The sequence below is a fragment of the Myotis myotis genome, unplaced genomic scaffold (genome assembly GCF_014108235.1).
Source record: "Myotis myotis isolate mMyoMyo1 unplaced genomic scaffold, mMyoMyo1.p scaffold_m19_p_9, whole genome shotgun sequence".
Classification (NCBI taxonomy): domain Eukaryota; kingdom Metazoa; phylum Chordata; class Mammalia; order Chiroptera; family Vespertilionidae; genus Myotis; species Myotis myotis.
Genome location: NW_023416401.1, coordinates 1,836,296 through 1,976,875, shown reverse-complemented (window position 1 = coordinate 1,976,875; position 140,580 = coordinate 1,836,296). Strand labels below are relative to the sequence as shown.

Below are 140,580 nucleotides of genomic sequence, written 5' to 3'. Positions count from 1 at the left end.
CCCGTTGGCCGTCTGAGGCTCCCCCAGCACAAGCCCGGGTTCCGCAATAAGCCCTCCAGGTCCCTCACGTGGCTCCGTGGTGCGTGTCCGCTTGCAGCCGCCGAATAAAGCTGTGTGAGCACAGGCGTGTGCTTGGTGGTCTCTGGGTTGTGGACGGCAGCCACCTTCCAGGGCTCCTGTAAGAGTGTTTGCCTGTGTTTTCTTCTAGGATGTTTATGGTTTCGAGTCTAACCTGTAAGTCTTTCACCTATTTTGAGTTTATTCTTGTGTGTGGTATAAGAAGATGGTCTAGTTTCATGGCTTTGCACGCATCTGTCCGATTTCCCCAACATCATCCATTGAAGAGACTGTCTTTGGTCCGTTGTATGTTTTTGCCTCCTTTGTCAAATATTAATAGACTGTAAAGGCCCGGGTTTACTTCTGGGCTTTCTAGTGTTATTCCATTGATCTGTGTGTCTGTTTTTATGCCGGGACCAGGCTGTTTTGATTACTATGACTTTGTAGTATGGTTTGATACCAGGTATCATGATTCCTCCAATTTTGTTCTTCTTTCTCAAAATCACTGTTGCTCTCTGGGGTCTTTCGTGGTTCCATATAAATTTTATAAACATTTGTTCTAGTTCTGTGAAATATTCCATTGGTATCTTGATAGGAATTGCATTGAATCTGTACATTGCTTTGGGTAGTATGGACATTTTAATGACGTTACTTCTTCCCATCCATGAGCATGGTATACGCTTCCACTTATTTGTGTCTGTCTCAGTTTCTTTCTTCAGGGTCTCACAATTTTCCTAGTACAGGTCTTTTACATCCTTGGTTAAAAGGATTTATTCCTAGGTATTGTATTCTTTTTGAAGCAATTGTGAATGAGATTTCTTTCTTTCTTTTTTAGTTTCCCTTTCTGATAGTTCATTATTGATATATATAAATGCAACTGATTTCTGGATATTTATTTTGTATCCTGCTACTTTACTGAATTCACTTATCAATTCTAGTAGTTTTTATGGTGGAATCTTTAGGGCTCTCTGTATACAATATCAGGTAAACCATGTTGTAATGCAGTATATTTTTGAAATCAAAACCAATGTAAAGAGACTACAAACAAAATATCAAATTTTGAAAGAAGACAAGAGCTAAGGGGCTAAGGCTAAGGTTAGGGTGGGGCGAGCGAGACTGAGTCATGCAAATGCAGAGTCAAATCCTGTCTTTATTGGAAAATTTAATATTTTTGTTCAAATATGGATTTTTTACATCAATTTTTTTTCAAATATTACTTCTCTGGCTTCTGAGTTCCTCGGCACCTCTTCACAGGTAGCACCCAGACCAGCGTCCCCCGTTCTGCCGACTCTCAGGAGGTCGCCAGGCGCCTCGCTGCGCCCGCGCCTGTGGGGTCAGGCTGCCTGGGTGCAAAGCCACGCCCCCACCTCCCCGCTGTGTTCATCTGAGCACGTCAGCTCAGCCTCCCACTCTTGTTTCTCCTCTGCGGGACAGAGAAGGCTAACGTTCAACTCAGTCAAAATAAAGAAGGACCAATAGGCTATGGTCTGCATACAGAGTTCCGAAGGTTTCTTTAAGAAAGACAGCATTTTCTTTCAGTAATCCTCTATAAAAATAATACAATCTGGTGTGTGTGTGTGTGTGTGTATTGTATTGTACTTTTTACTATGAAAAATCCAGGTGTCCTACAATACGTGTGAAATATCAGAGAGGTATCAACATTGAAATGACTCCAGTGTAAATAAATGTTCTTACTGGCTTGAAAAAGAAAACGAATCCTCTACAAATATACATTTTTAAATGCCCTAAAGCATAAATATAATCAGCTCCTGTGTACTGTGTTTTTGGCTCAGTCTCCCCTCTTGACTGGCCCCCTTTCCCCTCTACCTTCCCCCATCCCCGCCCCTGAGCTAGAGACAACATCCCCAGGTAGCTACATAAATACATATTTACATGGAGAGGCGGGCCCTGTTTCACCAACATGGGGTTGCGTTGTTACACTGTTCAGCCCCTTGTTTATAAACAATACCCTCCAAATCATCTGGTATAGCTCTATCCCCTTCTCTTTCATTGGCAGTGTGGTAGGCCTTTATGTTCTACTAGTATAACCACCCATTCTGTATTCAGTTTGTTTCTGGGTGTGGTGTTTTGGGGTGTTTTTTGTTGTTGTTGTTTTTGCCACTCTGAGTAATGCTCTAATTAAACATCAGATATGCATATTTTAATACTGTCCATTTGTTTTCCCTGGTCTAAAAGTTGGCATAAAGGAAATCATACAGTCTGGACCCTTTTGTGCCTGTATTATTTTTGCCAGCCTGTTTTCGAGGTTAAACTATGTTTTGCATATAGTCCCTTCTTTTTTATTGCTGCATAGTACTCCATTGTGCATCCGTGCCACAACTGGTTTATATAGCCTTCTGAGTATGTATATTTTAAATCTTAATAGAGAATGCTAGATTTATTTCCCCAAATGCTGTAAAGTTTACGTTTCCACTGATAATACAAGGTGGGGCAAAAGTATGTTTATAGTTTTCCATATGGAAAGCAATACAATAATTAATAAATAATAATACAGTATTGGTAATTAATTAATAAATAATCTGTGTTTCACTTACAGCTGTAACCCTCCTTGTGTCCCACCCTGAATGTGTCGTAGTTGTTTTTCGTTTTGACTGGCCTCCCTGCCGATCAGGAAGTGATGTCTTGTTATTACTTTACTTTGCATTTCCCCAACTTTGGTAAATTCAACATCTTTTTGTACATTTGTTGGCTGTGTGGACTTGTGCTTCTGTAAACTGCCTTTTCATAGTTTTTGACGATTTTCCTACTGAGTTGACAATTTATAAAATATCTTTCTATGTTATTTAATTAATTCCTATATTAATCCCTACATAATTAATTCCCATGTAATTAATTTCTACATTATATAAATTAATATAAATATTATATAAATTAAATATTTGTCATTATAAGTATCTTCCCCAAATCTATCATATGTGTTTTGAAATCGTTTATAATATCTTTTGCCATTCCAATTTTTAATGTGGTCAGATAGATCTTTTCTTTTATAGTCTCTGTGCTTTTCAATCTTGTAAAGGTTTCCTTGTCCCTAGATTATGCACACACTCTCCTAGATTATTGCTGCAATATTTTGTTCTGTTTTGTTGTTTACTGCGAAGACTTTAATCTCCGGGGAATGTACTTTTGTATATGGTATAAAATAGGAATTTTATTTTATTTCAGATGGATCGGCAGTTGTGCTGGTATCATTTGTTAAATAGTTTATTATTTTCCCACTAACCTGAACTACCACATTTGACATATTATGGATATTAAATTCTCATATACAAGACTATTTCTGGGTTCTCTTTTCTCTGACCACTGATTGCTTTCTCTTCTCATGCCAATGCCATATTTGTTTGATAACGGGTTTAGAGTACACGCTGGTGTCTAGTAATGCAATTCCCCTGTCACTGCTTTTTTATTCTTTTCCTGCCTTTTCTTGAGCAATTTATTCTTCTACATGAAGTCCACAATCATTTTATCTAGTTTCCACCCCACCCCCAAAAAGAGAAAATTATGGAATTGTAATGGTATCATATTTATATATTTCTTTCGGGAGAATTAATAATTTTGTGATCTTGTGCCTTCTTGCAGTGTATCTTTCCATTTGTTTAGACTTCGTTTTGTGACCCTTAATAAGATTTTGTTTTTTTCGTATAGATGTGGCTTTATTATTAACTGTATTTCTTGATATTTTTGCTCACTATTTTACAAATAGAATATTTCCCCTTTTCAGCTTCTATAGGCTACTTATTAGAATAAATAAAAGCTAGTAACGTATGTGCATTTATCTTGTACTCTTTTTTTTTAATTCACATAAAGTTTAATCAGTCAAGTTAATGAAAATAACAAAATTTTTGAGATAGTGTATGGCAGCAGAAATGAAATTTTTGTTGCAAATAATACAGTACTTGGTGTTTCCATTATTGACAAACTATGCTGCAGAAAGAGCAATTGCATTGAATCTCAATTCATCAGGGTCACGTTCCATAAACTTCTTGCAAACTTCTATGGCATCCTCTAATAACATTTCATCACTAGTTTCACCATGGTTAATTGGAAATGGTTTCCGTCCATCTAATTCATAGAGATGCCCATCTACGTGAACTAATGCAATAAAATGAAGATCTACTTTTTCATCTATATTTGGTGCCTCAGTCTGACCTTCATGGGCACTGGTCTCATGAGTAACTCGAATAGCGTCATGGTTCTCCAGGTATCTGGCTCGTTCTTCAGGGCTCATTGACACAGACTCCTCTAGGAATTTCTTCAAGGTTGATCCAGATTCAAAATGCATCTTGTCTTTATTGTTGGCAATAGCATGGATCAGTCCAGTTGTTCCACAGGCATTGCTGATTGTTTGCTTCATGAAATATACTGACGATTTAACATCTTGTCCCTGAGATTTTATTTTTTCCTCCTCTTCTGTTCTGAATACTTCATACTTTTCTGTAATAGGGAAGAGAAGCAATACTGCACACACTGGTCTTGGTACCATGCTAAGGAGTTCAGGATCCATTCCATATACATCGACAAATTGCCATTTAGGATGCAGGCCTAATTGTTTGAGAAACTGGTTGGTGACCTCGGGGTTGGCCTCCAGCGGCAGCCAGCGGTGTCGGTGTCGCTCCATGGCAGCTCCGCCCATGGCAGCTCCGCCCGGCCACTCGCCAGCTCTGACCTTATCTTGTACTCTTAAATTTGTATCTTATTTTCTTAAATGCTCTTAGTAATTCCAGTGATTTAAACAAACAAACAAACACAAAGAACTTTGGGGTTTTCATATCTGTAAAAACACATAGTATTTTTTTCTCTTTTCAAGTGTTTATTCCAGTTATCCGCTTTCTGTTTTTATTACAGTCACTGGAACTCCAAGACACAGTGAAATGGTAATGGTCGTAATGGTCTGTGCAGATCTTGATTTTAAATGAAATGGTTTTAGTGTTGCCATTAACACATTTGGTTGCCAGAGGGAACGGGTGGGTGGGTGGGAGGTGAAGGGAAATAGGGTGACGGAAAATAATCGGACTTTGGGTGCTGGGCACACAGTGCAATAAACAGATCTGTAACATAGAACTCCACACCTGAAACCTGCATGCTCCTATTAACCAGTCACCCCAATAAATTTAATAGTAAAAAAAGACATTTGGGGGAGGCCTTTTCTGGAAATTTTTAAAAATTCTACTTAAGAGGTTTCCTTATAGTCATATGTTAACTCGAGTTTTATTAGTCAGCTGTATCAAATATAATGCCTTTGGGAGGGTGTTAAAAAACACACAAGTGTCTTTTAAGCAGCTACTGATAAAATCATATTTATTTTCTCCTTTGAGTAGTCCTATGTTTACCAGTTTTCAGGTACTGAAGTACTTTTTCATTCCTCAAGTAAAGCACTTAGGGTTTTTGACATGGTGTTTGATTCCAGTCTAATTAGAATTTTTATATTTAGTCTAGTTAATATTCTATCGATAGAATACAGTTTTTCCCATAGAGGAGTTTTTGGTAACTTTTTGTGAAACATTAGTGATTAAATTCCCTGACAAGTACCTGGAATATTATCACCATCGATCTTATCAGACAGTTTTGGGGAGGAGAGCAAGACGCCAGTAGCAGATACAAGTTTTCCACAATTCTACAATTTTCACTTGAAAGCTTGAATTTTAGTTTTGGCAACAAACACTCTCCGTTGTTTTCCTGGAAATGATGGGCGCTCTGTGTTCATTCTTTAAAGAATGTGTGTGATGGCCCCGGCCCGGTGGCTCAGTTGGCTGGAGCGCCATCCCATACGCCAAAAGGTGGTGGGTTTGCTGCTCGGTCAGAGCACATACTTAGGTTGTGGGTTCGATCCCTGTTTGGGGCCCATATGGGAGGCAACCATTCAATGTTTCTCTCACACATTGATGTCTCTCTCTCTCTCTCTTCCTTTTTCTCTCAAATCAATAAACATATCCTCCGGTGAGGATGTTTTTAGAGTGTGTGCCAGTCTTAGTAACTCTTTCTGCCAGTTTCCTTTCAAGTGAAACCAGCCTCCCTTGAGCGCGGTGGGCGCAGCTCAGCTCACGCCGGCGGCTGCCTCTCCTTGCGCCAGGCCTCCCAGCTGCGCGTGCAGCAGACGTGCTGTGCGCTCCCTTCCTGCTGGGCAGCACAGACACCCGCGAGGCTGGTGCTCAGGGCTGAGGTTTGGTCCGCCTGACACTCTTTACCGCCTCATCGGGACAGTCTCAGGGAACAGGCGTGTTCCGAAGCCGCGTGCGGGGCAGTGGAAACAGTGACTCCCTGGACCTTCGGTGGCACTGCCTTTGCCATCAGATCCCTTTGGCCTCCTGCTGCTTTCTCTCCATCTGTGTAAATGTCAACACGGGGAAAAGCAAAGAATATCTCGGTGTCGCTCCGAATGCCCTTTGACCTTGCTGGCCTCCTAACGTGGCCTCAGGGGCCTCGGGTTCTGTGGTCCTCACGCGGGAACCTCTGCTCCAAACAGACGGGCTCCCGTTTTGTTCCTTGGATGAGCCCAGCTCTCCCCCAGCTCCTGGCTCCGCTCCTGCTGGCCCCACAGCCCTCTGCCCGGTCAGCTTTCCTCCTGATCCTCCAGGTTCCGCCCAAACATCTCTCACAGGGCGCTGTCCCTGTCCCGGGCCCACTGCTCACCCAGCTCATCCCCGGGTGCTGTGTCCTCATCAACCTTGACGTTTCCCTCGTAGCTCTTATGACAGTTTCATGAACATCATACTCGTAAGCTTACCCTTGACGCCTGCGCCCCCATGAATGTGATCCCTCCACCCTGTGCACCCGGTCTGCCTCGGCGTCCCCGTCCCCGAGCGCCCGGCTTCACTCGGGTGACGGAGGGAGGGAGGGAGGGAGGGAGGGAGGGAGGGAGGGAGGGAGGGAGGGAGGGATCGGTCTGCCCTGCCTGGTCAGCTCGGGTCTGGGCTGGAAGGGCTGGGGCCAAAGCCGTGGGTCATCCCTAGCCCTTGACTATGTCGGCCCTCAGCTCCTGCTTCCCGGGCCCACCCGGCCCGTACCCGGGACGGAGGGTGCATTGAGTCAGGGCAAACCCAGCACCGTGAGGGAAAGGATCCAGACTTCGCCCTCATCACTCATCGTGGATTTGCTGTCGTCTGCAGAGCCAGGAGGACAACAAAGCGACTCCTGGTCATCCGGCCCCACTCCCATGCCTGGGGCTGTGAAATGTTTCTCATTTAGTCACCCACTGCAAGTGCCCTGGTCCCAGCGGGCGCACAGGCCTCGCAGACCCGTGAAACGTCGCCGGAAATCCCTAGCAGTGACGAGCCATCATTTAAAAACCTCTGAACTAACAACATTATCATTCCGCCCCACATTTAAACCGAGTGTGGTGGTGATGGCGGACGCTGTGCAGTTCTGGGTGGCGGCGATTTAATTAGGAGCCTCCATCCTGAGGCTCTTAAATCTCCACCCCAGGCCCCACCCCCTCACCCCCACCTCCTCACCCCCACCCCAATAACGCCGTCGGATGACATTTCTAACGCAGTCAGTCTCCCGGCTTGGAGGTGTGTTTTCCCATAGAAAGCTGAGTAAGAGGCCATCAGACTGTGTTTGAAAGGGGCACAAAAAGGGGGTTCACACTTAAGAAATCACTCAGATGCTTTGTGGCCACTTCCCCGAATGCAGACTCCTTCCTTTGAGCTGTCTCGCTGTCCTCCCTAGAGCCGGTGGCAGATGTAAACAGGTGGTGGGGCTGTGATGACGCGTGCACAGCGTGTTACTCAGAGGAAGATGCATTCCCGCTCTTTCAAAGAAACTTACACGGGGGATTACCAGCACAATCAGAGTTCTGAATCAAATGTGTGCGCACGCGCGCGTGTCCGTGACCGATGCGTTAACACCTTACCACCGAACAGTCACTGGTCAGCCCTGAGGTGTTTGCTAAAGTGCGTCTGGGTCCTTGTTTGACAGGTGAGAAGACTGAGGCCTGAAGAGTTGCCTATGTGTTTGGGTCGAGATGAAAAATAAACGCTTACTTCTGAAAAGTGTGCCTTTGCATAGAGGACCAGGCTCCTAGAGCCAGAGGAGGGCCCAAGCCCAGGGAAGGTTCTGGTTCCCCCCACCCCTGGCAGGTCCTGTGCTAGGAAGTGGTTGGGGGCCAAAGGCATCGTCCAGGCAACCAGACCCCTTAGGGGGGCTGTTGGTCTTCTTTCCGTCAGGCCCAGGAAGACGGCTCCACCAGCGAGGTCCGGGTCCCAGAGTGAGGACTCAGGGGTCCCGGGGCTTGGGGTTGGGGAGGGGGAAGGAATTGGGGGCCAGGGGACCCGATTAGGAGATTGTTCAATCATGAGATCGTCTAGTCCAGTGGTCGGCAAACTGCGGCTCGCGAGCCACATGCAGCTCTTCGGCCCCTTGAGTGTGGCTCTTCCACAAAATACCACGTGCGGGCGCGCATGTACAGTGCGATTGAAACTTCGTGGCCCATGCACAGAAGTCGGTATTTTGTGGGAGAGCCACACTCAAGGGGCCAAAGAGCCGCATGTGGCTCGCGAGCCGCAGTTTGCCGGCCACTGGAATGATCCAGGTCAGACATTAACGACGAAAGGATGTAAGAGGTAGAAAAGATGTCCAGCCCTGGCTGGTGTGGCTCAGTGGATAGAGCATCAGACTGCGGACTGAAGGGTCCCAGGTTTGATTCCTGGTCAAGGGCACGTCCCCAAGTTACGGGTTCAATCCCCAGTGGGGGCCATGCAGGAGGCAGCTGGTTGGTAATTCTCACTCATCATTGATGTTTTTCTCTCTCTTTCTCCCTTCCTCTCTGAAATCAATAAAAATATGTTAAAAAAAAGAAAAAAGATGTTCAAAACAAAAATTAACCAGATTTGAGGACCAACTGCATATAGATGATGAATAAGAAGATTAAATGAAAGATGAACAATGACCTGCTATCTCCCTCTGAACAAGCCCCTCCCTGGCTGGCCCGGAGGACCAGCTCTCCTTGGGCATGCCCCCTCCAGCCCCAGCTCTCCTCGGGCATGCCCCCTCCAGCCCCAGCTCTCCTCGGGCATGCCCCCTCCAGCCCCAGCTCTCCTCGGGCATGCCCCCTCCAGCCCCAGCTCTCCTCGGGCATGCCCCCTCCAGCCCTAGCTCTCCTCGGGCATGTCCCCTCCAGCCCCAGGGTCTCTGCAAGCATGCCCCTCCCCCCCATCTCGGCAGCCCTGCCTCCTGCTCAGGTCTCAGGCTCAATGTCAGCTCCTCTGGCTCTCCCAGATGAGGTGCCCGTCTCTCACAGGCACACACTCCCACTCTGTGTTCCATTAAACATAGGTGGTGGCGGAAGGAGGTTTACGCACAGTGCAGTACACAAATGATGGATCGTAGAATTTTACACTTGAAACCTATATAAGTTTATTAACCAGGGTCACCCCCAATGAATTCACTTTTAAAAGAATCTTTTTTTTTTGTCTACACAGAACTCATCACCAAGTTTAATGGCATGTATACATGATAATCCCTTCATCGTCTTCCCCACAGACCTTAGCTCTAGGATCCGTGGCCGGCAAGGGCTCCTGGGTTTAGGTCTGGGTGAGCAGGATGAAATGGAATGTGCTACCAGCAGGCGAGGATGCTGGGAAAGAGAGGTGGCTTGTGGAGGGAAGACAACGGCTTTGTTGCGGGCAAGTTGAGTGTCTGGCAGGCATCCCAGTGAAAAGAGAAAGTAGGAAGTAGAACTGCCAAGTTGAGAGCTTGCAAAGATCGTAGTCCAGGGTTTCCCCGAGGAGGCACATCTTGCTCAGCCCAAGCCCTCCCACCCCCGCCCCTCCTCACCCTCTCTTTTCTTCTTGCTGCTGTGGGCTGAGTAGAGAATGCAGATCGCTTGCAACCCATAGTTTTATTGGATTGAGTAGCATGAGCCCTAATGAGTTCCTTTGTTTTGCAAATTAGAAAAATATGTCCCAGAGATGCAAAATCATTGACTCAAAGCCACACAGAGAGTTAAAGAGAAAGCCTGGCCTAGAGTCCATGGTTTGTTGTCTTTGTGTTTTAATTCCAGTTCAGTGCCTTTCATTAGCCTGTGCTCGGTGCGGAAGCGTAGGTCAAGCCTGCGGAATGGATTGCCTGAAGTCCATGGGCTTCGTAGATCCTTTCTGGAACCAATTTAATTCCCCTACAAAGAGGCCACAGAAAGTACACGAGGACACTCAATGCATATTTTGTTCCAACTTACACAGATTAAAATGTGCTTTCTGACAACACAGGAAATATAGTCAGGAATATTGTAATTGGGGGGGAAAGGGGACATGTAATACTTTCAACAATAAAGAATTATAAAAAATCTAGTAGCCGCAAGTAGCTGGCTGCCTCGTGCCTCTGCTGGCCACCCGCCCACTGCTGCGGGTCGCTCTCCACTGCTCATAGCTCACTGCCCCGCCCTCCTGTAGCTCTCCCCACTTGTAGATTGGCCATGACGGTACAGGACATAATTTGCATATTCCTCTATTATTATATTAGGTAATATTGTAATAACTACTTATGGTGCCAGGTGGGTACTAGAAATGTCAGAGAGAACACTTTGTAAAGTATATGATTGGCTAACCCTGCTGTACACCTGAAACTAATGCAAAATAACATTGAATGTAAACTGTGATTGAAAAGTAAATTTTTTTAAAGAAAGTAAAATAAATGTGCTTTCTGGAATGCATGGCGACACCGTTAAAGAAAGGCTAGGCTATTCTGGTGCTTTTCAATAAAAGAAAGTGTATTTATAAGCCAACTCTGTATTAACAGATATTATTTAAAAATAACATTACCAAATATCAAACTATCCCACGGGCACACTGCCTGGTAGTGCGTGCGTCAGGCCAGCCAGGTGGGGAGGGAGGAGGCCGGATTCTTCCCCTTTGCGTTCACTTTCCTCCTCTCCCCTCACATCATCCCTCCTTCTCCCCATTCTCCGCTTACGAGTAGCAGAAGCACAACTAAAAGTGGCAAATAAGAAGGCCACTTGTCATCGCACACAAGGGCAAGTTCAGAGCCGGCACGGTGGAGCCCCGAATTCATCAGGAAGGAGGTCCTCTTCCTTCCTCCGCTGCCGCTGGACAAACTCGCCTAGATGCGGTGTGAACACAACCCTTTGCTGTTGAGACGTTGTGATTTATTAGAAAGACATGCACAGTTTGGCCTTCATCCCCATTTCTGGCACAGAGCTCCTAAAACCAATAGAATTTCTCACCTGTTAAGAATAAAGGTGCCTGTTGTTATGTTAATGAAGCGACTCTGGGACCTCGCCTAAGGGTGGGGGCAGTGCTGGCAGCGCCTGGGCTCCTGGTCTGAAGGTGCAGACGGTGCCACCACTGGTGGAGAGGGGGCTTCCTCCTGTGAGCCACTCTGCCAGCCCCATACCCACCCAGCCGCGGGCTCTGCGTCCCATCCCCAGGCCTTTCGCACTCCCGGGCCAGCAGCGGGAGTCCCGGAGGGCAGGCCCTGGCCCCGCCAGCCTCCCTCAGGCACCCGGTGCTGAAGACTGAGCACCCCCAGGTGCTGAGATGACGGAAGCCGGTCCATCCTTGCTGCTTGACACAGTCGCTGCAGGAAAGAAACATCTGCACAGCATATGTTTCAAGGGACCTGGCGTATATAGCATACTGTTCTTAATATGTTTGCTCCCCTTAGCGCTGTGTGTTTTAACCAAGGTCACCTCTCCAAGAAAGGTTGTTTCCCCAGGTAGGAATTTTTCCCTGAAGTCAGGGAGGGGATGCCTCTCCTAGAAAGGTTGTTTCCCCAGGTAGGAATTTTTCCCTGAAGTGAGGGAGGGGATGAAACTCCTTAACTAAGTGCCAGGTGGGTAGTTAATCACTTTAACTACAAACAATCATGCTTAAGCTACATAATCTTTACTCCCTGGAATGGAGATAAGAAACGCCCTAACCTTTGTAATAGAAATTGACAGGATTAAAATCAACTGGTATAAATACGGATGTAACAAGACAATAAACAGCAGAACCTCTCTGGAGATCCAGACCAGAACTTGGCTGGAGATCCTGGCTAGAGATCCTGGCTAGGCTGCTGATCAACTGAACACTGTCTCCATGTCCTTCCTTCTTCGCCGACTCCGTCTACACCTTTGGGGACCCCTGGACCTGCTGGGGTTGGACTCCGGCACTGAGAGCCATGCAAATGGCACTGCTCCCAGGCACCCTGGTGCATCGACCACGGTGCATCTGTATCGCCCCCACAGCAGGTGGCATGCACACATTACTATTCGTGTTGCTGGCAAGTAATACTGTGGAAAATTTTTGCTTTCTTCTCGTTTTACTTTTCTATTTTCAAATTTCCAAAAGTGAGCATATGATCTTTTTTTAGTCAAAAGTAAAATCTAATTTAAAAGTAAAAAGAAAAAAAGAACACTACTTTGGGACAGTTGTTAAGAAACCACAGAAGGGCCCTGCCGGGCCGGCGTGGCTCAGTGGTTGAGCGTCGACCTATGATCCAGGAGGTCAGGGTTCGATTCCCAGTCAGGGCGCAGGCCTGGGTTGTGGGCTCAATCCCCAGTGTGGGGCGTGCAGGAGGCAGCCAATCAATGATTCTCTCTCGTTGATGTTTCTATCTCTTTCTCCCTCTCTGAAATCAATAAAAGTAAAAAATAAAAGAAAATAGGAACAATGGGATAGGAACACAGGTGGCATCTGACGTGGCCCCTGTCCAAAGGAGCCAGGACTCACTAAATCGTTGGTAAACAACTGAAAGTTGGCGGAGGTGGAGGTGGGTGGGGGGCGGGGGGCTGTCCCACACCAACAAGCTCCTCTCGGACACCAGGTGGGCGTCCCACCATTTAACTCAGTTCCGACACTGTCTACCCAAAGACAGCACCAGACCCCACAGCTGAAGAGCGCAGCCCGCAACTCTACTCCTTCCCCTTCAGGTCCCTCAGCGCTAGGTGCCAGCCCCAACTCTGGGTGTCACCTGTGCTCTGGCCCACCGGCTGTAGAGTGGAGGTCCCTAGGACCTCCTGCTTAGGCTCCATTAACTTGCTGGAATGGGTGGTAGACTCAGAGAAACAGTTTACTTGCTAGGTTACCCGTTTATGATCAAAGGATGCAACTTAGAAACAGCCAGATGGAAGAGCTGCGAAGGAGCTGGCTCAGCGCTCCCGCGCCCTCTCCAAGCACCCGCTGTCCCGGCATCTCCACAGCTTCCGGTGCTCTCTGACCCCCGACTTTGGGTTTTAATGGAGGCGTCATTACGTAGGCAAGGCTGGTTAAACCCTTCGCCAAGCTTCAGCCCCTCCCCAGAGGCCAGGGGATGCGACTGAGAGCTCCAGCCCTGGAATCCTGTGGTTGGATCTGCTAGCAACCAGCCCCCACCCTTAGGTGAGGCCCAGAAGTCACTCAGTTGCATAACAAAAGGCATCTCTATTCTCAACACGTGGGGAGTCCCATGGGTTAAACTTTAGGAGCTCTGTGCCAGAGATGGGGATGAAGACCAAATATTGTATATCTTTCTTATAAATCACAATATCTCAACAACAAAGGCATATATTCACAATACATCTGGGCTAGTTTTTCCCGGTGATGAAAATTAGAGACCAGGGCTGTATCAATTATGCTAATTCTGCCGATAGACAATAACTGCGCAAGAATTCAAGGAGGGCAGAGGATGTGGCAGAAACTGGCAGTGGCTTTTGATGGAGGAGTGTAAAAATGCTGTTTTTTTCCTTTTCTTAAAGAAACACGGAAAAGGGCAGCATCCAAACAAAAGCACGTCTTCTACGTGTAACTTCCCAAATGTCGATAGACTCGCAGCTGCCTCAATTCTAAACAATAACACCCTGTCCTGGGGACATGGAAACGGAACACAGAATGGATTTGTGGCGCATGGAGACCTGCGAGGATGGTGAATGAAATGGGTCCACAGCGTCAGCCTTGAAGCACTTCCTGCCTTCAGGCCCTTCCCCATCACATTCATCTCCCTCCTGGGACCTTTGGGTCTGAGGACGGTGAAGGCAGAGGCATTATTTATTCCAATCATGTGTTTCCTTGACTCGTGGTTCTCTAGCGATGGAGTGGGAGGCGGCGGGTGGAACGCACACAGGCCCCGGAGCGTGCGCTCCAGTCCACCCGGAGGTGCTCTGAGACCATCCCGACACCACAGCTCGTCCTCGAGGAGCACTGACAGGTCGGGGTGCCGCTCCACCGCCTCATCCACTCAGTTAACCCCCGGAAGGTAGCTCTCCGGAACCTGCGAGAACCCCTTCCCTTGCATAACCCTTGACAGTTTCCGAGGGCGGCCACCCCGTTTGTATGATCTCTCGTAGGAGCACAAAAGGAAAAGATGAGATTCAAGGTGAGAAAGCAGTTTGCTCAAGGTCGCGTGGCCTGGAGTGGCGGCGTCTACTTTTCCTATCTGAGGTCTTTGTATTCATCCAAGTTCAGAGTTTTCCCTCAACACAACAGTCTTGATACACACACACACACACACTCACACACACACGAAGAACCGGTCACGAAAGAAGCCCTGCATATCTGGCCTGTGTTAAGAAGGGTTGTTTTTAAAAGTTCACATAGATTTTCTCTTTCTCTTTTCTTTTTTATCTCATACTTTTTTTCTCTTCTCTTTAGTCCTCGCTCCCTCACTTCCTCCCTCCCTCCCTGTCTCTCTGCTGTTTAACACCGAGCTCTCAGATGTTTGGGATAAAAACAGCTACATTAAGCTGCGTTCTCTCTTCCACGCATGCCCTCTTATTGTCGATCCAACTGTTGGTTCTATGATAACAAACAGGGACACTTGGACACCACATGGCACTCAATGCCAAAACCACTCCCTACCCACAGGAGACTGTGGCATCGTTTGAAAAATTAAATGCATTAAAATTATATTGTTGGCTCCTTAAAATACCTCTCGTCATTTATAAAACATTATCCCCTTTGGTTCCTCATATTTTTAGCTCAATAAGTACCCGGTGGACCAAAAGGCTCTGACTTGTTGATCTTGGTTTTCCCATATAATATTTCAAAAGCTAAACTGCCAGTTACTGTGACTATTGCGAGACTTTCCTCCCCAGACAAAACACAGGAGGGAAGTATGTGGAGAAGCTTCCGCTACGAGACCTGTCTTTGTACAGGCCGTCGACAGCATGCACTGCTCGTGGCTGATGCGACTAGCTCTGTGGATTATTGCAACGCCTGCTCCTTGAGCCTCAATATAGCAGTAGCCAAAATAGAGTGTCTTTTTGAGTAGTGTTTTTGAAAGGGCTCAGCCTGTAGAAATAATCTTGAAAGATGATCTTGGAAGGGCCAATTTGTTTAAAATGCATGGGTATAGGTGAGCAGAGAAAGACAAACTTGGCAACTCCCATCCTCTCTCCCTTCCTTTCTTGACCAAATAAAGGTCAGGCAGAGTACACTTACCTCTGATAGTAATAGGGACACGTTTTGCTTGCTGTCCACGTTGGGGGAATGCAGAGCATTGAACTTATATGTAAAACCCGACGGGAGGTTGAGCAGCCCAGTCCCTGGGAAACAGCTCCCGTCAGGCGATCCCTATGTCATCACTGGGAGGATGGAGAAGCAAAATGTGGTGGTGGTCAGGGCTGCATGGATTAGATGTAAACATGACATCATGGACGGGCCTTGAAGGAATAGCACAGAGTGAAAAAAGAAATAGACATAAAGCAACAATCACGTCTGGCAAGAACATGCACTACAAAGAAATGCACCTTGAAACTGCGGAAGGGGGCTCGTGGGGGAGGAAGTGCCGATGGGGATAACAGATACTTGGTCAATCACTCACGCTGCTGAGCGAGGGCCTGGCACAGACCCGGGGTGGTGGGCCATGAGCTGAGGAGTATGATTAACTCCAACTCAGCACCTGAGGCCCAAATAGGAAAAGAAGGGGACATTTTTAGACGGAAACAATTACTGTCTCCCATGACAACCACAAGCACTGATGCTCTGGATCCCTCTTTCCGTTGGCCAGGGCAGCAACGTGTTCCCGGCCCTGCTCCTGTGCCTGGGACTTCCTTTTGTTCCCACCCAACAAAACACTCCCCTGCTGAAACAGACACGTACGTATGTTCTCGCCACAGAGGAGGGGGCAGGATGCTGTCTCTCAGACTTCTGAAGGGGACAGGGACAGAGCCTGCAGGACTCACCCAACGCAGACATCTCCTTGGCATCTCCTGTCCCAGCTTTAAAGCCCGAGTAGCGTTTTCACTCTGCTCATGATAGATCCTCATTTGAAATGTCAAATGCTCAATACTATTTCTTTCTTTTTTTCTTTCTAAATGTGTTTTTATTGATTTCCGAAAGGAAGGGAGAGGGAGAGAGAGATAGAAACATCAACGATGAGAGAGAATCATGGATTGGCCGCCTCCTGCGCGCCCCACACTGGAGATGTTGCCACGACGGGGAATGGAGCTGCGGCCTCCTGGATCACAGATCAGGGCTCAGCCACTGAGCCAAGTCCGCTGGTCAGAGCCCATTAAAGAATGAGGCCAAGCACTTGAAACGTTTATTCTTTTCATTAAAACTTTCTCTTCTTAATTAATGCTTATGAGCTTTTATTTCAATGTCTCATACAAAATGCAATGGCCGATGGGACGGGATGACCCATGGCGTTGTCTGAGTTCTTGGAATGCTTTACCCATGCGTCTTATGAACGCAGAGGGCAGGGCGCACGCGTTAGAGCCCCAACTTCAATATTGTCTCCGTGGCCTTGGGCAAGTCACTCATCTCTTATCTCTGTTTCAATCTCCATAAAACAAGCATGTGCATTGACTGAGCCCCACGGAACACAGTGAAGTGTGACTAATGAGCGGCGTTCAGTGCGATGGTTGTTGTGTTATGATGTAAGTGGTGGTTGTTACCTTTAACATCAGAAGCAACTGGCGTGACAGCAAAGCTTTCGGTTGGAACTCAGATCTTGCAGGAGGCACGCAACATGCTTCTTGCCAGCAGATCTCCTTCTTTAAAATAACAAGGGAGACGGTGTTCAGTGAGTCAGTGAGCCATCCCTGTGCACAGTAAGGTACAGGGCATGCTAAGTGCTACTTTCAGACGTTTGGGGGCTGACACGTAAAATACAATGGAGAGTGATGAGGGGCCAGTGGGCTGGGGGTGGCGAACAGCCCACGAAGACCTTCCCCAGTGTGGTCTGCGGCCTTCTCCCAGGCTCCTGGCCCTAATGCCACCGTGACCAGGACAGTCATTTCTGTGCCTTCCTGGGAGTCCTTTCTGTCACTACTTTACCATTTTGCACGAAGGACTGACCATCGAGCCGTGTCCAACGGGCACAGAGCACATGGGTATCTGAGGGGATGGGCTGGAATGTGAAGAACTGGACAGTACAGGTTACAGATTCCTGCCCAGTCGCCAATAAGCCTGCGGTTAGAATAGTTTCCTGGGCCACCTTTCCTCTCGCTTCGAAACAGAGAATTAGTGAGACAAGTAAGATGACGTATCAGGCGGGGTGACTGAATCACTTTTATGAAAGCTGATCGTTGGACATGTAAAGCAAATGGGTACATTTTTAATCCATTTACAAGGGTAGTCATGGATATGATTGAAAATTAAATTGAACAATTGAGAAACTTCGGGAATGTGAAATTTTCAGAGTATTTGCAAGTAACAGTGACTGTCCAATAAGAGAAATTATCAATCAAGGAAAAAAGATGACACTGCAGACACTTAAAAGCCACAGAGGCAGAAACACATTAGTGATGAGTGACTGAAGTTTGGGGGGAGCACCGCACAAGGAAGAAACGAGGCAAAAAAGCAAGTATATTTATAGTTTAGGAGAAAAAGAAAAAGGGGTTATACATGCAAACACCCTGGCGTTTATTTATTCATTCGAGCAACAGGTATTTGTGGTGCACATGGCAGAACAGGTCATTCTTGCCATCAACTAGCTCAGCCTCAAGCACAGATGCTGTGGGAACAGGTGCCTGTACCTCAGTTGCATGCTGCAATCGAGGTGTGAAGGCCTCAAAGACAGCAGCTAGATCTGCCTGGATAGGGACAGGAAGCTTTCCCAATTAAGATTATTTTTGATCTGGGTCTCGATAGATGGATTTGGAAGATTACTAGACTGGAAAAAAAAAATAGGCATTTCAAGGCAAAGGAATAGCACATACAAGAGCGCTGTATCCTTGACCTGGAGCCACAGTGAGCACTACAGACAAGCCGCCCCAAAACTTGGTGGCTTCAGACAGAACCGTGAATAATGCCTCCGGAGCATACATGTCGGCGCTGCCATTCTGCTGCTGGGCGTGTGGCTTGGCTGGCACAGGTCTGAGCTCAGTGGGCAGGTCAGCTGACAGCTAGATGGCAGAGTCAACCTCGGCCGGGGTGACTCAGCACCACTCCACGTGGGATCTCTCCGCCCAGCAGGCCAGCCCGGACTTGTTCTAAAGGCAGAGACAGAGGCCCAAGAGGCAGCAGAGCTCAGGCAGCCCGGTGGGCCTGGGCCGGGGCCTGGCACAAAGATTTCAGACGCAGTCCACTGCCCAAAGCAGGTCCCCAGGCCAGCCCAGGCTCAGAGGGGGAAGTAGACCCATCTCTCGATGGGAAGAACTACAAAGTCACATTGTAAACAACATGTACACAATGCTGTCATCAACCAATCAATCCGCAGGTACTAAGATGTAAAATAATGTTATAATTTTCAGGAAAAAGCCAGGCTTTGCCAGGCCAGTGTGACTCAGTGGTTGAGCATCGACCTAGGAACCAGGAGGCCACGGTTCGATTCCCCGGTCAGGGCATATGCCTGGGTTGCGAGCTCCCGGTGTGGTGAGTGCAGGAGGCAGGCGGTCAATTATTCTCTCTCATCATTGATGTTTCTACCTCTCTCTCTCTCTCTCTTCCTCTCTGGAATCAATAAAAATGTATTTTAAAAAAATAAATAAAAAGCCAGGCTTTTTGTATGGCTTGAGCATAAAGTTCAAGTTGGGGGAGAAATAGACAGGAATGACGTTGTAAGGGTCGACTAGAGCAAGGTCATGAAAGGACTTGTAAACCATGTTTAGGAGTTTGGCTTGTTTTTTAGGTAACTGGACAGATATATGATTAATGCAATAATACATACATAAGGGAAATTTTCCTAAAGAAAAGGGAGACTGGAGTTAGAAAGACCAGTTAAGAAGCACTGTGGTGATGTAGGTGAGAAGTGATTGGCGTTTGTACAAAGGAAGGGGGAATGAAGAAGAAAAGAGGGTGACAAATTTGGAGAAATGTTGGGAAGAGAAGTAAAAGATTGAGTGTATGGTAGTAACTACTTGTATCTTTGCCCTTTTCTCATGATTATAAACCCCCTAATTTTCATGAGTCCATGTTGACTCAAAATAATGACCACATTTCCCAGCTTCCCTTGCAGCTAAAGGAGATCATGTGAACACAGGATTCTGGTCACTGAAACGTAAACAGGTGTGTCATGAAACAGTTCCCTGGAACCGTCACTCAAGGGCAGCGGAGGCATGTTCTGCTTTTTCCTTGCTCTATCCTATTGCTGGAAATGCAAACACCTATTTTGGGACCAGAGGATAAGGGCTGCACCCTGGGGTGGCGGAGTGATGAGCTGGAAGGGACTTGGGTTCTTAGAGAGTTAAAAGAATGAAGCCAGCATCAGCCCTGACCTGCATGCCTACTTCCTGACTTTTAGGTCTGAAAGGACTAAACCACTATCACATATAGGCCTCTGATTCACAGCTAGCCTACTCTGAACTGATACAGATGTGGAAGGATAATTTAATATTTGTTTGGGTCATGATATTATTAGACCAGGAGGAGGAACAAGTCTCCAAGGGAAGTTCATGAGTTCTGTTCTGTAGCTGATAAGTGTATGGTGCTCGGGGAAGAAACAGATAAAGATCTTTACATCTGGGGAGTGTGTAGGGGAGGGCATTGAAAAGACATACTAAAAACATTTCTGTATCTTTGATATATATTTTGTACCATTTGCTTGTTTAACCTAAGCATAAATAATTAAAATAATAATAATAATTAAATGCCAGTACTTAACAAATGCTTTCAGAAAATAAAAGAGGAGAGAATACTTCCCAGCTCATTCTATGAGGCCAGTTTTAACTCTAATGTCAGACAAACAAGACACAGATATCACTACATCCTAATAAATACAGATGCAAAAATCTTCAGCAAAATGCTAGCAAACAGAATCCAGCAACATATAAAACTGGGATTTACCCCCAAAATGCATATGGTTTAATATATGAAAATGTGTAATATACCATATTAATACAATAAAAGACAAAATCACATGATCACCTCTATCAAAACAGAAAAATCATATGACAAAATTCAACACCACTTCATAATAAAAACATCTTCACCCCAATAAAAGGCATCTATAAAAAAAAACCCACAGTTAATGTCATACTTAATGGTGAAAATGGAATGCTTTCTCCCAAAGATCACTATCAAAACAGAATGTCTTTATTCCGCACATCTATTTAACGTGATACTGGAGGACTAGCAAGAGCAATTAGACAAGAGAATGAAATAAAAGCAGCCAGGTTGGGAGGAAGAAGTGAAACTCTCTATTTGCAGATGACAGTTTTGTATAGAGAAAGTACTAAGGAGCCTACCGGAAACCAGTAAAATAAACAAGTTCTGCAAGGTTGCAAGATATAAGATCAATATACAAAAATCAACTGAATACACTAGCAATGAACAACCTGCAAATGAAATTAAGAAAAACAATTTAATGTACAATAGTATCAAAAAGAATAAAATACCTAGGAATAAGTTAATATTGGGAGTGTAAGACGTACAATGAAAACGACAAAATATGTTGAAGAAATTAAAGAAAACAAATAAATAGGAAGGCACCCCAGATTGAAAATTTCCCCCAGTTTATCTGCTGATTCGATGCAATCTCTATCAAAATCACAGCTGCTCCCATTGCAGAAATTGGCAAGCTCATCTTGAAACTCATGTGAAAATGCAGATAACTCAGAATAGCCAAAGCAATCTTGGAAAAAAGGAAAGAACAAAGTTCTTCTCGATTTCAAGACATAATACAAGGCTTCAGTAATCAACCCGTTGGCATAGATCCATGGACAGAATTGAGAGTCCATAAATAAGGCACTCCACCTCTGGCCAACTGAATTTCAACAAGGGCGCCAAGACAAGTCAATGGAGGACTAGTTTTTTCAGCAAATGATACGGTGACAACTGGATATCCGCATGCAAACAGAATGCGGTAAGAAAATGAAATAAAAGAGATCCTACCTCACAACATACGCGAAATTTTGTATGTAATATTCATAATTGCCATATTCAAAAGCTAACTCTTACACCTCACTGCATAAGCTAAAACAATAAAACTCTGAGAAGAAAACATAGATGTAGATCAGATTTGGCAATGGTTTCTTAGATATCTGATGCCGAAGATACAAGCAACTATGTAAAAAATAGATAAATTGGACTTTATCTACATTACCAGCTTTTTTTTTTTTTTTGCTTCAAAGGACACTATCAAGAACGTGAAAAGAACACATAAAGTAGAAGAAAATATTTATAAATCATAACCAGATCAGGAACTCAACAAAATAAAAGGACAAATAAACCAATCAGAAATGGGCAAAGAATCTGAATAGATATATCTTCCAAGAAGATGTACAAATTGCCAATGAGCACATGAAAAGATGTTCAATACCCTCAGTCATTAGGGAAATGCAAATCAAAACTACAAAATACCACTCCGCTCCCACTGGGATGGCTGGATAAAAACCACAAGTGTCGGCGAGGCTGTGAATGAACTGGACCCTCCTACCCTGCTGGTGGGGATGCGAAAGGCAGCCACTTTGGAAATCAATGTCTGAGTGGTTTAGCCGCTAAGCTCCCACCTAGGAATAGCTTCCTGGGTGCACTAGTGAGGATTAGGTCACCCTCCCTGTCTCCCCTTAAAGGTCCTCTTATTATGGAAACCTGGGAACTTTGAGAGAATCTAGTGAAAGGTAGATGGAAGTGGTGGTGACCTCAGGTGGGTGAGGACGCTGGCATCCTTGGCACCTACCTGTCCTTGTGATTGCCCCTCTGGGCATGGCTGCCCACGCCAAAGCCACCTCCTGGAGATCTCGCCCTCACCTCTGCATCCTGCCACAGGAAGGAGGAAGAGCAGTGACCGGAAGTTGTAGAGACCACTTCCTCCTACATCTCATTGGCCACACCAGAGAAGAAGGAGGGAATCCTTATGTAGCGGAGGGCAGGGGGTCATTCGTCAACATCTGCAGGCAGGTGGCCATGGAGAAGCTAAGGGGGTCATTCCAGCAACGTGGACCGGGTTTGGGTGCATCTGGGCTCTGCCGTCAGGTGGGCCTGCAGTTCAGTCCTGGTTCTGGCCTGTTTTTCCCCGGCTGGGAGGTGTTGGCTACTATGCTTCATCTTTTCTCTTCAGTTACCCTTTCTGCAAGAGGATAAGATAGTCCTTAAGAGATGCCCAAAGGAGGTTGAAAACAATTTAGCTTTGCAAAGTATTTCCTAGGCACCATATAATCGCACCACTGACCTTTATATTCCTTTATAAAGAAGTGCAGAGGTCGGGTTGTTTCAGTGTTTGCTGACTCAGCAGCTCAACAACACAGCTTTGCCCCCTCTCGGTTCTGCTTTCTCGGGGGCTCCCCTCGGAGTCACAGGACGGCTGTGGGTGATCCCAGTGTGGATAATCAGTAGTTAGCTCTCCTGGCCTGTCAGATACACCAACAGTGAGTTTACCATCGGGACTATTGGACATGGAAATCTTTTTTAAAATCATTGTTTGGATGGTTTTCTTTTAAAATTAGTCCCTTGTATGAGGGACAATATAGGACCTAGCTAAAAATCCATTGAACTCATGGCAAAATGCTATATTCGATGTCTATAAAAGATCCAGATTTCTGGGTTTAGAAATACCAAAAACGCATACAGACATTTTTGTATGGAACATAAATAGCAACCTAAGTACATAAATATCTGCAGCTGCGTCATGTGACCTTCGACATGGCTCTGCAAATAGCTGTCATCTGCAGCCGGTACAGTGGAGCCCGACACTCGGAGGAGAGAGCCTGCGTGGGTGCACATTTCCCAAGAGCAGCCTTGACAAGGCCAGGGCACGTTTGAAAGCATTGCCTGATCAGCTGCTTTTCCAAGTAGAAAGGGCAATAGAAGTAACATGGCTTTCAGGATGCTTTGGGCGGCAAATAAGAGACTCAAAAACGGTCTAATGTACTTTGTAATAAATAAAGTAAACGTATTGTCATTTAAGAAGTACAGAGGTCGGCCTGGCGGGGGTTGGTTGAGCATCATCCTGTGCACCATGAGGTCGCCGGTTCAATTCCCAGGCAGGCACATGCCTCGGTTGTCAGTTTGGTCCCCGGTCAGGTTAGGGATGGGAGGCAATCGATTGATGATTCTCTTTCGCATCGATGTTTCTCTCTCCCTCTCCCTTTCTCTCTCTCTCTCAAATCAATAAAGACAATTTTTTTTTTTTGAAAGAAGTGCTGGGGTCCCACCCCAGCAGGTCCAGGGGTCCCCAAAGGTGTGGACGGAGTCGGCGAAGAAGGAATGACACGGAGACAGCATTCAGTTGATCAGCAGCCTAGCCAGGATCTCTAGCCAAGTTCTGGTCTGGATCTCCAGCGAAGTTCTGGTTAGGATCTCCAGCCAGGTTCTGAGTCCATGTTCTCTTGCTAGGTTCTCCAGGTTCTCCAGCCAGGTTCTGTAGCCATGTTCCCTCGCTAGGTTCTTCAGTCAGGTTCTGTCCAGGTTCTCCAGCCAGGTTCAGTCACCAGGTTCTAGTCAGGTTCTCTTGCCAATTTCTGTAGTCAGGTTCAGTCCAGGATCTTTTGCCATGTTCTCTCCAGCGAAGTTCTTCTGTCTGTAGGTTCTGTGTAGGTTCTGTCTTCTAAGTTCTGTCTTCTAAGTTCTGTCTGCTGTTGTCTTGTTACAACTGTATTTATACCAGTTGATTCCAATCCTATCAATCTCTATTCCAAAGGTTAGGGCGTTTCTTATCTCCATTCCAGGGAGTAAAGATTATGTAGCTTAAGCATGATTGTTCATAGTTAAAGTGATTAATTACCCGCCTGGCACTTAGTTAAGAGGTTTTATTCCCTCCCTAACTTCAGGGGAAAATCCCTACCTGGGGAAACAACCTTTCTCAGAGACCTTGGTTAAAACACATAGTGCCAAGAAGGTGAGCAAACATATTAAGAACAGTAGGCCATATATGCCAGGTCCCTTGAAACAGCAAGCATGGACCGGCTCCCGGCAAAGAAGTGCAGAGGTCGGGTTGTTTCAGCGTTTGCTGACTCAGCAGCTCAACAACAAAGCTTTGCCCCTTCTCGATTCTGCTTTCTCAGGGGCTCCCCTCGGGGTCACAGGACGGCTGCCCCAGATCCAGGTGTCACGTGGAGTAGGACTACGTGAAGGGGGGGGGGCACTGTTTCTTCCCAGGCATCTCTGTGTCCGCAGGAGCACAGAACGTGACCCCTGTAAACTCCTCGCCTCTCACGGTAGGTTGCCGTGGTGCCCATTTCTGAACTGGCAAGGGGATCGCCTCACCCTGCTGGGCTTAGACCGGCCAGACTGACCCTCTCGGGCCAGGGAGGGGCCCAGTCTCCCGTGATACACGTAGCCACCAGGCGCCTGAATAAAATGGGATTTTGCTAGCGAGAAAGAAAGGGAATGGCCAATCGGTAGGCTACTAACTACACCACAGGGACCAAGGTCTGTTGAAAGCATCGTTGGCGTGTTTTTCTATGTTTATTTAAAGTCTGAGCGACTTTATATGACTAGTTTTCCCTGAGAATTTTGGAAGCTGGTGCTAACATTGTCTGCATGTTGATTTTTGGAAAGACTGGAGTATGCAAGCCGCAGCCTTTCCTGACCACGCGGCCCCCCCAGGTCTCCCTCCCAGCCCTTCCGTCCAGTCCCAGACACTCGGTGTTTACCCAGCTCTGCGGATTGTCTGCCACTAGGCCAGTGGTTTTCCTCCCACTTTTCCTGGAAGTCCAGGGAGGGGGCCCTGCTCAGGGTTGGCTGGGTCGGGGGTGGGGATGGGAGGAGGCCTAGGGACACCAGGTCACACACACCCTCCCCTACTTCAACCAGACTGCTCTCCAGTGTGTGCGCATTAGGGCTTCTTGGTCGATCTTTTGCAAAGGAGTCCCGCTCCCTGTAGAGAGTCTGAACAGTCGGGCTGGAGGATCTTCCAGCGGGCTGCCAGGAACCTTCCAGAACCTCTGGGCTCCGCACATTCTTTCCGATCTCGTGCAAGTGCCCCGTAGCTGGGAGTCCCTCCCAGTTGGTTCCTCTTTCTCTGTGCTGTCTGCCTTCACCACCCACCAGATCTTCTTCAGTCACGAGAGTTGGTTTGGGGCACAGCTGCCACCCAGACAACTGCCACTTCGGTGCTGCGCCAACTCGTCCGCCCGTGGCCCCCAGGCTAGTGTCTCAGCCACTGATTGTCATTTATCAATGAGCTGCACCAGTGCCAACCCTGTGAGCTGATCTCTGCCAGGTGTTCTCAAAGTGTGTTCCAGGGGCCCCTAGGGTTCCTCAAAAGCCACCCACGGGAGTCTGTGCGTGAAACGCTTTCACCAGGATACTAGGCACTATTTGCCTCTTTTGCTCGCGTTCCAGAGACCTCATGGCCTGGGCAATGGCCAGACTGAAACTGAACGCAGAAGCAGATAGGGAACCCAGCTGTATGCTCGTGGGCCGGGCTTTCAAAAGATGTGAAAAATGTGACATAAGGGGCCCTGGCCGGTTGCTTCAGTTGGAGTATCATCTCATACCCAAAGGTTGCGGATCCCATCCCCGGCCCGGGAGTGTCCTGGAGGCAATCGATTGATGTTTCTCTCTCACATCAATGTGTCTTCTCTCTCTCTCTTTCTCCCTTCCCTCTTTCTCTTTCTCCCTTCTCTCTCCTCTCTCTCTCTCTCTCCCCCTTCTCTCTCTAAACATCAATAAAAACTTATCCTCAGGTGAGAATGAAAAATAATTGTTAGAAATGTAAAATAAGGTCACATTTCCCCCTAAAGCGAAAAATGTAGCTATTCTCATTAAGCTGTGTCATGGAAGCTCACATAATCAGTTGATTATTATTATTTGAAAAAAATATATTAGAATGTCTTCCCGGGATAGATGTCTCAGATGTCACTACTGAGATACTGAACCCACAGACACACAAGCTTTGGGGTCTTCAAGACACAAAGGCTGTGACGGCAGCCTGTCCTTACAGTGTGAGTGTGGCTCCGCTCAGCACTCCTGCCCAGCGCCTCCCCGCCCAGGGCCCGTGTTCCGCAAGGGAATCCAGAACTTTCCCCACAGCAGAGCCCAGGAAGGCCGCTGGCCGCTGACCACTGACCGGGCAGAAATGCCTCCGAAGCTCCGGGGACTCTGCTAGGGCAACACTGCGCCGAGTCTGTTGGCGTGTTTAATAATTTGATAATAGACTTCTACTGAAACACAAGACTTTGAAGTGTTAGCCACAGTTAATCAGATCGGGCATATTTACACACCATCAGGGACAGTCTGCCAGGGGGTGCATATTGCTCTCATTTTGCCCATTTCCCCTTTTTAAAATAATAATCAGATGCGTCACATGGCATAATTCAATAAGCTATGACATTTTGAATAATAGTTGCAAAATACGTAATTGGTTCTCTGAGTTGGGACATTAAACTGAATGAAGCCCTGTGTTTGCCTTTGTGCCACTGTACCTGGATTTTTCCTATTAGATGATTCTTTTTTTTTAAGTTATTGACGAGAGAGAGAGAGAGAGAGAGAGAGAGAGAGAGAGCGCAACATTGATGTGTTGTTCCACTTATTTATGCATTCATTGGGTGATTCTTTTTTTAAAATAAATCTTTATTGTTCAGATTATTACAGATGTTTCTCTTTTCCCCCCCCAAGTCCCCTCCACCCGGTTCACACCCCCACCCCATGCCCTTATCCCCCCCACTGTCCTTGTCCATAGGTGTAAGATTTTTGTCCAATCTCTTCCCACACCCCTTCCCCCCAGAATAGTCAGTCCGCTCCCTTTCTATGCCCCTAATTCTATTATATTCACCAGTTTATTCTGTTCATCATATTTTTTATTGACTTGATTTTTAGATTCACTTGATAGATATATATTTGTTGTCACTTTGTTGTTCATAATTTGTATCTTTACCTTTTTCTTCCTCTTCCTCTTCTTAAAGAATACTCTTCAGCATTTCATATACTCCTGGTTTGGTGGTGATGAACTCCTTTAGCTTTTTCTTGTCTGTGAAGCTCTTTATCTGACCTTCAATTCTGAATGATAGCTTTGCTGGGTAGAGTAATCTTGGTTGTAGGTTCTTGCTATTTATCACCTTGAATATTTCTTGCCACCCCCTTCTGGCCTGCATAGTTTCTGTTGAGAAATTAACTGACAGTTGTATGGGTATTCCCTTGTAGGTAACTAACTGTTTTTCTCTTGCTGCCTTTAATATTCTCTCTTTGTCTTTTGCTCTTGGCATTTTAACTATGATGTGTCTTGGTGTGGTCCTCTTTGGAGTCCTTTTGTTTGGGGTTCTCTGCGCTTCCTGGACTTGTAAGTCTATTTCTTTCACCAGGTAGGGGAAGTTTTCTGTCATTATTTCTTCATATAGGTTTTCAATATCTTGCTCTCTCTCTTCTTCTGGCACCCTCATAATTCGGATGTTGGTACGCTTGAAGTTGTCCCAGAGGCTCCTTACACTATCTTCATATTTTTGGACTCTTTTTTCTTTTTGCTTTTCTGGTTGGGTGTTTTTTGTTTCCTCATATTTCAAATCTTTGATTTGATTCTTGGGATCCCCTAGTCTACTGTTGAATTTCTGTATATTATTCTTTATTTCAGACAGTGTATGCTTAATTTCTGACTGGCCCTTTTCCAAATTTTGGCATTCTCATTAAGATCCTTGAAGGTCTCACTAAGTTCCTCGGAGGTTTCTAGAAGATTCTTGAGTCACCTTATAACTGTGGTTTTGAACTCTATACCCAGTAGTTTGCTTTCCTCCATTTCTTTCATTCATGACATGTTTCTTCATCTCCACATTTTGGCTGCTTCCCTGTGTTGATAGAGTGGCTTTGTGTGCTAGGTGTCCTATAGGGCCCAGTGGCTCAGCCTCTCCAATTACCTGAGGTGGACACTCTTGGTGCACCCCTTTATGGGCTGGGTGCACAGTCTTGTTGTAGTTCAGCCTTGATTGCTGTTGGTATCACTGGGAGGAATTGACCTCTAGGCCAATTGGCTGTGAGGACCCGCTGTGTCTATAATGGAAGAACTGCTGTGCTGGAGACACCCTTATTGGGCAGGACTTGTTTCAGTGGGGCTTTGGGGCTCACTGAGTCTGCCTCTTGAGCGTGTCATTTATGGATGTGAGGAGTTGAAATCTAATATCATCTCACACTGACCACTGGGTACACCGGCTCTTATTGGGTGATTCTTGTACGTACCCTGACCAGGGATCAAACCTGCAACCTTAGTGCATTGGAACGACTCTCTAACCTACTGAGCTACGCAGCCAGGGCTAGATAATTCTTTATTACTGTGATGCTAGTTACCAGGCCACAGATGCTGTTTTAAACACATTGTTTGCGGGTAGTTTTTATCGCGCACAACCAGGTGGCGCGGGCCATTTTTGCTAATTTTTTGCGCAAATGGCAACGTTCAGTAAAATTACGATAACTTTAGTTTACGTATTTATACATTACCCGCATTCTACTGCTAGTCTATAAAAAACGTATTAATACGTGTCCCGCACCGCTCTACTACCAGTCAACGTAAAACGTATAAATACATTTCCCGCATACAATGTGTTAATGTTCTAGTGTCCACCTGAAAAAAAGTCAAAAGAATCAGATGAAATTAATTTTAGTAATACATTTTGTTTAACCCAGTATATCCATAATGTTATTTTTCAACATAAACTCAAATATAAAACATGATGCATGAGATATTTTATTCTATCTTTTTTAGTGTTCAAAATCCAGTATGCATGTTACACTTTAGAGCACATCTGACTGTGCTAGCCACACTTTACAACTCCTGCTTCGATGCCGAGCATGGAGGTAGACTGGCCCGAGAACTTTCTGCCCCGGCCACTCACGTCCATCGCAGCTCTCACTCCAGCCACAACATCGCCTCAGCGTCCTGCTCGAACGACCAGGAATGGCCTCAAGTGAGACGAGACCTTCCAGGCCAGCATCAAACCTTTTGGTGTCTCAAATATACAGAGAGGACCCTGTGTGAGACTTGCCCCTTAACCTTTGGGCCAGTGTTAACTTGAGGATGTAAAACAACAAGCCAGACTCAGCACAGAGGTAGGCCTGGCATTCCTATAGAGGCTGCCTGGCAGCTGCCCCGCAGTCAGAGTAGCTTCCACCACTGGGGGTCTCAGACTCTCCCCCAGGACCCCTGGGGCCTGATTTTATATCCTATATAATAAAAGAGAAACATTTAAATTGACCGTCCCTCCGCTACACTCACCAGCCAATCAGGCGTGAGTATGCAAATTAACCCAACAAAGATGGTGGGTTAATTTGCATGCACAGGCACCGGGCGGAGAGCAGAGTGGAAGAGCCGGTGGCTTTGGGGGGACATGGCTCCCTTGGTCGCTCCCCCAAGCTGCCTGGCAGAGAGCAGAGCAGGAGAGCCGGAGGCTTGCAGGGAGAGCGACCGAGGGAGCTACGCCTCCCCCAAGCCATTGGTGGAGAGCAGAGTGGGAGAGCCGGCGGAGAGTGGAGCGGCTTGGGGAACTTGGCTCCCCAAGCCGCCAGATGGAGACCAGAGAGGGAGAGCTGACAGCTTGGAGGACTTGGCAGAGTGGGAGGCCATGGGATGGAGACAGAGCAGGAAGGGAAAACCCAGTGCAGGGAGCACTGGGAATTCTGGGAATAGTAGCTCTGGTGGCAGCCCCAGGACCGGAAGTGGAAGCCCAGAGCGTAGGGAGCACCAGGAATGCTGGGAATCGTAGTTCTGGTGGCAGATGGATCTCCTAGACCAGTGGTCGGCAAACTCATTATTCAACAGAGCCAAATAGCAACAGTACAATGATTGAAATTTCTTTTGAGAGCCAAATTTTTTAAACTTAAACTATAGGTAGGTACAGTGTTATTAACTTAATTAGGATACTCCTAAGGCTTAGGAAGAGCCACACTCAAGGGGCCAAAGAGCCACATGTGGCTCGCGAGCCGCAGTTTGCTGACCATGGTCCTAAACACTAGAGCAAAGTGAGCCTGGAGCAAGTTACTGTTGCGGTGGGGATGGAGGGAAAGCAAAGGGGAGAGACATAAGTAAAGTCAGAGTGTCCAGGAAAAATTAAAGGGAAGATATCCTAAAACTTCCAGGAAATCTCCACCAATGAAGCAAGAAAAAAAAAATGCCTCTATTATTCTGTGAAAAACAGACCAAACTGGGTTGGGGTCTCAGACAATTCGCTCGTATGATTGCAAAGAAAGACAGAAACTCCTGGATTGGAGAGGGCTCCCCTGAGGGCTCCCAGATTGGAGAGGGTGCAGGTTGGGCTGGGGAACCCACTTCCAGTGCACGAATCTTTGTGCACCAGGCCCCTAGTTTTAATATATTTTTCTTAAACAACTTTCCTTAAATGATCCCTAGGATGTTAATATTTTAAAGTTCCTAAAATGACTGTTAGGACAATGTCTGTCATCACAGTGGTCGCGGAAATGGCCTGGATGCACAGGGTGGCAGGGTCAGATGAAAGAACCTTGTCTCCATGTTTGTCCAGCTCCGCCTGTGGCTGGTGCTCCTGAACTCTGTCAGGGAGAGCGCCTCGAGGCACCGCCTGCACAGAGCGGCGTTACAGATTGTAGGTGACGGGCTGTGTCGCTGTCGCACGGGGTCTTCCGCTCGGAGCCAAAGAGCAGAAGTGCATGCTCACGTCAGGGATCTATGGTGGTCTTCTTTTCTGGGACTGTCTGTGCTCTATGCACTATGCACCGTAGAAATACATCCCTTACATGTGCAAGTTCCCTAGGATGTTAATTGTATATTCTTTCAGATTTTACTGTGTATATTTGGTCCTTTCCCCCAAAAAATTTTAAATCGTTTCAATGTCAATGGCATTCGTTGACTAGATTAAGAGGACCAAAGGGTATGAGGTGAAAGCAAGGCTCCGTCCCTCCCCTTGCCGACCCCGCACTTCCCCTTCTCAAAGCCACCACTGTGGCCACGCTCTTCTGGGTTTTTCTAAAGATAGCCTAGGCAAGGAGCTCCGTGTCATTCTTCTTCTTCTTTTTTAAACAAATGCATCATTCCATTTACATGTTTTGGACCTTTTTCTCTCAATATACGTTGGCGATCTTTTCATAACTATGCAGGCCAAGCTGCCTCGTGCTTTTCTAGGGCTGCATGGAATGTTTTAGGCTATGCAATTTTTCCCCTCCCCCGAGGACAAGCAGAGAGAGAGAGAGAGAGAGAGAGAGAGAGAGAGAGAGAGAGAGAGAGAGAGAGAGAGAGAGACTTTGTCAGTCCACTTCTTCATGCATCCCTGGCTGCTGCTTGCATTGCCCTGGCTGGGGTGGACCCGAAACCTTGGCTACTGGGACAAGACTGAAGTTAACTGAGCTGCCCGCCAAGGCTCAGCTTGATTGTATTGTAGCACAAGAGCAGCCATTAGACAAAGCCTAAAAGATGAGCATGGCTGTGTTCAATAAAACTTTATCGACACTGAAATTTGAGTTTTACTTACTTTGCACATGTCACAAAATGTTATATTAATTTCCCCCAGTCATTTAAAAAGGTTCGAAATCTGTTTTCGCCCACCCCCGTGTGAAACAGGCTGTCCTAAAGACGGGCAGCAGGCTGGGAGTGGCATGGGCTGTCCCTCGCCGGCTTCTGCCCTTGGCCAGGCTGCGCAGGGCCTCTCAGACGCCCGCTGAACGCCGGGTTTCGGGGCCTCGTTTAGAATCAGGTGAGGTGACAGTAGGAACCTCATTGCCGAGGGCAACAGTGGAAATAATCACTATAGTTATCACAGTACTAGCCCAGCCAGAGTGTGTCTGTGGTTGAATGTCGACCTATGACCCAGGAGGTCACGGTTGGATTCCCGGTCAGGACACATGTGGCAAGAGGCAGTCCATCAAGGATTCTCTCTCATCATTGATGTTTCTCTCTCTCCCTCTCCCTTCTTCTCCGAAATCAATAAAAATATATTTTAAAATATATAACAGCACTAGGAAGTCACGCCCTCAACTGCAGAAAGCCAAAGCTCTGGCCATGGTGGGTCCTGCAGTGTGGACTGTCACAGTGGGTCCTGCCGCTATCACAATAGACACCTGGTTCAATGACAGTGGCGCCGGGGTCACTCAGAACCTGAGCCTTAGACTAGGGCCATGGTTGGCAAACCGCGGCTCGTGAGCCACATGCGGCTCTTTGGTCCCTTGAGTGTGGCTCTTCCACAAAATACCACGTGCGGGCGCGCATGTACAGTGCGATTGAAACTTCGTGGCCCATGCGCAGAAGTCAGTATTTTGTGGAAGAGCCACACTCAAGGGGCCAAAGAGCCGCATGTGGCTCTCGAGCCGCGGTTTGCCTAGCCGTAGTTTGCTGACCAGTGAACTAGGGCATCACGGCCCTGCCCCCACAACAAGCCCCGCCACCCACGGCCCTTTCCTGGCTGGTCCTCTCTGTCCACTAACCCTGCTTTGCTTCTCCTCGTGGCACCCAGGACACCTGACACTTACATGATACGTTTACACGTGACTCATCTGTCTGCCCCACCAGAAGGAGGGCAGACACTTTGCCTGCCTTGCTCTGTTTATTCCCAGAGCCCTGACCTGGGCTTGGCAGAGGGTGTGTGTTCGGTGGACATTTGTTGGCTAAAGGAATCCCCTCTCTTCGCCATCCATCCACTCGGCCCTGGGCAGTGGGGCCCAAATGCTCACAAACACAGGAAGTCTTACTCCAGATGGGCCGCATCTGCCTCCGGGACAGCAGTGAGGCCCAGCGACTGTGGGCGCCTCCTCCTGCACTGATGGAGGAGGGAGGCAGAGGCGGGCACCACGTCCTCACTGCCCTGCACTTCCTCCGTGACTTCCTCCCCGCCTCCCTCTGGAGAACTAAGCACCAAATGATGCAACAGGCCCAGATGGTCAGACCAGAGCCTGACGCAACAGGCAGCACCTCTGTGCTGTTTTCACTCTGAAGCTGAGAAGGGGCTTTGCTTTTCCTCCTTCCAGTTTCAGAGTTAAGAACGAATACTTAGGCACCTCCCTCGTGTCCTCAGGCTCTGCCCGGCCATTTTCCAATGATCGCACCCTCACTGAACATTTCTGCGTGGAGTAAGGGACGGAAATATGCTACGGGATGGTGGGGAATTACTTCTGGATTTTGCATGTAATTTATGGAAAATGGATTTTTTTCTAAAAATATCTATAATAATAAAAGCATAATATGCTAATTAGAGCAGACATCCTTCTGGACAACCTTTCAGACAAAGCCGGGGCTTTGAGGAAGCCTGGGTCCCGGGTGCCTGCCGGTGGCCAGAGGGAGGGAAGCCCGGGTCCCGGCAGCCGGGAGAAGGAAGGCCTATTCTTGCACGAATTTCATGCACTGGGCCTCTAGTTTCTATTTACTATTTGTATTTTGTCAAACAGAACGATATTTTAAGAAGAGCGTGAAACTTCCTAGAGCGAGCGGAACAGGAAACCTTAAGTGAACTTGATCTAAGCCAGGTTGACCACTCCAGAGGGCCATATTGAACAATGGAGTTTCGTTTTCTCTAGAGTTATCTGCAAAGTAGCTGTCAGCTCTAAGTAGTCCCTGAGGTCACCCTCAAAACAACACCATCAGCGACCACCAAATGCGTGTCGTGGCCGCGTTTGTAAGAGCAGTGAGCGTGGGTGGGCGAGGTGGCGCTGATCCGAGAGGTCTCTGCCTACCGGCCACTCCACTCAGCTGGAGGCTGGAGGGCACACACCTAGCAAAGGGGCTTTTGGTCTTGTTGTCACATTGAACCCTATTATCCTAGTGGGTAGACTATTAAAGTAATTTCTAGCTCTAAAACTTTTTCTAAAATTAAATGCCCTAGCATATCCGGGCCTTTGGATGCTCGCTCTCTCTCTCTCTCTCTCTCTCTAGTAATGGCAAGAAAAAGCCTTCGTTGTAAAAAAACTAACTTGGTTTCTAATACAATTATTAAAAGATTCAATAAGTGTGCTTGAGCGCCTGGGGAGTGAGGCGCAGAGGAGCCTGCGCCAGCGTTGCCTGCTTCAGTCTTTGTCTTGCATGTGCGCTCAGCACTCGGTGGAGTAAGAACAACAGGTAAGAACAGATCCCGTGGGAGCTACAGGGACACATAAAACCAGCCTGGCTTTGTTGGAAAGCGCTCTTCCTTCCTATGCAATTGGCATGTGGTAATTATGTCTGCTTTCTAATTCCTGATGAGCACTTCCTACGTAATTGGCACCCTGGTCGTGCTCCCAGCACTAAGAATCCCTCGGGATCCCCCCCACGGAAGTGGGGTGTGTAAGTGGATGAACCGGAAGGGGAGGCACCCACTGGAATTGAGATCCGTTTCCTGGCGCATTTATATGGACATATCCACCAGGGGGAGGAGTGTGGATCGTTGTGACTCAGGGGAGTCTGTCAGGCATTAGAAGGGCTCACATCGCATTCGGTGACCTAGGTAGGAGGTGGGTAAAGTCATGCCAGCCCCCTGGCACAGAGCCCCGCAGTCTGCCATGACCCATCGCTGAAGTCAGTTCTGGGGAGTCCAGCAAACCTCACCAAATGCCAACTACGTGATATGCACTTTGCTGGGTAGAAATTAAAAGCAAAATGGCCTGGCTGGCGTGGCTCAGTGGTTGAGCGTTGACCCATGAACCAGAAGGTCATGGTTCAATTCCCGGTCGGGGCACAGGCCCGGGTTGTGGGCTCCATCCCCATTGGGGATGGGGGGGTGCAGGAGGCAGCCGATCAATAATTCTCTCTCATCATGGATGTTTCTCCCTCTCTCTCCCTCTCCCTTCCTCTCTGAAATAAATAACAAATTATATAAATAATAATAAAAAGAAAGGGGCAACCTCAAAGGTTCTGTGTAATTGTTCAGCGAGATTACCAACTACTTGGGTAGGTAGGACACAGGAACAGATGGCAACAATAGTTCATGATACGAGGACTTTCCACTCCTTGATAGAGTTTTAATTTCAGGGTAAATAACTTTTCATTAAAGCCAGTTCGGGTCTCTTGCACATTATATTACACTACCGAGCTGGTAAAGGTGATTTATTTGTTTTACATCATTATTTAAAGAAGAACTTTGCTATCCTTGCTCTGAGGAAGCACAGCAGAGAAGGGGAACGGGAAAGGCTGAGTGAGTGCAGTGATGACGCCGTGGGAATATGAGCCATGAGGGACGTTTCCCCAACTCTGTCTTCTTTCTAACCATTCAAATCGCACGCAGTTGTCTTTCGGAGCCTCAGGATGGAGACGTGGGAGTGAGTTTATCTGAAAGAAACGGTCACCTTCAAAGGAAGCAGCAGAGCCCGGTCAGGATCGCAGGCTAAGCTTCATCCCGACCACCTCCCCAGCCCATGGAGACAATATGAAAGAAACCCTGGGAAAGAAGTGGTTTAAACAACGCTAACAACAAGACAGGTGTTGGCACCAGGCCAGGCCCCTCCGCTGGTTTCTGGATGCCAAAGCAGAGGCACTGCCCTGGGGAACGGGCTGCCGAGGCCGGACACCATCCCACAGAGCCTGGCCGCAGCCAGAGGAGTCGGAGGAGGTGGAGGGAGAGGGAAGTGCAGACGCTCTAACATCCGAAAAAAACATACCGCAGGACGCCAGCCGTTGCCCAGACAGGTTTGGGGCAACTGGAATTCTAAGGACTTTGTATAAGGTCAACAGCGGAACCATTAAAATAACTCCACGTGAGGACAGCGAGGAAACCAGGAGGTGGACGGGGGAGGGAGGTGCAGTAAAGCACTAAATTCTTCAACTTTCTTATCTCGGACTTGGGAGATACGATCCACAGATACCGTCCAGTGTTGGGAAATCAAGAAGTGATTTCGGAGTCTTTGAGATAACAACCAAAAGTAGTAAAACTCGGCCCAGTTACAAGTGTTCCGTCTGAGGAACGGAAAGGCCAAGAGGGCATGGTCCGCCTTCGGCGCTGTGAGTTCTTAAACAGCGCAGTGAGCATTTTGCACGGAACAAATAAGACGAGGACCTGAACGAAGAAATATAATGCGCTTATACAGAAGACGGAGGTAGTTTACACATTCCGTCGGGGGAAAAGGCAAGACAGGAAAACACCTAAAACAGAGTTGCATTATATTTCTTAAATGTTTTCTATATTAAATATGTGTTTATAAATGCAAAGGAAAGGCATTACCAGTGGCTTCCTCTGGTGGAAAGGAGTGGGGTTGAGGAGCAGGAAGAAAGGAGACTGATTTTCCCCTTTGTGTGCTTCTGAATGATTTCAAATGGTTACCAGCAGCCTCTACAACTCTTTTATTTTTAATCTTTCTTCCTGAGAGTATTACAGATGTCCCCCTCCCCCACCTCCACCCCCCATGGCTCCCATCCACCCGGCTTCCGCCTCACGCCAGGCCTCCACCGCCTACTGCCCGTGTCCACATGGAAGATCTTTGGTTACTCTCTTCCTGCGCCCTCCCCCTCCCTCTGGGAGTCCTCGGTCTGTCCCGTGGCCCCATGCCTCTGGCTCTATTTTATTCACCAGTTTATTTTGTTCGTTAGATTTCGTGTTTATTTTGATTTTTAGATTCAGTTGTTGATCGATATGTGTTTGTTGCCATCTTATTGTTCAGTTTTTTACCTCTTCTTCTTAAGAAGGCCCTTCAGCATTCCGTGTAATCCTGGTTTGGCGGAGATGGGCTCCTTTAGCTTTTCCTTGTCTGTGAAGCCCTGCAGCTGACCCTCAATTCTACATGAGACTTTGCTGGGTAGGGTCATCTTGGTTGTGCCTCCATAGCTCTTGAAAGCTTAAAACAATTTATACCAATGAATAAAGAGAAACCAAGAGAATGGTAAACATGCGTTAAAAGCTTGGTTTAGGTCTGCACACTTCTGTACGCACCCATCCCTGTAGCAAGATGCTAGTTCCTGTGGGGAGGGGGCAGGGGGAGGGCTGAGCGGGTGCTAATCGCAGGTGAAAGGGCAGCTAACAGTCCAGCCTCTGCCTTCAAGGAATTTGTAGGCAAACGGCTCAAAAGGCCATAAACACACGCGGCCACACAGGCTGATCCACGCTCTGAGGGCCGCAGGAAACACACCTTTGCAATACAAGGTGGCAAGTGCTGAGAGGCTTGGGCAGGAGGGCCTTAAAGAGACAGGACCCTGCCCTGACCGGTTTGGCTCAGTGGATAGAGCGTCGGCCTGCGGACTGAAGGGTCCCAGGTTCGATTCCGGTCAAGGGCATGTACCTGGGTTGCGGGCACATCCCCAGTAGGGGGTGTGCAGGAGGCAGCTGATCGATGTTTCTCTCTCATCGATGTTTCTGACTCTCTCTCTCCCTTCCTCTCTGTAAAAAATCAATAAAATATATTTTTTTTAAAAAAAGAGACATGACCCTTCTCCCCGAGGTGGGCGGGGCAGGGTAGCTAGGCCTGCTGGAGGCCGATGCCGTGGAGGGCAGGTGGGGAGGCTGGAGGCGCCCCTGGAGCGCACCGTTCCGTGGGGCTTTGTGTGTGAGTCTGCGTATGAATTAAGAGCGAGCACGTCACGTTCATAGCAAGTGACCCCAAGTGTCGCCGTGGCTGGCACTCTTGCCTCCGCCCTTGACTCTCTCTCAGGAGAGAATGAGGAGGTGGGTGCAGTCCATGCGACTTTGGGGAAGAGAAGAGGCAGGCGGCATTCACAAGGCGGTTTTGTTTGTTTGTGTATATATTTTTATTGATTTCAGAGAGGAAGGGAGACAGAGAGAGAGAAACATCAATGATGAGAGAGAATCATTGATTAGCTGCCTCCTGCATGCCCCACACTGGGGCTCAAGCCCACAACCCGGGCATGTGCCCTGACCGGGAATCAAACCATGACCTCCTGGTTCATAGGTCAGTGCTCAACCACTGAGCCACACCGGCCAGCCCCAAGTTTCGAGTGACCCAAACTCCCTGAGAAAGTAGGGCTGACCCGCACAGCCTGGAGGGTGTGCAGACATTTGAGTAATGGCTGGGAGTCACCCCTTTGAAGATTGCAAGGCTCTGGCACTCACGCCTCTGGCAGATGGCGAGCCCCAGGCTAAGGGAGCCATTTCCCCAAGTCACACAGACAGGGACTTGCAGAGACCAGACCCGCCTCGCCTAGCTCTTTCTGGCTAATAGCTCGGCTTTTTGTCCTAGTGAGACCAGGCCCTCCCTCCCCCAGGACACAGACCAGAGGAGAGCTACTAATGGCTGGGAGGCTGGGAGGAGGGGGTTGCGGATTTGGTGTCAGCCAGCCTTGCCCCCAGCCCTGCTCACAGCACCCCGTTCTGCAGGAGGGGCTGCCTGAGGCGGGGAAGGCAGGCCTTGGCAGGGCCCTCGGCATTTCAAGTCTGCGCAGGCCTCCCAGTTGCCAGGACTCAGCGAGGCTTTGCTGGCGGGTTAGCTTTGCCCTCCAGTACTTTCAGTTGGCTTTTATGGCCTTTACAGCCAGCGTGAAGGTCAATGGGCCCGGAATTCAAGCTTCTGGAATATTCTCCTCTGCTGCCGAGCCTTCGGAGTTCAAACCTGTTCGTCTCCGCAGCAGGACTCTGCGCACTGAAGACAAGATAGAGGCGATAAGGCAGCGGCGGAGGAAATGGTGGGGTTATGGCTCCAGGCGGGCTCGCTTCCAATTACGCCGGAGAAAATTGCTCGGGATAATTTCACAGGCTTCCTCCGTGGTTTGCGGCGGCAGGATTGGTGCACCTGCAAAATTTAATTACACGTTTTTGGGTTATTTTTCCACAGCGAAGATCTCACTATAATTGGGGCTTGCTCGCCGCAGCCAAACCTGTTTCTCGCAGGGCCCAGGAGACCAGCGCGGCCGGGGAGGGAGTCGTGGTGACATAATGCTCTGCAGGGCCCAGGCTGCTCCCCTGGGTCCCCGGGTATGGTTGGGGGGGGGGGTGGCGGGGGGGGCTCGCCTGTGTGGAGAGTTTGATCCTCGCTACCCCTGACCGATGCTTGTCTTCGCTGACTGTGAGGTGGGGACAGACTTCAAAGTGAAGTACAGTCCACTGGCCTTCCATCCACCGGGGGAGTGAAGGGGGGGGCGGGGGGTGGTTTGATCCATTCTACTTCGGGGGTGACTGTAAATATTTCACATGGACACGTTCCACTCGTGCGGCAGATGTGTATGGAGCGCCTTCTGCGCTCGCGGCTGCCGGGGAGGCGCCGTGGGAAATGAGGACGTGAAGGCAGCCCTCCCAGTGCTTGCCTTCGCTGGCCATGAGCTCTGCGTGGCCAGACGGGGCGAAAGCACCTGCTGACTCGGACTCACTCGGCCAGAGGCCTTTCCGGGCTCAGCACTCGCCTGCAAGGCAAGGGGAGAAACCCCTGGCACCTCGCACCAGCATCACTTGTTAGAACCAGTATCTGACATCTGCCCATTTTATTGGTCAGCTTTTATGAAGTTGAGAGACCAAGGAATGTTAAGATTCTCTGTTATTAGCTGTTCAGCTAATGGGGCAACACGGGTAAAAGCCACTTACTTATTCATTCTGATTGATTAAAAAAACAACAACAACAAAAAAAAAAACAGGCAAACTATGAGTTCCAAGAAGGAGGAACTCACGGTGGAGCGAGAAGTCTGGCCAGTGTTAAGGAGGGGGCGACATCGGTCAACATGAACATACAGGTTTCAGGTGTGGGTTTCTATGTTACAGATCTGTCTATTGCCCAGCACCCAAAGTCAGATCTTCTCCTGTCCCCTCATATTAGGGCCCCTCTGCTCCCCCGACCCCCTCAGCATCCTGTTCTCAGGTCCATCCCTGTGGCTGCCAGTGGCGCTATCCGTCCTTTCTCGTGGCTGAGCGGTGTTCCGTTGTGCGCATGGACCCGTCTCCCTCTCCCGTCCTCTGTCGTGGGACACGGTGGCTGTTTCTATGTCTTCGCCGCCGTGAATCACGCTGCAGTGAACACAGGGGGGCCTATATCGTTGCGAATAGATGATTTCGAGCTTTTCGGATATAAACCCAGGAGAGGGATTGCCGGGTCACATGGAAGCGCTAGTCTTCATTTTTTGAGGAATCGCCAGGCTGCCTTCCATAGTGGCTGTAAGACGGGAGCATTCTTAGAAAAAGTTGTGATAGAATCCGCCTCATGAGAAAACTCCCGAATTTCCTCATTTTCTGAACTGCCTCATTTCAGTCAACTAAAGCCCCATTTCCCTGTCCCCACGGCATCAGCCCCTGGGTCACAGAACCCTTTCATGTCAGAGAAAGAAGGCGACGGAGTTATTTCCAGGGGAAGGAACGCACGTCCAGAAAGACCCGATGATCTTCCCGAGTCGGCGGTCTCGGGGTCCGGAGGTCTCGGGGTCCGGAGCAGCAGGCGCGTGGGAGGTCTCGGGGTCCGGAGCAGCAGGCGCGTGGGATCGTGCCCTGGTGAGGAGCCCTCCCTGGGTCCCGTCCAACCCGTCGTCCATTCGAGAAGCCGCCCTCCCCGGGCCCTGGATCTTGCCCTTCCTCGCCTGGGTTCTCCCACGCACCCTTCTCCTCCCGCACTTTCTAAAATGAATAGAACACAGCGGCACTCCTCGGCGTGAGGCAGGCGGCGGGCCCGGCCGAGCGAGCGCTTCTGAAAGGTGAGGCGAAGGCCCCGCCGCCACGGGGCGTCCTGGGCCGACGGTGCCACGGTGCGGGTAGCTGTCCGGTTGGGGCCTCGGTTGCTGTGCCACCGGCCTGTGAGTGCGGCCTGATCTGTGCTCTCGGGCGACGGATGCCGTCACTGATCTGTCTTCTCTGAATATCGTAGTCTAGGACCTTCGGAGGCAGAGGAGTAAGTTCTTGCTGCAAAGGGGGGTCTGTTCCGACTCATGGGCCCTTGGACATGACTTGGGTTGGACTCGGTGCCGAATCTACATAATGTTTTTGTCAACTGACGGCCGATCTCTAATTAATTCGGTTTCTCAGGCAGCCTCTTACTCTATCACGGTTCCCAACCTGTGGGTCGCGAACAATGAAAATACATCCTGCTTATCAGATATTTACATGACGATTCATAACAGTAGGAACATGACAGTGATGAAGTAGCAACGAAAATAATTTTATGGTTGGGGGTCACCACAACATGAGGAGCTGTTAAAGGGTCGCGGCATGAGGAAGGTTGAGAACCACTGCCTCTGGGAGTGGACAGCAGGGTCAGCTATGCGTCTTTCTGTCTAAAAGGAAATTCCAGTCGGTGACTTCAGGGCTGAGCTAGGAGAGGGGATCAAGTGAGAGGAGACCTTTCCTAACCAGAGGCGAGCGGGGACCAGCTGTTCTTGACGAATAATCGGGGCCCCCACCCCCTCCGCAGGTCATGTACCAGTTGGGCTGTCATTGCCCCGAGAGTGGAGAGGCGGGGCGCCCCCCCTCCTGGGTGTGGGTCGCACAGGCTTGGCGAGGAGAGGCGCGCCTGACAGCCTGACGGGAGAGCTGTCGGGGCGGAGAAAGGCAGGAGGGGGCAGTGTTTCTTCTCCCTGACATTTGAGCAGCGAGCTGCTGGAAGGGAGAGATTCGAGTGGGTTTTTATCAGTTACCGGGGAAGCTCTGCGAAAGCTCTGGGCTCATTTCTCAGAGCCCCCCGGTCCGTGACAATTTTATTTTGTAGGTGGCAGCTGGAGTGGTCGTGTAGTGAAGGGATGCAGGATTTGTGGAGTGGGGGGGGGGGGGGGGCGGAGTCCTGGGTTCAATTCTTGACCCTGAGTTAAATAATTTGGGGGTGAGTCGTTTAAAACGTTAAATGCCGTCTGCCTCAGCTTTCTGATCTGCCAAGTGGGAATAGTAAAGGCGCCTCTCTGCTCCTGGCCGTGCTGTTAGCTAAGATAACGAAATGGAAGTGCTTGGGGGCGGTCAGTGACATCCACCCCCCCCCCCCCCCAGCACCTCCGCCCGATCCTGAGGCTGAGATGCTGCTTGGCCAAGCGGGTGGGGCCAACTCACAGGCCACCTGCCGTGCTTACACCTTCAACAGTGACCCTCTCCCCCCCAGCCCAGACCAAAGTTTCTTGTCAAAAAAAGAAAAAAGAAAGAAAAGAACTCTGTTTATTTTCACCGAGAAAATACATTTGGAAGTGGCCTTAGATTGTCTTTCTCTTTTTTATCGTCATTGTTGAAAATTTTACATAGGTCCGCTCTTTCCCCCCATTTACCTCTTCCAGCTGCCCCCACCCCGCCCCAGGCCCTCGCCACCCCATTGTCCGTGCCCACGGGTGATGCATCTATGCAGACAAGTTCACTGGTTGATGTCTTCCCACACACCCTCCCTTGCCTTCCCTCTGAGGTTCGTCAGCCTGTTCCATGCTTCTGTGTCTCTGCATCTATTTTTGTTCATCAGTTTATTTGGTTCATTAGATTCCAGATCTGAGTGAGATCATGCGATACTTGTCTTTCTCTGACGGGCTGACTTCGCTCGGCATAACACTGCCCGGGTCCCCCCACGGGACCTTGGGTTTCCCCAGCCAGCAGTGCCAGCAAAGGCCAGGCCGGCACCAGCGGGTCCAGGGCTGCGCAGGTGCACCAGGGCTCTGCTGGCGTCCTGTGGAGTCCAGTCTCTAAGGCGAATGAGCAGCAGCAGGTGACTTACGAATCCACGGGGGCAGGGCGTGGCCTCGATGAAGTTCTCCGTGGGTCGCCTATTATTTTTTACTTGTATTGTTCTACTGCAGTGTCACGGTTTTAAATGTAACGATTACATAAATGACTGCCTTTACACCCTACCCACCTCGTTTTTCTGGGTTGTTTTTTGTGTTTTTATGTTGAAGGAGAAAAACATACTTTAAAGTTCACGAGCTGGCCCGTTTCTATGTGTTAACTCCTCCACTCTTCCCCACCTGATAATTCCACTTGCGCTGCTGTGGCTGTGCTTGGGGTTTCACTCACCATCCCTGCGTGGAATCTGCTCATCTTGCCAGCGAGGGAATGAATTCCCAAGGGGCCTAAGAAGAGGATGATCTAAAATGCCCTAAATTAAAATCTTATACATGTTTAAGAAAGTAAGGTCTTGACTATCTTTTAAAATAGATATTAATATATACATACACATATATTTATGTATTTTTTGTAATTAAGTATATTTTGATTGATTTCAGAGGGGAAGGGAGAGAGAGAGATAGAAACATCAATGATGAGAGAGAATCACTGATCAGCTGCCTCCTGCACGCCCTCTCCTGGGGATCGAGCCCACAACCCGGGCCTGTGCCCTTGACCTGAAAGCAACCGTGACCTCCGGGGTTCCTAGGTTGACACTCAACCCTTGTGCCACACTGGCTGGGCAAGATCTTGACTAACTTGATTTTGGTTACATGCACAATATTTTTTTCTGAAAATAGTTGGTTATCTTCTAATGGACTCAGAGAGAAAGAGAGAGGGAGAGGGAGAGAGAGGACAGTTTTTGTAACATAGATGAGAAGTCACAGCCAGGGACTCCACACTGTACTCAGCCCCTGTCTGCTGTGGTCACTGTGTCTCTAGAATGACAGCTGCCCTCTTTCCCACGTCACCCCTGAGGACGGCTCTCCCTGTGGAGCCACACTGTGCTCCCCCCTCGCCCTCTAGAAGGTGCGTTGGACTTGCAAATCGATTCCGATTTCACACCTGAGAATCAGTCACACGTTTCTGGAAGCAGCGAGACATGCCTGGCGACTCGTTATCCTCACACAGGCCAGCAGAAACCGCCCAGTTCTTGTCCTGCGGATGTGTGTCCGAAAAGAGAGGGAGGTGGCTATTGCTTGGCAGGCGGGGCCGGGCGTGGGGGGGGGGGGGGCGTGTAGGACCTGGGATCTCTCTAAAAAGTCACGTGTGGGATACGAGGCGGCTACTAGCATCAAGGGCAGCCTGATGGGCACAGACCTCGGGGGCGAGGGCTGGCAGAGGCCCCTGCAGGGTCTCCCTCTCCCCTCGCTCCCGGGGCCTCCGACAGCAGAGGAGCCGCCCCTGGTGCGTGGTCGCAGGAGCGCCCCGTCCCGGCACAGCTGTGGTCTGGCCCAGCCCCGGACACAGGCCACAGGCCGGCGCCTGGTGGGAAGGAGGAGATGCCCCTCACAGCCTCCCTTCCCTGGACGCCTCGCCCAGCCCTGGGTGTGGGATCGCTGCCTGAGGTTCTCCACGCACCAGGGGACCTGCCAGGGTGGGGGCCGGGGCTTGGGGAGGAGACCACAGGGCCTGAGTCACGTGGGTCCCGGAGTGCCAGCCTCCTGCCTCCCGGCACCCAGGCTGCCACAGAGGCTGCAGGGACCGGCGCCGCCCCACCTGCGAATTCACCCCCAGCCACACTCAGGTGGGAGATCCGAACGCCACTGCCTCTGTGCACCCCCCCGCCCCTTCCCCCACCCCCGCCTCTGTGCACCCCCCCCCCCCCCCCAGGCAGCAGCAGCTCAGAACTGCTCCCCCGGAATGCTAACCAGCTGGTGGCCGCAGGCACAGGCTCTGGTGCTGGTTTCGGGAGCGGGAGGAGCTCCCTGGAACTGGTCTGCTGCCTCCGTGGCAGGTGTGGGCCTGGCGGGCGGAATGGTGGCCAGGAGAGCACAGCGGGGCGGGCGGGCAGGACCCAGGTGGGCAGGGCCCAGGTGGGCAGGACCCAGGCGGGCAGGACCCAGGTGGGCAGGACCCAGGCGGGCAGGACCCAGGTGGGCAGGGCCGCTCCGGCCTCCCTGCTCGGCCACAGGCAGCGCCAGGATCCTGGACGGACCGCACAACCTTGGAAATCGGAATGTCAGGAAGAAAAACGCTTAAAAATGCCAAAATCCTCCGCGGACTGAATTGAGGAGGAAATGATATTTACAGCCATTTGATCGCATCTCCAAGTGGCAGCCGTGGGCGCGGACTCAGTTCAACCCGTGATTGTTGTTCCCGACGCTGTGCCCTGGGAATCATCTGAGGAAACAGACGGACTGTGTCCCGTGGGTCAGACAAGAAGCCATCCTGGTAAGAACGGTGAAGAACACCGAGAAAGAAACAGGCTTCCCCGAAGGAGAGCTTACGATGCCACACACCCCGCGAGAAAGCCACTCAGGGCCGAGGCGCTCTCTGAACGCAAACCCCACAGTGATCACAGGACAGCAGCGCCCTGTGGACTGGGACAGGCCTCCTGTGGCCTCTGTCTGCCGATTTCAGAGCTTAGCAGCCGCTGCCGGCTAATCCTCGGTATTAAGCCTGCCTCGGACATCTCCATGAGGAAAAAAATAAAAGATCCTTGCCGACACCAGCCTCCCACAGGGGAGAGGAGAGGCTCTGGGAGCCACGCCTGCTCACCCCGCACAGCAGGGAGCAGCGAGGCAAAGCGGGCGAGTTTATTCTGAAAAGTCAGCGGACCCAGAAGGGTCGCACCGACGCCCACACCGGACAGTCTCTGGAAAGAGGGGCGCGTGTACTTCCTGCAGGTGGCGTGAGGCTCTGCAGGCCGGGCGTCCTGGGGGCATCCCCTGGCCCTGCCAGGCCCCTCCGCTCGCTTGGGGGAGAAGGCTGTTTCACTTTCCAACAGAGAAGCCCTTCCTCCCAGGCTCACACACAGAGGACGATGCCGGTTTCGCTTCCATGACCTGCTCTAGGCAGGCCACCGAGAGTCCTTTGATGGTGCCCCTCCCAACCACCCTCGGAGGAACGGAAAGGTTATGAATGAAAGAATGCGATTGTTTGCAAAAATGAAGTGACCCGGTGCCAGAGATGGAGCTGATCTGGAACAGGCCGGGCCCCTAATTACACAGTAACCTGACACCTCGCACTTCCCTCCCCTGGCAGCCCTCGCCTTCAAAGGGCCTCACCAAGGCCTGAGAATTCCTCGCCTCCCTCCTCGCCTCCCTCCTCTCATCTGCGCCCAAAATAGCTCCTCTTTACAGAAAAGCTGTTCTGATGCTTGGGAACACTCATCGCGTCCTTCCGGGGCTCACGCCCGGCCCTCCTTCCTGGCGGTGCCCCGGGTGGCTCCTTGTGCCTGGTTGTGAGCAGACATTGTACATTCTACCAACCTGGGAAACTGTACCCCGAAAGTGGAGGCTCACCGAGCCTTGCTGTGGGGGTATTATAATTTACAATAAAATATCCAAGTGCCGGGCCGGTGTGGCTCCGTGGATAGAGCGTGGGCCTGCAGACTGAGGGCCCCAGGTTCGATTCCGGTCAAAGGCATATGCCCGGGTTGCGGGCTCGATCCCCAATGGGGGCGTGCAGGAGGCAGCTGATCAATGATTCCCACTCATCAATGATGTTTCTCTCTCCCTCTCCCTCCTCTCTGAAATCAATGACGATATTTTAAAATAAATAAGTAAGTAAATAAATATGGAAGGGACAGCATAGGGCAGCGAGCAGGAGGCTTCAGGAACGCCTCTGGGACGTGTGAGCGGGTGCTGACGAGAGCAGGAAGGTGTCAGTGCGTAGGGGGGGAAGGCGTCCGAGGCCGAAGGGAGCATAAGGACAGAGCCCAGGACGTGAAGGGGCACTGATGGTGCAGACTCAGGGCAGTAAGCCAGAGCCAGGCTGGAGGTGGGTCAAGGTCACTGGGGTGACCTAGAAGAGGGCCTCGCTCAGGGTCGCACAGCTGGGAAGTGACACAGCCATGAGTTAAACCTGGCAGTCTGGCTGAGTCCATCCGTGCTCAGTCTAATGGTCACCTCACTGTCCCTCCCTGGACAGAAACTAAGATGGATACAAGGGCCCGGCCCACTCCGTGGTTGAGCGTCGACCTAGGAACCAGGAGGTCACGGTTCAGTTCCCGGTCAGAGCACAGGCCCAGGTTGTGGTGGGGAATGTGTAGGAGGCAGCTGATCAATGATTCTCTCTCATCATTGATGTTTCTCTCTCTCTCCCCCTCTCCCTTCCTCTCTGAAGTCAATAAAAATATATATTTTTAAACAGATGGATACAAGGAACTCACAGCCTACTGGGTGATATAGGCAAGTACATTCACATTTACAGTATATGCAACAAACATCTATTGACTATCTTCTATGTGCCAGTAGCTATGCCAGGCAACGTGAACTTAAAAAAAAATAAGTTTCTCTTTTAATGAAGGCCAAGGAGTCTGGTTAAGGAGAGAATAGCAATTACATACATGCAACTGCGAAGACCTGGGTCTGCCCAGAAATGCCAGGAAGCGCAGGGGAGACTGGCTGTCAGGAGGCGGAGCAGGTGCCAGAATACCGGAGCGGACACGGGAGGCTCACGAGTTGGCGGACAGTGCCAGTACTGCCCAGGGTCATGGTCAGTGCTGGCATCCATTAGGGACGCAGTGTGCCGGTCACTGTCTTAAGCGCTTTTTCCCATTAACTCACATTTACTCGTCACCACAATCCCCCACGCTCCCAGCAAACCACAGACAGAGGCGTGGGGAAGTCTACCCAAGGCCACGCAGCACGGAATCATAGAGCCAGACTTGGAATCCGAGTCGCCTGACACAGAGCCCAAGCCCATAACCGCTCCGAGACTCCCAGCAGGCGGGGGGCCCAAGCCTGGCGGGTCAGGAAGGCATCCAAGACGGGTGCTGCTTCCATCACGCCACCAAGGTCTCGGGGCCAGCCACTGAGCGGGGGGACGGAGAGGCTGTCGGGCCAGGGGAGCCCCCAGTTCATGCAGGACGAGAGGCAAACGGTTTCAAGGAGAAGCAGCTGGTCTGGCACCCGGAGGGGGTGGGGTGATGGGGGCGCAGGGGCCCCTGAAGGAGCAGGCAGGGAGCACCCTTAGGCTGGGCTGGTTGGTTGCCAAGGAATAGACCTCACACGAGTTCAAGGACACAAAGGCACCCATGGACACCAAGGAGAAGCACCTAATGGCAGCACGAGCGGCTCCCCTTCCGTGGGAGGCACGGCCTCTGCCTCAGCTCCCCCTGCGCCCCCTGTGTCACAGACTGGGAGGCCAGGCGGGGCCTGCATGCGGGGGATGGTGTTGGAGCTTCAGGGCAGGAGCCCAAAGGGGCAGGTGTGACTCACACATGAGGAACAGCGAAGGGGACTCCTGGTGCCTAACCTGGGTGCAGAGACAGGGAATACGGCAGGGGAGAGGTGTGGAGGGTGTTGGCAACTGAATTCTGCCCCCCCCCCCCCCCACACACACACACAATGCAGAGAGGTTGGAGTCCCAGCTCCCAGTGTGGCTGCACGTGGAGAGTGGGTCTTTAAGTAGGTAACTAGTTAAATGAAGTCATAAGGGTGGGGCCAATAGAACTAGAGAGAGAGAGAGAGAGAGAGACCAGAGACCCATCTCTCACACACACGCACAGAGAAGAAGCCATGTGAGGACACAGAGAGAAGGCAGCGTCTACAAACCAGGAAGAGAGGCCTCACCAGAAACCACCCTGACGGCCCTTGATCTGGGACCTCTAGCTTCCCCACCTGTGAGAAAATGAACTCCCGTCATTCAGTCTACCCCGTCCACGGTGTTTTATTATGACAGCCCTGGCTAACACCGAGGGAAAGACAATTCATTCACACGTGGATGAAGACAGGAGGTGGATTGAAGGCAAGCCAACTGAGCTAGAATCGCTGGGGCGTGGTGCTTCAGTGGAAAGAGAAGGCAAGAAGGAGTGTGGAGGAGGAGGAGGAGGAGGAGAAGGAGGAGGACGAGGACGAGGAAGACGAAGAGGAGGAGGAGGAAGGGATGTTGTCCGGGTTTCAATCTTGCACAGCGGGTGAATTGTGGTGATGCTCACTGAGTCTGAGTTTGGGTGCTGGACCTGGGCAGGCAGTGTAAGTGTAGTTAGGATTTCTTGGTTGTCAGGAGGAGAAATTTAACGGTAGGAAATTAGGGGAACTATAACGGAAGTGGAACCGCATTGAAAACCAAGGTCAGGGTTTTTCCAACAAATGAACTCAGTTACATTCAAATTCTTCACTCGTTTAATACAGTGCCTTACAGATCATTCCACTCCGCAGGAACAAACCTACATTCTTCTTTGTAGCTCCCGCTACTGTTCTATTGAACAGAGGAGACATCATCTACCTATTCACACCCACCTGCAGCGTTAGGTCGTGTCCAGAGACACTTCACTGCCAGCACCGCGTCAGGCGCACCCCCGTACGTTTTCTCTGGGCGCAGCCTAGTTCCTGGCCGTGAACGGCTGGGTTGAAACGGATGTGCATTTTGTGTGCTGAGAGCGACTGCCAAATTCCCTCTGAAAAGGCTGTACCGTTTATACTTCTAGCAAGAGAGGATACATGTACGGACTGCTTCATAACCCTATGTATGTTTCTTAAAACTACTTTGAGTCATGACCCCTTTAGATTCTGCTGGAAGCTCTGAGTCCTTGTTGTAGGGAAACACGAAGACGGGCACATACCGAGCCCTTTGCAGGTGCACAGACCACCGGGGCTTCCCACCGCCTTATAGGAAGGACCCCTGAGTAGCGGTGTTGGAACGGGCCTCACGGTCTAGACCAGTGCGTCAATCTCAGCTGCGCATTCGAATCACCCGGGGAGCTTTGGGAAATCCCGGGCCTGGCCACTTCCCAGACCCGTCTGAGCAGATTCTCTAGGGAACAGATCGAGGTAGCAGTATTTTTTTGCAAGTTTTCCGGGTGATTCTAACATGCACGCAATGGCAAGAACCATTGCCACCTAGGAGAGGCCTGTAGAAAGATTAAATTAATAATAATAATAATAATAATAATAATAATAATAATGTGAAGGTAGAACAGGGGGAAGTGCACACGTTGCTCTCAGGGGCCCAGACACGGCTGCAGGAGCCTTCACTGTGATGAGGGGTGGGGCTGGGATCTGGCATGGATACCTATGTTTTCGCTGGGGAGATGTTCCAGGTATTCTAAGTCGTGGCCAAGGCCAGAGTCCCGGTGCAGGGGAGGCCTGCTGGGGAGAAGGCTCCCTGAGGGGTGAGAGCAGAAGGAAGAAAAGTCAGATGCACCCCGAGAACTTGCAACTTCCCAGCCAAGGGCAAAGGGCAGCAGCAGCTCCCGCAGTGGCTCTGACCAGGGGCCTGGCCAGGGGGCTGGGCAGCCGTCACCACCGGCTTCAAGCTGCCGTGGTGGGAGGAGGCTTCAGGAGCTGGATCCTTTTTTTTTTAAGATCTTTCTTTATTTAAACTACATTTTTATTTATTTCAGAGAGAGGAAGAGGGAGAGGAGAGGGATAGAAATATCAATAAGAGAGAATCGTTGATCGGCTGCCTCCTGCACGCCCCTGACTGGGGATCGAGCCTGACACCCATGCCTGGGAATCGAACCATGACCTCCTGGTTCATAGGTCGTGGTTCAACCACTGAGCTATAACAGCATTTTAAAAATGCAAGTTGACCCCAACCGCCCTGAAATCATAGGCAAAACCACGCATATGCATCTTCTGAGGAAGAGGTTTCACAACTTCCATTCGATTTGCAGATGAATTCAGAATGAGTGGGTGATCAGCCAAAGAGGAAATGATGTCATTGCTCGCTCAATTACATTAGCTGTCGAGGCCGCATCTCTCCAAGCGCCGTTAGGTCAGTACTGCGTGGTCGGCGCTGAGGGTAACAGCGCACATCCTTGGACTGGCCCCTGGACCTGCGACATCAGACTCTCGGGAGCTGGCACCAAGGAACCTGCATTTTAAGAGAGACTCCCTGGGTGGTTCTGGGTGATGCTGACGCGCTCTGAGCGTCACGAACGGCCTGGGCTTCAGTCTGAAAAGCCACCAGTTCCGGGAAAGCGACGTGAGTGGGTGTGGAGCCCATGGAGCACTGAGGCCCAGCGTGGGCACACATCACCTTCCAGGACCACCGCCCACAGCCCGGAACCTCGGCCGGGGAAGCCCTCTCCTGCCCCAGTGCCCCCTGCAAGCGTGTTCTCTGTGCTTCCCACGCGGACAGCAGCCCTGAGTGAGGTTCGTCCTCAGATCACAGCTCAGCCTCCCAGAGCTGGTGAGGACCAGGCCCACTGCTCCCCTGGCAGAGGGAGGCAAGGTGACCATGGGGAAGGCAGAGGGAGGCGAGGTGACCACGGGGAAGGCAGAGGGAGGCGAGGTGACCACAGGGAAGGCAGAGGGAGGGGACATGACCACGGGGAAGGCAGAGGGAAACCCCTGACCATGTGAGCCTGGAGGCAGGCCAGGCATCTTCGTGGGAGAGCCTTCCCACCTCCCGCCTCTGCCCATCTGCTTGGCAGAGTTCGCCCCCAAACGATGACGCATTTTGGGTGATGACTTCTGTTACATGCAGACCTTCGACCAGTGATGGCGAACCTATGACACGCGTGTGAAAGGTGACACGTGAACTCATTTTTTTGGTTGATTTTTCTGTGTTAAATGGCGTTTAAATATATAAAATAAATATCAAAAATAGAAGTCTTTGTTTTACTATGGTTACAAATATCAAAAAATTTCTATATGTGACACGGCCCCAGAGCTAAGTTAGGGTTTTTTCAAAATGCTGACACGCCGAGCTCAGAAGGTTCGCCATCACTGCCTTAGACAGTAGCCACGTGGGACGGAGCTCATGGACATGCGCTGGAAGGGAAGGGCCTTCTCTGGGCAGAGGGAAGAGAACGGGAGGCCCTGGGCGGGCGAACTGTTGAGGATGCGTGCGCTGCAGGGTCCCGTCCAGGAGCGGGCGATGCGGGGCGGGTCATGTAGGCGCTCGGGTGTCCACTCCCCGGGAACATAGGAGCGGCCCTCACCTGTACTCAGGAGAGCAGGTGAGAGTTCCTGGGAAGGAGCAGCCGCAGCCAGAGTCACTGATGGGACCAGAAGGTGTACGGGGCATGTCTGTCTCCAGGGATCTGTGCTTTCCGAGCCTGCTCTAGGGAGAGTGATGGCTTTTATAAACAGGGAAGAATGACAGAATCACAGCTTTGCTTCCTCTCTCTCTCTCTCTCTCTCTCTCTCTCTCTCTCTCTCTCCTCTCTCTCTCGGTTTGTTAATCCTCAGCCAAGGATATTTTTCCATTGATTTTTAGAGAGAGTGGAAGGAGAGGGAGAGACAGAGAGCACATCGATGTAAGAGAGGCCACCAATTGGTTGCCTCTTGCACGTACCCCAACCAGGGCCGGGAACCTACAACCAAGGTATGTGAATCGAACCCGGGACCCTTCAGTCTGCGGCCGACGCTCTATCCACTGAGCAAGACAGGCTAGGGCTGCCTTTTCTTTTTATACTTAAGAGAAGGCGCCAGGAAGAGAGAAAAGACAGGAAAACAAAGAGACGCGCTCATGCTCAGGGGAGTCTGCCTCTATTGCGAGTGATGGCAACATGGCCCCGGGGCACCCCAGCCAAAGCGCAGGCGGCAGGAATCAGAAACTGAGGAACTGAGAGCCCTGGACTAGTGCCCACCCCCCGCCCCCGGGCCCTGGCTCTGCGCCCTCAGGTCCCAAAGCAGAGGGTTAGGCCACTGTGTGCCTGCCCCGCCCCTCTCCAGGGCTGTCCTCCCCTGTCCGGTGCCAAGCCTGCGTCTCCGGCATCAAAGTAAAGAAATGGAACAAACCCATCCAGGGCGTCTTTAAATATTCAGATGCGCCCCTCACGACTAAATTAAGCTTTCCTAAGAAAAAGCAAGTCAATTAGTTCAAAATGTGGGTTAGTGCTTCTGGGTATTTAAAAGGGGATTTTTTTTTTTCTTTTTTAGTTCATTTAGAAACATAGCCACGGGGCAGGCCTAGACCCGCTCCTCAGCACATCCCTGAATTGCCACCGGATTCCCAGATACTCAGTTCTGACACCCAGAGCTTTGAAATCTGGTTCTCAAAGTCACAAAGGCGTGGCCATAGGAGCTTGGAGCGGATCCTGCTTTGCCCTTTTCCGTCACATCCTTTGTCTCCACCGTCATACGGATGGATCGCCCTCCTAGGCGCCTGGCCCCGCTGCAGAACAGGCCTCCCTGTCTCCCTGGCCTCACTCAGGACCGCAAGCTCCCTAACGCCTGTGGGCAGAGGCAGATCTCCGCCATCAGGATGGGCGGCCGTGGAGCACACTGAGCACGCACTGAAACCCATCTGCCCAAGCTGTCTCCGTGCAATGAGCCCAACTGGACCAAAATGCGAATAGAATTCGGTATTTCTTACGAGGATGAATTGCCAGAGGCAATTTCTGGGCCATAGAATATGACCGCTTTCGTGGCTTTCTTAAAAGGCTATCTCAATTGACATTGACAATAAAAAATATGAGAATAACGTTTTCATACCAATATTAGGGTATAAAGTGTTGCTGTTTTGTACATTATTGTTGGTTTTATTTCACTTTTACTAAATTAATAGGCTATTTTTAAAAATATAGTAGATAGTTTCAGGGACATTTTATGTTTGGAGACAAATATAAATAGCTCCTCCATTATTTAAAAAACACGTATTTGTTACAAGACATTAACACATATCTTCGTTTCCACCTTAATTAGTATTGCAGTGACACTGAAATAAAGGTCATTGAATAATAGGACTAACATCCACTTCAGTCCTACAGACCCTTCAAAGCTACGTTACGAAGGTAAAGAAACTATTATTAATTTTACTTGAACGTTGACAGCCCTCACCCTGGACTTCTGTATTGAGCAGATGAAGTTTCGGTATCAGAATGTGAGGACAGCAGAACATCTTAGGCTCCACGAGAACACACGGCCTTCCGGAGAACTGCGTTCCCCGCAGACTACTGGCTTTACAAACATCTAGGAGACCAGTGGGTGAGAAGATAATTATAGTGACCACGTAGCAACCAGAAACCAAAAACTCCTCTCCTGTCAATCCTTGTGTGAAGTTCAAGCTGACCTGCTTTTTGACAAAGCATCACAGATAAAAAGAGGCAACTCTCTCCTCGCTCCCTCCCGGGAGATGTAGCTGGGACAGCCCGGGGGTTTCAGCAGGAAACCTCTCCTTCTAGTCTGGTGGGTTTGTGGGCATTCCTTTGCCTCTAAACCAGGGGTGGGGAGCCTTTTTCCTGCCAAGGGCCATTGGATCTTTAGAACATCACTTGAGGGCCATGCAGAATGACCAGCGTAAACATTCGCCTGCCCTCTCTGGTCAAACATGTCATTAGCCTTGACTGGGCCAGACCAAATACGCAGCCCACCCCTGCTCTAAACTTTCCTGTCATTCTTCCAAGACACAAGTGGGTCCCTACGCCCAACAGCCCAAGAAAACAGTCCCAGTGTGTTAGGTGCCAAGTGGCAAAGGTGACGCTGCTTCTTGGGCCTGGCCCGCTGTGCTCAGGGCCCCGAACCTCGGTCCAAGATGATGCCGGCTCTCAAAGATTCCCAAGTATTGGGAATGACACACGTATTTTAAGGAAGTTGTTCCCTTGAAGATTCCTTCCTTCCTTCCTTCCTTCCTTCCTTCCTTCCTTCCTTCCTTCCTCCCTCCCTCCCTCCCTCCCTCCCTCCCTCCTTCCCTCCTTCTTTCCTTCTTTCCTTCCTTTTCATTCTCTGGTTCCTAGAAGCTCAGTGTGGTCCAGGGACTCAAGCCTGGGCTGTGGGCCTCACTCTCCTGCCCAGTGAGGTCTGGGCAGCCTGGGCTCTGGGAGACCTGGCCGAGCTGCTCACCCTCTGGGAGGCTCCTGGCCTTGGTGTTCTGTTTGTCACCAAGCCTTCAGAGCAAGAGCTAACCGTTGGATGTTTGCTAATGCTCCAGGCACTGGATTGCCTCCTTCACTAATATTAACCCACTCAACTCTCACAACAACCCTAGGATGGAGGGGCTATTATTATCATCATCCAGATAATAAAGTGGGAGAACTGAGACACGAAAGAGGGCCCCTGGTAAAGCCAAACCAGGCGTCAAAACCGGGCAGACTGGTTTCAAAGGTGAAGTTTTGAACCACTTGGCTGCACCCCCTTCCGTGGGGGTTAGCTCTCTCCACACATGCAGATGGCATATGTGTACGTTTACCGAGTGTCCACCGTGTGCCAGCCACATGCTCGGGAACTCTGCTGGCAGGGAACCAGGCCCGCCGTGACCGATACGACATAGATCTTGCTCTTCTGGAGTTTTCTTCTTCCACTTTGTAGAGGTGGATGGCACGGGTTCTGTTTTCATCCGAGTTCAGAAAAACATTGCTCAAGACCATCTGCAATGGAAGTCCAAGGAATTCAGTAGTGAAACTCTGAAACCAAGACGTGTCAAACTAGCTTCAGTCTGAAGTCAAATTTAAGCTCCCAAATACGTGATGAGTCTTTTAGTGATTAAATCAAGAAAGCCTGGCCTGGGAGGGGTGAGGTAGAAACAAGTGAACTAAGAAATGACTTAAAGTGATGAACCAAAGGTTTTTCTGGCCTCTGCCCCCAGGAGCCCATATAATTCCGTGAATTTATCAGTTTAAATCCTCCCCAACCCCCCTGTCTTAATACATAAATGCCTTCTTCCTCGATTCCTCACTCACTTCTGTAGTCACTTCCTCTCATGCAGTGGTTCTCAACCTTCCTAATGCCGCGACCCTTTAATACAGCTTCTCATGTTGTGGTGACCCCCAATTTCATTGTTACAAACTGAACATAATTAAAGCATAGTGGTTAATCACAAAAACAATATGTAATTATATATGTGTTTTCCGATGGTCTTAGGCGACCCCTGTGAAAGGGTCGTTCGACCCCCAAAGGGGTCGCGACCCACAGGTTGAGAACCGCTGCTCTAGTGTGTCCTGCCAGAGAGGGAATTCCTGGTAAGGAAACAGTAAACCAAAACAGTCATTACATTCTTTTTAGCTTGCAAACAATAATGTTGCCTTGTAGTTACTTTTGTCCTCATTTTTTAAAATATATTATCGATTTCAGAGAAGAAGAAAGAGAGAGAGAGAAGCATCAATGATGAGAGAGAATCATTAATCAGCTGCCTCCTGCACGCCCCACACTGGGGATGGAGCCCACAACCCGGGCATGTGCCTTGACTGGGAATTGAACTGTGACCTCCTGGTTCATAGGTTGCTGCTCAACCACTGAGCCACACCAGCTGGACTGTCCTGATTTTTAAATGTAGACATTCAGATCCATGTTATTTTAAGATTTTTAACCAAGAAGTCTCTTGCCAAAGATAGGATTTCCTTAAAGCACAGAAGCTGTTCACTCCTTCCTTTCAGGGAAATGACAGGGGGTGGGGGGCAAGGAGTGGGGGGCCTCTGCAGGTCCCAGGCACCAGCCTAACCCACGAAAGCATATTGGTTTAGCAGAGGAACCAGGAAGATGAAGGATAACTATGTCAGTTACCTAACAGATGATGCTCAGAAGACTGGAAGCTGAGAGGAGGAAGAGCTGAGTGTGTTTCCTGATAACTGTAACCTTCCCATAAGCGTGACCTGGAAATGGGAGTGGGTGGTTATAAATGAGGGGGAAACATTTGCAGTGTTTCCTTCCGGAACAATCATGTCACGACCTTCCAGTAATCTAAGAAACGGAGAAGCACTCATACACGGATGGTCCTTTATAATGATGATCACAGGGACCAAAGATATGGCGCATCGTGTTGGAGTTGTGCACATCCTAGTGCAGATTCTAGTAAAGAGTCCTCGGACAGTCAAATAATTGCAACCAACGTTCCGCACAGCACTGGAATCATTGTTTTAAAAAATATATATTTCACCGATTTTTTACAGAGAGGAAAGGAGAGGGATAGAGAGTCAGAAACATCTATCAGCTGCCTCCTGCACACCCCCCACTGGGGATGTGCCGGCAACCAAGGTACATGCCCTTGACTGGAATCGAACCTGGGACCCTTCAGTCTGCAGGCCGACGCTCTATCCACTGAGCCAAATGGGCCAGGGCATGTAATCATTTTTCGATAAAGAAGGTATGCACTCTGCGCAGGAAATAAAGCAAGCTTCCTGTGCGTGGTGAGGGCGGGCTGGATGGACTTCAGGATGGGGAGAATGGAAGGCAGGGCTGGGCTGAGGGCAGAAGCCAGCCAGAATCGCCTCTCCCCCAAAATAAGCAGGAGAAAGCTTTGCTCAGTGTCTCAGGTGGAACTGCGTGTGTGGAAGCACCGGATGCTATTAGGGGTCATTTACTAAACCTCCTTTATGAGCTCCCCTGTAACTTCGTGTGGTTGGGGTTTTTAAAGTCAGCAGCTTGGGGAGGGGGCGGACAGCGGTAGAGGAGTCAGTGGTAGGTTTACAGCCGCTCGGTTTTTCTGGTTCTTCCCGGTAAATACTAACCTCAAGAGGTGTTTTCCAACATGTGAGGACGTATCGTGATGGGCAGAGGATTTTGGAAGCGGGTCAAGGGCTGGCGCCAGGAGCCGACTCAGCCTCCGCGCGACCAGGGCCCGGCGCGCTCTCCAAGGTGCGTCCTTGGTCGGTAACGCAGGCGGGAGGCCTGCCGGTGGTTTGCAAACTGTCCAGGCAGCATCTGAAACGGCTGTTTTTCCAAGTCGGTTAAAAAGTGTCTTGCACTTGAAGGTTTTTTTGTTTTGGGGGTGTGTGTGTGTGTGTGTGTGTGTGTGTGTGTGTGTGTGTGTTTTGGTTCTGCTAGTCTCCTCCCCCGCCCTCTGGCTTTTTCCAGCGGAGACCTGCCCTGGGGGGTATTTTGTCCTGGGAGCACAAAACTATTTTCTTTTCTGAACAGAAGTTGACGTCAACCGGAGCTGTTTTGGTTGCTTTGTTTCCCGGAGCGTCCAACCCAGCACATCGCCTCGGGGAAACTGCTGGCAACTCAAAGCAGCTTGCGGGGCGGGGAGGGGAGCGGGGGCGGGGGACCCCCGCTGCCCGGCCCGCAGATGTGGGGAGCGCCTGGCTCCCGGGGGCATGAGTCCCCGGCGGAGGCGGCGGCGGCGGCGGCGGCGGGGCCGGGAGCACAGCCCCTCGGGCCCCTGCTCTGGCGCCGAGGGCCGAGGGCGCAGCCCTGGTGGGTGACTTGCAGGCTCCCACCTGAGCTCTCAGCCGCGGAAACTCCCCACACGCCCGAGCGAGCGAGCGTGGTGGCCGGAAAGGCCGGGAGCGCCTGGGACCGCGGGCCACCCCTCCCCAAAGGGGCCGTGCGCCTGGTGGGTGCCAGCGCGGGTGCGCGGGGCCGCGCGTGGGCAGCTCGCCTCGCTGCTCAGGGCCTGGGCTCCGGGAAAGAAACGCCTTTGACTGATTTCGGGGCGACAATGAATCAGTTTGATCAAAGCCGGCCGCACACCAGAGACGGTCCCCTAGGAGGAGGGTTTTCTGTAGGGAGCAGGGCGGATGGGAGAGAGAGAAAGAGAGGGGGGGGGGGGAGAGAGAGAGAGAGAAAGAGAGAGAGAGTTTCCCCGAGGAGCGGGAGGGGCCTGAGAGGCAGGGACCTGCTCTGACTTGCTCGCACCTGGCGCTGTTTCCCCGACGCTCCCCTGCGCCCCAGGCCGACAGCCGGGACGACAGGGCTGGTCCGCAGAGACAGGATCGCACCATCCGCTCCCACCGCACCATCCGCTCTCACTCAGGCGCTCCCGCGGCCCAGAGACCTAGTTCTGGCTTCTTTCCTTTTCCTTTTTGTTAAAAATTACAAACTGACGGATGCGTTTCTATTGATGAGTAAAATGATAAACTGCCCAGAAGCGGGGGGGGGGGGGGCCATGGGCAATTGACAAGACTCCCGCGGATGAACCGCATAGAACTGGGACAGGGAGGCAAACCCCAGGCGGATGCCAGGAGCTGGCGAGGCTGCCTCCCGAGAGGGCCGGTCCAGTCCCAGGCCCGCCAGGCTCCGGGGCCCTCGTTCCGTCGGTTTCCCTGGCCCTGGGGCTCGGAGCGGCCCGCACTCCAGGGGACCCTCGGGCTGCGGGGGGAGGAGAAAGCGAGGATGCCATTCTAGCTCCGGAGGTGGCCGGGCTGTGATGCCCGAGCCAGCAGCCGCGCTCCCGGGCGGCTCTGGGGGCGCTGCCCTGGGCCGGGACCGCGGGAGGCGGCGACGCCAGGGCGCGCCGGGGGCGGGCATTTGGCTGGAAATGGGGCCGCGTCTCCCCTGGGAAAGCGGGGCCTGCCGAGCTCTGGCCGCCTTTCCAGTTTCGCAGGTGCCCGCCCCCGTGCGCCGAAGGCAGCGCAGCCCCGAGGGCGAAACCGATGGCGGTTGGCAAACTTGGAAGGAGAACGCGCCCAGGACCCGACCGGCTGGAAGAGGGACGGGAGTGGGGGCGGCCGAGACCCAAGTTCACCCTCCCCGCCCGCTCGTCCAACGGGCCTGGGGGGCTTAGGGACGGACGTGGCTCCCACCGGGCCGGGCGCCCGCCAGCGGGAGCGGTGCCAGTTTGCTCCGAAACCGGGAGGGCGGAGGCCGGGGCCGGCGGGGAGGGTCCCCCGGGGTCCCGCGCGCCTCTCTCCGCAGCTCCCCTCCCGCCGCCCCTCCCGCCTGGCTCCCTCGCTGCTTCCCCGGGCGGGCTGGACCCGCGCGGACTTGCCCCGGACCTGCGGGGAGCGCCCCGGGTCCTTAATGACAGCTTGGAAGCGGCTGTTGGAAAAGTCGAAAGGGATGAGGCGGACGCGGGGCGTGTTTCGCTCCTTTGCAAGAGTCGAAAAGGGAGCTGGGAGCTGCGCGCTGGCCCCAGGCCCCCGCGCCTCGCCGCCAGCAAGTAGGTGGGGGAGCCGCCGCCAGCCCCGTCCCGCTCCCAAGCCTCGCCCGCTGCGCCCTGGCCGCGGGCGCCGAGAGGGTGCGGGGCCCGCGGTGCCTCCTCCGCCCTGCGCACTGCCCTGCCTGCGCCACTCCGCTCCGGGCGGCCCCAGACGCGGGCCTCTCCGCGCAGCACCCGCGGCCCGCCCGGCGCAGCCGCCTCCCTGCACCCCGGCTCCGGGGGGCCATGAGGGGGCGGTGGAAGGGGCACTGCTCCTCGGGCATTACTTAGAGACGCCGGACCGCCCCGCCCTCCCGCCCGCCCGCCCTCTCTCCCGCCCGGGCCCGCGCGCCACTCCGCCAGAGGGTAAGTCGGGAGTGCTTCACCCCCTCCGACAGCTCTCCCTCCCCTTCCCCCCCTCCCCACCCATCAAAGTTTTCTGAACCGTGGGGCGATGGGTGGAGGAGGAAGAGGGTCCAGCCAGCCTCCGTCCGTCCTTCCCCTCGCCGGGTCTAACTTTCCCCACCGCCCCTCCATCCCCCGCGGAGCCGCGCGGCGAGCTGACAATTGGAGCGCGGCTCCTTTAAGAGCCCGGCTGTGCCTCCCGGTAGCTGAAGGTCATTAAACACAAAAGCGCTCGGCGCTGCGGTCCAATATAGCGCATGCGCCCTGCCCGGGGACTGGCAGGGAGACGGCAATATGGCGAGAATGCCTGGCCGCGGGGACTGGAGCACCAGCGCGGGCGGCAGCGCCACCGCCGCCGCCGAGAACAATGGGGAGCGGGGCGAGGGCGAGCGCGGGGCGCGGGGTCGCGGGCGCCGCCGCGGCCGCCCGCACGACTGCAGCGCGGGCGAGGAGGAGGAGGAGGAGGAAGAGGAGGACGAGATCCAGGAGGTGCAGATAACGGGGGACGAGGAGGAGGAGGACGCAGGCGGGGGGCTGGAGGAGGACGAGGAGGAGGAGGAGGAGATGGGGCTGGACTGGGATGCGCGCCTGGAGCCCGAGGACTCGGCCGGGGAGGAGCTGGAGCCGGAGCCGGAGCCGGTCCGTAGGATCGATATGGACCAGGGCGCCGCGCTGGAGCCCGAGGCGCCGCCGCGGCTGCTGCCGGCCCGCGCTCGCGGCGCGCCTCCCGGGGACGGCGCGGAGCTGGACCCCGACGGGCTGCAGCGCCCCGAGCGGGCCCGGCTGAGCGAGAACACCCGGCTGGCCACCCGCTACGCCGTGCGCATCTTCCGGGAGTACCTGAGCGAGAAGGCGCAGAGCCCGGACTTCGAGACCATGGACAAGGGGGCGCTGTGCCGCGTGCTGCGCTCCTTCTACGCCGAGGCGCGCTCCAAGAGCGGCCAGCTCTACAGCAAGTCGTCGCTCATCAGCATCCGCAGCTCCCTCAACCGCTACCTCAACGAGCCGCCCTACTGCCGCACGCTCGACCTCACCAAGGACCCCGAGCTGCGCAGCGCCAACCTGACGCTGGCCGCCGTCATCCGCAAGCTGGAGGAGCAGGGCGCGGGGCCCGTGGTGCAGAAGCAGGCCATCACGCGCGCCGACCTGCGCAAGCTCTACACCTCCAGCGTCTTCGGCGCCGGCACGCCCTTCGGGCTGCTCAACAAGGTCTGGTTCGAGACGTGCATGTACTTCTGCACGCGCGGCCGCGAGAACCAGCGCGAGCTGGAGGAGGACTCCTTCGGGCTGGCCATGGACGAGGACGGCCGCAAGTTCGTCTACTTCAAGTCCCTCGGGCCCTACCACAAGTCGCGCTCGTCGTCCTGGAGCAAGAAGCGCGCGGAGAGCAGCGACGAGGAGAACCTGCCGCGCATGTACGAGACGGGCACTGAGTTCTGCCCCTACGCCAGCTTCGTCAAGTACCTGTCCAAGCGCAACCCGCTGTGCAAGGCGTTCTTCCAGCGGCCGCGGGACCACTGCAGCGAGGGCGACGTGACCTGGTACGAGAACAAAGCCATCGGCAAGAACTTGCTGGGCACCCGCATGCAGATGCTCTCCAAGGCGGCCAAGCTCTCCAAGACCTACACCAACCATTGCATCGGCGCCGTCTCCATCGCCACGCTCAATAGCATCGCGGGCATCGGCACCAAACTGGGCTCGCCCGCCCTGCAGGGCTGCTACGCCGAGGCTCTGAACGGGGCGGCCCGCCACCACTCCCACCACCCCCCGGCGCCCCCCTCCCACCACCACCGCCCCCAGCCGCCCGCGCTGGGGAACACCTACGTCCTCCCCAAAGACAGCCTGGGCGCGCCCGACGTGAAAGCCGAGGCTGCGCCCAAGCGCGCCCTGTACGAGTCGGTGTTCGAGCCGGGGGAACTCTGCGGCCCCTCTTCGCCCAAAAGACTCTGCCTCCGGCCCTCGGAGCCCGTGGACGCGGCGGTGGTGGTGGTTTCCGTGAAACACGACCCCCTGCCTCTTCCTCCCGAAGCCAATGGGCACAGAAGCACCAGTTCTCCCACCATAGTTCCACCTGCTATTGTTTCCCCCGCCCAGGTAACCGAACTAAACTCTGTGCATGCATGTTTCTTCCGTGTGGCCGGGAGGCTAACTTGTGCTCATGCGGGTCTGGGTTGGGGCAAGTTTGAAAAAGTAGCAGATATGCGGGATCCCCTTCGGTTTCGCCCTGAGGAGCTTAACTCTGGGCGCTTTTCAGGGAAGTTCGCACCTGGCCTCCGAAGGGGGAGAGGGCCATCGCCCTAATAATTACCCCAACAATCACAGCTGCGCTTCAAAGTTAGCAGAACAAAAGGGTGAGCGCGCCCACAGCCTCTCATTGAAGGCAGGGGTTCTAAGGCCAGGAATGCGGGGTACTGCACGTAAACGTAGAATATATTTGCATAAAGGAACCATTAAAATACTCTATTGCATATTCACCATAACTTACGAAGTTCGGGCACCAGTTATAAATTATGAGAAAGCAAGCGTGCCAAGCCCACTTCCTGTAAGGAGGCGGGAGTGGAGGGCCTGGCCGCTCCGTGCCAGTAGCATGTAGTTGAATGTAAAGTGACGTGTGGGGTGTCATTAACATAAACTGAGGTCACGGCTGAAGTTACTATTAGATGGAAAGGAGACCTGCCCCAGCAGCCAGGCTCTGCCCGGAACATGGGCCCTGTGGTGCCCCGCACTGGGGCACGCAAGCGTTGCTGTCTTTCCCAGCCCCAGGGAGCTCACGATGGGCGGGGGGGTGCCGACAGGACGTGTGAATATAGGGAATTAAGACACACAGCACAGGATGTGGCACGAACCCCAAAGGAAGGGTCGTGGCCCAGAAGCTGAGCCACCTCGGGCAAGTCGGCTCACCTCTCTGGGCTTCGGTGTCCTCCTCAAAGATCAGGGCAGTGTTTTTTTGTTTGTTTGTTTTGTTTTGCTTTTTTATTGCAAAGGTGGAGATTGATTGAAGAACAAGTACAGATTCCCACGTGGGGAGGGGAAGGGAGTCCCCCAGGGCAGCGTTTTAACACTGAAGTTATTAATTCTACGCAGCACCACGTTCTAGGTGGAGACTGGGGGCTTAGGTGGAGGCTTCTGGTCTTGGGGTTTTCCCTGGCGGAATCTATTCGCATGATTAAAGTGGCCTTTATCTCGGAGACTCCTCTCTCCCAGCCAGACCCCGGAGGGCCCTGGGGCCGGGCGGCTCTGCAGGCCGGAGCAGCCACCGGAGGTTTCACAGCTGTGCCCTCCCTGCCAGCGAGCAGAGTGGAATCCGGGCTGTACGTCTGCAAGTGCAGTGCAGGCCCTTCAGGGAACAGATGTCAGGTACCTCTGCGCTTTTTCCGAAGTGGAAATTCCAGTTCTGGACAAACTGACCCTTTCAAACATTTACCAGCTAATCAGCGAGCCTCAAGGCCAACTGAGAAAGGCTGTGAGCGATCATATAAACACCCAAGTTCTCGAAACTCTGCGAGGCTGTGGGCTCTGGGTCTTCCTCTCTGTACTCCTGGTGTGTGGAGCGCGTTTCTGACAGGCCCGGAGGTTGGCTTAGGGCAGGGGTGGGGAACCTTTCTTCCTGCCAAGGACCACTCGGCTATTTATAACATCCTTCGCGGGCCATACAGAATTATCAGCTCAGAAATGAGCCTGCTATATTTGGTCAAACATTTAATGAACTGCCCCCTAATGCCTTGGCAGGGCCAGACCGAAGGATTTCTCAGGCCTTATATGGCCCGCGGGCCCATGTTCCCTACCCCTGTTTTAAGGAGGATTTTTTCTCTTTGGAGAATTTGGGTTTGCTTTTTCTTTGAAAGCAAAAATGAATGTTCATATTCTTCTACTAAAGTGAAAACCCTTAAAACGTCCTGGTTCAGAATAGCATCTGGTTAAGAGTTAGAAGCCTACGAGAGTTTAGTACAGTGCATGTCTGCTCGGAATAATAACGACACAGTTCGTCTCCCGGCGTCTGTCTGCTGGCTTCCTGACACCCGTGTCATTACAGAATCATGACCTAAGACCCCGGCGATTCGCCGGGTTTGTGTAGCTGCTTCCTTTTGTTTGAAGGAGTGTAGTCTGTCGCAGTCTTTTATTTTAACCGGGTGAGACACATCCGTTCTCTAAACCTGAAGACTAATTCTTCTCTTTTTTTCTTGAGTTGCCGGTTAGCTCCCAAGTTAAGTATGAATGTGAGTGTCCACATATTGGTTATGTCCTTACCATGGCTCTCGAACTAAGTCCCCTGTAGTTAAAAATGCAACTAAAAGTTGTTCTCTCTGCACATAGTTAACAGCCAGCTTCTCACTGACGTTGGAGCCAGCTTTTAGAAATCAGCAGTAAGAAATGTACAGGCACGCTGCAGTAAGCACCAGAGAACTCGCTGTAGGAAGCCCGAGTATTCTAGGTCTAAAACCAATGTTTCCACAGAAAGCTGAGCTTAAACTCTTCCTGCGCCTGTTTATTAAAACCACTGTAGCAGTTGAGGTCCAGGGCATTTCCTGGGATTGATGACTGGCCCAAGGCATAGCTCCAGGTGGCCATCTCCTCCAGCTGGCACGGATCCCTGGGGAATGCCATGTGCCCGTCCCGGTCCAGTCCTCGGTACTTAATTATCAACACGGGCTGTCTGACCTCGCTCCTGACGGGACCCCGAGTGCTGTGTCCCCGAAGTCCACTGGTGCCCATGCTATTCTGGACTCTCGCTAATGCCGCCACACCCTGGTGCTGTAGTTCCTTTCTAACATTGCGAGCTTCTCAAAAAAATGAAGAGCCTGTTACTTTTCAGGGGTGGGGCCCCGTTTTTTCTGCCAAGGGCCATTTGGATAGTTAAAAGATCATTCGAGGGCCATCCGAAGTCATCAACTTAAAATTAGCCAGCTGTACTTGGTCAAACATTTCGTTAACTCCCCCTAATGTCTCGGCAGGGCCAGCCCAAAGGATTTCATGGGCCTTATGCGGCCCGCAGGCCGGCGTCCCCCACCGCTGCATTTAAATGCATTGACCCTTTTTCTTAGGACGTTAATAAGCGAGTTGGTTATGGGACTGGCTGGAAAATGAGTGCGCTTGAGGATTAACGAAGATGGAGTTTGTGATTTTCACTCCTGTGAAGTGCCTGGGTTTTGCTTTTCACTGGGGGGGCGGTGTGATGGTTGCTCTGATTCGCTCTTTAACTCTTCCTCTTGAATGGCTGTGTTCAACGTCAGGAGTAGGTTTAGTTCCCTTTTCCCCCACGAGCTGCTGTCATCTCAGATGGTCCGGTTATTGGTGCAACTTCCCAGCTCCCAGGTGGCGACCACGTGGTGCCTCTTCCAAGGTTTATCCGGCCTCTTCTGCATCCTCCTGGCTGGTCTCTGCATCTTCTCAGCATTTTCCCCGCCTCGGAGAACAGTCCTTCGGCTTAGAGAGATGACAGAGATTTCCAGCGTTGGTCTTTATAACTTCACTTACACAACTGTAGAATACCAATAGGAGCTGAGATTTTAAATATCATCGTGCTGTTGCCTAAGTGTGTATATAGACTGTGCCTCTCTCCAGGACCAAACAAAAAATGTGAACATGAGCTCCCTGAAATGCACTGGGGAGCATTCGTCAGCCTGTGACAAAGCTGCAAGTCCGTTGCACTCACTTGACCCTAACCCAGATTATTTCCAGAAATACTTTTAAGGAATTCCGAAAGTGGAAAGTCTATTAGTGGAAAGATTCCGGAGTCGGCAGAGCATGTCCGCTGCTGCTGTTTCATTGTCTTCAGTGGGGGCCAGAGTTGTCCTCACTGTTTCCGAGCTGGAAACTGGAGCGGCCGCCCTGTGGGGCGTGCATCCCTCCCGCCCTCGCCTCGAGGAGCCAGCACTGGTTGCACTGGGAGGCCGGGTCACTCCGGTCCAGGTGCTGCGCTGTGGGAGGGAAAGGCGCTTCCATCTATTCCTGTGACAGTTTTATTTTGCATTTGAAAGTAGGCAGGAGGGATACTCATTTCTACTTAAAGATGGATCACACGCTCCCCCTGCCCCCCATGAAAAGATGGATACAGCTGGGCTGGTGTGGCTCAGTGGTTGAGCATCGACCTACAAATGGGGAGGTCACGGTTTGATTCCTGGTACCCGGGTTGCAGACTCGATCCCCAGTAGGGGGCATGCAGGAGGCAGCCGATCAATGATTCTCTGTCATCATTGATGTGTGTCTCTCCCTTCCTCTCTGAAATCAATAAAAATGTATTTTAAATATATATGTCTATATATATACTTAAAAAAAAAGATGGATACAGACTTTTATAAATGTGGAAGGAGTAGTGTGTTTAACAGCTGTAACTAGTGTGAGAACTTTTTTTACAGTGATTATCTGGAGCTTATTAGGATAACTGCTCTGTTTAAAACGGATATTTTCCTGATTTTTATTTATTTAAAAAATATTTTTATTGATTTTTTTAGAGAGAGAGGAAGGGAGAGGGACAGCGAGAGAAAAACATCATTGATCAGGAGGGGGCAGCCCACCAGGGATAGAGCCTGCAACTCGGGCATGTGCCCTGACCTGGAACCAAACCAGCGACCTCTTGGTTCCTGGGTCGAAGCTCAACCACGGAGCCACGCTGGCCGGGCCCTGATTTTTGAAATGGTAATTTGTGGCCACACTTCTTCTGCTGCTGCAGGAATGTTTGCTCTGCTTTATGGAAAGTTCACGTTGGTGGAGAAACTAAATTCACTAACGTTAAGTGTGTAACTTCTTCCATTCACTCGAGAGGCAGTTACTGAGCATCTGCTAACCTGGCTCTTGTCCTAGGGATCTCTATAAATTCTCTGTTTCAGGTAGTCTCATTGGCAAGGTTTTGGCCTCATTACATATTAAAACTAGATCAAAATAAAGAAGGTTAACAGGTAATGTTTTACAACAGTCATTTTGGGGGGAAATCTGTACCTTCACTCCTGCTTATTGCAATCTGTACTCAGGTGTATTATTTTAAATTGATATAAACCCACATCTGTGTCAGCTCACTATTAAATCCCATCCAAGAAATAGAAAAAGTATTTGCTGCCAGAGGAGAAAGGAAATCCCGTTGATCTGAGTCCCATGTCACCCTGATTTGAAAATCTGGCTCCCCTAACAAATGACAAGCCAAAGGCCCTTCATTCTCTCGGCCTTGTAAACGGACCTGAAGCCCGAAGAACCAACCCTCCTTCCCGCAGGGCTGCCAGCTCGGTGAGGAAGGAGGCGAAAATGCGCTCCCTGGAGGGCTGACAGATTTAAGAGAGAATCAGGTAGTGCTTTCTGGGAAAAAAGGAAAGGAATTTGGAAAGGAATGCGGACGGATGGCAGAGATAAATGTTGCTTGTGAGTAATCCACTTACCAAATTAGAATGTCAGGACCAGTTGGGCAGATTGTAATCATCAATGCCTCCTCGTTCTACTCCTGTCTCCTGTCCGGTTGAGCCAGGGGACTCAGGGTCCCCCCGTTTCATCCACACCTTCCTCTCCCAGCACAGCGGCTGCGATCTCTAGAGGTCAGCAGAGTGGCTCCCTCCGGCAGTTTTGAGGTCACCGTCCCATCCTCTCACCGATTCTGTGGTTACGAAGTAGATAGAGTGTCATCGTTACTAATGACCCAGAGGTACCGCCGGCTTTAAAGTGGTCCACCTGCCGGCAGCCTCCGTGTCGCCTGGGAGCTTATCGGTCATGTAGGATCTCGCCAATCTGTTCCCCCCAATCCAGTTTTAACAAGATTGCCAGGTGATCTGTGTGCACAGATCATCTTGATGAGCAGTGGTCTGTGGTCTCTCACCTCAGCCTCACACAGCCCTGCAAGGAGTGATGGTCCTTATTCCCATTTAGCAGAGGAGGCGGCCAAGGGGAACGTGTGTTGGCTAACTTGCTCAAGGTCTAGGAACTAGTAGGCAACTGTGGCAGGCACGTCTGATCTGAGTCTCTGCTTTTGAATCCATGGTTTGTTGATTCTAAGGTTCTTATCACCTGTTCAAATAAAAGAACCCAGTAAGGAAAAGGTGATACAGCAGATTCCTATCACTGCCTTACCTGTTTTTCTAGCACAACGTGAGCAGAGAAAACTTGTTAAGACACAGGGAAAGCCCAGCCGGTGTGGGTCGGTGGTTGAGCGTCGAACTATGAACCAGGAGGGCACGGTTTGATTCCCGGTCAGGGCACAGGCCTGGGTTGTGGGCTTGATCCCCAGTGTGGGGCATGCAGGAGGCAGCCGATAAGTGATTCTCTCCCATCATTGATGTTTCTGTCTCTAAGTATATTTAATTTAAAAAACACACACACAGAGTAAAATTAAAAAGCAGAAAACAGAATAGAATATAATTGACCCTTGAACAATGGGGGGAGGGGGTCAGGGGCGTCTCTCTCTCCCCCCTCGTCCCCCCTCCACAACCAGAAATTCATGAGTGACTTTTGACTCTCCAAAACACTTAACTACTAATGGCCAGCTGTTGACTGGAAGCCTTACTTATGCCAGTGGTCGGCAAACTCATTAGCCAACAGAGCCAAATACCAACAGTACAACGATTGAAATTTCTTTTGGGAGCCAGATTTTTTAAACTTAAGCTCTATAGGTAGGTACATTGTTATTAACTTAATTAGGGTCCTCCTAAGGCTTAGGAAGAGCCACACTCAAGGGGCCAAAGAGCCGCATGTGGCTCGCGAGCCGCAGTTTGCCGACCATGGATAGGCGGTCGATTAACACATGCTTTGTATGTTGCATGTGTTATGTACAATGAAGTAAGCTAGGGAAGAGAACATGTGAGTAAGGAAGCCATAAGAGGAGGTACATTTACAGTCGTGATTGGAAACAGTCCTCACAGAAGTGGGCCCCGCGGTTCAGCCCGAGCTGTTGGAGGGTCCGCGGTGTTCCCGGTGTTGGGCCCGTTCCTGACTGGCTGTGTGCGGCCCCGGGCCTTGCTGGGCCTGGGGACTGTACCCGCCGCTACTGAGAGGCCGTGTCTCATCACGGTCAAGAGCAGGCCAGACCCCGGCCAGACCTCAGTCGGCCCCGAGCCTCCCTGGGCCCCAGCGGCCCTCGGTCAGGTGGGGACAGAGGCGAGGGCCGCCGTCCATGGTCCTCAGGGCGTAATGAGTTGTGATTTGAAAATCGCGTGAACCGTTTTCTATCCCGTTGCTGTCTTTGCACAGAATGTTTTCCGTTGGAAGAACAGCTGGTCTGATGCGCGAGCCCTAGTCCCAGTCTTCCTTCTCTGTGACTCTCTGGTCCTTCTTCCGGGGCGTCCGTGTTCTCCTAACACAGCGGTCGGCAAACTGCGGCTCGCGAGCCACATGCGGCTCTTTGGCCCCTTGAGTGTGGCTCCTCCACAAAATACCACGTGCGGGCGCGCGTACAGTGCGATTGAAGCTTCGTGGCCCGTGCGCAGACGTCGGTTTTCGGCCTGGCCGAGTCTATTTTGAAGAAGTGGCGTTAGAAGAAGTGGGGGTACGTTCGCTGAGGTTGACCCCTCAGATTGAGGACGTTTTTAGCAAAGGCCAGCTTAGGAGCACCCTAATGAAGTTAATAACAATGCACCTACCTATATAGTGTAAGTTTAAAAAATTTGGCTCTCAAAAGAAATTTCAATTGTTGTACTATTGATATTTGGCTCTGTTGACTAATGAGTTTGCCGACCACTGTCCTAATAGATGGGGACTCCCAGGAGCCCCAGGCCCCCTCTCACTGTACCTCAGAAAGCCCGCCCTGTGGGTGCTTCATTTACCCCAAATCTCTTGTCCTCGCCTCTGCTTTTCTCTAAGATTTGCATGTGCCCAGGCCCAGGTGGGGTTCCTCCGCACCCGCCTCTGGGCTCCTGCTTCTCCTCGGAGCCTGGGCACATTCCAGGTGCTCCGGGGCGGAGGGAGGCCCGTGGCCATAGCTGCTGCCCCAACACCAGCGGGTTCACAACAGTCACATCAGAATGAAATCAGCAGCTTTTCACAAAAGATTAGCTTTTATCTGGAATGGTTTGGGACTAAGGGAGCAGCCATAGTACTGGGGTCTTAAAACATCGCGACAGTTGTTACCGCAATAACTTTGGTGAATTCTAATGTCCATATTCTAGGAGTAGGGCCTGGGTTTCGCGAGACCCTGTGTTACAGTATTTGTCGCTCCCTGAGGCATCGTTGGGCTGTAATTCTCCAATTCTTGACTTTGTCTTGGAGATTATGTAAGGCAACAGGCGTTCCACTCAGAGTTGGTGTGTGCTAACATGTGCTTTGAACAGACTGCAGAGTCCGGGGAACTGTTGGTGCTTGAGCAGCATTGCTGACCACGGAACCCCCTTATGACTCGGCGTGGCCTCTCACGAAACAGAAATGATTGACAGGACGCTGCAGGATTCCTTCCCTCCAATTTAGCTTGCCCTCCGAAGAGTCACAGTATTCAGCCACTGCAGTCCTAATGGGATAACTTCGTGGGCTTTTCATGTGATTCGTTAATAATTAATCCCTTTAATTAATAATGCTACTGATTTTATTAAGGCAGCTTCTCTGGAATGCCATTTTCTACTTTGTGACACTCTTTCTGACAGAAACCACATTGTAGACTTTCCGTATTCCATCTTGAACAAACGCCTCATGGTTTTCTACTCTAGAAGAAGAGAGGCTCGCAGACTGTCTGGCTCTCGTGGGTTGGAGGTGGCAGTTTAAAGACACGTCGCTGCAGAAGCACGCAGACATACCCACAAGTATAATAAGATTATTAGGGAGCTGATTATACCAGCTTCTCGGTGTTCATTCACATGCTAATATTTTATAATTAACAGTGGGATATCCACGGTGCTGGTGATTTCACTGTCTTCCCGATTGTTTTATGAGGGAAGGGGGGATGGGAGAGTTCCAGGTGCGGGTCTCGAGTTATTTTTGAACAGGGTCCTGGACTCATAAGTTCTGTTCCCGGCATTTACCCATTATCTCAAGGGAGGGACTTGAGAACTGCCGCTGGGGTGTGAGTGACCATGGAAGGGGGGGTCCAGGGGAAGGAGACCGCCCTGCGGAAACCTCTGGCTGGAGGTCCGTTTCTAAAGGCACCTGCTGGGCACCAGGGTGGGGGTTGGGGGCAAGGAGGACGTGAGAGGTGTTCAGAGAGGACCCTGGAGAAATCGCAGGGGGCATTGGGTGCCGTCGGAGAGGAAGGAGAGGGCCTCGCCCTGGTAACGCTGCGCACAGGTGCACCCGGGAGGCTCCCGGTGTGTGTTCCCGTCTAAGAAACGGGACCGCGTGGCCCAGCCCAGCCACACGTCCACACCTCGGCGTGTGCACGGAGAACGTGGAAGTGGAAACATAGCTCTCGCCTGTCAGCAGCGTCCGCCTTTCCTGGCTCTCACACGGAGACGCCGGGAAGCCTGCATGCACGAGGAGTCCCAGCCCGCTGGCCGCCCGGCCCCGACCCCGCAGGGGTGGCTGCGCTGCTGACTTCAGATTGAGTCCTGGGCCGCGGCCCAGAGAGGCCGCAATGGTGCGGGGCCATCGCCTTCAATCGGAGGCCCGGGATGCCGAGCGCCGGCCGCAGTCCCAGCACTGCCGCCACACCTGCCTGGGGACCGTGCTCTGAGCGGCCGGGTCCTACGGCGCCCGGGAGTCGTGCTTCACAGTCCGCAGACCTTTCCCTGCGTGATTTCCTGCTAAGGAAGCTCTGCAGGGGCTGGGCAGGTGGAAGGCGGGACACGGATACAGGCCTGGGGCAGGGGCTGGGGCAGGTGGAAGGCGGGACATGGATACAGGCCTGGGGCAGGGGCTGGGGGAGGTGGATGATGGGACACAGATACAGGCCTGGGGCAGGTGGATGATGGGACACGGATACAGGCCTGGGGCAGGGGCTGGGAGATGGAGGGACACAGACACAGGCCTGGGGCTGGGACTAGGAGAGGTGGATGGAGGGACACAGGTACAGGCCTGGGGGAGGTGGATGATGGGACACAGATACAGGCCTGGGGCAGGGTCTGGGAGAGGATGATGATGGGACATGGATACAGGCCTGGGGCAGGGGCTGGGAGAGGATGATGATGGGACATGGATACAGGCCTGGGGCAGGGGCTGGGGGAGGTGGATGATGGGACATGGATACAGGCCTGGGGCAGGGGCTGGGGGAGGTGGATGATGGGACACAGATACAGGCCTGGGGCAGGTGGATGATGGGACACGGATACAGGCCTGGGGCAGGGGCTGGGGCAGGTGGATGGAGGGACACAGACACAGCCCTCATCCTTGGAGACTCGCTGACAGTCTTGTCGGGGAGGCAGACAAGCGCCCCGAGCATAAACCCTGACGGGAGGGGGTGGGGAGCCCGTGGTGCTCTGTGCACAGCGGAGCGGAGTGAGGGCGGAGGACGGACTGAGCTGCCCGCCCAGGATGGGAGCCAGCGGCCCTGAGGCTGAGCCGCTTCCAGTCCACCTGCTGCCGAGGAGCAGTCAGGCTCCAGGGCCGGCCGGGCCCTCAGCCCGCTCAGCTGTCCCCAGAAGATGGGGAAGCCTGTCCCTGGCTTTCCGGGAATGAGGGGGACTCGGGTTTGCGTTTCAGGACAGAAAAGGGACCGTCTCGCTCAGGGTGGCAGCGTGGCCCAGCCTTCCAAGGGTCAGCATTCGCTCAGGACGGAGGTGGCTGAACGCTGTCATCATTTAGGTTCTTCTAAGGCAGCGGTTCTCCACCTTCTGGCCCTTTAAATACAATTCCTCATGTTGTGACCCAGCCATAAAGTTATTCTCGTTGCTACTTCATCACTGTCATGTTGCTACTGTTATGAATCGTCATGTAAATATCTGCTATGCAGGATGGTCTTAGGCGACCCCTGTGAAAGGGTCGTTCGACCGCCAAAGGGGTCGCGACCCACAGGTTGAGAACCGCTGCTCTAATATGAAGCCCTGTTCCGGGCACCCTCCCTGCGATGGCCCAGTGCTGACCCCGGGCCCCGGTCTGGCGTCTGGGCGCAGGTGGCAGCCCCTGGTCTGGCCTCTGGGCGCAGCTGGCAGCCCCTGGTCTGGCCTCTGGGCGCAGGCTGCGGCCCCTGGTCTGGCCTCTGGGCGCAGGCTGCGGCCCCTGATCTGGCCTCTGGGCGCAGGCGGCGGCCCCTGGTCTGGGCGCAGGTGGCAGCCACTGGTCTGGCCTCTGGGCGCAGGTGGCGGCTCCGTCCCGGTCCCTCCCTGGCTGTTGTGTGATGGAGGACATGCTCCCAGGGCCCTTGTCCTTTCCCCGCCCCTGGGGGCCCTTAAAGGAAAAGTGAACCAGTGCCAGCGCAGGGCTCCGACTGGTTAAAAGCACCATAGAAAGGCCGGTGAAGCGCCCGGCAAAGGGAAGCGTTTACTACACGAAGGTGCTTTGTGCCCCCCCGCACCCCCCCGGCCCCCGGAGGCTCCGCAGGCTGCTGGGCAGGCCTTGCCCAGGCACCAGGGCCTCCCGGAGCCACTGGCCGCTGGGGAGTGACAGCCTGGAGGCAACACCAGGGACATCGGAGCCAAAGGGAAACCGAGGACCGGCAGCAGGAAGGCGAGGCCGGGGGCGAGGCTGAGGCAGTGCAGTGTCGGGGGGCGTGGGGAGCAGAGCCCGGGAGCTCTCGCCGCTGGCCGTGGTGTGGGCGGTCACTCAGCTTCGCATTGGCAGGTGGACGTGGGGACCCCGCCCTGTGCTCGGGGACTGGGGACTTCTTACAAACCGTTTCTGTTGTGAGAGATGGTGAAGTGAGGAAAAGCAGAGGGTCATAAACAACTCACAGCGGAGCCCCCGTTTTCTCTTTTCAAGCTAAGACCCCCAAATTCACAATGTTTTTATAAACACAGGCGAAGGAATGGACATGTGTAAAGACATCAGTAGGAAATCCCACATCTATGGGAGGAAGAAAATAATGGTCAAAAGGCAAAGAATAAAAACTGAAGTTTAGAGAAAAATGCATATTAAATTCTAAGCCCCCCCCCCCCCTTGGAGCCCGTGTGTCACTCACTAAATAGGAGAATAAAATTATATCCTCAGTTGTATCATGAAGAGGATAATTTATACTCTATGTGAATGTTGAAAGGATTAATTTTGGGCTAACGAGTAGATTTTAAACAGAAAAAGTTGAAATGACATAAGTATTCATGTCTTCAGAGTTCAACAAAAGTATCCATGCCATTAAAAAATACACAATGTGATTTTTTTTCTGATGATCAACAATGGAGTTGATCTCTTTATTTATAATTTTCATTAGAATGTTGTGATACCAGTACACCCCCACATTTCTAGGTGTCCTTGAATAAGCAAATATCTTAATGATCTGGAATCCACAACGAGGATCTTTTAAGCATCTATCATCGAAAGCAATGCATGTGAGCGGGTTATAAGTGACAGGGTTTTCTTTTTTCAATAAATAGTTTTTAGAACAGGCTCATGGCCACTTGACAACCAGGGAAGATCTTATCCGGATGCAATAAAGAACGCGGAACTTTCCGGCAATGTCTTGCCTCAGACAGTGGTGCTCTGTTCGGTGCTGATGCGAGAGAGATTACGTCATTCTCTTCACTCTCTCTGCCTGCTCGACAGATAAAATGCTGTTCGACTGATAGAAATCACCGGATAGTTGACGTGTTAGTCTGACTTGCAACCCACTTGTTCAGAGAGGAGGTCAGTCAGGAGCATGTGCGTTATGAAGTATGAACGGAAATTAGATTATTAGCCTCCAACGTGTTGCTTGGTGTCGGGGCTACACGTCTCATCCCTGAAGCATGCCTCCCTCCGGCATGCCAGCAGCTAACACAGATGGTTGGGGAGGGGAGAAGCGCGCCCCCCTTTTGCCTTTCTGTAGTTCTCACGGGCTGGACTGGTAATGAAGTCATAAAATTAACACAAGCCTAGATTAGCAGGAGGAAAGACAGTTTAATAATGCGCTCACGGGGGAATAACCGTATAGGATGCTCAGATCATATAGCATGCGGCTCAAAGAAATGGGAGGACGGTCACCTCTGAAAACTTTTTAGACAAGTAAGCGATCCATGGGGGGGAAATTGACAGCACAGAGAAAGCCGGTGCTCACTGGACAGGAATCGAGGCCAGGTTATGGGTGCCCTTCAGGGAGGAGTTTAAGCAAAGAGGCCTTCAGCTCTGACTGCAGAGACTGACGGGGGAGGGAAGGTGCCCTCCGGCACAGGCTGCTGGTCAAGTGCCTTGAATTCAAAGGCATCGGCCTGCCGTTGTGGGATATTTGGGGGTGGCCTGTCGTGGGCCCCAGCACTGTAACCTGTGACTGTGCCCCCTCCGTGTACACAATCCCGTCTAATCCCCATACAGTCTTGTCGGCTGGAGAGAGTGAGTCGCCTGCCCCAGGAAGCACAGTTAGTGACAATGGCAACAGAGTCCCAGGTCTCTCCCGCGCCCACTCATTCAACCGGCATCTATGGAGCACCTACGATGTGCTGGCCACTGGTGGCCCAGCCTGGAACACAGCAAAGTTCTCATTTCTCACCGACTTGGCATTCAAGTGGGAGCGACACACACTCAAACTAACCAAAGTGTCGATAGAACAGACGGAAGTGCCCGGCGGGTGTGGCTCAGTGGCTGAGCATCGACCTAGGAACCAGGAGGTCAGGGTTCGATTCCCAGTCAGGGCACGTGCCCGGGGTGCAGGCTTGATCCCCAGTGGGGGGCGTGCGAGAGGCAGCCGACCCATGATGATTGATGTTTCTATCTCTCTCTCCCGTTCCCTCCCTCTCTGAAATCAATAAGAATTAAAACTAAAAAGACTGAAGGACTGGGTGGCGCCTCCCCCCTGACCTGCAGCCTCCTCCTGGTCAGTGGCCCCCACGCGATCGCTGTGCCCGTGACCCCAGTGAGGCTTGGCGGGATCCTCGGCCGCTGGAGCCGTGGCCGGCCCCTCTGCTCTTCTGACCAAGGGGCGGCTGTGGGATGCGCTCCTGGGCCGCAGCGGGCCCTGATGGAAAGGCTGGGGAAGGGTGAGTAAGGATAGAAGGGTGCTGGCTCCGTTCCTTCCGTAGGGACTCGGAGTGGCTGGCACCTGAGCCCTCATCTGGGCAGGCGGGCGAGGTCCTGGGAAGAGATGGAGTCGCAGGGCCTGGCCCAGAGGCGGACAGGCCTTCGTTCCCAGGCCCCCGTCTTTCTGGTCTCCTCAGTGCTGGGTGTTGTGTCACCGGCAGACGGGGTTCATTGATTCTCGGCCTGATGCTGCCCGAGGGAGCGGTACCGAGGTCTCCCCCACAAACACGCCCCCTGAAGAGGCCGGGAAGGTGTTGGTGGAATCCAAAGAAAATATTAACAAAAGGGGGCACTTGTTTGTGAAACGCTCAGTCCGTGTTTGTGATGCTGAAGAAGCGAGATTAGCAGTGAGAGTGAGCGGCTGAGTCCCCGTGAGAGCCAGTCCTGACCTCCCCGGGGCTGGGGGCGAAGTCACCGACACCCCTCCCCAGCCGCCCCGTCGGCTGCCGCAGGGGCCCCGGGGAGACCTGTAGAGCCCCTCTGCCCTAAACTCCTGGCAAAAATGTCTGCAAATCAGCTTTCGACAAATCAAATATTTGTAAATGAGGCGGCAGCGTTTACACGGATGGAGATTCTGTGTTTAGAGCCCTGTTTGTCGTCGATACGCTATCAGCGCAGCCTGTTTAAACTTAACACGCTTGGTATGCTCGCAGGGTCTGCTGCCGTTTTTCTGGAATTTCTATGTTTTAAGGATGCGTATATGTTTGTGTATGTGACCATATGTATATACGTTTATATGTGTGTGTGCATATATACACACACCGTATCTTTTACATTAGTTGACTCACTGTGATGTATAAAGTAATGAATCTGACTCAATGTATTTCAACCTGTGTTTGAAACTTTCTAATTGATTTCGGGCTGTTTTATCTTTTCTAAAAATAATTTTTGAATTTTTTTCAATTACAGTTGCCCCACACATCTTAGTTTCAGGTGTGCAGCGTGGTGAGCAGACGTTGGTACAGCTTGCAAAGCGATTCTGTTTCGTCTTTTATTTCCATGAGCAGAACCGCCCTTCAGACAAGCACGGCGGAGTGTTTCTGAGAGTGAGACTGTGTTTGTGACTTTCATTCATTCTGTCCTTTACGAGAGTCCGTTCTTGGGACGTTGCCCCTTTTGCCGTTGCTTTGCTTGTATATGTTTGTACACACACACACATAAACGTATATAAATATGATCACATATATACAAACATTACGCATATGCCTGGGAGAGAATGCAAATATTTTATAATAACTTTCTAAAAATATGTTTTTTGATTTCAGAGAGGCAGGGAGAGAGAGATTGAAACATCAGTGATGAGAGAGAATCATTGACCAGCTGCCTCCTGCACGCCCCACACTGGAGATCAAGCCCGCAACCCGGGCATGTGCCCTTGGCCACAATCGAACCCGGGACCTTCCAGTCCGCAGGCCGATGACGCTCTATCCACTGAGCCAAACCGGCCAGGGCTATAATAATATTTTAAGGTTGATTTATCGTCTTTGCCTGCTTAGCCCTGAGCAGAAAGGCTCTAAGTATTTAGCCTTCATTTGAAAAAATGAAAACAAATTTTTTAGATGTCAAGGTTAGAAATGAAATCTCCAATAGCACATATGGGGGAGGGGGGAGCCACTTTGCTTAAATCTTTGTTGCACACCTACTGTGGGCCTGGCACAGTGCTGAGCCCTGAAGGGTCGGAGGACGAAGACTAAGCCACGCTCTCCACGTGTCCCAGCTTAACGTGTTCTCTTGTGTTGATGCCCAGCACGCAGTGCGAGTCACACCTACGCCCACGTAGGTCACCAGCCTCGTCAAACGCGGTGATGGTAGCAGAGCCCTCCTAGAGCAGGTGTGGGTCTGGCTGGCAGGTGTGCCCTCGGGGCTGAGGGGCTGGGGAGATGGGGGGCAGGGTGAGGATGGGCTCGCCTGGGTCACCAGGCCTGGGCGTCAGCCCTCTGTGCTTCAGGTCCAGGCCAGCATTCCTCGCCTCCCTCCCGCAAGCCCACTGCGGCTTCTTTCCTTTCTCCTCCCCCGGAACCCTGGCTCCTCCTCCCTCTCTCCTTGGCTCACCCTCCAGCCCCTCCACCCTTCCCGGAGGTCCGCACTGATGCCAGAGTCACCAGCGTGAGCACTTGCTCCATTACAGGATCAGCGTGCGCTGTGGGGTTTCCCGGGGAAGGAGCCGGCTTCAGGGGGCGCTGTTGTACTGACTGTTGGGGTTCAGGGCAGAGTCCCGTCGCTGTGTTCGTCTGGCTCTGCCGTCCCGCCGTCTGCCTTGGTTCTGTGGTGACTCGGCCTCTTCTCGCTCTCCTGTGTGAACTGTGTGCACGTGAGGACACGGCATTCATCAGCGGTTCTCCACCTTCCGGCCCTTTAAACACAGTCCGCATGTGGTGACCCAACCATAAAATTATTCTCGTGGCTACTTCATCACTGTCATGCTGCTGCTGTGATGAATCGTCATGTAAATATCTGATATGCAGGATGGTCTCAGGCGACCCCTGTGAAAGGGCCGTTCGACCACCAAGGGGGTCGCGACCCACAGGTTGAGAACCGCTGGCTTACACGCATGAGAAATAGCAGCGACTTGTCACTGGCCGGCCTCACTGGCCTGAGGTTTGATCGTGGGCTCCGGCGCCGGGGACTGTCCAGCTTTGCCCCGGGGACTGCCCAGCTTTGCCCCGGAGCCGTGCTCACGGCGGAGCAGCGCTGCTGGGGAACTTCCGTGGGTGCTGGTTTAAGCACAGCCACGTGGGTTCATTTTCTTAGAGACCTGAAAAATACGCCGCGCGAGGGCACGGACAGCCGGGGGGATGGGGCCCGCCTGTCTGCTTCCTCAGCCCCTGCTCCTCCCGCTGCTTCTCCTGGGCCCTGGCTGTGTGCTCGCTTCAGGGCCTGCGGGCGCCCGTCTGAGAGGCGCAGACATAGACGGAGGGCAGCGCGGGCGCGAAGAGGGACGGACACGGGCGTGGCTCTTCCGGACCGTCCCAGAGCAGAGGCTGTCCCATCAGTAGGCAGACACTGCGTGTTGAATGTTCCAGAACAGAGAGGCCAGGGAGGAGGGGAGACCCTGCCAGGCCCGCTGGCCTGGGCACTTGGGGGGCCTTTCGCAGAGGAGGGCGGGTGCGGCGAGTTGTTGTTTTTGAAAACGTTCCCTCCCGTGGAGATGTGGCCCAGGTTGCAGAGCAGCTGCAGCGGTTCTCCACCTGTGGGCCGCGGTTCTCCACCTGTGGGCCGCGGTTCTCCACCTGTGGGCCGCGGTTCTCCACCTGTGGGCAGCGGTTCTCCACCTGTGGGCAGCGGTTCTCCACCTGTGGGCAGCGGTTCTCCACCTGTGGGCCGCGGTTCTCCACCTGTGGGCCGCGGTTCTCCACCTGTGGGCCGCGGTTCTCCACCTGTGGGCCGCGGTTCTCCACCTGTGGGCAGCGGTTCTCCACCTGTGGGCCGCGGTTCTCCACCTGTGGGCAGCGGTTCTCCACCTGTGGGCAGCGGTTCTCCACCTGTGGGCAGCGGTTCTCCACCTGTGGGCAGCGGTTCTCCACCTGTGGGTCGCGGTTCTCCACCTGTGGGTCGCGGCCCCTTGGGGGTCGAACGCCCCGTTCACAGGGGTCGCCTAAAACCATTGGAAAGCACACATATAATTAATTACATGTTGTTTTGTGATGAATCACTATGCCTTAATTATGTTCAGTTTGTGACAATGACATCGGGGGTCACCACAACATGAGGAGCTGTGTTAAAGGGTCGCGGCAGTAGGAAGGTTGAGAACCACTGCGCTAGAGCGAGGGTGGGGGCATGGTGTCTGGGGTCTAAGGAGGCAGCTGTGGGCGGGAGGGAGTGGGACCCACAGGATGTGGGCATGGATGTCGGGGTAGGGGTGGGAGGGGCTCTGACAGTGGACGGGGTGAAGGGGGTGCTGCTTAGAAAGGGGCCGCGGGGGGTGGGGAGGTGCACGGGGCACCGGGAACGTTCCGCTTCGGAGAGGCTGAGGGTGGGAGTTCGCAGTTGACAGCTGATCACTGAAGGGGGGTTTTGCTTAGAAGTCGTGGCGGAAGACTAGATGAGGACCCCGAGAAGCGAGCATGTTCGCAGGCAGCAGATGAGTGCTGGCAGGGCCGGGCGAGAGGGGTGGGACGGGGCACATAGGGGGTGCAGGGGATGGGACCAGGGAGTGGGTGTTTGGGGGATGCAATGTCGGTGCCCTGACTCCGGGCACTGCGTGTTGTAACATTCCCACGGCTCCCCTCTGCCCGCTAAGTCAGTGGTTCTCAACCTGTGGGTCGCGACCCCTTTGGCGGTCAATGACCCTTTCACAGGGGTCGCCTGAGACCATCCTGCATATCAGATATTTACATGACGATTCATCACAGTAGCAACATGACAGTGATGAAGTAGCAACGAAAATAACTTTATGGTTGGGTCACAACATGAGGAACTGTGTTTAAAGGGCCAGAAGGTTGAGAACCGCTGCTCTAAGTGTTCCCTGTCCCCCTTTAAGCATTTCACCAGAAGCTCTACCTCCAGACCTCCGGCCTCCGTGCGGGATAGAAGCAAAGGCAGAGGCCCCTGACCTGGGCCTCCCCTGGGAGGAGTCTGGTGTCCCTTTCTGCCCCCGGGGCCCAGGAGGGGACGAAGTGGCTTCTGTGGGTGATCAGCCACGTTCCAGACCACAGGACTTCAGGGCCTCACCACGTCAGACACAGGAAGGCGGTTTTGGGGTGGAAGCACGAGGGTTCAGGGCTCTGCTGTTTACCCATCTCCCCTTTATACAGAAAACAGGTGCTTTAAAGCAGGGGTGGGGAACCTCCTACCAAGGGCCAGGTCATTCCAGGCCACACAGCATTATCCACTTAGAAGCCAGCTGCTCTGTGGGTCAGACATTAACCAGCTCCCCTAATGCCTCGGCAGGGCCAGACCACGGGACCTCAGGGCCTGATGCCCGCGGCCCAGGGGCCGGAGGCTCCCCACCCTGTGAGCAGCGAGGCCAGGCTTTTGTTCGAGGAGGACGTGTTGTGGCTCCAACAAACAGCTCTGAAGGGCTGGTGTGGTTGGTGCCTTTGGATATTTTTAAATTTAAAAACTGTTTTCTAGTTTAACACGGGAACATGCTACCGTTTAAAAATATGCCATAAAAATAACCTTGCCTCCTCCGCCTCTCAGTCCCCTTTCCCTCCCCGGAGACAGCCAGTGCTTCCTTCTGAATTCCTACGAATCAGACGTCAGCGTGCGGCTTCGGGCGTGTCGCGTGCATCCCATCTGGGCTCTGAGAGGCGGTTTTCTTAGGTGTTCGGGTGCATGGCGGTTGCTCAAAGGTCTGGGAAGAGTCAGACCAGGTGGGAGAGGGTGGGAGGTGCCGCGGGACATGGAGTCCTGACCGGGAGTGAGCTTGGGACTCGCGTACATCGTGGAAACCACGGCCCAGGAACACGTAAAGTCACACCCCGCTTACCTGGCGCTCGCTCTGCCTGCAGAGGCAGGCCGCTGGGAATAGGACAGCACCTGGAGTTCTCGCTGTGTCCACTCGGGGGGGCTCTTCTGCTCCCTTCATATTCTCACTGAAGCCTAGAAGCCACGGGGTGCCTGTGGCTCCTTCACTGGCCCCGCGGGCGGTGTGGTCCACCAGGCGGTGGGCAGCGGTCCCCGGCCACAGGTGAGGTTCAGCATCCATCCAGTTGTTGGGTGAACACCTCGCCCCCAGGCGGGGAGAGGGGTCACCCGGGCATTGGCCATCTCACCCCCAGGTGGGGAGAGGGGTCACCCGGGCATTGGCCATCTCACCCCCAGGTGGGGAGAGGGGTCACCCGGGCATTGGCCATCTCACCCCCAGGCGGGGAGAGGGGTCACCCAGGCATTGGCCACCTTACCCCCAGGCGGGGAGAGGGGTCACCCGGGCATTGGCCACCTCACCCCCAGGCGGGGAGAGGGGTCACCCGGGCATTGGCCACCTCGCCCCCAGGCAGGGAGAGGGGTCACCCGGGCATTGGCTACCTCGCCCTCAGACGGGGAGAGGAGTCACCCGGGCATTGGCCACCTTACCCCCAGGCGGGGAGAGGGGTCACCCGGGCATTGGCCACCTCGCCCCCAGGCAGGGAGAGGGGTCACCCGGGCATTGGCCACCTCGCCCTCAGACGGGGAGAGGAGTCACCCGGGCATTGGCCACCTTACCCCCAGGCAGGGAGAGGGGTCACCCGGGCATTGGCCACCTCGCCCCCAGGCGGGGAGAGGGGTCACCCGGGCATTGGCCACCTCACCCCCAGGCGGGGAGAGGGGTCACCCGGGCATTGGCCACCTTACCCCCAGGCGGGGAGAGGGGTCACTGGGCATTGGCGTTGGCATTAGAAGCCACTCTGGTTACAGTGGAGAAGCTCCTGAGCTGGCACCCCTCCCCGCCCTGTGGGCAGGGCCCCTCTGAAACCCCCAGCCCCTGCCCTGACCCTGCCCATGCCTTACCTCTTGGATCAGCTTCAGTGCGCACCTCGCACAGGCGCGGGCGGCGGCTTCAGCCGTGCTCTTAGCTGGGCGGCCGGTGACGGAGCTCAGACCGCAGCCCAGGGGGCTCTGAGTGGTGGCGGGAGAGTCCAGCCCGACACCTCAGCCCCAGGCCGCAGATGTGTTCCCGCGGCCGGACGCTCTTCTGAAAGGAGCACGTCCGCAGGCGCCGGGGCCGCCGCTGTTTCTCCAGATGGAGTCTCTGTGTCTCATAATAGTAGGGCGTCCACCGGGCCACTCGGGGTTCGCCGTAGCTTTAGTTCTTCGGACAGTAACATCCTGTCGTGTGCACTGCGCACGCATGTTCTTACAGCAGCCCTTTGAGAGAGTAAAACATGGGCCATTATCCGCATATTAACCGTAGATGCAGAAATCGGTCTCCTGCACACCCCCTCCTGGGGATCGAGTCCCTAACCGGGGCACCGAGCCTGTCCCCGGGCATGAGCCCTGACCGGAGGGAACGGGAGCTGGTGCGTGGATCGACGCTGGGACACTAAGCCCCCTTTTCATCAGGGCACCGGCCATGCTGGCTGAGGGCCCCCCTGCTCCGGTGTGGCCTCCCCTCAACCACACCCGCCACACCTTGTTCCCATTACGGTCACAGTCTGAGGCGTGGGGACCAGGACTTTAACGGATGGGTATTTGGGGGACGCAGTTCACCCCACAACTGCAATACAGTGGGTCAGTCCCAGTGTGAACATGCAAGAGAAAAGATGTGGCCGTACGTACAGCGGTGAAATTTTGTGCTTGCTTGTTTTTTTCTTAGAACGACTTGATTTCCAATCGTCTACGCAACAAAACGCAGCCATTGTAAGTGTGCAGTTGAGCGAGTTTTGACACATCTGTGTGCCTATGTAACCATCGCCCCGCTCCAGATGTAGACCCCTCCCATCTCTCCCAGCTTTCCCCCGTCCCTCCCACCCCACGCCCAGCCCAGGGCACCTGCCACTGTGGATCAGGGTGCGTGTATCTCCTGCAGCATTTCATACGCGTGAAATTGCACAGTGTCTGCATTCTGTGCTGGCGTTTTTGCTTGTGTCTGCTTTTAAAGCGAGCCGTTAACCCACGGGAATCTAGTGCAGACGTTTTTAGGAACTATACGCCCAGCCCTTAGAATTCCGTAGTTAGAGCATAACTTTGTCAGGTCTTTTAAAACATTCTTATGATTTCCTTCTGTGCCGTGGCCCTGTATTAGACACCTCCTACCCCCATTAAATCCGCAGGTGGGCCGTCCTCTGAGCAGTTATTTTAGCTTTGGTGGGGCTTCTAGTTCCAACTTGTCCTCTTTTCCTCATCCCGTACCCTTCACATCACTCTTGAAATGTGTGTGATGAAGGCCCGTTTGTGTGTTGTGTGGACATTCACCTCAAACTAAACCTCCAAGTCATCTTCGTCTCGATCTTGAAGAGGGAGTCGTGTCGGCGTCCGTGGCGATGAAAACGCATGACTTACACCCAGTGGCCTTTCCGGGCCCCCGAGGTCTTTGTTGTGGATTCTTAGCAAATGCTACTCGCCGTCAATAATTCAGGGGCTATCGTCTGACTCCCATTCAGTGCTGCAGGCTGCCCGGGCTCCGGTGCCCTCTGGGGAGGCGGCGGGGAGAAGTCGCCAGGCACACGGGTGCCTTGGAGCAGAGACCGCCGGCGGCCCAGCTGTGGGCTCCGAGCAGCCCCCGAGTCATCCGGAGGCTCCGTTTCTTTTGGGAAACACCACGGACCAGCTCTTCTCCTCGATGCATTCGCTGTTCCTGACCACAGTGTCAATGCGCAGATCCCGTCACGGAGCTGCTAGCGCGGGTCTGACCCTGTGTCCCCGGACGGACGCGCATTCGTTTCGTTACGCGCACTGTGGGACTTGACCTTGAGGACGCACTCATGCTGATGAGGAAGGTGCGGTGAGCAGGCCGCTGCTGGCGCTGCCCCGTTAGGACGGAGTGGCGTTGGTTTTGATCTTCCCTACACGTTATTCAACTAAGAGTGACACGTGGCAGTTGGCGCCAAAGATAAAGACTTCCGCCTCGAACAGCCCCATCTCGCTCCACAGCCGTGACTTTCACATTGGAAGTCTGCTGGTTTCTTACCTCTTCCCATCTCCTTTATGACCATCCAGCTAGATTCTGTCAGCACACCCAAGCGGGAGAAGGAGTCAGCACTGATGAAGCTGGTTAACGTTTAATTTCCGTACGCCAACTACAGGGACTGGATAGTGAGTACGTTTGTGGCAGGTGAAGTGACCCCAGTGATGGAATCGATTCTGAGTCTTCGTTTATATAAACGGCCGAGTGAGTATTCAGATTCCGGTCATCTCCAGATGGCGATAAACAGCCCAGGAAGTCAGTGCCGTCATTAAGAACGTCACTGGATCTCCTTTCAGGTCAGGATGCCCGTCGGAGGCCCGGGCCTTTTCACATGGAAGATTTAGATGTCTTTGTGTTCCAGCAGAAGGCTTGTCCGTGAAATACTGGACTGGCCTAGAAACAAGGCATTGCCATTTGAGCGTCCCTCCTACCAGAGTTCCCCTCTGGCGCTGTGTCCTACGTCAGACCTGCAGGAAGGAGGGCGCTCATCCTTCTGACGGCACCTCCATCCACGAGGGAGGTCTGTGAGCAGGGGCCAGGCCATCGTTAGAGGGAGGAGTTCCTGAAGTTCTGTTAAAAACACTGCTTGTGCCCGGCTGGAGCGGCTCAGTGGGTGAGCATCGACCTGTGAACCAGGAGGTCACGGTTCGATTCCCGGTCAGAGCACAGGCCTGGGTTGCAGGCTCCTTCCCCAGTGTGAGGCGTGCAGGAGGCAGCTGATCAATGAATGTCTCTCATCATTGATGTTTCTATCCCCTTCTCCCTCTCCTTCCTCTCTGAAATCAGTAAAAATATATATTTTTTTAAAAACACACAAAATACCACTTGTAAGACTTAACATAGTTGTGAAAGTTTGGCAAATTATTCACTGTCTTCATTGAGATAGAAGCTGTACAGTGTAAACAGATTAGAGACTAAAGTACGAGCAGGAAAAATGTATTTACTGCTTATTATTTTCGGTGATTAGTAATAGCAGAAGTTTATGGATACACACGTATATCAGATAACGTGTGTCATCTTTTCTCGGCGGTAAAGGTAATACTTCAACGTTGAAGTTGCTGGGTACAGTCATCATCCCTCAGTATCCGTGGGGGAGTGGTTCCAGGACACCCCCTCTCCCATGGGTGCCGAAACCTGTGGGTGCACAAGGACCTATGTGAAACGGTGTCTATCAGCGCACGCAGTCAGCCCTCCACATCTGCGGGCTCCCCACCGTGGACTGAGAAGAATGTTTTCCATCCACAGCTGGTTGAACGTGGGGATGCGAAGCCCGCGGACAGGGGGCAGCTGTGTTTGTCCAGCGCCGCGTACCACGCAGCGTAACATAGGCCGGGACCTCACGCTCGCTCAGAGCCTGGGAGACAGGGAACCGGGAAATGAGAGCGGCTGGCGGGGCGGCTAGAAGGGATCCATCCGAGGGAGGAAGGGCGCTTATGTGATACTTTCAACAATAAAAAAATTTTATATATATATATATATATATATTTTTTTTTATTGATTTCAGAGAGGAAGATAGAGGGAGAGAGAGAGAGAAACATCAGTGATGAGAGAGAATCATGGATTGGCTGCCTCCTGCATGCCCCCTACTGGGGATCAAGCCCACAACCCAGGCATGTGCCCTTGGTCAGAATCGAACCCGGGACCCTTCAGTCCACAGGCCGACACTCTACTCACTGAGCCAGACCGACTAGGGCAACAATAAAATTTTTAAAAAAATAAACAAGAATGGCCGTATGAGCAATGTCTGTATAAACCGGTATGTTGTAAGTAGCCCTTAAAATAACCATTACATTGTTTTAAGACAACAACAATCATTTGTAAAATCTTTAAAACCATCACTAAAAATAATAGCTAATTTTTTTTTCCCCCCAGTTCTATTTCGGGCACTAGGTAAATGCTTCTCATCACTTTCTAGGACCGATTTTTCACAATAATCATTCTTGCGATCATCTGACAGGTGGGGAGACTGAGGCACCGAGAAGCTCCTCGCGCAGCAGGCGGTGGCCCCGGGACTGGAGGCCAGTGCCCTGGCCCTGGGCTCATGGCTTCATTCTGATGTGTTAGTCATGTGTTTCCAAACAGAATTTATGAGGAGTAGCCGTAGTTCCTACGATTGTCACATAAAACACTTCACTTCGCTTAAAAACGTAACTTTCCTTGCAGAATAAACGCCCGCCCCGCCATCCGTGCCGTTTCTCACAGTCTCTCTGTTACCCGCGTGCGGTCGTATTGCTGAGTGACTTTGTGGGTCACGTCCCGGGAAGCCCTCTGCCCCTCTGCCCCTCTGAGCCCCGCGAGTGTCCGGTCTCCCCTCTGCGTCTGTCCCGCCGGGCAGTGGATCCACTGCCTTACATGGTCATGGAGAGACGGAAGGTCTGTGCTGAGGAAGGTGGGAGCGGAGCCGGGAGCACCCCCTTTCATCCTCCGGGACCTCCGTATGAAGTTGCCCAGCAAACGTTCGTTGGTGTCCGCAGTGCCAGGCCCTGCTGGCCCCTGGGTACAGGGAGCGAGGCGCAGTGCCACCCCACGGCCTGCCCTCAGCTGCTGATCTCCAGGGCGACTCTGAGTGCATGTCATTTGCCAAAACCCTCCCCCCCCACCCCACCCCCTCCGGCCGGTCCAACCCCCAGAGCTGGGGGGCGGGGGTCAGAGTCAGCCCCCGAAGGCCGGTTGGCCGCCTTGTCCCATTTTTAAGCCTCAGCAGCACCCCCACTCCTGCCGCCTGCCTCGGAGCGTGGCCTCACACCGGCCCCTGGTGCCCAGGTCACTGCTGTGGGCCGGGCCAGGCTTCTCCCCCGGGAAGGACCCGGTGTTTACGTCAAACCCCCCCCCCCCCCCCCCCGCCCTGTCCTAGGCTTTCGTTTCCCCTCAGTTGACACTTGTGCCTGGTAACCCCCTGGGGCGGTGGGGGTTGTTTTTCTCTTTGGGGTGGGATGAGTAGGTAACAAATCAAATGGCAGTTGAGGGCCGCTGCCCTGAGCAGGGGTGAGGAGGTGAGTTCCCCCAAATCACTCGGTCTGGCCCTGCCAAGCACTGGGGGGAGTTAATGCACCGTTGGACCCAGGAGAGCAGCTGATGTTTCAGTTGAGAATTGTGTACGGCCCGGCCGGCCGCGATGATGTTATAAATCTCCCAATGGCCCTTGGCAGGGAGAAGGCTCCGCCCCTGCCCGAGGGGAGCAGCCGCTGAGCTCATCGCTGAAGGGACATCAGAGCCTCAATTATGGGCCGTAGAGCCTGCCCTGCCATCCCAGCTGCTTACTCACTTCCCCTGTGAGCAAAAGTCAAAACAGATTTCCTTAAGTACTGGGGGGGCGGGGGACGGGGGACCATAGGAAAGACAGCGGGGAGCGCTTACCCTCCCCCCCCACTCCATTCCCATTGTATCTGCGGCCCCGCTGGTGCCCATCCTCCTCCACAGGCTGGGATCGTGGATCTGTGAGCTCCTGTCCATGAACTTCTGTCTGGGTCAAGGGTCCACATGGTTCTCTAGAGCTTAGGCTGCCCCACGGTCTTCAGACATTGAGGGTCGTTCGGGTCTGTTATCAGGAAGGTCCCGGCAGATGGCAGGACCTGAAGGACGCCCTTAGCCTCCCCGGAACCCTCCCGGCTCCCGCGTGGAGGGGGCGGTGAGGTCCTCCTGCAGAACAAGCAGAGGCTGTGGGCGGCCCGCGGGCACTAACCCGCCCTCCTGGGGGCTTGTGGCCAGGTGCTCGGAGAAGGAGGAGATGAGCTGGTCCCATGGCCCCCAGCACACACTCTTCCCGTCTCTCCCGGATGCTTCCTTTCCATCAGTGTCTCTTCCCGTCGCCCTCTTGGAACAATCGAGGTGTAATAACAAGCAGCACTCCAGTGGGTGGACTGGGTGAGGGGCTCTGAGGCAGGCAGGCCCCCTGCTCGCGAGCTCCGTGCTCCCCTGGCCGCGGCCTCCGTCCGTGGAGGCGGTCACCGCCGTGGTGATGAGAATTCGCTCTCTTCCTCGCCGCCGAGAGCACGCTGCGGCTGTTCCGGAAGCTCTGTGTTGGCTTCTTCGGGGCGTTTGTGCGTGTTTCCCACTCACCCTCTGGAAAGCCCTTCATTTCAGGGCGCGTCCCCTGCTTTCAAAGGAATTTCAAATTCCAGTTCTGACCTCCTGGGATGCTAGCTTTCTTAAGACGGCCGAGCGTCTATGGTTTGCACTTTTTAAAGTCGTAGCGCTGGGAACTGAACAAAGCGTGGCAGAGCAGCGGGTGCGAGGGCGTGCGCCAGCCGTGCGGACACGCGCCCCAGAACTCACCAGTGGCTCGGCCCCGACGGGAACTCTGTTTTCTCGAATCCTCGGGAAACCGTGTCTGAATTTAGAAACCTCCCTCCGTCGATGTCAGCACCCTGAGAAGCGCTGCGGCTTCCTGCCTCTTTAAAAGGTATCTGGGTCAGAGTTAGGAGTACCGGCCTTGTGATGTGGAATGCCCAAATATAGGTACGTCTGACTTAAAAATAACACGCCCTGGATTCATAAAGCCAGGCATGGTGTGTTTCCTGCGATGCCAAGTGACTCTTTGACCCCAAAATGGCTCCGTTAGCGACGTCGGTCAATACTTCTCAGAGCATTTCAAGCATAACGAGACTTAAAAATTTTTATTTGGCTCGGCCAGTGTGGCTCAGTGGTTGAGCATCGGCCTAGGAACCAGGAGGTCATGATTCTGCTCCCGGTCAGGGCACAGGCCCGGGTTGCAGGCTCCATCCCCAGTGTGGGGCGTGCAGGAGGCAGCCGGTCCATGATTCTCTCTCATCATTGATGTTTCTCTCTCTCCCTCTCCCTTCCTCTCTGAAATCAATAAAAATGTATTTCAAAAATGAAATAAAAATGTTTATTTGCCTGGCGACCTGGTCAGCAGGAATTCACTGTGCATGGGGCTCATTCCCGGGTCCGACTCTCCGCTCCCTGCAGCAGCCCAGCGCCCACCAGCGCTTGCTGAGCGAAGGAACCAGAGCGCGCACGCTTTTGAGCACCGGCTGTGTGCGTTCGCGTGAGCCAGTATGTGTACACACCTGTGTCTCTCCATTTTTTTTTTTTTTTAATGCGAAAAGGTCAAGCCAGTAGGCATCTAAGACTCTTCAGAGGACGTTTGTTCCCAGGGATTCGAGTAAGGGTAGCAGGCATGTGGCTGTTGACATGGCTGGACAAGGCATTTTTATGGCCACGTCCAAGAAGTCTGTAGTCAAGTTTATTGTCTGTGGAGAGGCAGATGTGTCCGGTAGTTAACATCTGGGACCGCAGTTAGAGGAGTAGCTACACGGCCGGGTCCCTGTGGGGGGTGGGGGTGTCACTTCCTTGCATGGCTTCTGCCTTCTGAGCACCCACTGCCCAGCCTGGGGCCGGCCAGGGGGAGGCCTGTGGGTGGACGGAGGCAGATCTGTCCCTTCCCTGGTGAGAGCCAGAGCCCGGGCAGCCTCGTGGAGAGGGTAACCCTACCCCGTGCCCAGTGGCCAGCATAACTGTCACAGTGAATCCATTATCAGGTCGTTACAGGCCGGCCACCTCAGCCAGAGCCAGCTTCCGCTCCGAGAAGGTGCTAATGCTTCGCAGGGTGCAGAGGTTTCTGGTTTCAGACAGGAGGCCTCTGTGGGCTCCAGCGAGGGCTCCAGGGCAGCCTTGGCGCAGGCGGCTCAGCGAGCAGGTGCGGGCAGGCCTCCACCCCCTCGCTCTCTGGGGTGTAGATCTGGGAGCCGGGGGGCCAGGGAGCGCCAGACGGCCAGACAGCCCGGGGCGTGTGACGTCAGCGATGCCCGCCCTGCCTTTCAGTAGCACACCAGAGCTCCCGTGTCAGCCGCGTGAGCTGCGTGACCCGAGGCCCATTTAATTCTCCGCCGCACACTTCCTCCCTGCAGGGCCAGGGGAAGGAGTGCTGGCCCATGTTCGGGCGTATTTCTGTCTGTCTTCTTTCGACCCTTCACGTACAAATATCCCAAAAGGCCCGATCGCCAAGGTGAAATAGCGCAGCGAGCCCAGGGTGTGTTCATCGATCTAATTGGGCAGTAAGTCGTTTCCTCTTCAAAAACAGCATTTCACACAAGTTCAGAGGTTCAACACCGGGAAGCACAAAAGAACAGAAACAGAACCAGCCTTTGCTTGTTTCAGCATCACCCGGTCCGACCCCCGTCATATTTGTTGTGTTTGATTCGGGGCATTTCATTGCTGCTCCTCACACTTGTGGAAAATGGCCTTTTCCCTTCAGAGCTGTAAGAGGGAACACTTTCACTTTAATGCTGTTTTACTTATTTTCTTTAATCCTCACCCGAGGGTATGTTTTCATTGATTTTTAGAGAGAGGGGGAAGGGAGGGGCCCCGGCCAGGTGGCTCCGTTGGTTAGAGTTGGTTGCAGATTCAGTCCAGGTCGGGGTGCATATGGAAGGCAACTAATCGATGTTTCTCTCTCTCTCTCTCTCTCTAAAAAAAATAAAATCAGTAAACATATTCTCAGGTGAGGATTAAAAAGAAAACTTCTTTTAAAAAATAAAATAAAAAGTCTCTGTGATGTTTTAAAATATCCAAGAAATCTAATTTAAAAACGAATTCAACTATAAAAAACAGAGCAAAATTCTATCAAAATGTTTCTTTTTTTTCTTCTTCTTCTTCAAGTTTTGAAAAACATTCAGAGCGGAGAAATTGTGGCAAGTAGTCGCTGTTTTCGTGGTCCCAGCTTGGGAATCTGATGAGGGAGCATCAGATACGTTTTTCACGAAGAAAACGGTGCGTGGACTGGGGAGCAGCAGTAGGAAGAGTGACATTGTGCAAGTCAGTCCTGTTAAATGATGAAGTAATGTGGTCAGTCAGGTGATGTTTTTCTACAAAACCATTCCGCTGAGCCCAGTAGGATTGTGTCGGCCCTGAGGTGACACTCCCGAGGCGACCACGGATTAGCAAGGGGGCAGGGTCCTGGGCTCCGAGACTCTGATTACAGCCTGCACGCCCTCAACGAGGGCGGGAGCCTTCCTCCTGCCAAGGGCCACTCGGAGATTTATAACGTCATTCGCGGGCCATACACAATTATCAACTTAGAAAACAGCCTGCTCTGTGTGGTCAGACATTCAACCAACTCCCCCCTAGTGCCTTGGCAGGGCCGGACCAAAGGATTCCGCGGCCCGAGGGCCGAGGGCCAGACATTCCCGACCCCTGCTACATGCTGGCCAGCTACCAGAAAACAGAATTCATCAAAACACTCTCTCCAGACAGCGCGTGTAACACAGATGCTACTTGAGTGGATGTGTGTGATGCGTGTGTGTGTGTGTGTGTGTGTGCGCGCGCGTGCATGTACTTTAAACCAGGGGGAAATTTGCAGGAAAAATAGGATGGGTGTGAAATCCCTGTGCTGCTCTGTCGAATGACAGGAATTACAACATCAAATTATACAGGTAAGCCTTTTACTATTGACGTGCTTTTCTGGAAATATCCCTAAGAAACCTGCTTCCTTTCCCAGCGAAAGAGGTAATATAGTCCAACCTGATAGTGGACCCTGACAGAAGGCAGGGCGTACGTACATCTTCACAAATAAAGTCATTAAACTCCCAGCGTGAGCCCCGCGGTGATGCAGGCGGTGCCCCGGCTGCTGCGAGGCGGGCAGGGAGGCTGGCGCCCGTCAGAGGCAGGTTCTCATTAGCTCCTCTGCCCAGGCGCCTGCGGGCACATCCTGGAAGGGCGCGCCTGCCTCGAGGAATCGCTGCTCTGCTGGGGGGTGAGGCGAGGGTTCAGCGACACGGAGGCCGCAGACTAAGTGTGTGAAACACAAACCACCCAGGAGCCTGGCAGACCCGCCCACCCAGACGTGGGGAAGGAGAACCGGAGAGAAACTTCCAGAAGCTGTTTGACGGCAGAGCCTGTAGTCAGATCTGGTGACTCGGATGAGAGGAAAGAGTGAGCGTCTTCCTGGCTTTTGAACAGCGCCTTTCACTCCCATTTCAGTGAGTGGAGAGCGAGGTGTTCTGATTGGAGGAGTTTTCTCTGAGATTATTTTCTTCTTAAGTAGATTTCAGGGGAAATGTGAGTAGATCTTAGGTATCCATGTGCACACAGCTGTTCAGCCACCAGATCAAGGTTTAGAGCTGCCGAGCTCTTACCCATCCCGGTCAGCGCCCTCCACCGGCCACGCTCTGCACCTCATCGTCGTCAGTCCCCCCACAGACCACACTCTGCACCTCATCGTCGTCAGTCCCCCCACAGACCACACTCTGCACCTGTCACAGTCAGTCCCCCCACAGGCCACGCTCTGCACCCGTCACAGTCAGTCCCCCCACAGGCCACGCTCTGCACCCGTCACAGTCAGTCCCCCCACAGGCCACGCTCTGCACCCGTCACAGTCAGTCCCCCCACAGGCCACGCTCTGCACCCGTCACAGTCAGTCCCCCCACAGGCCACGCTCTGCACCCGTCACAGTCAGTCCCCCCACAGGCCATGCTCTGCACCCGTCACAGTCAGTCCCCCCACAGGGGCCAGCACCTGAGCGTGGCCGTCCCAGGTCCGCGTTACCGTCCGTCATTCGTGGGGATGGGCCACGGGATGGGCGAGTGTCCGCACCCTCTCCCGGCACGTCCTCTGCGAGATCCGCAGGTGCTGTGGCGCCTCATCATTCCGTTCCTCACTGTGTGGCCTTCAGTGTCTTTTATTCTCATAAACTCAGTGAAGGGAGAAGCGGTGTTGAAGGGGAGAGGGAAACACGTGTGTTGCGGGTCACAGGCCATTTGTCTGCAACTCGCAAATACCACCGTCCCTCCGTGTCCCCGTGGGTGATGCATCCATGTTCTCCATGCTGTGGGCTTCATGTAGTAACACAGATTCATGCTGTCCAATGCGACCGCCACCAGCTGCACAAGGCCACGAAATTAAAGTGTAAATTCATTAAAGTTAAAATTTCAGTTCCTCAGGGGCCTGAGCCACACGTCCGATGCTCGGGTGCCATGAGGGGGGGGGGAACCACCCAGGATGGTACAGACCAGGAAGCTGGCCCTGCCCCCGGGGCTAGTCCCCTCCCAACCCCAGCGGAGGAAACACGGGTTTAATGTTTAAAGTCGGCAACATCCATACATTTATGATTTCCAATGTCAATGGTACGTATTCCAAGAAATCTGGAACCCTTCAGCCGATCTGTTATGCTTCTCCTTCCCGGCCAGGCCTGGCAGCGTGGGCTGTGCTGAGTGAGGTCACCGTCCAACACAGCATCGGCACTGCAAACCTGCCCCTTCGCCCGGCCCCTGCTGGCAGGACGGAGGGTGTGTCCAATCGGAAAACTATTACAGGCGCTGCGGCCCTGGACTGGGTATGACCGGGAGGGGTGGGGGGACCACTTTCTAACAGGAAGTCCGGGGGTACATGGCCCCTAAAAGCAGAGGCCGTAGGGTTCCATTTTCAAATATTTCTACGTCTCCACGGAGAGGATGTAACGCTTCGCTTTCCCAAAGAGCACCATTCCGCCCGGCCGGCGTGGCTCAATGGTGAGCGTCGACCTGTGAACCAGGAGGTCAGGGTTGGTTCGATTCCCAGTCAGGGCACAGGCCCGGGTTGTGGGCTCCATCCCCAGTGTGGGGCAAGCAGGAGGCAGCCGATCCATGATTCTCTCTCGTCACTGCTGTTTCTATCACTCTCGCCCTTCCTCTCTGAAATCAACAAAAATACATTTAAAATAATAATAATTTAAAAAATAGAAATGGAAGGAAGCGCCGTGTGGGACCAGGTGCTGAGAAGTCCGTGCTTACTTCCACGGCATGGAGTTAAGTTTCCCAAGCGCGGGTAGAGCGTCCGTATTTACGTACGTGGTGTGCATTGTGCCAAGTGCCCGTTAGCTCTTCGGCTGGTCTGTGCCTCCCTCCCCCCGCCCCACGCGCCAGCTGCCGCTCGCTAAGTGCGAGGATTCGGGAGTGAAATTGGCCGGAGCCCTCGGGAGACTGGAATCGACCCACGATTCGGACGAGCGTCAGCGAGCTCCTCGGTCCTGAGCCTGGACGCCATCCCTCGTCCAGAGCTCGTTCTTCTCGCACCTGTTCTCACAGACGTGAGCGCCTGCGGGTTCAATGACCCAGTGGGCGTCACGGGCCTGGTCCCCGGCCTGTGCCTTATGATGTGCGTCCCCCTCTCGCCCCTGAAGGAAGAACGCGTGTCTAACTTGCTTCTCTCCCCGTAGGACAGTCGGCCCAATATGTCCAGACCCCTGATCACTCGATCTCCCGCGTCTCCACTCAACAACCAAGGCATCCCGACGCCCGCCCAGCTCACCAAGTCCAATGCGCCCGTTCACATCGACGTCGGCGGCCACATGTACACCAGCAGCCTGGCCACGCTCACCAAGTACCCCGAGTCCAGGTAACACCCGTGCATGCGTGCGTGCGCTGACCTCACTCTTTCCCTGCGGCCGGCGGAGCCACGTGGCCTCACGGGCCGGGCGAGGCCTGAAAGCGCGTGGGGCTGCCCTCGGATGCGCTGCAGCTCCTGCAGGTCGGGGCTGGGCCCGCCGCTCAGCCAGGGCCTGTGGGAAGCTCACGGGGGATGGGGGGCTGTGCTGTTGCACTCTGCAGAGAGCTCCCCGTTATTTTAGTGCAGAACCAGGAGGACAGTGATTTCCACCCGGACTTTGCCTTCTGGCATTTTCTAAAGCTCATTGCTGCCCGACCGCTGTGGCTCGGTGGTTGAGCATCGACCTATGAACCAGGAGGTCACGGTTCAATTCCCAATCAGGGCACATGCCTGGGTTGTGGGCTCAATCCCCAGTAGGGGGTGTGCAGGAGGCAGCCAGTCTATGATTCTCTCTCATCACTGATGTTTCTAGCTCTTTCTCCCTCTTCCTTTCTCTCTAAAATCAACCTATATATATATCTGTACTAATAAAAGCCTAGCTGGTCCTCCCACCTCGCATATGCCCTCACTTCATCACAAGATGGCCTCCCTCACATTGTCACAGGAGGACCGCCACAAGATGGCCAGCAGCGGAGGGCAGTTGTGGGCAACCAGGCCTGCAGGGGAGGGCAGGGAGGGGCAACCGGGCCGGCAGGGGAGGGCAGTTGGGGGCGATCGGGCTGGCAGGGGAGGGCAATTGGGGACAATCAGGCTGGCAGGGGAAGGCAGTTGGGGGTGATCAGGCTGGCAGGGGAGAGGTTAGGAGGCAATCAGGCTGGCAGGCAGAAGTGGTTAGGGGCGATCAGGCAGGCAGGAAGGTGAGTAGTTAGGAGCCAGCGGTCCCAGATTGTGAAAGGGATGTCCAACTGCTGGGCCCAAACCGGCAGTTGGACATCCTCCAAGGGGCCCCAGATTGGAGAGGGTACAGGCCGGGCTGAGGGATACCCCCTGTGCACGAATTTTGTGCACCGGGTCTCTAGTACATATATAAAAAGCTGATATGCAAAGTGTCCCCTCGGGAGTTCGACCAGTGCTGGGGTCCAACCCCAGCAGGTCCAGGGGTCCCCAAAGGTGTGGACGGAGTCGGCAAAGAAGGAACGACACAGAGGCAGCATTCAGTTGGTCAGCAGCCTAGCCAGGATCTCTAGCCAAGTTCTGGTTAGGATCTCCAGCCAGGTTCTGTGTCCATGTTCTCTTGCTAGGTTCTGTCTCTAGGTTCTGTCCAGGTTCTCCAGCCAGGTTCAGTCACCAGTTTCTAGTCAGGTTCTCTTGCCATGTTCTATCCAGGTTCTGTAGCCAGGTTCTGTCTATAGGTTCTGTGTGTAGGTTCTGAGGCCAGTTTCTGTCCAGGATCTTTTGCCATGTTCTCTCCAGCGAAGTTCTTCTGTCTCTAGGTTCTGTGTAGGTTCTGTCTCTAGGTTCTGTGTAGGTTCTGTGTCTAGGTTCTGTGTCTTGCTGTCTTGTTACATCTGTATTTATACCAGTTGATTCCAATCCTATCAATCTCTATTCCAAAGGTTAGGGCGTTTCTTATCTCCATTCCAGGGAGTAAAGATTATGTAGCTTAAGCACGATTGTTCGTAGTTAAAGTGATTAATTACCCGCCTGGCACTTAGTTAAGGGGTTTTATTCCCTCCCTAACTTCAGGGGAAAATCCCTACCTGGGGAAACAACCTTTCTCAGAGAGGTGACCTTGGTTAAAACACATAGTGCCAAGAAGGTGAGCAAACATATTAAGAACAGTATGCCATATATGCCAGGTCCCTTGAAACAGCAAGGATGGACCGGCTCCCGGCAGACCAGGGGACCAGGAGTTTGATCACTCGCTATGACATGCGTTGACCACCAGGGGGTGGCACGGAACAAGGTGGGCGACCGGAGGCAGGGGTCACTGAGGGAGCGAGGGAAGGAGGAGGCGGGGAACCTGATCGCAGGCCAGGCCTAGGGCCTCTAGTAAAACATATTTTAAAAAAAACAAAAAGAGACAGCCTTGCAGTCGCCATCCGCGGCCACGCAAGGCAGGTATGTGCTTAGAGCGTGAGGATGGCTCCTGCTCACTCCCTGACGGGCAGCGCCGGCACTGGAAGGAGTGGATGAGGGCAGTAGCAAGGGGCTGCGCACACGCTCTCAGAGCCACTGAGTTCCATAGTCGGACGTCCCTGTGGCTGCCAGCCCACGGCGCTTCCTGCCGGCCGAGTGCGGGGCTCCGGGCTGAGCCTTCATGCCCGAGTTCCCGTTTCACACCCGCATCCCCGACGCGGGCCCAGCAGCATCAGGCCCACGTGTCAGCACCTCAGCAAGAGGCCGAACCACAAGTGCATCCTGCTGGCCACACAGTTCCCGGAGCTTTTGTTCAGAATGATCACGTGGTGCCCAGGAGAAAGCGTGGAATGGTCCCCTGGCCTTAGCTCGCCGGGATCATGGCTCAGGGTGCAGGCCCGGTTACCCGTCACGGGGGCTGTGGCTCCTGGGAGGGGACGTCAGGCTCAGCGCAGACGGAGGGAGCGTGTCCCGCGGTCGGGGAAGCGCACCCAGTAGGCCTGGTCAGGCGAAGGCGGGCAGTTGGGTTGGTAAGACTGGTTGATCTTTAAAAGAAGAAAATGAGTTTCCGGAGGGATTGACCAGGAGGACAAGGGCCCAGTAGATGAGGGGGGAGGTTTCTCCGGGGCAGGAGGGGAGGTGCCCCTTCCCCGTCTCCTTCCTGTCTCCTTCCCATCGCGCAATATTGCTTTTCCCAGCTGCCCCCGTGCCCCAGGCGAAGGGCCAATGCAACTGGCCTCAGGAGACTTGTTCTTTCAAACGATGAAACGAGCTTTGTGTTTAGAGCTGAAAAGCCGTCTGCCGGCCACTTCCTGTGAGCCACCGGCGGACTCATGAGCTTCCTGGCCACTTGGAGCAAAATAGGCCTGACCTTGACGGGAATCGAACGCATCGAGTCTGTCTTCGCGATGTGTTTCCCTGCCAGGGGCCAGTGGATGTTTATAACATCGTCCCCGGGCCATACAGAGTACCTTTCTTAACCATCAGCCTGCTCGATGCGGTCACACCGTCATTAGCCCCCCTAATGCCCTGGCAGGGCCAGACCACATGATTTCGAGGGCCTTATACGGCCCTCTGACCCCCCGCCAGCCCCCGATGGGCAGTGGGATAAATAGCTCTGGCTCTTGTCTGCCCGTGGATTTCAAGAAGTTCTTCATTTCAGTCTCATTGTCCGGTCCAGGAAGTCTGCCCACAGCAAGGGGCAGGGTGGCCTCAGACCAGTGACCTCGCCGCGTGCCGATGGCTGCTTGGTCAAGAGGAAGCGACGAGCAAACCCCCGGGACCAGCTCTGGCCCCAGCGGCTCTGCCCAGGGAGGAGCAGTACATGGGGCAGCACCCGGGGGTGGGGGCTGCTTCCCACATTGGGGGTGTCTGGGCGCATTGATGCATTCGTCACCTCCCTTCCTATCGCTAACGGAACGGGAGACCCAAGAGAGCCCCCCAGTGCGGCGAGCTGTCTCAGGGTTCACAGCTGGGCACAAACGCATGCATGCACCTATTAGAAAACTGCAATGAAAATTCGTTTCCAAAACATGCCTCTCCCCAGGCCCCAGCTTTTTAAACGCTATCAGACCCGCCACAGCCTTCCGTGCCCACGCACGGTGCCTGGCACATGGCGGATGCTGGCTGGGTGTCCGCTGAGGTGTTTGTGTAATAATAAGCTCTCCTCGTTACTGTTGGAAAAGTTCATTAGTGAGGTTATTTACAAAAGATTCCGGGAATCGCTCACAAGGCTAATGTGTGAAACTTACTCCACTGTGGTCTTGAGAGCAGTTTCCTCAAACAGCTTAGAGTCGGCACCGCCGTTCCCCGCAGCCCGGCTAGCGGATCGCGCGCCTCCACCCGGCCCCTGGATCTCCGGCCAGTGCTGTCCCCTGACGCAGGGCTGGCCTTCACTTCTTTACGGCCATGAGGGCCGACAGGAACACGTGTGGATGAATTTCCAGGAGGGGCTGCGTGTGGGCGCGTGGAGAGCGTCGTGGGCAGGAGACCACCCCAGCGTGTTGTTCTCGCGTCTGCTGTTCGTCCCAACAGCATCCTCCCGACAGCACCTCCCCGACAGCATTCTCCCTGAGAGCATCCTCCGGACAGCATCCTCCCCAACAGCATCCTCCCAACAGCATCCTCCCCGACAGCATCCTCCCCGACAGCATCCTCCCGACAGCACCTCCCGACAGCATCCCCCCGACAGCATCCCCCCGACAGCATCCCCCCGACAGCATCCCCTCGACAGCATCCCCCCGACAGCACCTCCCGACAGCATCCTCCCGACAGCATCCTCCCCAACAGCATCCTCCCGACAGCATCCTCCCCGACAGCATCCCCCGACAGCATCCTCCCGACAGCACCTCCCGACAGCATCCCCCCGACAGCATCCCCCCGACAGCATCCTCCCGACAGCATCCTCCCCGACAGCATCCCCCCGACAGCACCTCCCGACAGCATCCTCCCCGACAGCACCCCCCGACAGCATCCTCCCCGACAGCATCCTCCCGACAGCACCTCCCGACAGCATCCTCCCCGACAGCACCTCCGAAGCACCTCCGACAGCATCCTCCCGACAGCATCCTCCCCGACAGCATCCTCCCGACAGCATCCTCCCGACAGCATCCCCCCGACAGCATCCTCCCGACAGCACCTCCCGACAGCATCCCCCCGACAGCATCCCCCCGACAGCATCCCCCCGACAGCATCCTCCCGGCGCGGGACCTGCCTCACCTTCTGGAATCTTTCACCGGAAGGAAGCCCCTCCGTCAGCACAGCGAGGGTCTGCCATGTGTGTTCCGTGGGAATAACACCGCGTGCAGGTTACCTGGGGGCGGGGGCGGGGGGGGGGCTCTTTATGTGTAGAAAATCGCCTGCCCCTCCCCCAAGCAGAAGCACTCATTCCCAACCAAGACACCTGGAGTTAGACGTGCAGCCAGTCACACGAGGGACCCTGGTCTGCCGGATGCCCAGCCAGTGGTCACAGAAACGATCCATGACAGCACCTCTCTCTCCTTTCGCTAGAAATGCAGGGGTCTCAGCCTCCAGTCGCTGAATGGCCAGTGTTCTGCTTCTGGACGATTCGTCTCAGATGCCTGCAGACAGGACGCAGCAGTAGCTCGGCCCCAGAGCGGCTCGCTGGCGTGGGCGCGGGGAGCTTGCGCGTTGGGCTCTGACTGTGGCCACCGGGCCCTGTGGGAGGACGAGGGAGAGGAAGCGTGGCCGGGTGGAGGCTGAGAAGTCTGCTGTCGTCCTACAGCATGTTCGCCTTTCATAGGCTCCTATCCCAACAGCATCCCCGGGCGCTCCACACGGGGGCAGGCCCATCTACAAAAGAAAGTATAAAAATCTGTATTTCAGCCCTGGCCAGTGTGCTCAGTGGTTAGAACACCGGCCTGAGGACTGAAGGGTCAAGGGATCAATTCCTGGTCAAGGGCATGTACCTGGGTTGCAGGTTCCATCCCCAGCCCTGGTTGGGGTGCATGTGGGAGACAACCAATCAATGTGTCTCTCTCACATCAGTGTTTCTCTCTCCCCCCCCCCCCCCCTCCCCTGCTACCTTCCGCTTTCTAAAAACCAATGGAAAAAATTATCCTCAGGCGACGATTTTTTTTTAACTGTATTTCAGCTTGGCTGGCGTGGCTCAGGGGTTGCGCATCGGCCTCTGAACCAGGAGGTCACAGTTCGATTCCCGGTCAGGGCACAGGCCCGGGTTGCGGGCTCCATCCCCAGTGTGGGGCGTGCAGGAGGCAGCCGATCCGTGATTCTCTCTCATCATCAGTGTTTCCATCTCTCTCTCCTTTCCTCTCTGAAGTCAATAAAAAGAAACATATTTATATTTTAAATCCACACTTCAGACCCCAAGGACATGGGCTCTTGGCTGGACTGTCCGAGTCCATCCAGGCGGCGGTGTCTGTGCAGATGACACCGTCCCTGGCCGTGGCCGCTTTGGCTACACCGTCGCTGTGCTGCGTGATGGCATCGCTGGCCGTTCGCCTTGGTCGCTGGCCACGCCTCCTTGTATTCTTGTGCAACTTCTCTCCCCGCGTTCCCCGTGCTCGGAAGATAAGTTATGAGTGTGTGGAGCAGCCAGCACCACTCGCAAACAGTGGCGAACCTGCCGGGCGAGCGGGCTGCCAGGGGAGGTGAACCTGAGCTCGCCCAGACCTGTTCCCCGGCTGCGCTGCTCCCGGCCTCCCACCCGCTCGCCGGGCGCGGCCAGGCCCCGCCAACCCCCCTTCCCCCAAAACTGATCTTTTTTTTATTTGAATGAGGAAAGACACTTATGTTAAGCAGCTTACAGAGAATCGTAGCTACGTTTAGAGAACATTCTATCAACGTGAGTCAGGATGTACACTGAGAACGCAGCAGCAGGCTCTCCGTCGAGCATGTCGGGAAGCACAGGGAGGCTTATCTGAAATATGAGAGACGACGGTTGTAGGGTTTCATAACCGAAAACTGACTTTTTAAGCCGCCGCTTGGCAGGCCCGCAGGCTCGAGAGCTCACCTGAACGCCGAAAGCGCCTCTGGTCTTCACGCAGCGAGCACTCAGTACCGAGGAAAAGGGGGGTCTGTTCAGGGGGTCCTGCTGATCCACAATCCTCGGGCCCCCAGGAAGGGACTCCGTCCAACACCCCCTGACCCTGCATCGCCGGGCGGGGGGGGCGCGGAGGTGAGAGGATATTGCTGGACACGTTGACCTGCACTGGAGTCAGGTGGGCGCAGCCCGTGTTACATATGAATAAACCTCTTTCCCGAGCAGATGCCTGTGACCGTCAGGAAGGCAGACAGTGGCGACGCGGTTTGCTCTTCCAGGCGCGCGTCCTGTCGGCTGGAGGGAGCACTTTTTGTTTTTTTGTTTTTGTGGGTTTTAAAAAATCTATTTGTGTTGATTTCAGAGAGGAAAGAGAGGGAGAGAGATGGAAACATCAATGATGAGAGCCATCGATCGGCTGCCTCCTGCCCACCCCACACAGGGGATCGAGCCCGCAACCCGGGCCTGTGCCCTTGACCGGAATCCAACCCGGGACCTCCTGGTTCCTAGGCGACACTGAACCCCTGAGCCCCCGGCCGGGCTTGCGAAGCAGCTGTCACCCTGTGTGCCGATGTGTAAGCCTCAGCAGAAGCTGCGACCTGGCTTCGTGTGCGGCTCGCGCAGAATTTCCAAATGAAGCTGTAGGAGCGACACGCATGGGAACCAATGGCGTCACATGACTGAAACCTGCCCACTCCTCTGTGTGATCACCTGACGGGAGAGGGAGAGGGAGGAATTCTTGTTCCAGCTGAGACTTTGTTTGTGAACGCTGTGCAGGTTCGGGCTTGGTTCTGCGCTTTGTTGAGAGGGACGGGAGGCGTAGCAATAGATACACCTACCGCCCAGCGCCCTGGGCACCGGCTGGGCCCGGGGGGAATTCTTGAACGAGGGTGTAGGTTGCACAAGACACACGCCCACGGCAGCACAGGCTGGCGAGCGCAGCCCCAGGCACACGCGCCTGCGCCTCTCCTTACTCCCAGCCGCTCCCCCCGACCCCCGAGAATGTCGTCCTTGAATCGCAGCTGACAGCTACTTCATACTCCATAGACCTCGTGTCCCTGGGAGTTAGTGGCAGTTTAGGTAATCCTGCAACGTATATTTGACATTTTATTAAGCTTCTCGGGGTACAAAGCCAATGAGCCCACCATCCACTGTGACTGGAAGAAGCAATTAGAGTTTTAATTTTTTTAGCAAAAGGGGGTTTGGACAGTTTACGTGCTCTTCACGGTGATTGGATGCTTTTGAGGCTGCAGAAGTGCGACTCGTCCCCCACTGTCAGCGCTCCCCCTTCTTCCGAGGAGGCGACGCCCAGCCCCAGGCGAGGTCTCCTCCCCGGCCCTGTCACCCGAAGCCCAGTTTCTGGAAGTTCCTGCCTGAGCTTCCCAGTCACGCTGAAGTCGAGAGAGAGAGAGAGAGAGAGAGAGAGAGAGAGAGAGAGAGAGAGAGAGTCGTTCCTTCCTTTTCCTGCATCCAGTCGCCTGGATGCTCTGAGGATGTGAGCGGGTCTCTGCTGTTGTTGTAGGCCTTGAATAGTGTTAGTGTGTGTGTGTGTGTGTGGTGTGTGTTTGTGGTGTGTGTGTGTGTGGTGTGTGTATGTGTGGTGTGTGTGTGGTGTGTGTGTGTGTGTGGTGTGTGTTTGTGGTGTGCATGTGGTGTGTGTGTGTGTGGTGTGTGCATGTGGTATGTGGTGTGTGTGTGTGGTGTGTGTGGTGTGGGTGTGTGTGTGGTGTGGGTGGGGTGTGGTGTGTATGTGTGTGTGTGTGGTGTGGTGTAGGGGGGTGTATGTGTAGGGGTGTGTGGAGTGTGTGTGCATGTGGTGTGTATGTGTGTGGTGTGTGTGGTGTGGGTGTGGGTGTGGTGTGGTGTAGGGGGTGTATGTGTAGGGGTGTGTGGAGTGTGTGTGCATGTGGTGTGTGCGTGTGGTGTGGTGTGTGCGTGTGGTATGTGCGTGTGGTGTGTGCGTGTGGTGTGTGTGTGCGGTGTGTGTGTATGTGCATGTGGTGTGTGTGTGCATGTGGTGTGCGTGTGGTGCGTGTGGTGTGTGTGTGTGTGTGTGTGTGTGTGTGTGTGTGTAGGAAGGGGTACCACTGGGAGTCATGGTGGATTCACTTATTTTCTTCTTTACAAGCTTCTGTCAGATTTTGGAAAAGCTTTTCCCTAGACTCCAGTAAATTATATTTTTCTTGTTCTGTGTGTATTTAAATCCTAGCCCGAGGGGATGTGTTTATTCATCTGAGAGAGGGAGAGAGAGAAACGTGAGTGAGAGAGACGTGGATCGGCTGCCTCCCACACCTGCCCCGCCAGAAACGGAACCACAGCCTCCGGCCGGTGGGCTGGCGTCCAGTCGACGGCCCGGCCAGGCTGTTCCTTCTTTCGTTAGACTCTGTGGAAGCCTCTGGGTTTTCACTCAGAACGAAGCAGGCAACTGGAGTACTTGGTTGTAAGCTGCTGTTTTGTTGGCCCCGTTACAGGAGGGAAAATAAACTGGTAAATTGAAAGTAGAGACACTGGCTTTGCCGTCGTCCTCTCTCGGCGTCACGTCATTCACACGCTGCTTTTATGTGAAGTGACTGCTCTGACAGGGTCAGCAAATCCCCACAGTCTGGAAGAGAACTCCAGAGGCAGTGGGAGCAGGCTCCATTCACATCCTGTTGTCGCTGATCATCTCAAAGCTGGGGGGGCGGGAGGGGCATGGAGAGCCGCCGCCATGGGAGGAGGCGCCCAGAGTCCAGTCACTCATCACGGACACCGACCCACGGGTGGGCAGGCAAACCCTTCCCTCAGACGGGGGCACCGATCGGTGATTAGGGCTCTGACACTCAGATGGGGCCATTGATCGGTGATTAGGGCTCTGACACTCAGATGGGGGCATTGATCAGTGATTAGGGCTCTGACACTCAGACGGGGGCACCGATCGGTGATTAGGGCTCTGACACTCAGACGGGGGCACCGATCGGTGATTAGGGCTCTGACACTCAGACGGGGGCACTGATCGGTGATTAGGGCTCTGACACTCAGATGGGGGCATTGATCGGTGATTAGGGCTCTGACACTCAGACGGGGGCACCGATCGGTGATTAGGGCTCTGACACTCAGACGGGGGCACCGATCGGTGATTAGGGCTCTGACACTCAGACGGGGGCACCGATCGGTGATTAGGGCTGGCACTCAGAGCCCCGCGAAGAAGAGCAGTATGGGAAATGTTAAATTCAGTGGGAGCACATGGAAGAGTGTGTCTGACAGAAACAGACCGGAAAGGAGACGCCGCAGGTGAAGGACAGACGGACGCTGGGAGTCAGGACAGACGGACGCCGGGAGACAGGACAGACGGACGCCGGGAGTCAGGACAGACGGATGCCGGGAGTCAGGACAGACGGATGCCGGGAGTCAGGACAGACGGACGCCGGGAGTCAGGACAGACGGACGCGGGAGTCAGGGGCAGATGGACGCTGAGAGTCAGAACAGACGGACAGACGGATGCCGGGAGTCAGGACAGACGGATGCCGGGAGTCAGGACAGACGGACGCTGGGAGTCAGGGGCAGCGTGGAGGGGGCTGGCCTCCACTCGGGGAGGAGAGACTGTCGCTCGGCCACCTGGGCAAGTTGTCAGCCGGCTCTGCCCTCAGTTTCCCCATCAGTGAAATCAAAATGTTACGTGTAAGTCCTCCCTAGAGTTGTGAGGATTAACTCAGATCATCTGTAAATTTAGCAGAATGCCTAACACAGACTCAAAAACAATATTAACTTTGTCCAGCTGGTGTGGCTCAGTGGTTGAGCATCGACCTATGAACCAGGAGGTCACAGTTCAATTCCCGGTCAGGGCACGTGCTGGGTTGCGGGCTCGATCCCAGTGGGAGGCGTGCAGGAGGCAGCTGATCAGGGTTCTCTCACCATTGATGCTTCTGTCTCTCTCCCTCTCTCCTCTTCTCTCTGAAATCCATTTAAAGGATGGCTTTTATAACATGTTCTCTCTGAATAGTAATTATTAATGGAAACCATATTCCAGAGTTCTAAACCAAGAGAAAAGGTGTGTGTGTGAGAAATTCCTCCCGATACAGGCAGCCTGTTGGGGGGCGGGGGGAGCAGGGGGGCAGGCCTGCCCCCACTCCAGGCTCACGGGCCCCAGCAGAAAGCAGGGGGAAACTCACCAGAACCCACCGGCCGAGAATGCCCCGTGGCTCCCTCGGGGGTTAGGATGCTCCGGTCCTGGACTGACCGTAGCACAACAGCCGCTGCCCCAGCCTTGAGCTCCAGGCAGGCGCTCCCCCACCAGGGCCAGGGCAGGCTGCCTTAGGAGCCTCCCCCACCAGGGGCAGGACTGGCTGCCTTAGGAGCCTCCCCCACCAGGGCCAGGACTAGCTGCCTTAGGAGCCTCCCCCACCAGGGGCAGGACTGGCTGCCTTAGGAGCCTCCCCCACCAGGGCCAGGACTAGCTGCCTTAGGAGCCTCCCCCACCAGGGGCAGGGCTAGCTGCCTTAGGAGCCTCCCCCACCAGGGGCAGGGCTAGCTGCCTTAGGAGCCTCCCCCACCAGGGGCAGGACAGGCTGCCTTAGGAGCCTCCCCCCCCAGGGCCAGGGCTAGCTGCCTTAGGAGCCTCCCCCACCAGAGGCAGGGCAGGCTGCCTTAGTAGCCTCCCCCACCAGGGCCAGGGCTAGCTGCCTTAGGAGCCTCACCCACCAGGGGCAGGGCAGGCTGCCTTAGGAGCCTCCCCCACCAGGGGCAGGGCAGGCTGCCTTAGTAGCCTCCCCCACCAGGGCCAGGGCAGGCTGCCTTAGGAGCCTCCCCCACCAGGGCCAGGGCTAGCTGCCTTAGGAGCCTCCCCCACCAGGGCCAGGGCTAGCTGCCTTAGGAGCCTCCCCCACCAGGGCCAGGGCTAGCTGCCTTAGGAGCCTCCCCCACCAGGACCAGGGCTAGCTGCCTTAGGAGCCTCCCCCACCAGGGCCAGGGCTAGCTGCCTTAGGAGCCTCCCCCACCAGGGCCAGGGCAGGCTGCCTTAGGAGCCTCCCCCACCAGGGCCAGGGCTAGCTGCCTTAGGAGCCTCCCCCACCAGGGGCAGGGCAGGCTGCCTTAGGAGCCTCCCCCACCAGGGCCAGGGCTAGCTGCCTTAGGAGCCTCCTCCGCCCCAGGCCCTCCCCCCGCCACCCCTGTGCCCGGCAGGAGGTCATGTGCAGGGAGCCCCGGCTGGGCCTGGCGTGCTCTGAAGGGCGGGCCTGTCAGCATCACCCGGGGGCACAGGCGGGCACGGCTCCCCCAGGGGCAGGGGAGTTGCTGGCTCAGCCCCGCCCTGAGGGGGGGCCTCTGGCCTCGGCTGGTTCCCTGGCGGCGCTGTCCCCTCTGCAGGGGGTCATGGCGTTGACCTGGTGGGGATGTGGAGACCCAGACCGTGTCGCGACGTGGCGAGCACCCAGCCGGTGTGGCTCCTCTCGGACAGTCGTGTGTTCCTCCTAAGAATGTCCCCACTTCTCAGACGACATCACAACTCAAACTGAATTCGTCGCGAAGGCGGTAGAGCCTAGAGCCGGGGTTCAGGCCCGGGCCCGGAGTCTTAGAGCCGATGTGCCGGGGCCTCTCAGACGCGCTCAGAGCGCCATCCGGCCCCCCGCGCTGGTGAATGAGGCCGCCCTTGCGGGCCTGCTTCCCTCGGCGCGTTCAGAGGCTCAGAGGCGCTCCCCGCTGTCCCGCCTCACCCATCGGAGCTCTCCTGCCTGAAATCCCTCTCCCCGCCCCGTGCCCTCCCCTCACACCTGGCCATCGATGATCGATGATCGTGAAGCCCGGCACTGGCACCGGCGCCGCCTCCTGCAGGAAGCCTCCCCTGCTTGCCCCAGGCCGGCACGGCCCTTCTGCTCTGTCCTGCCGTGGCTCCCAGGGGACTGTGTTGTGCTCCTCGTAGGAGGCCTGGGAGAGCACCCGGCCATGTGGACATTCACCAGATGCAGAAGTGAACAGCCGACTTCTGCAAACCAGGGTGGTTTTGGGAAAATCGGGTTAATTGTAATAACACAGTGTTCATAGTAAACAGTGAAACTCTCATTTAGACAGTGTTTCCAGCCAGAGACCTGGGAGGACCCCTGGGTTTCCTGGAGGATGAAAGGCCCTGGTGGCCTTGGGGAACCGCCACCCCCACCCCCTCCAGCCATCGGTGTCACCGGCGGCGATCAGCTCTCCAAAATGCCGAGTTCTGGGGCCGTTTCTGCTCTCAGACCTTTTCTCATCGTTTGAACCTGCCTTTCTCTCTTCTTTTTTAAAAGATGGATTGATTGATTGATTGATTGATTGATTGATTGATTTCAGAGAGGAAGGAAGAGGGAAAGAGAGATAGAAACATCAATGATGAGAGAGAATCATGGCTCAGCTGCCTCCTGCATGCCCCACACTGGGGATGGAGCCTGCAACCTGCACATGTGCCCTTGACCGGGAATCGAACCCGGGACCCTTCAGTCCGCAGGCCGGCGCTCTATCCACGGAGCGGAACCGGCTGGGCTCTCCCTGCTTCCTTTGGTTCCGGGATCACTTGAGAACGTGATGCTGCCCCAGGGAGACGCGCTGGGGGCATTGCTTCCCACCAGGAGATTCATTTGTTTTGTTTGTCTCACTCAGAAGGTATTCTCTCCCTCCTCTTAAATTACTTCTATCCGTTTCTACAAGCTCTGAATTAATTTCTGTCTGCGTTCACAAAATACAGCTGAAACTTCCCAAGAGTGGAAACTATAAAGAATCATTCCTAGGCTTTTTAAAAAAGTGATAACACTTTAAGCAAACTAAACGCTCTTTGCGACCATTCAGACGTTTAAAACAGTAAGTGGACGGGTGATTTCTTTTTATTTTGTTGCATTAAAATAATATGCAGCCTGGCCACGGGGCCCGGTTGGTTGGAGGTTGCAGGTTCAATTCCCAATCAGGGCACATACCTGGGTTGTGGGTTCAATCCCCACTCGGTCACCCCTTTCCTTTTCCCTGTGGGGGGATTTAGGGGCCACTCATGGTGTGCGGCCAAGCCTAGATTTGGGAATGAGCCTGTAAGTATAAAAAGCGTAAGGTTTATTTAGGAATAAAATACTTACTTTTTAAATCTCTTCACGAAAGTGATTTGCAATCATCAATGCTAATTTTTTTCAGGCCACAAAAATAATCCTTATGCACCCACGGGTTCCAGGGTAAAGCTCTTGCTGAACTAATATAAGCGAGACATGAACACACGAGACCCAAAGCTCTCGATGGGCGGTGGTGACCCTCTTCATCCCAGTCGTGTCGGGCGGCCCTTTCAGATCAAACAGACCGAGCGCTCATCCCCCATGCGACTCAACTCGTTGGGCGAGTTACTCATCGTTTGGAGCCTGTTTCTTCATCTTTAAGGGGAGGATCATGGGTTGTGACCTCTCTAAAGTGCTGAGGCCGGCGCGAGGTATCTGGAAAGCACTTAATAAATACAGCTTCCTTCTCACCCCCTGTCAAGTGTGAATTTATGTTATTCCCAGTGACGTGTCGATGTTTTAATAACAGGCAGGCCAGTTCCATTCTTTCCCATCCTGGGAACTCTATAAATCAGTGGCTGAGTGACTGAGTGTCTCTGCCTGTGTGTGAGGGGCCTCCTATTGGATGGACGTGGTCGTGAGAAATGAATGGCCAGGGAGAAGGCACTGCAGGACCCTAGGATGGTTGCAATCCGCACCCTGGGACTCGCCTCAGGTCATGGAAAGGCGGGCGAAACTCATTAGCTGAGAAGAAGCTTTAGAAATGGGACCGACCATAATGTGTCGCTTCCTCCTTTGCGTTTCCTACTTCCGAGGAGTGCCTGAGTGTTCTGATGACCTCAGATCCTTACTGAGACAGGCATTCCGCGCCTTCCTTTCCCGTGTGCCGGTTGTATGTGACGAGGGTGGAGCCGTTGGCTTTTCCTCACAGCGGTCCCCTTCCGGCATAGGATGCGAACATGGGGGATTTGAAAATCATCTTTAAAGCAGTTAAACGATATTCAGAATTAAAGATCTGAGCTTCATACAAGCTTTTCATTTAAAAAAAAAAAAAAAAGGAGCCATTTGCCTGCCCACACGCCCCTTCTGTAGCAGTGGTTTCTGGAGTGGAAGCTGCTTGTTGCTAGAGGGCACTTGTGGGTCATTGGCCAGGCCCTCGCTGGCTCACAGTGTGGATGTGACCACCTTCTGTTCCCTAAATATGCAGGAGTCTCCAGGTTCCACCTCCCTTACAGGGTTAAAGGTAACGAATGCAAAACGCTGTAACGGTAGCACACTGTTCGCACGTTTACTCCGTACGTGGGAAAAACAGGGTATGGGTTCCTGTCTTTAAAAACTACCCAGAGCCTCTGATGTTCGAGAACTAGGTCATGTTTTTGGGGTGGTGTAATGTATTTTTGGGTCATATTTTTTGGGTGGTCAACTCTGTATTGTTTATATGATGCCTGGCTGTGACAAACGATTTTTGCTGAGACCTAAGAAATTAGACTCCATGTTGCTAATGGGAAACATTCTCCTAGAGGAGTGATATGTTCCGTTATTCTTTTTTATAATTAAATGGAGATGTTAGCAGGGAGGCAGTGCTTTATTTTGGGAAAGTGTGAGATTCATGGGTGGGGGCAGCTCAGAAAACAGATTTTATTTATAAGACCGTTTGGAACACGAGCATTTTTTTAAAAATATGTTTTTATTATTGACTGGAGGCCCGGTGCACAGATTTGTGCACTGGTGGGTCCCTCGGCCTGGCCTGTGAGGATCAGGCTGAAACCGGCTCTCCGACATCCCCTGAGGGGTCCCGGATTGCGAGAGGGCGGTTCTTGGGTGACGCACCCCGGAGTCGGGCTCCCTCCTCTCTGGTTCCAGGTGCGTCACCCAAGAACCGCAGCTGCCAAGTGACAGCAGCTCGGCAGCTCCTGCGTTGAGCATCTGCCCCCTGGTGGTCAGTGCGCATCATAGCTACTGGTCAGACAGTTGCTTAGGCTTTTATAGAGAGAGATTTCAGAGAGGAAGGGAGTGCGAAAGAGAGGTAGAAACATCAATGATGAGAGAGAAGCATGGATCGGCTGCCTCCTGCACACCCCCTAGTGGGGATCGAGCCCACAACCTGGGCATGTGCCCTGACCGGGAATCAAACCCTGACCTCCTGGTTCATAGGTCGACGCTCAAGCCCTGAGCCAAGCCGGCCGAGCAACACTAGCATTTTTAAGTAGCAGAGAAGGTTGTTTAAGGACCACAGGAGGACAGGCTCGGCCTTCGTCACAGGGACAGCACAGCCATAGCCACCACGTCAGGAACCTCGTCTTTACAGGGAAGAGCCCGGGAATGACAGAACCGACCTGCAGAGCCTGGGGCTCGTGTGAAAGCCTGTCCTGCGATGTTTGTCCAGCAGGGACAGGCTCCGCACAGAGCCCTAGCCACGCCAGGGGCCCTTGTCTTGCCTGCCGCCTCCAAGCTGCCGCCTGGGACATGACGCAGTGTCAGGGCCGAGCAGCGGATGCTAACTGTCTTCGTGTTCCCTCTCTCCTACCACAGAATCGGAAGACTCTTTGATGGGACAGAGCCCATCGTGCTGGACAGTCTCAAACAGCACTATTTCATTGACAGAGACGGACAGATGTTCAGATATATCTTGAATTTTCTACGAACATCAAAACTCCTCCTTCCTGATGATTTCAAGGTGAGGGATTCGTGTTCATTGCCAGTGGCACACGTGTGTGGTTTCTTCTCGTGTACTCCCCCTCCCCAGGTCTCGCTCATGCCATGTGTTTACATATAGACCAGCTCGGATGGCACCAGAGCCTCTGACCTCATCGTACGTTCCTCGTTAAACAGAGCGCGTGGCCTTGGGGTGTTAGGATTTACGTGACCAAGAGGGGGCCGCTCGTTACACAGAGAGCTCCGTTCCAACTCACTGAACCCGTTGGCAGTACGTCGGCTAAGCCCGTACCTTACTGCTGACGTCGTAATGAGGCAGAAGAGCAGAGAGCTCCTTGGCGCGATAGAGACTTTGTCTCCCAGAAACTTGAAGGAGACGCTGCACTTGGCAGCAGCGTTTCAGAATCGCCCACTGTAAGGTCAGGACCTAGTGTCACAGCGAGTCCCACGTGACGCCGGCAGCCACAGGCAGTGGGACTGGATCAGAAGAGCAGACAGGAAGTGCTCCCTGGGAGGGAATGGACAGCAGTGTCATCAGAGGCAGCGTTCCTGTTTCTCTAAATGGAAGGTTCTAGGGACTCGACTAAGTACAGTAGGTCCTCGGGTGACCTGGGAGATCCGCTCCTACGGCGACGTAACGCGATTTTCGCCGTCAGTCGGAACCCACCTACATAAGCACCTACATCACCTGCATGGGGCACATGCACAGCAGTAACGGAGTGAAACAGGAAACACAATTTAAAAGAAAGATAACAATTCCTGACCTTTACTTGTGGTAAATAGGTAATAAAAAAACATACAGCACATATGTACATACGTCGAAATGACGGAACTTTTTTTATATATATAAATAAATGGGAGATGGCGATGTAACCACGAAACGACGTATGTCGAGTCCGACGTAACCCAAGGACTGTCTGTACTTGTGTGGGGGGTGAGAAGGGACAAACCAAAGAACGCATCTACTTACACGCATAGCCCATGCACACGGGCGATAGGGTAGTGAAGACCTGGGGGTGGGGGAGGGGTTGAGAGGAGGGGGATGGGGGGAAAATGGGAGATATCTGTAATACTATCAACAATTAAAAATATATTTTTAAAAAAGAATCAACTAAATACAACTAGAACTAATAAAGAACTCATTAAACCATCTAAAATCAGGATCAATATATTGCAATCAATAGCTTTCCTATAGCATAGCAAGAACCAACCATAAGATAGAATGGAAAAACATACCCCTCACATTAACAACCAAACTGTAACACCCAGGAGTAAACCCAACAAGACAACGCAAAGCCTGACTGAGAGAAGGACAAACCTCTACCCACAGGTGCAGAGGAAGAGCTGGGTGAGCAAAGGGGCAGCCGCGCCCCTGGGTGGGGAGCCTCGATGCTGGGAGGGTCTCCAAGCCCCCACATTCCTCTGCATGCTCAACGCAGCCCCATTTAGTCACAGATATTTTAAAAAAGAAATTGGATCCATTTATAAATAAGGGGGTAAGAGATCAACCAAAGGACTTGGATGCATGCAGATGAGCAAACCAATGGGCACAGAGGGGCGAGGGCGAGGGCGAGGGCATGTGCTGGGGGGCGGCGCGGCCGGGGAGAGGTCAGTGGGGGAAAGGAGACCTATGTAATACTTTCAACAATGAAGAATTAAAGAAAAGAAAGAATAGCTAAATGGCCCTGGCCAGGTGGCTCCGTTAGTTGGAGCATCGTCCTGCACATCAGAAGGTTGTGGTTCCATCCCAGTTGGGTTCAGGAGGCAACCGATGGATATTTTTTCTCTCACATCGATGTTTCCTCTCTCTCTCTCTCACTCCCTCCCCCTCCCCCCTTTCTCTCTAAAAATCAATAAAAACATATCGTTGGGTAAAGACTACAAAGGAAAAAAAGAATAGCTAAATGAATTACTGTGAGTGGTAACAGTGGCGGTAGTCATGGGCAGTGAGAATGCATTCTCCCAGACTCAGACATACCAGGGATCTGTCCCACTTAAAGAGTGATCCAACAGGGCTGAACTTTACTGTTACCTTCATGGAGAGCAGGGGCCAGAGAGGGGGGTGGGGGGCGTATATAAGAGTGTGACCCGCTGTAAAAGTGGGGAAAGAAAGGAATCATCGGTGATTGGCAACTGAGACAATTGGCATCAAGACATGTGAAAAAAATGTAGCCTTGACCGGTTTGGCTCAGTGGATAGAGCGTCGGCCTGTGGACTCAGGGGTCCCAGGTTCGATTCCGGTCAAGGGCATGTACCTTGGTTGCGGGCACATCCTCAGTGGGGAGTGTGCAGGAGGCAGCTGATCGATGTTTCTCTCTTATCGATGTTTCTAACTTTCTATCCCTCTCCCTTCTTCTCTGTATAGAATCAATAAAATATATTTAAAAAAAGAAAAAAATGTAAAGCCAGGGTCCTAGCTCATAAAATAAGCTCACAAATATTCTAGAAATAGACATAAAAATTAAAGCTATAAAAGTATAAGAAAAAATATAAAGGAATTTCTAAGAGTATAATGTTGAGGCAGAGAGGGCCTACCTAAGTAAGACTCAATACCCAGACGGTATCCTTTACATTTTTTAAATTAAAGATACTATCTATACTAATAAAAGCGTCGTATGCTAATTAGGCCAGACATCCTTCCGGATGTCCTTCCTTCCGGACAAAGCCACGGCGGGCAGGGGCCAAGGCAGAGGCGGCCGCCACCCGCAGCAGGGGCCAAGGCCCTTGCATGAATTTCGGGCCTCGGGCCTCTAGTGTATTAATAACGGAGAAGGGTCAGAGGAGAGGTACCTGCGACAGAAGATCAATATCTACCCTAGAGGAGCTCCCAAAACCTGTGAGGAACATCCCCACAACCTGAGGAGGACACGTTAGGATCCAGCGGGAGTTTCCTAAAGAAAGAAGTAGCGGTTGCCCATAAACACTTGGAACGACATTCAATCTTGCTAGTACCGGAGAAATAAAACTTACGTGAGATGTCTCTTCTTATCCATCATATTGGCAAAGAAAAAAAAAATGTTTTTAATTGATAATATAGAATCTTTGGGTAATTTACAGTGTGGATGGGCGTGGAAGTTAACCACTTTTTTGGTGGGCAATTCAGCAGTAATTTATAAATTTTCAAACATACCTACTCTTTGGTTTCCCAGTTCCATGTATATTCATGTGTCGTGTGGAAATGTTCGCATACATGTGCAGAGATGTCACTTGCAGTAGTAACAGCTGGACACGACTAAAAGGCTCTACAGTGGCAGGCAGTTAGAACATTACAGGGCGCCCGTACCTTAGACTCGCTTAAAAGAATGTGGTCGCTCTACATTTGGTGTTGTGGGGGGGCAAGGACCACCAAAATTTTATCGTGCAGTGAAAATGTTAAGTTCAAAATATGTATAGTATGTTCCTATTTATGTAAAAAGTGTGCGTGTGTGTGTGTGTGTGTGTGTGTGTGAAGACATAAAAAGATCTAGACCCCAAATTAACAAGTTCAGACCTCTCATCCATCCTCTCCTTCAGGATTTTAAAATCTATATATATGTATTTATTGGTTTCAGAGAGGAAGGGAGGGAGAGAGAGAATCACGGGTCGGCTGCCTCCTGCACGCCCCTCACTGGGGATCGAGCCCGCAACCCTGACCAGGAATCGAACCCGTGACCTGGAATCAACATTCATAGGCCGACGCTCAACCCCTGCCTGAGCCACGCCAGCCGGCTCCTTCAGGATGCTGGCACAGGGCAGGTGCCAGGGATGATTAGCCGAACGGAAGAGAGTGGCAGAGCTATGTCATGGGCACATTGACTTAATGGAAACAGCTCTGCCCACTGGGCAGAAAGTGGGAGTGGTCACTGCGGCCGCACGGGCAGACCCTCAGCCTGGAATGGGCCGGGGGACGCGACACCCGCTGCCGCCCTCGATGGCAGTGCCAGGGCCTCGGTGCGGCGCACGCTCAGCACGACTGCGGGATTTAGACATGAAGCTGGTTCTAGAACATTCTCCCGGGTTCCGGTCACTGCTTCCTCAGTGACGATCTCTCCCAACTCAGGAAGGAAAACGTGCTGGGGGCGTTTCTGCCACACGCCTTCCTGGGAGGTTTTCAAAGAGAATCTGCCCTGGACTGTGCGCTTCCTTCCTGCCAACAGCAGGCCCTCCCGCTGCCCTCCCTCCCCAGGCAGGCGGCTCACAGAGGCCACAGTGCAGTCTTCTGCCTCCAGCCCCCCACCCCTACCCCCACCCACCCCCGTCTAAAACCCAGGACACACCTGCTCAGCCCCCCACCCCCACCCCACCGCAGGGAGAGCTGCCTGTCCATAGCACCTTCCAGACCCGTCCTGGGTTTGGCCAGCTGCAGGGCGGGGGCCAGCTGCACACACTCGCTGCAGGTGGCGCCTCCAGCCGCAGCCCGGCCCGCGTGGGGGTGCACTGAGTCCCGCACTGGGGGCGGTGTGGGAGGGCCTGCTGCCCTGGCAGGACCTCAGCCCCCCAAGTCAGCCCTGGCAGCCGGCAGGCCCTCCTGACCAGCTCTGGGCCGCCTGCCTGTGGGAGAGCCCCTGGGTGCGTAGGGAAAGGGGTGAAGGTGTGGGGGGCGGCCAGGGGGCGGCCGCTCTCATGCTTTCCGGGAGGAGGCCCTGGCGGCGGGAGTGGTGATGGAGGGAAGGTTACTTTTAGTTCTCTTTTAAGGGGATTGCATTTCAGATGCTGCTTCACAGAGATCATTGGCTCCTTGAACTCGGGCCGACCCCGCCCCCGCCCCCGCCCCCGCCGTGGGCCTGCGCCCCTCCATCTCCTTTCGGGAAAGGGTGCGGCCCACCCGCCGGCTGCAGGCAGGAGGGGGTCGCTCTGCACTCCCCTCTTCTTCACCCACCATGTCAGACCCACCCGTGAGGCTGTCCATAGCCCCTTCCAGATCCACCCTGAGTCCGTCCAGCCCTCCCCCCCTCCCCAGCGCCAGGCCCAGTGACTCGCTTTAGTCCTCTCCCTTCTCCCCCCTCATGTCCTCGCATACACTCTCCTCGCTGAGAGCAGGAGACACCTTCTTAAATTAAATTTTAAATTTTGAGATCATTGCAGATTCTCATGCGGGCGTAAGAAATAATAAGATGCCCGGCCAGTGTGCTCAGTGGTTGAGCGTCAGCCTAAGAACCAGTCGTGGGCTCGATCCCCAGTGTGGGGCGTGCAGGAGGCAGCCGATGCATGATTCTCTCATCATGGATGCTTCTCTCTCTCTGTCCCTCTCCCTCTCTGAAATCAATAAAAATATATTTTATAAAAACATATTTAGCCCTAACCGGTTTGGCTCAGTGAATAGAGCGTCGGCCTGCAGACTAAAAGGCCCCAAGTTCGTTTCCGGTCAAGGGCATGTACCTTGGTTGCGGGCCATCCCCAGTAAGGGGTGTGCAGGAGGCAGCTGATCGGTGTTTCTCTCTCATCGATGCTTCCAGCTCTCTATCCCTCTCCCTTCCTCTCTGTAAAATATCAATAAAATATATATTTTTTTAAAAAACATATTTAAAAAGAAACAATGGAGCAATCCTGTGTCACCCAGTTCCCCTGCTGTGACCCCCGAGGAGAAGGGGGTGGAGAAGACTCGGTCAGTGCAGGGGACTTGTGGCCCCGCGTCCTGTCGCCTCGCTGGGTTAGCTAGAAAGCGGTAGGTGGGGGCATTGTGGTGGACACAGACCCCTGGGCACGGGGCGGACGCAGCTTCACTGCCTTACACGGGAGGCGGAGCCTGACGGTCCACGAGACCCGCGGGGCCATGTGGACACGGCCTCCCGCCTGGCCCCGGAGTCCCCCCAAGCTCACTTCCCGGGCCCTGTAGGGGCCGCGGTCAGGGTCACGGCTGCAGGCGCTGAGCCCGGCAGGTGTGTCCCTGCGTGAGCAGCCAGAACCCAGGCTTCATCTCCCCCCGACCGCCCGCCTGAGCCAGCCCCGTGCGTGGCCCTGACCTCTCAGCGCTTCTGGCAACGATCCCGCAGGACCAGGCACCCAGCTCCCGGGCCCGGGCTGAGAGGGAGGCCCGGACGCTGGGGGAGCCCCGACCCCCCAGTGCTCCCTCCCGAGTGAGTTCAGGACCCGCGCAGGCAGCTGAGAGAGAGGAGGTTGCCTGGCCGCTGAAATTCAAAATCCGTTTTTAAAATAAAGGCATAAGTGATGGAGGACTTAAAGTTCTGTCAGTGCTGACTGAGGACGACTTGGCTCCGGACCAGCTCTCGTGGGAAAGTGTCGCTGTCACCGTGAGCTCCGCATGACGCCTGTGCTGTGTGGGCGGCAGGAGGGTGGCCCCGGGCTGGCCGTGACCTCGTGCCTGGAGGTGTGACCGTGTCAGCGTGCGTGGCCAGAGGGCCTTCGCAGCTGTGATTCAGGATGTTGCGATGGGAGATGGCCCCGGATAACCCAGGCCGACCCAGTGTCCTCAGAGGGTTGTGTGAGGGAGGAGGAGGCGGGAGGGTAGAGCAGGGAAGAGAAGCGACAACAGGCGGAGGCAGGAGGGAGGCAGGGCCACCAGCCCCGTGCAGCAGCCCTGGGAGCTGGAGCCGGCGAGGAAATGGATTCCCCCAGCTTCCAGGACAGATGCAGCCTCGTGACCCATTTTATTTTATCTTTTTTTTTTTACTTTAAATATATTTTTATTGATTTCAGAGAAGAAAGGAGAGAGAGAAACTTCAATGACCAGAGAGAACCACTGATCAGCTGCCTCCCGCACGCCCCCCACTGGGGATGGAGCCCGCAACGCGGGCGCGTGCCCCGCCCGGCAGTCGAACCGGGACCTGCTGGTTCCTAGGTCCATGCCCAACCCCTGAGCCACCCCGGCTGGGCAGTGGCCCGTTTGGGACTCCTGGCTTCTAGGCCTGTGAGGTGATGAGTGTGTGGCCGTGGCTGCAGCGGCCACGGGGGCTCACACGGGCTGCGTGGCCGTGGGGAGAGTGCCGGCCGAGCAGGGCGCTCAGGCCCTCGCCGACCCCCTCGGGGGTGATCACGGCGGCGCTGGTTTGCGTGTGGGAAGCGTGTTGGCGAGGCCGAGGGCACGCCAGATGCGGGAGAGCTTCCGCGTCATGGCAAACGGGAGGGGCCGAGAAGATGGCATTTCCACCCGAACATGGGAGACGTAACTGTCTTCAGAGGGTGAAGGGTTAACAGGCCAAAGGTTAAGATCCCTGAACCCAGAGGGAAGAATGCGAACAAATACGTCGGAGCCACAGGGACTCCCGGGTCATTTTAAGGAAAACCCCACACGCAGGGCTCCGTCGGTGCTGTGCCTGGTCGGGTAGGAGCCCCGGCCCTGGGAGCGCCCGTCCGGGGCGAGTGGGGGCCACCCAGTGAAGTTGGCAGGGGTTCCCCCGGATCAGGACTGGTCCCGGAGGCGGACCTGAGCACCTCCGAGATGGGGGGCCTCGGGCTCGAGGGAGACGCACGCGTTCGCGGACGCCACGTCTTCCTGGTGCTGAAACGTGTGGTTAAGTCCCGGACGAGGGCAGGCAGCCCAGCGGCTCGCTTCCCGGCTTGTGCGGCTCAGCTCCTTGGCCGCCCTCCTCTCCATAAGAAGGAAAGTCTCGGGGTCCCATCTCCCAGCGGGGTCCTTCGGGACAGCAAGGCCAGCTGTGGGGGCCCCAGGAGGAATGCGGGCTCCCCTTCCCACGCTCAGGCTGTGCCGGGGGCCTCAGTGCGCCCCGTCCCGTCCCCGTCTGAGCGTGGCCACACCTCAGCCTAGTTCCCAAGTCCTCGAGCCGGACAGCATCTCCGGGGCCGGGAGGCTGCGCAGGAACAGGACGGGGGAGGGGGGTTTTTTGAGGGGGTGGAGATCGTCAGCCAGGGGCCAGGAGGCTGCGCGGGTGAGGACGGGGTGGAGATGGTCAGCCGGGGGCCAGGAGGCTGCGCGGGTGAGGACGGGGTGGAGATGGTCAGCCGGGGGCCAGGAGGCTGCGCGGGTGAGGACGGGGTGGACATGGTCAGCCGGGGCCAGGAGGCTGCGCGGGTGAGGACGGGGTGGAGATGGTCAGCCGGGGGCCAGGAGGCTGCGCGGGTGAGGACGGGGTGGACATGGTCAGTGGGGGCCAGGAGGCTGAGCGGGTGAGGACGGGGTGGACATGGTCAGTGGGGGCCAGGAGGCTGAGCGGGTGAGGACGGGGTGGAGATGGTCAGCCAGGGGCCAGGAGGCTGCGCGGGTGAGGACGGGGTGGACATGGTCAGTGGGGGCCAGGAGGCTGCGCGGGTGAGGACGGGGTGGACATGGTCAGCCGGGGGCCAGGAGGCTGCGCGGGTGAGGACGGGGTGGAGATGGTCAGCCGGGGGCCAGGAGGCTGCGCGGGTGAGGACGGGGTGGAGATGGTCAGCCGGGGGCCAGGAGGCTGCGCGGGTGAGGACGGGGTGGAGATGGTCAGTGGGGGCCAGGAGGCTGCGCGGGTGAGGACGGGGTGGAGATGGCCAGCCAGGGGCCAGGAGGCTACGCGGGTGAGGACGGGGTGGACATGGTCAGTGGGGGCCAGGAGTCTGAGCGGGTGAGGACGGGGGTGGAGATGGTCAGCCGGGGGCCAGGAGGCTGCGCGGGTGAGGACGGGGTGGACATGGTCAGCCGGGGGCCAGGAGTCTGAGCGGGTGAGGACGGGGTGGAGATGGTCAGCCAGGGGCCAGGAGGCTGCGCGGGTGAGGACGGGGTGGAGATGGCCAGCCGGGGGCCAGGAGGCTGAGCGGGTGAGGACGGGGTGGAGATGGCCAGCCGGGGGCCAGGAGGCTGCGCGGGTGAGGACGGGGGTGGACATGGTCAGCCGGGGGCCAGGAGGCTGCGCGGGTGAGGACGGGGGTGGAGATGGTCAGCCGGGGGCCAGGAGGCTGAGCGGGTGAGGACGGGGGTGGAGATGGCCAGCCGGGGGCCAGGAGGCTGCGCGGGTGAGGACGGGGGTGGAGATGGTCAGCCGGGGGCCAGGAGGCTGCGCGGGTGAGGACGGGGATGGAGATGGTCAGCCGGGGGCCAGGAGGCTGCGCGGGTGAGGACGGGGTTGACATGGTCAGTGGGGGCCAGGAGGCTGCGCGGGTGAGGACGGGGGTGGAGATGGTCAGCCGGGGGCCAGGAGGCTGCGCGGGTGAGGACGGGGTGGACATGGTCAGTGGGGGCCAGGAGGCTGCGCGGGTGAGGATGGGGTGGACATGGTCAGTGGGGGCCAGGAGGCTGCGCGGGTGAGGACGGGGTGGAGATGGTCAGCCGGGGGCCAGGAGGCTGCGCGGGTGAGGACGAGGTGGAGATGGCCAGCCGGGGGCCAGGAGGCTGAGCGGGTGAGGACGGGGGTGGACATGGTCAGCCGGGGGCCAGGAGGCTGCGCAGGTGAGGACGGGGTGGAGATGGTCAGGCGGGGGCCAGGAGTCTGAGCGGGTGAGGACGGGGGTGGAGATGGCCAGCCGGGGGCCAGGAGGCTGCGCAGGTGAGGACGGGGTGGAGATGGTCAGGCGGGGGCCAGGAGGCTGCGCGGGTGAGGACAGGGGTGGAGATGGTCAGCCGGGGGCCAGGAGGCTGCGCGGGTGAGGACGGGGTGGACATGGTCAGTGGGTGCCAGGAGGCTCGCGGGTGAGGACGGGGTGGACATGGTCAGTGGGGGCCAGGAGGCTGCGCGGGTGAGGACGGGGTGGAGATGGTCAGTGGGGGCCAGGAGGCTGCGCAGGTGAGGACGGGGTGGACATGGTCAGTGGGGGCCAAGAGGCTGCGCGGGTGAGGACGGGGTGGAGATGGTCAGTGGGGGCCAGGAGGCTGCGCGGGTGAGGACGGGGGTGGAGATGGCCAGCCGGGGGCCAGGAGGCTGCGCGGGTGAGGACGGGGTGGACATGGTCAGTGGGGGCCAGGAGTCTGAGCGGGTGAGGACGGGGATGGAGATGGTCAGCCGGGGGCCAGGAGGCTGCGCGGGTGAGGACGGGGTGGACATGGTCAGCCGGGGGCCAGGAGTCTGAGCGGGTGAGGACGAGGTGGAGATGGTCAGCCGGGGGCCAGGAGGCTGCGCGGGTGAGGACGGGGTGGACATGGTCAGCCGGGGGCCAGGAGTCTGAGCGGGTGAGGACGGGGTGGAGATGGTCAGTGGGGGCCAGGAGGCTGCGCGGGTGAGGACGGGGTGGACATGGTCAGTGGGGGCCAGGAGGCTGCGCGGGTGAGGACGGGGGTGGACATGGTCAGCCGGGGGCCAGGAGGCTGCGCGGGTGAGGACGGGGTGGACATGGTCAGTGGGGGCCAGGAGGCTGCGCGGGTGAGGACGGGGTGGACATGGTCAGTGGGGGCCAGGAGGCTGCGCGGGTGAGGACGGGGTGGAGATGGTCAGCCGGGGGCCAGGAGGCTGCGCGGGTGAGGACGGGGTGGAGATGGTCAGTGGGGGCCAGGAGGCTGCGCGGGTGAGGACGGGGTGGACATGGTCAGTGGCGGCCAGGAGTCTGAGCGGGTGAGGACGGGGTGGAGATGGTCAGTGGGGGCCAGGAGGCTGAGCGGGTGAGGACGGGGTGGACATGGTCAGCCGGGGGCCAGGAGTCTGAGCGGGTGAGGACGGGGTGGAGATGGCCAGCGGGGGCCAGGAGGCTGTGCGGGTGAGGACTGGGGTGGACATGGTCAGCCGGGGGCCAGGAGTCTGAGCAGGTGAGGACGGGGTGGAGATGGCCAGCCGGGGGCCAGGAGGCTGAGCGGGTGAGGACGGGGGTGGACATGGTCAGCCGGGGGCCAGGAGTCTGAGCGGGTGAGGACGGGGGTGGAGATGGCCAGCCGGGGGCCAGGAGGCTGCGCAGGTGAGGACGGGGTGGAGATGGTCAGGCGGGGGCTAGGAGGCTGCGCGGGTGAGGACAGGGGTGGAGATGGTCAGCCGGGGGCCAGGAGGCTGCGCGGGTGAGGACGGGGTGGACATGGTCAGTGGGTGCCAGGAGGCTGCGCGGGTGAGGACGGGGTGGACATGGTCAGTGGGGGCCAGGAGGCTGCGCGGGTGAGGACGGGGTGGAGATGGTCAGTGGGGGCCAGGAGGCTGCGCGGGTGAGGACGGGGTGGAGATGGCCAGCCGGGGGCCAGGAGGCTGCGCGGGTGAGGACGGGGTGGACATGGTCAGTGGGGGCCAGGAGTCTGAGCGGGTGAGGACGGGGATGGAGATGGTCAGCCGGGGGCCAGGAGGCTGCGCGGGTGAGGACGGGGTGGACATGGTCAGCCGGGGGCCAGGAGTCTGAGCGGGTGAGGACGGGGTGGAGATGGTCAGTGGGGGCCAGGAGGCTGCGCGGGTGAGGACGGGGTGGACATGGTCAGTGGGGGCCAGGAGGCTCGCGGGTGAGGACGGGGGTGGACATGGTCAGTGGGGGCCAGGAGGCTGCGCGGGTGAGGACGGGGTGGACATGGTCAGTGGGGGCCAGGAGGCAGCGCGGGTGAGGACGGGGTGGACATGGTCAGTGGGGGCCAGGAGGCTGCGCGGGTGAGGACGGGGTGGAGATGGTCAGTGGGGGCCAGGAGGCTGAGCGGGTGAGGACGGGGTGGAGATGGTCAGTGGGGGCCAGGAGGCTGAGCGGGTGAGGACGGGGTGGAGATGGTCAGTGGGGGCCAGGAGGCTGCGCGGGTGAGGACGGGGTGGAGATGGTCAGTGGGGGCCAGGAGGCTGCGCGGGTGAGGACGGGGTGGAGATGGTCAGTGGGGGCCAGGAGGCTGAGCGGGTGAGGACGGGGTGGACATGGTCAGTGGGGGCCAGGAGGCTGCGCGGGTGAGGACGGGGATGGAGATGGTCAGCCGGGGGCCAGGAGGCTGCGCGGGTGAGGACGGGGTGAACATGGTCAGTGGGGGCCAGGAGGCTGCGCGGGTGAGGACGGGGTGGACATGGTCAGTGGGGGCCAGGAGGCTGCGCGGGTGAGGACGGGGTGGAGATGGTCAGTGGGGGCCAGGAGGCTGAGCGGGTGAGGACGGGGTGGACATGGTCAGTGGGGGCCAGGAGGCTGCGCTGGTGAGGACGGGGTGGAGATGGCCAGCCGGGGGCCAGGAGGCTGCGCGGGTGAGGACGGGGTGGAGATGGCAGTTGTGGGCGGCTCCGGGGGAGCCAAGGCCCGTCTCAGAGCTTCGAGGAGAGAGCGAAAGCCACCGGTTCGGCGCTGAGCGTGGCGGGAGCCCCTCCGCATGCCCGGGTTTCTCCACAGACAGTGACGACCCGGCCGGATGCCTTGGCACTTTCTCCTCTCCGCGTGTTTCCTCTGGACTCGGCTCCACCGGCAAGAGGCAGCCGAGCGCCTGGTCACACAGCTCTCCGGGGCAGCAGCCATCCTCCCCCCCCCCCCCCAACCCCCGTCCTGTCCGGGCGGAAGGCAGAGGCCCCGGGCAGCGCCCCCTGTGGGCACAGGCACCTGCCAGCCCAGCCTGGGGGCCGGGGCAGACCTGCCTGTGTCCGTGATCAGTGCCCTGGCCGACGTGTCTGGACAAGTGCTGGCTGACCTCACGCCCAGCGCTGGTGGCCTGGCTACGGGCAGACACAGTGTGGACCTGTTGACAACACTGTCCCTGCCTCGGCCTCCCTCCAGCCTGGCTCTCCCTCCCATGGCTGGTGTGTGTTCACACCTGCTGGCTGGGTTTCTGTTCTAAGTCAGCAGGTGGTTTGGGGCAGGAGAGGAAGCAGCCACAGCCAGGCCTGCAGATGCCCCCTGTCCTGCGACCAGGCCCATGTCTGCCTCTCCCATGGCGAGGGCAGCACCCGTCCTGGCCGAGGGCAGTGAGTCAGCACCCCCCCATCACAGATCAGCACCCAGGTGTGGTGAGAGCAGCGTGCCCCCAGGCGCCCACCCCCTGGCACCACCGCCCGGCCCCCGGCTCCCCTGCAGAGAGCGCTGAGGCCGCCGGAGGGCCCAGGAGCACAGCTGTCTCCCAGCGGGTGAGAGAGGGTTCCCGCCAGCGTCGGACTAAATCTCAAAAACGCGTCTCTACCAAGAGAGAAAGTCTTGAGTGAATCCCACTGTTTGCATCCCGGTTTTCTCATCTGTAAAATGGGAACACGAAGGGTCCCCAAGTCCCTGGGCTGTGGGGCCCATAGGCCTGCATTCGTATGAAGCCTTAGACGAGGGCCCCCGGGTCCCTGACACTCCACTCCTTTCTAGTCACGGACGGACGGACCGACGGACGGACGCGCGAATGCAGATGTGCGAGGGGTGACACGTTCCCCCAGATTTCATTATCGAAGCAGCAGGTGGAAAGCTCGGCTCCTGCGAGGGGCCGTTTCCGGTCCCTGGCGTGGGCTCTGCATGTGACATGCGTGTGTTATCTCCCCCAGGACTACACCTTGTTGTACGAAGAGGCCAAGTACTTCCAGCTGCAGCCCATGCTGCTGGAGATGGACAGGTGGAAGCAGGACAGGGAGACGGGCCGCTTCTCCAGGCCCTGCGAGTGCCTCGTGGTGCGGGTGGCCCCCGACCTCGGCGAGAGGATCACGCTCAGTGGGGACAAGTCCCTGATCGAGGAGGTGTTCCCCGAGATCGGCGACGTGATGTGCAACTCGGTCAACGCGGGCTGGAACCACGACTCCACGCACGTCATCCGGTTCCCGCTGAACGGCTACTGCCACCTCAACTCCGTGCAGGTACATGTGGTCCCCGGGGCGGGGGGCGGGGGCGCCGCCTTAGTGCCGGCACTCACCCTGCCTGCACGCGGGGCCTCCCCTTAGAGCAGCGGTTCTCAACTTGTGGGACACGACCCCTTTAGGGATCGAACGACCCTTTCTCGGGGGTCACCTAAGACCATCGGAAAACACCTATATAATTACATACTGGTTTTGTGATTAATCACTATGCTTTCATTATGTTCAATTTGTAACAATGAAATTGGGGGTCACCACAACATGAGGAGCTGTATTAAAGGGTCGCGGCAGTAGGAAGGTTGAGAACCACTGCCTTAGAGGGAGCTGTCCTTCGCCTCTGCCACCTGCCCCCACAGCACCTGGACGTGGACTTGGGGAGAGTCCCGCCCTCCGGGCCCTCCGGGCCTGGTGTGCTGCGTGTGCACGGGGACTGTGGTCCAGAAGCGGGTCGTGCGGGGCCGCGTCCCCGGGTCTTCGTCTCAGGAGGACTTTCCTGTCATCCGCCAGCACGTGGAGCCGGGTGTGAGCCCGCACATCCCGCTTCTAATCCCCCCTGGGAGCTGCTTCGCAAGAGAGCAGCGTAGAGCCCATGCAGAGGAGGGGCCCCGGGGAATCATAATTTTAAAAAACGTAAGGGTTCACTTTGCATTGATCCCGTCTTGAAAGTTACGTCCTAGCATGTCGCCTTACTCAAAACCCCTCGAGCCGGACCTCGGTGTGAAGCTATGCCGGAGGCGTCTTGCCTTCGGATGGCATCGAAGGGGTTTGATCACCTCCGGGGCCTGGAGGAAGTGATCAAGTCCAGACTCCAGGGGAACAGGCGGCGGCAGCCCCGGCCGGGCCCTCCCTGAGCTGTGGAGCCCCAAGTTGCCAGCACTGGGGTGTCGGACAGGCCGAGGCAAACCCAGGGGTTCCCCTGGCATTGGGATCCGATGCCTCCCAGGATGGGCTCGGGGGCGTGTGTTCGTGAGACTCGGGATTTCTTTATCTGGGGCCTGTGCGCAGACGTGTCACCGTTACCCGCGACGGCCCCCTGCGTGCACACAGGCAGCACCCCTGCTCTGAGGCCACACGCGTGACAGCCTTTCGGGAAAGCCCAGTTGCCTGCAGTTGGTTCTGTCTCAGAAGGACGTCAGTCTTCCCGGCTGGGCCGTGTCCGCCAGGCTCGGGAGCGTGAACAGGGCAGTCAGGAGGGAGGGAGGGAGGGCGACTCGCGGCTGATAAATCCAGATAATTCACCGACGTGCCTGTCCTTCACCTCATGGAATATATTTCAGTGGCAAATTGCCGGGGTCCAACCCCAGCGGGTCCAGGGGTCCCCAAAGGTGTGGACGGAGTCGGCGAAGAAGGAATGACACGGAGACAGCGTTCAGTTGATCAGCAGCCTAGCCAGGATCTCCAGCCAGGATCTCCAGCCAAGTTCTGGTCTGGATCTCCAGAGAGGTTCTGCTTAGGATCTCCAGCCAGGTTCTGTGTCCATGTTCTCTTGCTAGGTTCTCCAGGTTCTCCAGCCAGGTTCTGTAGCCATGTTCCCTCACTAGGTTCTCCAGCCAGGTTCAGTCACCAGGTTCTAGTCAGGTTCTCTTGCCAATTTCTGTAGTCAGGTTCAGTCCAGGATCTTTTGCCATGTTCTCTCCAGTGAAGTTCTTCTGTCTCTAGTTCTGTGTAGGTTCTGTGTTCTTAGTTCTGTGTTCTAAGCTCTATATTCTAAGTTCTGTCTCTTGCTGTCTTGTTACATCTGTATTTATACCAGTTGATTCAATCCTATCAATCTCTATTACAAAGGTTAGGGCGTTTCTTATCTCCATTCCAGGGAGTAAAGATTATGTAGCTTAAGCATGATTGTTCATAGTTAAAGTGATTAATTACCCGCCTGGCACTTAGTTAAGAGGTTTTATTCCCTCCCTGACTTCAGGGAAAAAATCCCTACCTGGGGAAAAAACCTTTCTCAGAGAGGAGACCTTGGTTAAAACACATAGTGCCAAGAAGGTGAGCAAACATTTTAAGAACAGTATGCCATATATGCCAGGTCCTTTGAAACAGCAAGGATGGACTGGCTCCCGGCAGCAAATGAGCTGAAATGTGAGCTTTCCCCCCACCGCCCCCCGAAAAGATGTGTCATACGTTTCAAAGAAACAGGGGTTTGAGACCAACAGATGCGAATTGGAAACCCAATCCCATCACTTACCGAGAGCCTCAGTTTCTGCTGTTTTTTTTAAAAAATATATTTTTATTGATTTCAGAGAGGAAGGAAGAGGGAGAGAGAAATAGATACATCCATGATGAGAGAGAATTATTGGTCGTCTGCCTCCTGCCCACCCCCCACTGGGGATGGAGCCCACAACCCGGGCCTGTGCCCTTGACCGGAATCGAACCTGGGACCCTTCAGTCCTCAGGCCGACGCTCTATCCACTGAGCCAAACCGGCTAGTCGAGCCTGTTTTCTTATCTATACCACAGGCTCCCCCCACCCATTCCACCAGGAGGTTGTGAGCTTGGCAGGTGGGACGCTAACGCGTAAAGGACATCTGAGACGTCGGGGCTGGGGGGCTTGGCCAGGCTGCACATGACCTCGCACGGGGGGCGGGGGGGGGCAGTCCTTGGTGGCTGAGGGCCTGCCCCGCTCACGCCGTCTCGCCTCGCCGCCCGCAGGTCCTGGAGCGGCTGCAGCAGCGGGGCTTCGAGGTCGTGGGCTCCTGCGGCGGCGGAGTGGACTCGTCCCAGTTCAGCGAGTACGTGCTGCGGCGCGAGCTGCGGCGGACGCCCCGCGGGCCCTCCGTCATCCGGATAAAGCAGGAGCCTCTGGACTGAGCGGACCCGTTTCTATGCAGAAAGGAAACAGACCCACACACCCGACCGCTCGCGCCCCAGGAGCGGGCCGCGTGCCGTCGGGACAGCCACCCACGTCGCGGACCGAACGGCGACTCAGAGACACATTTATATCCAGTAGAGACCACACCTGTACTCACACGGGAACCATTGGAATAGGTGATGCCCTCAAGGCGTGAAAAATATATAAATATATATATATGTCAGAAGGTAGGAAACGCAAAAAGCCAAGTGGGAGCTGCGGTTGGTGCTGTGATGGCCGCGGGGTCCTGGGCCCCCGGGTCTGACGGGGAACAAGCCATGGCCGGGCGCCTCTCCCAGCTGCCCGCCACCGCCATCACCTGCTTTTCCTTCCTCTCTCTTTATCCTCCTTCTTCCTTTTCTTTTCTTTTTTTAACCACAACACACCTTGCCTCCATTCCTTTGCAGCTGGAGGCGCCTCGGGCGGGCCGGGCGGGGCTCAGGAAAGCGGGGAGCACGTGCGCTCGGGGGCGTCAGCCGCGAGACTCACGTGCGGTTTATGCAGAAGTCGCCCTGCTGGTCCGCCTCGCGGATGGGGCGTTACTGGGTTTTTCAGCCGATCCGTTTCGCAAAGGGGCCAGAATTATTACTTGTTAGAGTCGCACCGGTTTGAGTCTGCTGCTTTCCTACGGTTTTTCAAATTTTATAATGTATGAAATACAATAAACTCTGTTTAAAAAAGAAGGTCTGTGTGAAACACACCTGTTGGGGTGAAGCCATATTAAGATGACATTTTCCTTTTCTAAATGTTCTGTGTTGAGCATCAGAAAGAGGCCTCGCCCGGCCAGCGTGGCTCGGTGGTTGAGCGTCGACCTATGAACCAGGAGGTCAGGGTTCGATTCCCGGGCAGGTTGTGGGCTCGATCCACATAACGCAGTGGGGGGCGTGCCGGAGGCAGCTGATCGATGGTTCTTTCTCATCATTGATGTGTCTATCTCCCTTCCTCTCTGAAACCAATAAAAATAAATGTTTTTAAAAAGAGGCCTAAAAACAGAGGCCAGAGGCCAAAACCCACCGACGGGGAGGAGGCGGTCCCTGGTCTAAACAGCGCTGCCTCGGCCAGTGGTGGCCCAGCTTTGTTAGTCCGCGTTGGGGCGAGACCTCCCTTCTTTGGAGCTCTTTCCCAGTGTCCGTTCAGGCTGCCGCAGAGCAAACCACGCCAGCACAGCGGGGCCCAGCAGCCGTTTGTCTTGTGACTCCGTGGTTCTCTGTGTGGACCGGCCTTCACCGGCGTCATCCCGGGGGTGACAGCTGGGACATCACGGTGGCGCCCCACGGGGCTGCCAGTGGATGTTGGCCTGGGCCCCTCCCGGCATGGGAGCCGGGTTCCAGGGGGGAGTGTCCCACACTCAGGGCCTCCAGGAGGGAAGCAGCAGCGGCCAGAGCCAAGGTCTCCTGAGGGTGGGCCTGGACCTGCCCCAGGCACCTCTGCAGCAGCTGCTGCTGCATCAGACGCAGAGCCAGCCCAGGTCCCAGGGGACGGGAGGGAACACCCTCCTGCTGGGGGAGGAACAGGCTTCTTAGCCACCTGGAGCCCTTGGGCAGCCCTGTCCTGAAGACCCAAAAGCAGGTTCGGTGGCTCTGGGAGGAGCAGGGGAAATCTCAGGGCCAGACGATCCCTTTCTCATTAGCCAGAGAGTAGGAACCAGGACCACTTTGGGACAAAGCCCTTGGCTTCCCAACGTGTTCGTGGTTCCAGGCTCCTCCGGCAGCCCTGCCACCACCTCTTCCTCGTTCCAGACACAAAGTAGACGTGGCACGACGGGAGATGGACAGGTAGACGTGGCACGACCGGAGATGGACAGGTAGACGTGGCACGACCGGAGATGGACAGGTAGACGTGGCACCACGGGAGATGGACAGGTAGACGAGGCACAATGCTGATTGACAGGTAGACGTGGCACCACGGGAGATGTACAGGTAGACGAGGCACAATGCTGATTGACAGGTAGACGTGGCACGACGGGAGATGGACAGGTAGACGACACTGTTTCTGCCGCATACACACTCCTGTGGTGATGGGTTCTTTCCATCCTGAACTTCCTTTATTTAAATGAGAATGTCTGAGCCTGAGGACAGGAGTCATGAAAACGTCTCTGGCTTCTGAAATGGAAAGCTGTGAATGGCTCCTCTCACCCCCCAAACACAGAGATGCCCACACACTCGGTCCCTCGGATGCCTGCTGCCGGCTTCCGCGCGGCGAACTTCCCTGTGTCTGAGACTAAGGCTTCGCCATCCACGTGCCCCGAGAGGAGAGAGAAGTGCCACATGCCTCACCGGTAACCCGTTCTCACTGGGCAGAGCTTTCCTAAATCAGTCCATCAGGAGCCTCCCCTTGGGACACGGCTGGTCTCGCCATCGGCTAACACGTACCCGGTTCGCCCGATGCGCATCTCGTCCTGTCCCAACCCATCACTCACCGAGCTCAGAGCCGAGCCATGGCCATCGCTCTGTTCTCTACGTTCTGTGCCCACTCACACAGCCACCATCAACTGCACAGCCTTCTCTCTCGGGATTTCTTTCCACCGGAGATGTTAACACTCACTGGCAATCTCTTCCAGAATCCATCATTTACATCGGTGGCTACACAACTATCCCTTTTTAAAAATATGTATATTTTTATTGATTTCAGAGAGGAAGGGAGAGGGAGAGAGAGACGAAAACATCAATGATGAGAGAGAATCATGGATCGGCTGCCCCCTGCACGCCCCCTACTGGGGATCGAGCCCACAACCCAGGCACGTGCCCTTGACCGGAATTGAACCCGGGACCCTTCAGTCCGCAGGCCGATGCTCCATCCACTGAGCCACACCAGCTGGGGCCAAGTACCCCTTTGTAAAAGCTCCTACTGCCTGCACCTTTGGTATGAGGAAGACCCTTCCCCTCCCCCGCCCCCACCCCCCACCCCCTGAGCAAACTCAGTCCTTCAGGCGGGGCACGCGAACTACAACCTCGGGCCTGCTCTTTCCAAGAAGAGTTTTGAAAAGGAGAAGGAAACAAGCCATTTCTAAACTGGTTTCTGAATATTCCGCGAGCCTCTACGTGGTGATAACAGCCATGCGCTTACTGGTAATGGGTGCTCCGTGCGACGCCCTGTGCCAAGCACTGCAACTTGCATTAACTCGTCGAATCCTTACAGTTTTTCCTAAAGGTGGTATTAGCCACGTTTCTCAGTTAAAGAAACTAAAACTCCAAGACATCAAGTGCATGACGCGATGAAGGCGAAGGGCCAGGTCGGCTGCACACAGAGGGCCCCAGACAAAGTGGGGAAAGGTGAGTTTTCGTGTAATAGGGTGAGGAGGAAGGTAGATGGTTCGTTAACAGCATTTTCTCCTTAGAATGGAAACGTCTTCCTGTGTCTGAATATTCCGAGCCTTCTTTGCGGTGTGCGGGGCACTGAGTTTTGTCGGAACTGTGGTAATGGGACACCGTTTCCACCGTGGGGTGCTGGAGTGCTTAGGGACTGGCCCAACACGGGGCAGAATCGGGGATGCGCGTCGCTAACCACTATGCAAGGCACGCGGGCGTGTGCCCTTTCTTATAGATCAGGGATGTGCCGGTGCCATGCGGCAGGGGACCACATCGAGTTGGGGACATTAGCAAAGCATCCTGGGGGAGGAGGGCCTGGAAGGGGGGTCGGGGGGGCTTTCACAAGGAGGGGAACAGAGGAGGGCAGACGCTCAGCCGGGGAAGCACGGGGCAGGTGTGGGGTGCAGCTGGATCTCAGGGCAGAGTGGAACATTCTAGAAAGGGAAGGTGGAATTGGATGGAGTGGGGCGGCGGGGGGGCAGATCTTGAGCGCCAGGCTGGGAGCGACTCCATGCAGGAGCTGGGGAGTCACGGAGGGCGGGCCCGTAGGTGTTCTCCTGGGGCCCGCAGACCCGACGGGCGGGACGCAGCCTGGCGGTGTGGTGGGTAGTGAGGTGGCTGCTTCTCCATGTCATCCATCGTGACCCACCTGGCTGAGCGCTGACAGCCCGAAGATGCATGAGAAAGTGAGATATCACCTTGGTGTGGGTGACAAGCTCAGGTGCCTGCAAGGGCCAGGTGAGTCCCGTCAGTTAGGGGCGAGGCAAGCAGGAACGGGTGTGCCCCGTCCAAGGGCAGCCCCCCTCAACGCCACAGGCTCTCCGCATGGGAACAGCTCCTGCCACTTACCTTCTTGTTTTTCTAGAAAAGCTGGAAATTCTGTTTCTGTGAAATCTCTAGACATGCCGATGTTGGAACCAATTCATTCAAATGTGCAGGCCAAGGAAGACACCGGCAGAGTTTGTAACTGAAAGTTATGAAATAATAAAACCGTTTTAGACATTCTAGAAAAATCCCATTTGGGTGGAGTCATATGTGATGGCACAAGAATTAAATTGTTTGAGGACATGAAGTTTATAAAAAATGAAAATTTGAGGCACACTTTTAGGCCTAATGCCATTTGACTGTGAAGAGGAAAATCCTGGCATATGCCTGACAATGGTGATGACAAGCTACCCTCACATGGGCGGGGGGCAGGGTAAGAGGTCAACCAAAGGGCTGCATGCATGCATATAAGCATGACCCATGGACACAGACAGTGGCAGGGGCGGGGGGGGGGGGGGAGGTGAGGGCCTGTGCTGGGGGACGGGAGCCGGCGGGGGGAGGTCAAAGGGGGGAAAGGGAGACTCATGTAACACTTTCAACAATAGGAATTTAAATTAAAACAAAAAAGGAAGGAAGGAAAGCTGCCCACATTGAATGCTGACCATGTGGCAGGCTCTGTGCAGGGCGGGGCCTTAACAGATGTTCTTTCCTCACAGACACCCGACGAAGCTGGCATTTGTTATTCTCCCAATTTTACTTATTTTTTAAAGGTTTTTAAATTTATTTATTTATTTTTTTTTAACCTTTTATTTATTTATTTCGCAATTAAACTTTTACAAAGGCATCCCCGACTCCTCCCCGAGGGTGAAGCAGACACGGCTCCTTGGCGTTGGCTGCACCTCTGCAAGGAGACCTGGGCTCCCACGGATCGCAGCATGCCCAGCGAGAGCCCGCCCCCCATCCCATTACCCCCACCCCCCGCCCACTTTCTTTTGCACCCGCTGCGCGCCCCCAGCACCTTCAGCGCGGGCACCCACTCCCCGCTGCGCCAGCCGCTCCTCCTGCTGGGGGAGCCAGCCGGGTACACCTGGAGCGGGGACGGGATGTAAACCCCACGTACGCGAGGCGGCGGGCGGCGCGGTGCGCAGCTCCATCGGAGCGGAGAGCACGCGTGCCGGCAGCCCAGCCCGGGCCCAGCGGCTTTCACCGCACAGCACTCAGCCGCCGGGTCCGAGCGCCCGGGCCGCCTAAATTTATTTTTTAAAATATATTTTTATTGATTTCAGAGAGGAAGGGAGAGGGAGAGAGAGAGAGAAACATCAATGATGAGAGAGAATCATTGATCGGCTGCCTCCTGCACGCCCCACACCGGGGATGGAGCCCACAACCCAGGCCTGGCCCTGACCGGGAATCGAACTGTGACCTCCTGGTTTATAGGTGGACACCACTGAGCCACACCAGCCAGGCCTCTAGATGGGAACACTGGTAAGTCAAAATAATTTCCGAAGTCTGCAAGAAATCTGGGTCAACACACACACACACACACACCTCTGCTCAACTCTCTGATTCCCTACACCATGCGAAAAATGACTTTTCTCTGCCATTAGCAACTACGGCACACTTTATTACAAGACACTAGACAAAGATGTCACTACGGTAGCTTCTCATTATGAAGCAGGAATTACTAATAACATTGTGACCCACTGAAGCCAGGAGAAGGCATGTTGTCCTGACCTTATCACGGTGAGCAGCTCCTCTCGGTAGGAGTTCACACCGGTTAGGTCAGGGTTCCCTAAGCTGGCCTCTTCGGAAGACATACCAAAGGCACTTGTCACAGTTATAGATTCTTGCCCATCAGCACCCCCCACCCGCCTCCCCAGGGATGTCCCGAATCCCAGTCTCTCAGGGAAGAACCCGGGAACCTGTATCTAACGAAGCCCACCACAGGCGACTGCGATCAGGCAAGTGTGGAAAAGGTGTCATAGCGAGCCCCCTCCCTCCGTCTAGACCAGCGGTTCCCAGCCTATTCACGTGGAGGGAGCCTAAAAGGCCATGAACTTGGTCTAAACAAGCTTCCAAAGAACATGGCATCCACGAAAGAAAAATAAAAGAATGCAAGGACAGTGGAAGTCCTGAGGAAGACATCACTAGAAGTTGTTTACAATAATAATAATGTGAAGTGATATGGAAAAATAGCAAAGTTTCAAAACATAATAGAGAACTGAAATGCGTAAATATGTCACAACATATATTTATATGCTATATAGGAGGCCCCTAGAACCATAAGAAATGCAAAAAGTTCAGTGTTAATAACTCATTCTCGAATCGCCCCCCTTAAAAATCTAACTGCCCCCTGTGGGCATGTGCCCACGTCGGGAGCCACTGGCCAAGAAAAGCAGATGCGAATACTCTGGGAGCCCCATGTGACGTGCCTTTTGACGACCTCCCCGGTGCTTAGTAAACAGGTTGGCTGCTGTGATTTCCACGGCCAGACTGACTGTTGGATGGAGCCAGCAGGGATGGAGCAGTGCTTACCGGGAACTTAACCCAGTTAAGTCGCGTGCTTTCCTAGTGAGGGAGCGAGCCGCCCCGTCCTGGGGAGATAGGCCACCAGCTGCCGAACCCTCCCACCTCCTTTCACAAAGCTGTCAGAGACACGAATGAACAAAGCTTCACAGAGAACCATCCTCACAGCAGCCTCTCCCGCCACAGGAGCAGCTTAGACGGGTGTGCTGGGGTCCCCTGTGCCTCCATTTGTGAGAACCTTCGAAATGTCAGTGAATTTGAAGGTCTGAATCCCTAACCCCCACCTGTCACTCGATGCAGTGCTGTGCCTGTGCATGTGCCTGGATCCGTGTGCATGTGCCTGGATCCCTGTGCGTGTGCCTGGATCCGTGTGCATGTGCCTGGATCCGTGTGCGTGTGCCTGGATCCCTGTGTGTGCCTGGATCCGTGTGCATGTGCCTGGATCCCTGTGCATGTGCCTGGATCCGTGTGCATGTGCCTGGATCCCTGTGCATGTGCCTGGATCCGTGTGCATGTGCCTGGATCCCTGTGCGTGTGCCTGGATCCCTGTGCGTGTGCCTGGATCCGTGTGCATGTGCCTGGATCCCTGAGACCAGGGAGCGCATCTGTTCCCACGGCCCCCTCCCGTGTCCCCCTCCCCCTCGCTCAGGTGAAACCCGTGTGCCATCGCCCTCCAGCCCACCTCTCAGCTCAGGCCTGTCAGAATGCGGAGCGGACGGCACGGATGTTAAGTCACGCTGCCCACTAGCAGGCCGGGAGAGGCTCGCTGCGCAGCCATCCAGCTCGGGAACTGGACTCACAAGCCCGCTCTGGGGGCATTTCATGGTCATAAAGAGGCCGAGGGAACACACGCCTCGCCGCTTTTCTCTTTCGCACACAACTACAGAGCGTTAGAGTGTGGAAACTAAAAACTGATGAAATTGTCAGGCGATACAGGCAGAGGACAATTATTGTCAGAGATTTCAACGCAGCTCTCTCAAGAATTAACCCAAAAAGTACACAGAGATCAGTAAGGGTACAGATGACTTGAACGGCCCTAACGACATAAAAAAGAAATGAGCGAAGTCATACAAAGGCTGTTTTCTCACCACAAGGGTATGACATGCGAAGTCAGTAGCGAAAAGGTCTCTGCAAAATCCCCAAAGATTGGAAAACGAAATCATAAATTTTTTAAACAACCCTGGGTCACAGGAGAAATGAGAAGGACCACCCGGAAGTCCGCTGAGCTGATGGGGGATTCTGCTACAGGAGCACTCCCACATCTACACGAGAAAAGATGGCAGCTCCCAACAGGAACCCCAGCTCCCACCTCAAGAAACTAGAAAAGGAGCCAATGAAATCCCAAGTAAGCAGAAGAATAAAAGCAGTGAAGATCAGAACAGAAGCCAATACAATAGAAACCAAAACACAAGAGAAAAGCACTGAAATCAAAGCCTGGTTCCCCGAGAAAGTTAGGGCAGTGAGGACCCTGTGGGCAGCCCGATGGGGGAACGCAAGAGGACACAATCGGATCTGGAACGCGCTGAACAGCAAATCACTGAAGGAGCCAGATTCTGAGCCCGGCCTGGCCAACGGCCACACCAGGCCCCATGGACTCGTCGGGGTTCAGAGAGGCACCCAGACTGACAAACAGGCTGAGTGCTGCTCGTGTAAAGTTTTCCTAGATCCACAAACATGTCTCTAACAAGTGTAATAACCTTCCAAATGACACATCTGCAACCCAAACACTGCCAGCAACACGATATATATATATTTGTTACTCTCTAGGAATCTAGAGTCTAGATGAATTTGTAATGAATCTTTTAAATTACTTTTTTATTTGACAAATTGTCTGACTTTAAACATTAAAATATTTTTAATAGATTCTTAAATTCTGTACTTTGTAAAACAAAGAGTGTTTGCCAGAAAAACAAGAATAGTTATGGCTTATATTTCAAGGATGCTTCGTGCCTGGCCACACACCCGAGTCCTAGCGATATTCGGGTTTGGGATGGGGCTGCCTGCATCGGGAAGGAACTACAGGGTTAATCAGAGCGGCCCGATGGGGTGGAGGAAAGAAACTGAAACAGTCAGATCTCTCCCTCGGCCTCTCAGCCTCTCCTCTGAACGAGGCTGATGAATGAGTTCATCTTCCACACAAAATAGCCTTTGTTTTCCTCTGAGCTCACTGGCTGTCCGCTGCGGAGAAGAGGGAAGATGGTTTGCCTCAACTTGCCTACTTACCGCTGGAGCTGTTCATTTTCAGGTTCACGATGCAGGCAAAGTATTTCTTGAAATTTGCCTTTATTTCCGTGTTAACCACTTTTGCCCAAACTTTCACGTGAACATATTCAAGCCTCCAGAGAAGTTGAATTAATAGCATGAATCGCACCAGGTGCCCTTCGCTTAGATCCAGCGGCTGCTAACATGTCCCCACATTTGCTCGCCTCCTGCTCTGTGTGTGTTTCTGCTGAACCATTTGAGAATACACTGCAGCCATCATGACAATCCACCCTGAGGACTTCGGCATGAAGTCGCCTAAGAAGATCATACTCCACGTGAGGTTCAAGAAATTAATCTGGCCCTGACCAGTTTGGCTCAGTGGATAGAGCGTCGGCCTGCAGACTGAAGGGTCCCAGGTTCGATTCCGGTCAAGGCCATGTACCTTAGTTGTGGGCACATCCCCAGTGGGGAGTGTGCAGGAGGCAGCTGATCAATGCTTCTCTCTCATCGATGCTTCCAGCTCTCTATCCCTCTCCCTTCCTCTCTGTAAAAAATCAATAAAATATATTTTTAAAAAATTAATCTGTTGTGACAATCTCTCTCTCTCACACACACTCACACGGTGTCGAGGTTCAGGCTTCCCTCTGTCCCAGTGATTGTTTTTAGAGCGTCTTGTTGGCTCACCTGGAGCCAGTCAGGGACCACACGCTGCGTTCAGCCGCCCTCCTGCTGAGCACTTTCTAACCCACACTAAGCACCTGTCTGACTTGCCACTCGCACTTAGTAGGGATCTCAGGTAAACGAGAGCTTGATTGTGGAATTGATTCAGAAGCAATAACCCTTGACGTCAAGTCCCAGCACAGACGCACTTCCAAAGGCTGAAGGCGCCGTCTCATTAAATCATCCTTTTGCATAAAAGACATAACTCGCTGAGAAATGGCGCAGGGCAGTGCAGTCCGAGGAAACGCTGCCGGTCCTCACACACATCCCCCAGGAGCCATTAGTGGTGTGGGGGGAGGGGGGGGCGGAGGGGGGGGCAGGGGGCCATTGGCACATCCGTCTGTCCAACCTCCCAGCATCTGCGCGAGTCAGAAACCCCGTTTTTGTGGCAGAATGGAGACGGAAGAGGAGCAGACAGGGGCCGAGAGAGAAAGCGGAGATTATGAGGAGGGAGAGGGGCAAACTCATGAGGTATTCCCAGGCAGAAACAGCAGAGCTGGATGGTCATTAGCCGTGGGCGGTGAAGGAGGGAAAGGAGCCAAGGGGACGCCACAGCTTCTACCCCAGGCTCCTGGGCGGGTGTGTGTGTGTGGGGGGGGGGGGGGGCGCTTAGAGAAAGGGAGTGGAGGCCAGAAGGAAGCAAAGGGCCCTCAACGGGGCTCAATTCCGGTCAAGGGCACATGCTCGGGATACAGGCTCTATCCCCAGTGTGGGGCGTGCAGGAGGCAGCCGATCAGTGATTCTTTCTCATCATTGATGCTTCTATCTCTCCCTCCCTCTCCTTGCCTCTCTGAAATCAACAAAAATATATTAAAAAAAAAAAATAAGAAGCCACTGCCCCTGTTCTCAGATGACTCAGCGTTGTTAGGGGAGACCCGTGGGAACAGACACAGACCGCAGTATGGAGGGCAGGGGGTGAGGTCAGAGGTCGGCCCGGTGTGAAGGTGGGGCTGAGAGGCCTTCCTGGAGAACAGGCTCGAGATCCCGAGAGGAGGGCGGCTGAGGCCAGGGACGGAGAAGAGTTTAAAAGTAAAACACCTGCATCAAAGGCACAGGACCCACATGTGCAGACCGAGAAACTGCCCTCGCCCGTCCCCACCCAGACCCTGGGACCCCAAGGCGCCCTCAGATCCCCGCGGGGACGGGCTCATCCACTGAGGGTAAGTGCGACCGTGCTCCGCGCTCTGGCTCTGGCTCACAGCCCCCAGTGGAGGGGACCAGGACCGGGAGGGAAACAGGAGGCTCGGAGGTGTTGTAACCAGCCCGCGATCGAAGACCTGCACCGAGACCAAGACCGGCTCCCAGGCAGCCTCCGGCCGCTCCCTGCCGCCCTCTCACCCATGTCTCCTGACTCCAGCGCAGGCCCCGGCTGGACGCAGGCGGCGCTGGGCCAGTGATGGATGGAGAGCAGCACAAGGCAGCTCTAATGGGAAACTAATGGAAACAGTTACTTCCCTGAGAAAAACGACCTGTTCTCGCCCACCGTCGTATTGATTTCGACCAGCCCTGGAATTGGCATTGAGTGATTTTATCCTACGGTGCAGACAGGCGGAGGCAAGGGGGGTCCGTGGTCAGGAGCAGGCTGTCGGCCACGCAGCAAAGCTTCCCCCGTGTAGGGCGAGCAGGAGGCAGTCAATCAATGATCCGCTCTCATCAGTGATGTTTCTCTCTCTCTCCCTCTTCCTTCCTCTCTGACCTCTGGCCGCTCACTCCCTGACCTCTGGCCGCTCACTCCCTGACCTCTGGCCGCTCACTCCCTGACCTCTGGCCGCTCACTCTCTGACCTCTGGCCGCTCACTCCCTGACCTCTGGCCGCTCACTCCCTGACCTCTGGCCGCTCACTCCCTGACCTCTGGCCGCTCACTCCCTGACCTCTGGCCGCTCACTCTCTGACCCCTGGCTGCTCACTCCCTGACCTCTGGTCGCTCACACTCTGACCTCTGGCCGCTCACTCTCTGACCTCTGGCCGCTCACTCCCTGACCCCTGGCTGCTCACTCCCTGAGTGGTCAAGAAAGGGAGGGAAGTCAGTTATGAGGAAAAACTCCTGCATGCATCAGGACTGCTGTCCCTCACATAGTTTCAATCCAGCCTCAGCCCAGGGCATGGATTTAAACAAAGCTGCCCTAGAAGCGTCTCCAAACCCAGCAGAGGAGACTGATCCCCACTGTCCCTGGGGCCCTGGTCATCTTGTGCTCGTCTCCCAGGGCTGCTAGCCGAGCAGGGCTGGTGGGAACAGCCTAGTCTAAGGGCTGGAGCGGCTCCGCCCCTTCATCGCTGGCTTAAAAACCTTGGGCTAATGAATACCTTGCATTCTTTTTTAATATATATTTTTTTCTGTTGAAACTTTTTCTTTCCTTGTTTTTTTTGTGGTTTTTTTTTTTTAGAGCGAGAGCAAGAGAGAGAGAAACAACGATCAGTTGCCTCCCATATGTGCCTGATTGGGGATCGAACCCACGACCCGGGTATGTGTCCTGACCACGAACGAAGCCACCACCTTCCGGTGCACAGGACAACACTAGCCAATGAGCCACCCTCAGGCTAGTGACTTGCATTCCTCAGCCTCAGCTCCACATCTGAGGTCCCCTTCGCCTACTTCCCAGGGCCTCGTAAAGGTCTCATGGAAGAAGGGACACAGGAGCCATAGGCCACAAGGTGACCAGACATCAGCTGAGCTGGGTCCTCCCTGGGCAGGTCCGGCCTGGGAAGGGGCCATGCTCAGAACACACCATGGACCTGCGGCATGAGGTCCCCTGGGGAGGATGGGCCAGGGCTGCAGTCAGGGCACAGCCCCTCCCTCTCTGATCGCAGGGCTCCCTCGTGCCTGCCCATTGGCAGGGTCGGAGGAGTGACCTGCGGAGGCTCCACCCAGATGCCGGCTCCAAGGTGATTAAACAGATGGGTCTGCTCCCATGGGCTCTGGAGGCAGAACTGCCTCTGGCTCCCTGGGCCCAGGGCAAGGACGGGTGAAGCCCCTCCTCCTGCCACTCACTCCAGCCCCTGTGGGAGGTAGGGGCGGTGTAGAGATGTAGAGAGCAGCTATAGGGTTAGGCCTCAGACTGACCTGTTGGCAAAGCCACAAACAAGTCCCAGCTTAGAGGGCACAGCCCTCTTAGGGTAATTAAGCTTGACCGTCTGACAATCCCTAGATCCTTCCTGGGTAGCTAACGGGCTGTGGGAGATGCAGCAAGTGCTGCCAAAACAAGTAAAACTCACAAGAACATTGTAACTATGTTGACCACTACCTTGTTTTTCTCTAACTATAAAATAAAGCCTCAGCTTGCCAGCTCCATCTCTTTCTGTGTCCTCATCCAGCCACAGGAGTTCTACCAAGCCCCAGCTATATTCTGTCTGTCTTTTCTTTAATCCTTCACCACCTCTCCTCAGGCTCACCGAACCCTTGGCTGTGCTGGCATGGCACAGGGCGAGGGGTCGCAGGCTTAGCAAATGCACAACTATTTCAAAGAAAGGGATGCAGTCAAACTTGAGTCTGCAGGGAGGCTCTGGACCAAAGCTGGCACATGTTATCAGACAAGGACCATCACACACCCTGCCCCAACTCCAGGGCTGACCACTGAAGATACTGGGGGTTTCTCTTTAGACATATTTTTATTGATTTCAAGGAAGGGAGAGGG

At 54.2% G+C, this 140,580-nt stretch overlaps 3 protein-coding genes across 9 annotated transcripts; 1 reads left to right on the top strand and 2 right to left on the bottom strand.

Moving 5' to 3' along the window:
• Nucleotides 1-3,864: 3,864 nt before the first annotated feature.
• LOC118663026 (ubiquitin carboxyl-terminal hydrolase isozyme L3-like) lies at nucleotides 3,865-4,681 on the bottom strand. Its single transcript, XM_036322294.1, has one exon. It carries the CDS (start codon nucleotides 4,577-4,579, stop codon nucleotides 3,995-3,997), a length of 585 nt encoding a protein of 194 aa, XP_036178187.1. The 5' UTR covers nucleotides 4,580-4,681; the 3' UTR covers nucleotides 3,865-3,994.
• Nucleotides 4,682-53,283: 48,602 nt separating this feature from the next.
• Nucleotides 53,284-60,221, bottom strand: LOC118663194 (translation initiation factor IF-2-like). The gene is made up of 5 exons (XM_036322638.1): nucleotides 60,154-60,221; nucleotides 58,336-59,832; nucleotides 57,207-57,408; nucleotides 54,953-55,130; nucleotides 53,284-53,736 (listed from the first exon to the last, which is right to left on the bottom strand). The coding sequence occupies exons 1-2, from the start codon at nucleotides 60,219-60,221 to the stop codon at nucleotides 58,821-58,823; spliced, it is 1,080 nt and encodes a 359-aa protein (XP_036178531.1). The 3' UTR covers nucleotides 53,284-53,736; nucleotides 54,953-55,130; nucleotides 57,207-57,408; nucleotides 58,336-58,820.
• Nucleotides 59,795-128,172, top strand: KCTD1 (potassium channel tetramerization domain containing 1). 7 transcript variants are annotated; one of them, XM_036322289.1, is made up of 5 exons: nucleotides 59,795-59,923; nucleotides 94,636-94,814; nucleotides 110,910-111,054; nucleotides 124,274-124,579; nucleotides 127,228-128,172. In XM_036322289.1, exons 2-5 carry the CDS (start codon nucleotides 94,651-94,653, stop codon nucleotides 127,384-127,386), a joined length of 774 nt encoding a protein of 257 aa, XP_036178182.1. In that variant the 5' UTR covers nucleotides 59,795-59,923; nucleotides 94,636-94,650; the 3' UTR covers nucleotides 127,387-128,172. The 7 variants fall into 7 exon arrangements, 5 of the variants coding, with proteins under 5 accessions (XP_036178182.1, XP_036178179.1, XP_036178183.1 ...); XR_004969965.1 differs by lacking the exons at nucleotides 59,795-59,923; nucleotides 127,228-128,172 and adding exons at nucleotides 59,935-62,056; nucleotides 112,302-112,380 and having other exon boundaries at nucleotides 124,274-124,337; XM_036322286.1 differs by lacking the exon at nucleotides 59,795-59,923 and adding an exon at nucleotides 59,946-62,056.
• The last annotated feature ends 12,408 nt before the right edge of the window (nucleotides 128,173-140,580 follow it).

What these genes read in the sequence shown, in the direction of transcription:
- LOC118663026 (XM_036322294.1), bottom strand. Translation starts at nt 4,579, where the DNA reads ATGGATCCTGAACTCCTTAGCATGGTACCAAGACCAGTGTGTGCAGTA.
- KCTD1 (XM_036322286.1), top strand. Translation starts at nt 60,257, where the DNA reads ATGGCGAGAATGCCTGGCCGCGGGGACTGGAGCACCAGCGCGGGCGGC. An exon ending in ACCAAGTACCCCGAGTCCAG is followed by an intron (nt 94,815 to 110,909) that starts GTAACACCCGTG and finishes CTCCTACCACAG; the next exon opens with AATCGGAAGACTCTTTGATG. An exon ending in GCCACCTCAACTCCGTGCAG is followed by an intron (nt 124,580 to 127,227) that starts GTACATGTGGTC and finishes CGCCGCCCGCAG; the next exon opens with GTCCTGGAGCGGCTGCAGCA.
- LOC118663194 (XM_036322638.1), bottom strand. Translation starts at nt 60,221, where the DNA reads ATGCGCTATATTGGACCGCAGCGCCGAGCGCTTTTGTGTTTAATGACC. An exon ending in TTCAGCTACCGGGAGGCACA is followed by an intron (nt 59,833 to 60,153) that starts GCCGGGCTCTTA and finishes GTAATGCCCGAG; the next exon opens with GAGCAGTGCCCCTTCCACCG.